Source organism: Dermacentor andersoni, chromosome 2 (assembly GCF_023375885.2).
Source record: "Dermacentor andersoni chromosome 2, qqDerAnde1_hic_scaffold, whole genome shotgun sequence".
Classification (NCBI taxonomy): Eukaryota; Metazoa; Arthropoda; class Arachnida; order Ixodida; family Ixodidae; genus Dermacentor; species Dermacentor andersoni.
The window spans coordinates 73,937,156-74,081,334 of record NC_092815.1 but is presented as its reverse complement, the minus strand read 5'-3'; the positions used below and the strand labels follow the sequence as shown (position 1 = coordinate 74,081,334).

General features: G+C 46.3%; 3 protein-coding genes across 9 annotated transcripts; all 3 read left to right on the top strand.

Moving 5' to 3' along the window:
* The first annotated feature begins 51,506 nt into the window (after window positions 1-51,506).
* On the top strand, window positions 51,507-109,549 carry LOC140216108 (uncharacterized). 3 transcript variants are annotated; one of them, XM_072286432.1, is made up of 5 exons: window positions 51,507-54,573; window positions 98,132-98,308; window positions 103,003-103,128; window positions 107,455-107,676; window positions 107,766-109,549. In XM_072286432.1, the coding sequence occupies exons 3-5, from the start codon at window positions 103,016-103,018 to the stop codon at window positions 108,337-108,339; spliced, it is 909 nt and encodes a 302-aa protein (XP_072142533.1). In that variant the 5' UTR covers window positions 51,507-54,573; window positions 98,132-98,308; window positions 103,003-103,015; the 3' UTR covers window positions 108,340-109,549. The 3 variants fall into 3 exon arrangements, with proteins under 3 accessions (XP_072142533.1, XP_072142534.1, XP_072142532.1); XM_072286433.1 differs by lacking the exon at window positions 98,132-98,308; XM_072286431.1 differs by lacking the exons at window positions 51,507-54,573; window positions 98,132-98,308 and adding an exon at window positions 99,636-100,865.
* Window positions 80,406-91,488, top strand: LOC140216109 (zinc transporter ZIP1-like). 4 transcript variants are annotated; one of them, XM_072286436.1, is made up of 3 exons: window positions 80,406-81,055; window positions 85,505-86,018; window positions 89,041-91,488. In XM_072286436.1, the coding sequence occupies exons 2-3, from the start codon at window positions 85,654-85,656 to the stop codon at window positions 89,606-89,608; spliced, it is 933 nt and encodes a 310-aa protein (XP_072142537.1). In that variant the 5' UTR covers window positions 80,406-81,055; window positions 85,505-85,653; the 3' UTR covers window positions 89,609-91,488. The 4 variants fall into 4 exon arrangements, with proteins under 4 accessions (XP_072142537.1, XP_072142535.1, XP_072142538.1 ...); XM_072286434.1 differs by lacking the exon at window positions 80,406-81,055 and adding an exon at window positions 83,166-83,275; XM_072286437.1 differs by lacking the exon at window positions 80,406-81,055 and adding an exon at window positions 83,176-83,275 and having other exon boundaries at window positions 85,560-86,018.
* Window positions 109,550-110,562: 1,013 nt separating the features above from the next.
* LOC129387650 (uncharacterized) lies at window positions 110,563-133,675 on the top strand. Of its 2 annotated transcripts, none has more exons than XM_055076970.1 (4): window positions 110,563-111,545; window positions 123,436-123,562; window positions 126,761-126,979; window positions 131,691-133,675. In XM_055076970.1, the coding sequence occupies exons 1-4, from the start codon at window positions 111,392-111,394 to the stop codon at window positions 132,268-132,270; spliced, it is 1,080 nt and encodes a 359-aa protein (XP_054932945.1). In that variant the 5' UTR covers window positions 110,563-111,391; the 3' UTR covers window positions 132,271-133,675. The 2 variants fall into 2 exon arrangements, 1 of the variants encoding a protein (XP_054932945.1); XR_011892771.1 differs by lacking the exon at window positions 110,563-111,545 and adding an exon at window positions 121,089-122,055.
* The last annotated feature ends 10,504 nt before the right edge of the window (window positions 133,676-144,179 follow it).

Here is a 144,179-nt window from a genome sequence, read left to right as displayed (position 1 = left end):
GCAATGCCCCTGGTCTTCGCCGTTGCTCAGATTTTCTGAACAGCCATCCGGCTAAAATGTGTTCATCTTTATTTTTCCCAAAACCCTTGAAGCGTAAAAAACATTAACTCCGCTATTCTCAAACACTCCTCGACTTGGAAGCTCTTCCTCCGCTCCACCCTGTTGAGCACAGCGTCGCCCCTCGGCTGATGAAGACGCGACACTTCTCCCAAGAATTCCCGTGATTTATCATGAAGTTCTGTGACCACTTCTCCGGAGAGATGGTGGTGCTGTCTACTCCCTTGAGTCGAGGTGGAGTGTTGAGTAGAGGAACATTCTTGAATACGGGCGCACGACTTGCGTTACCTTCAGGGTGTTGCTGAGCATGGATGTCGTTGCACCGCACTTCCTCCAGCGAACGATCAACGCACACGACTGCAATTCAGTGCACCGTTCCTTGTTTGTCCCCCTCGGTCGTGTATTCTGCACTACCTTCGCCTCTTAGCGACCTATCTGATGCGCTATAATACATTGTTCTAACGTCGAGAATGCTGCGGGCGTTCCTCACGGCTACAAGGTATTGGTTCATGCCGAGGGTCTACGTGCCACGCGGACAGATAGAAGACGGTAGAGACGCAGACTTTGATTTTTTAGTTCCTTACCACCACGGCACCGTGGTCGGTCGAAATGCACTCTCCGATCGATTACAATTACTCGCCGGGAAAAACTCGTTTCAGGACGAGCCGTAGAAATCACCAGAGCGCGAAATACACAAGCGCAAGAGAAGAAGGGTGCGAAGCTCGCCTCAATACATCCATAACCAGGCGCACGCCGGCGTACCGCGCGAAGGGGAATCACTCAGCGCCCCAGCTGCATCAACAGCCGGGGCCCCGGCCAATGGCCGGACTAAATTCGGATCCTCTGAGGCTCCTCGAGAATGAGATGGATGCCCTGCCTTGAATCCAAATTCGTACTTGAGGAAACATTGAAAGAGAAAATTTCGCTGCTGTATAGATTCCGTTCCTATCTCGGTAGAAATAATTATTTGCGCAACGCCGGTGTTCTCGTCACCTCGTGTCTCTGTAGGGCGAGAACGAATTCGGAGTTCGAAATCACGGCTCGACAGAGGCTGGCGGTCACGGAAACCTTGATAGGCTTAACGGTGGCCAGCGCGTGGCGAAACTTTGTGTCCTGTGTCCCGAACACCACTCAACCACCAACCTTGCAACTTTAGGAGCAAACAGAGTGTTCACGCCCTTTCTGTGCGATAGTAGCTGTTTGCACAAAAGTTAACGGACTTTTTTAGATCTCTCGTACGTCCCAAAAGAGAGAGAGAGGGAGGGGGGGATAAAGCGAAGGCAGAGCTGTTAACCAGTCAAGAGTCCGGTTGGCAACTCTGCGCTGGGGGAAGGGAGAAGGGGAATAGAAAGAAGGGGAAAATGAGAGGGATGGGGGTAGAGAGACGTGCACGAACAGTACTACAGAGTCAAAGGCATTCGCACAAGCCAGATGCTCTCGGAAAGTACAAAAGTGCTTTTAATGCCTTCTGAGCCGATGATCGATGGGGAGTGTGTTCTAGTATTGTCTGTTCACTCAGGAGACGATCATCTGGTTTCCTGAGTACGTTGGTCATAGATTGTCTTTGTGCTTCAAACTAAGGACAGTGACATAGTAGGTGGTCGATGTTCTCGAAGGTGCAGAGATCTCATGCAGGACTGTCAGCCATTCCAATTACTGCGGAACAAGCTTACGTGAAGGCAACTGCCAACCACAACCGACACTGAAGAGACGGTTCGCGTCGGTGCAGTCCGACCGGAGGTCTGAGTTGCAGCGAAGGGTTGAGACCTTGCAGTCTAGCGCAATTTGTATGTGCGGTGTTCCACTCAGCTAACGAGAATGTGCGTGCTAGAACGTAAAGCTCTCTCGCAGAGTCTGTCCTTGAGAGAGGAATGGGGACGCAGCGGTCTTCTTGGTATGTCGTCCGAGCTGCCTTATCTGCGTAATCATTTCCTATGATACCGCGATTGCCTGGTATTCACTGAAAAGGTACGTCCCAAAGAAATAAATTGCTCTATAGTGCGCTACCGGAGTAATCGCAAACCAGCTAGAAGTAATGGAGTTCTCGCAAATGGAGTCCATCGAATGTTCAATAAGGCATTATTCCACAGTGCTATGGTTCGAGGAAGTTTCCAGCATCCCAGCGAGCGCTGACGACCTCAAGCCGTACTCTTTTTTGTTACACACGCTTTTACGTGCGCCTTGAGGCTTTGAAGAAGAGTTGCTTATGTGCTACGAAGTAATATACAACGGCGATGTCTGTATGCAACACTGGTATGCATACGATCGTGTGTCAGTACAGTAAGCAGAAGAAATAGCTGAAAATTCTGCGCGTGAGGCTGAGCTGTATCTACATGTGTTTCACGACATGGCACCAGCCCCAGCCACTAAATCTTGCTAGAAGCAGATAACATTTTAATCATCGGGCGTTGAAAGCAGCAATAAGCAGCAGATTAGGTCCCATGAAGACAATCAGCAATAAATAGTAACTTCACACTCAGGAGCCGTAGGGGATTAAACATGTGATAAATATACGTAAGAGTCAGATTAAATAAATGGCATATGAACTCACTGCGCATAAACGCAATTGAAGCTGTATCGTCATTATGATAAAATAAAGTACAGGCCGCGTTGCGTTTGCGTCCCATGAACGTTTTGTGCACATCTGGAATTGAGGTCTAGTAGGCGATCTCTCTTCGCGCTTAATTTTTAGGCATTCATCTCAAGAAAAACGCTGTACAAGACGCCATTTACAGGCGTTGCACTTGTACCGCCCCTGGTAACAGCTGCAAAGGCAAATGCATATCAACAAAATATTCTTCTGACTCCTTCATCGCGCCCATTCCCTCAACGCGGCTTCCGAAACTCGCGTCCGTTGTGCACCGTCTCTGTGGACGGAAGTCCTTGCGCGCATCTTGACCGCAGTCATCGCGGAGTGGGCTCGCTCGCCGACACATTTTTACTGTCATATTTAACCACCCCCCCCTCCCCTCCGCTTTTTTTTTTCTTTAGGACTCGCCAACGATACCAGAGATGAAGAAGAGGCCCTATGTGGAACTGGAAGAGATCAACGCTCCCGTCGCGGGCAGTAAGAATGGGAGGGGGAAGCAGAAGGGAAATCATCAGGGCGAGCGTTGAGCCGAAGTGCAGAGGAAAGCCAACCATTGCGAGACGCGGTCCCCAAGCGGCGGCCGAAAGCGTTCAAGCCAGTAGTGGAACAGACAGGCCTCGTTTGTATCAATAGCGTGTTCGTTTCGTCCGCCGCTGCCGCCGGTGTCGCTTCTGTGCGGCGTCGTAGGATTCTCGCCGGCCTGGCCGTGCGCAGAACCAGTCGCGGCCGCATCCAGACGCCTGGACGGCATTTGTCTTGATAACCGCGGACTCCAGACGATGATCAGTCGCAGCAGTCGGACTTGCTTTCGCGAGGCCTCCTTTTTTAAACAAACCGACGGCGCCCCCAACCGAAAATGGGATGGTTTCGCGGATGAAGATTCTCCACCTCACCCCCCCCCCCCCTCCTTTTTACCACGGGATTCATACGGTGGCTTTAACGCAGATCTATCTATCCGCTGGTCTAGTGCACTTGAAGTTGGTGTTCGTGCATGGTTCTACGCGTCCATAAGCTCTTGCGAAGCTCGCGCGGAGGTAAGGAACGTCTGCACGATCCCAGAAACTTTTCGCGGTGTACAATTGGCGCACAATTTGAGCGGTCGCCGCTGGGTCAAACTGGGTCGCCGCTGACGGCAGCCACTTAACCTTACAGGCTTGAGTTGAAACAACCATAACTACCTCTTGCTAACCTCTCTCTCTCTCTCTCTATCTCTCTCTCTCTCTCGAGAAAGGGCTCGTTTAAAAGAGCACCAATACCAAGGAGCTCCATGCCAACGTATTTTGTACCACTACAAAGAACTCAATACCAACTTATATGAATCCAGGTTCTAAGCGCAGTTTCTCAAATTAATAAAATCCATTACTATTGCCATTTTAAACCACGAATTTATGAATAAGTGCCGCGAACGTTCAGGCAAGGGGGTTTGTCTTGAAAAGTATGCAGGCTAAGTTTTGACGAGGGAACTGGTTTAGAGAGCAAAGATCAGGACACAAGAACAACACAAACGACAGGACCGGCGCCACTCGAGACTGGCAAGCTCGAGACGCACAAAATGGCAGGATCGGTGCGAAAGCTTCGTTGAAAGAAAGGGCCCAATGTAGAAGAAATATGCTCAAGTAAAACTCTTGCTTGGGCTAGTTGGTTCATGCTTGAATGTGTAAAGAGCAGGGCGCCCTGCTCTTTACACTTCAAGACTGAAATATCGCAATGCTAATGGCGAATATTTGCCTAAACGCCGTCGGATGTAGTCACTAGTAGGTTTTCATCCCTTTTCGAAAACTCAGAGATATACAGAACCGAACCGCAAAATAAAAAATACACAGCCGTCGGCCTAAGGAATTTAAAGATATAGCAGACTTTTCTTAGCATCTTCATCCCAGCAAAGCACACACTAGAGAGGATGCTGTACTAACCTGTTATCCTGACAGGCACAGACACTTACTCTATCCAACGAGGCTATCCCAACACCGCATCGAGAACATACCAGACAAATTGATGTGTCAGGTATGTGGCAAACGCCCCAAATGCACTGCATACTTATTGGACGCAATTTTACTTGTTCCCACATGCTACTTTCTCTTCCGCAGATACCTAATAGAGCTGGACTAGTCCTAGAGCTACAGCCGATGATATGACCACAGCTGGTGGCCCATATAAAGCGTGTTAATGGGGCCAATAGCTGGACACGGCATCACGATCGTGTATCCAGTTGGACAGCAGCAACGACGACATTGACTAGAGGTCATTCAAAAATGAAGCTTGTCTCTCTTTCTCTAACCTTCTTTTCTTCATTCCTTCGGTTTTTTTCTTTTCTTTTTTTTTTTTTTATACAGCGATGTTCTCGCTCGGCGTGACATTCGTCACCTTGGAGTCCCGATTTTTACGGGCTAGCTTTCGTCGGTACTCCGTCTTGTAATGTGTACTGTGCGGAAAAGATGCTCCGCTCTAGCCACCTTGCCTCGCTATATATCCCATAACGTAACTGAACACTTCTCGTGTTTTTGTCGTTGTTGTAGGGCGGGACTCTCTTCTGGTCGTGTTAGAAAGCTGAATCCAGGACTATTTCCAAGGGACACTGTAGCGGGACCACGGTCTCATGTGCCGAAGGCTCTGGAAGCAGCGCCGGTATTACTGAAATTTCTGCAATTAAGTAGCTTTAGGGCCCATTTAGAAACGTGATGTGTGTCATGCTATATTATAGTGTTCTCTGGACCTCTCTGCTTTGTTTATATTCGCGCTTTTGCCCTTGTTTCTCTGTTTTCAAGAAGCAAGCCAGGCGCGCGTTCGGTTCGCCTACCCTGCCATTCTGTTGACTCCCTCTTTCAATAACCTGCGTGTTGATCTGTCTCGAATCGCGCGCCTTGACTGCAAGTTTTCTCGCGTCTTCAACGACACTTTCGACGTTTGCGGTTCTTATAACGCCTACTGAGGTTATGCGGCCATTTAAACGTGGCAAAGAACAACGCATTCACTCCATGGCATAGCCGCTGTCACGCCTTGTGTAAACACCGACCACCTGTTCATTACCGCCCGTCCAGCGCTTCGATTGCGCCCGTCCCGCGTGCGCGCGGAGGAACTTGGGTCTCGCACAAAAGCGGTGACAACGCCACGTCACGGCCGGCTTGTTTTCGAGCGCGTGGGGGGGCAAGTCACGTATGGAATGCGTCGCCAGCTTTGTCCGCGACGAAGCAACGGCGTAGGGCGCGCGGAACGTCCGCGCGCCGGCCGTCCGCTAGAAAGATCGATGCAGCAAGGCGACCCTGGGTTAGCGGCGAGGCTATAGCGGGTCCTCTGGCCATTCTTGATTAGCGGAAGCGACGCGCGACCCCAGGGGTCCTCCTGGAATGCTGTCAAGATCTGCACGTTCCTGGCGCACCAGTCTATAGGCAGACTCCGCTGCTTTTCCGATCGCTCCTCCTCCGGTGGTGCGAGGAAGAATGGACGCGAGAAAAATTAAGCAAGCTTGGTGAGGAGACATGCTCACGTAGCGGCCAGTGAGCAAAGCGCTGGGTCTTTCTCAGAGCATTGCTGCCCAATGGCTCGTAGCGAGAAGCCCTGCCCATGTGTTTTTACGCGGTGACGCAAAGCAATACAAAGCGAGTCAGCATTCGAGGCTGTCACGTAATGCCCCGGCGAATGCGTTTGTCGCGCCAAACTAATGTAACTGCGGTGAATGAAACGAATAGTGCGGCGTCAGCTTGAGCGAGCTTCCATGTGGGTCGTGAAAAATGTGAGGGGAGCAAGGAAAAAAAAAAGAGACAAGAACTTGCCGACACAATGCAGCAAATCCGACGCAAAGCAATTTTTGTTTCTTTATATTCTTTTTTTGGGGGGGGAGGGGGGAGGTGGAAGGGACGCGTGTGGTAATCTCCACAACTCACTCTTGCCGCAGAAAGAAAAACAATAAGCAAGACCAATGATGACTCAAGATCCGTTAATTCTCAAACACGTGCACTGCTAATCAAATGGTTAATAGAAGGAATATTTTGCGCTGAAGTGCATGAGAGGCGCGTTCTTGTCTTCGTTTTTCTTTTCACGATTGCTGTACGAATGGTATAAAAATCGCCACCGATAGCTCGCTCACTTTCTTGATTGTTGATGATGACGTAACTAGGAGGTCAGGTCAAGTTTTATCATTTCTGTTCGTTTCTGTGAGCTGTGCTCATAACACAGAGCCGTTCTTGATTTCTTTTCTTTAAATGAACGAGACAAGAACGCGCTAGTTACGAGAATTATGAGAAAAGCTATTAATGAATCTATGGGCTACGCAAGAGTAGCGTTAATAATCGGACAACGCAAGCATTGTATAGTTCAACCATCGTCGGCCTCTGTAAACGTGTGTTCAACTGCGTATTAAAAAGCGGCGAGTGTTCAGCAATAAAACCGAACCCACGCTTAAAACAAAATACAATGTTTCGGGCAGCGTGATCGGTATACGTGTGCAGTTTGTATAGTAAGAACGAGCCTTTACAGAACCACGAGCACTCGTAGAAATTTAAAGCAAGAAAATAAACATTTACCACGTGCCGCTACATCTTCCCGCGTCCTTTTTTCAACCGAGGAAGTGCCTGCGTCCATGACAGAAAGAATGGCGTCCTTGAAGCAACGAGTTTGAGTAAAAATGACCGGTAATATGTACTCGTCGAGCGACTGTCAGGTCTGTGCCGCAAAGGCAAGGATTCTGAACTAGTCTGCAGAGTAAGCCTGGGCAAACAAGAGCCCGCAGAAACTCCTGGGAGCCGACCGTCAGGTTCGGACAAAGGTAAACATAGACATGGCGTCGCAGCTGGGGCCACGGAAGAGGGAAGGCGAAATCACGGGCCCGACGAGAATATGGCCCGGCCAGCGTGAGAGCAAGCGAAGTGGACCTACGAATGTAAAGAACATATAACAGACGTCACGCCTCTGTGCGGTATATGAGCCTGCCTTCGGGCTGCTGCCTTAGCTTCCCTTTTAGCTCTGCTTCCTCAAAGCATTGCTGGCTTCAACAACTGTTTGGTATGCAGTGCAAGTGCAGTCTCTAACAGGCAACGCCATTTCTTTCGCCTTCTTCTTTTCCTCCTCGATCATGTTGTAGGTTTATACGAAATTATGCGTTTCTTTTTCCTGGTGGACACTTGAGTGCTGTTTTACAAATAACGCTGCCACATTGTAAAATATGGCTTGTTGAGCCGGGAGTATGAGAAGTGAACCGCTGTCGCTGCCAGCCGGTGTCAGTGCTTTTTTTTTCTTATTTTTTGCTCGATGGAAAGATAGGACGATTCTGTCTTGTCTCGCCAGCGGTGGCGGTCAGATTAGACAAATCCAATGTACTTAACGTTCTCAAGAAGCAAGAAATTTCGGAGTACAAAGTTTACGCTCCACGGGTTTGCGCGCTACCACGGAATGTTGCAAACAGCTACGAGTGGGCAGCACTCTTGAGATCTGGCTGATTTGTTAGATAACAGGAGGTATATTTGTTATGGTAACTCATATTTACTGCCTCAGTTTTGTGAAGTACGCGCTTCTTTCGAACAAGCCCAATGTATCAAAACAAGCGACGTCTGGAGTCGCACTTATATGAGTTATCACCACTCGCGACATAACCGCAGCGCAACTGATCGTTGTTGTTGTTGTTGTTGTTGTTGTTGTTGTTGTTGTTGTTGTTGTTGTTGTTGTTGTTGTTGTTGTTGTTGTTGTTGTTGTTGTTGTTGTTGTTGTTGTTGTACAATTTGCAGAGCTTTACTGCAGTCTTCCGACCGCTGCGGAGCCCGCACACAATTCCATGAGTATAGGAGGCTGGCTACGAACATGGCTATGTCTCACTCACGCACGCTGAGCAAAAAACACACCGTTTTACTTTAGGAGAACAGGCAGCCACAGTTCAAAGGAACGCAGAGCGAGCGCTCTACATTTTCACTCGGAGTTGCTCCACCGCGCGCGCGCTCAACATTGCGGAACAGCACAACACCGGAGAAAGGTGATCCGTCCAGCGAGCAGCAACGAAGCCCATCCAAGGGAGATCGTGTGTCAGCCATCTCGCGTCGCCGCGAAAACACGAGAGTCGTTCATGAATCGTTGGATATAACAACAAATCCTCCACGGTAAGTGAATTTTAACTTAGATGCACATTCTGCGTATATGACACGCTATCGCCAGGAAGTCTTCGTAGCGCTTAGCCGACGCGATTGACAACGGACTAGGCAAGCGCACTGTGTCTCTCGATGTCAATCGAAAAAGGCAGTGGTCGCGATAACTGCGTGTGATTTTATCACTTGCTGCTATTCGTAAGAGCTTTGAAAATCGCAAACGCTGTCAGAACCATGGTATGTTCAATAAGACGTGAGGCGAGAGGACGCTTAAAATGGTTTGTTCACCAGCCCATTATTCCGAGCCTATGCGGAGCGTGCTTAGCGTGCATTTTGTATGCTTGAATTTATTCAGTTTGGCAGTCTACTGTGTAGGGAACGCTGTTGAAATAAGGAGACTCATAACAGAAGGCGTCATTTTGCTGGTGGCATGCTTTCGTTATAAATAAGCCGTGCACTTGACAGTGTCTCGCCCATCAGTAATCTGCGACCACTGAAGTTACGTGCAGCACCAGTGATAGAAAATTTGCCGCAGGCATTCAGCTGCGTGCTGCAAGAGGTCAGCTGGGCGCGTTATCTTGAACTTACTGAAAGCGCATGAGGAATTCATGTTTTATACGAAATAAAGTATAAATCCCCATATAAGGGATCTTGCGCGCGACAGCTACAAGCGATGCGATGGAGTTGACTGTGGCGTTCGCTCGTCGCCTACAAGTCGTACTCTGAGCGAGCGACGATATTGAGCGACGTCTCCCCGGTGTTGCCTTTATGAGGGCTACAAATAAGCGTCGAAACTAGCGTGACGCGTGGTTTAGAAATTGAAGTTGATGTATTTTACTGTAAAAAGTAGCGTACAATATTTCCGAAGGTCTTGCAGTAGGTTCTTATCCTTGCACGTATAAAAATTCAATCGTTTGCTCGTTCCGCGCGACAATCGGTAGTATTTGAGTAATGTACATCGAGTTCCGGCTATTGGCTAGTCGCTCATAGCACTTCCGGGCGACGAGAAACAAATTCTAGATTTCCAGAACCGAGCGATCTGTTCAAGCGACGGCCCGTTTTGTCGCCCGAAGCCGTCGCTCGCCGCCGTCGCGCACTAAATCGCTCTCATGGGGTTTAGCCCTAAGACTGAACTGTTTTTGCTCGTGTATTGAAATAGTGTGATTATATGTCTAATTTTATGTCTCCTGTGGCGGTTTTCGAGCACGGTGCAAATCTGAAAGGGTGCTTATGTCTACGAACTCGGTGAATTGTCAAGCAGCGAGTTATGCATCGGCATCGAATATAACGTCTGCTGTGTGGAATTACAATTGCAGGGGCGCGTTGCATACGCTTATTGTTTTGTACATGCCTGCGCATTGGCTAATATGAATTGGCGTTTCAGAGTTATGGCATCGGAACAGCTAAATCACGCTTCCTCTTGGGGTTACAAGCGTAATGTTTGCATCTTGCTATTGCATGGCAGATCAAAATGTGTTTACGCGTTAATATTTTAGTGGAGAAATAAAGTATTAAAATAAAACGTTTCTTTAATTCCGCGCCACCAGTCACCTGTCGCACACAAAACAAAAAGTTGGTCTAACAAACTAATAACTGCGGTCCAATTACAACTTTTACATGCTTTCAAAAATGTAAAATGCTAGATTTCAAACTGCAGCAGTAGTCGAGTCTGTCAAAAATGAACTTCATTGCGCACCTCATATATGAAAATAAATTCATGCCTTTTAGTAAGCTTAGACACACCAGACTAATGACAGACTTATGACATCTGTCAATGGCCAATATTCTATTTATTAGCAGGAGTATTTTAACATTGGTACTGAACGAGGATGAACAGTCGGTTATTTCTTTTTTCTTTAAATAAAAAAAATGAAGTTAGTTTAGCAGTTGACTGTTGCAGTCATTTAGATGTTTCGCATGCGTTTGTGTAGGAAGACTAAGAGCTAAGACCTTCTTTTAGTGCCATAACCTTGACTGTCTTGATGTTGTTTTACACCATGTCCTCGTGTTGACTTTCGCGCACAATATTTTTCAGGCACCCACTTTGTATGACGCAAGAAGGCAGCTGCAAGGACACAAGGGTGTCAACGAGCCAGCCCAGCGCGACTCCACGTAGTGCAGAGGAGCGCACGCCAAAGAATCAAAAGACATTGCCATGCAATTTGGACGAGAAAACTAGAATGGGGGTATATCGGGTGTACGATTGGACTAAATGTCAACAAAATCAAAGTACAGTATGTCACACCAAGATGCAAATTCCCACGTGCTCTAGGCAGTCATCTTAACGTGGTATATTTATGTAATGTCTCTGATGGGAAAGTGAAAATTAAGTATGCTCTCTGGAGACAAACACATAGGAGCAAGTGTCATTTGAAAAGTTAGAAATTTGTTTAAAAGAAGCTGATTAGTTTTGTGAGACGTGACTGCTTTTTGTCTTACCTCTCAACAGATATATCCACGTGATAAAAAAATAGTGGTACAATAAAATTGCATATTTACTTAGGTACATGATACATACTTGCAATGAGCACGATGCCTGTGTTCACTGTAAAAAGCATCAGCTCATGATTGGTTAGGTGCTTACATACATTTAACGTTTAACAGCTTCACTAGCTAACATTTAACAGCACGTGAATGCAAGGGTGCGAACACAAACCACTGTGATTCTGTATTTTAAGTGCTGACATGAAGTAGACAGATTTTCATGTCTTCCCTTTTATCTATTTTTACACCTAATTTTAGAAGTATGGCTTCCTTTTACGTTCCAGAAAGGGGAAGCATTGGGGAAGAGAATCCCATGTTTCAGAAGTGATAATCGTTGACGTGCATGCTCACGAAGCCAGTTGATTAGAAACGCTCTTGCCTGCGAAAGCGAAATGAAGGAGCAATTAAGGCCTTTAACTGTGTACACCGTGGTGCACATCCTACGTTCTAAAAGCCGGAGAGTCACTGGGAATTTAAACTTACTTCTAAAATGTAAAATTGGTTTCTACTTCTGTGAAGTAGTCATATGATAGCTTCAGGCAGGTATTTGAGATTTTGATTAGGGTGACTCAATCTAGTTGCCAACCAAGTATGCTAGTGGATGTAGAGATGCGTTCAATGAAAAGAACTGAGAGCATCTACCTGCCATGGTTTCTCATTGGCTGTGGTGTTGGGCTGCTGAACACGAGGTCGCGGGATCAAATCCCGGCCACGGTGGCCGCATTTCGATGGGGGCGAAATGCGAAAACACCCGACTCCAAAAGGGCAATGGTCCACTTTTCGAAAGGCAGCATAGGCGTCTTTACGAATGAAAATACTGTTGAACTCGTATGGGTCCCTGTCAATTCGGGGAATCAAGGGAATGAGGAGGAGCACTGGGTAGCCCGAGGTGTAATCAACCGGGAGGTGTGCCCCTCAGACTCGTATTCCATGGATGAGGCACGGACGACATACCACGAGATAACACGCAAAAAAGGCGAATCTACCCGCCTCAAAACGCAAGCCTCACGCGAGCGCAAGCCTCGATCCTGGATTGAATCCAAACTAAGTCGTTCCCTAGCCCACATTGGCTGGCCATAATTACCAACGGGAAATGGAACCCCAATATGTCAAAACTGCACAAATCAAACATTGGCTACCCAAAATCACATTCCTTGGGTGTGCGAGGTCTTACCCCCTCCCAGGTCGCTCCTGCCAGCTCCCTCACAACATGTGTGGGAGGAGCTGCTCAGAACGCCGGATCAAAAACTACAAAAAGCCCTTGTTGCCTGGGCCGAAAGGGTAGCTCCTCGTGAGGGGCCATCCTAGAACTCGGGCCTGCCAGATCATAACTGAGCAGAATCACAATAACGTTGTTACCACCCACCACCCGTGTACTTAGATTTAAATGCGCGTTACAGAACCCCAGGTGGTTGAAATTTCTGCAGTCCTCCACTACGGCGTGCCTCATAATCAGAAAGCGGTTATGGCACGTAAAACCCCATAATTAAAGAAACAGAGCATCTGAGTAGAACAGTTCTTCGTCAATTGGCAGATGGGAACTTATAGTGTTAAGCAAAAGCCCCTGAGTTTCATGGCTTCCGTAGACATAATGATGATAAGGAAAAATAAAATTAAAGCGTTTTTGCACATGGTAAATTTTTGGACTTAAGATAGAGTGCACAGTGAAGCGATGTGTAATCTTCCCAGACACATATGTACTTGTTTTGGGACGAAGATTCTGTGAAGTGTGATAATTTTTCTTACTTTAGCGCATCTTAACCATTTCAATAGGGAAAAAGCTTTGGTTTCAGGTAGTTGTTTCATTGTGCAAGTATATGCATAGTCGCATGCAGAATCCACGTGCATGGAAGGCATATGTGAAACAGGATGGTGCCACTCTCAATTTATGTTTTGCTTCTTTGTTTGTCTTTTTCGTGCACTTCCCTGCCTGCACGTATGCTTATGTCGCCTTTGATGCATCATATTCATCACATCTAATTTTTGGTTCACATATGAAGCCATGCTATACTTTAGTTAGATTGCATATTCAACAAGTCACAATAATTAATCATGTAATTGTGCAAGCTGTTCCTCAGAAGTGTAGCATTCTTAACGTAATGGGAATGAAAAGCTACCATATATGACATGAAATTTGATGCGCAAGATTTTAATCTCAATGCTCCTTGCAGTTTTATACTCATTTGCTACACACTAGATAATATTGTAAATTTTATTTTATTTATTTGTGAGAAAGTGTAACAGATCAATCCCAACAGCACCAGGAAACTGCTTTTGTGAGGAAGCCAACCGAATATGAAATATGATACGCCTCTGTACCACTTTGAGACCGGGCAGGATATTGCTGGAGAACCACGACAAGCCACACTTAGAAACAATGGGGTGCAGCCCATACATCAATAAATTTATGTGAAATAAAAGCAAAGCTAGCTAGACCTGCGGCCTCACATGAGAATATACAACACATTTCTAAATGCTCTGTACTCTCAGTCAGGAACATCCATACGCTGAACAGCACGTTATGAAATGAGCTGCTGTCTTAGAATATGGCGCACAAAAAAGTTTCTTGCACAATTCATCAACATTACCAGTCCCACGCTTAGCAGCTCATCTGGTAACCTATGCCATATAAGTGCACGCGTTTTGTGCCAGAAATGCGTTTGCTGCCCAGTAATCTGGTGCATATTTCTCTTCGATCATAGTGTCAATACTTTGTAAGTTTCCACACGTTTGTTCTATGTTTAACTTTCCATTGTATACTTTATTTTTGAAAAGGGGCCAATTGAAATTACAGGATATTTCTACTCTGTAATACTGGTGAAACTTTAGAGAATATACATTTGTTTTATTACAAGATGTGTTCTGAAGTTCATGGGCATCATTGTAATCTGATTTCACGTGTTTGTCAGTATGTTTCTCAAATTATTATTCAGTTTGTCTTGTGACTGATCAATAAAGATTTTGATCTTTTAAGAGAGAAAATGTTTCATTTGAGTCTCTCGGCGACTACAGATTACATCCCATTCACCAAGCATACGTGCAGCAGCTGCGTATGAAGGAATCAAATACTCCCCACATGTAACTATCACGAATCCCTTCTAACGTGACCGCGGATCTGCATCGTGCTTTCACACTATTGGGAAGAGTACCAGCAGTCTGTTCTGAAGGAGTACAAGCATTCTCTTTTGGGGAGTATAAACACTCAGAGGAGTAGAAGTACTCGGTTTGGAGGAGTAGAAGCACTCGGTCTCGGAGAGTACTATTACCCCTGTGAGGAGAGTATTAGCACACCGTGGAAGAGTATTAGCACTCTCTTGCGGTGGAGTAAAAAAAAACCCTGTCAGGAGGAGTTGTCCTACTCTCTCTCAAAGAGGGTCGATCTACTCTCGAAAAGAGAGTGAAATATGGGACAAGCAAATAATCCCTCCAAGAGAGTGCCCGGAACTCTATTTGTTTTTAGAGTGTACGCTAAAGTACGAAAATCCCCAGGACTCTGGAGTACGCGAGTCGAGGCGCTAGCCCCGGACAAAGCACTTCCGTTTCTGGTCACCGTGTACTAAAGTGATCGCCCTGCTGTTTTCTGCCTGACGTCGGCTGCAGCTTGCACGTCGGTGCTACATGAGAGAGGCGGAGTAGCCCCGAGGTACTTTCTACTTCACTCACTCTAGAGCATACGATATATAACAAAATAGAACAATGTCACACCCTGGGCGCAAACATCGGCACAACCATCGATGCGCACCTTACGAGATCATCAGGGCGTACCAGTTACTTATAAAAATGTTTGCATGACGTCTTATAACCCTCGGTGAACACGACTCCTCCTGTCTAAACGTTGGTACACATACTGAGACCTCTCGCTTTTCCGGTTTACATGTTCTTATTCAGTGCCTTTATTTCTTCACCCAGTACCTGGAGTAGAATGTCAGGCGAACAACCAGACTATTATCTCCAGCATATCATTAAAGCGTGCATCACTCTCTCTTTAACCGTTGGCCCAAGCGCACCACTTTCGAGTATGATCTAGTCAAGGAATATCGTGCCTAGTTCGTATTGAGCGCTGAGACAGGATGTTTTCAAGTCTGATTGTACTGAAACACGCTTGGTGCTTCGTTCCCCTTTGAAACGTTCGATGCAGTGAAAATCGTTAATATTGGATAGGGTTCCGAAAAACTTGGCATCACGTTCCAGGGCAAGAGAAATTGTTAGTGTTACCAAAAGTAGAAATTACCGGATTCAGCGCAAATATTTAGCGCGCACATTTAATTACGCGGGAGTCGCATGTGCTAAATTACTATACGTTAACGCAAAGAAATGAAAGAAAATGACAGACGAGATAAACGTAAGAAAGCAAAATATGCGCTAAACGCCGGCGCAACTCAAGATAACTCTAATAGCCTGTCCCGCATTCCGGACGGGCAAGTTCGCCCGATGAACAATATCGCTGGTTCCGTCCATGGACGGGAAATTATAGGGTTTAGCTGCACCGTATCACGGAGAGTGCAAAGACGTCTTCCCGAACAAGGTTCCTGGGTGGGTTGTCTTATAGGGAATCCCTTGCACCGGCGTGGGAGCCAGATGCCGAGGAGTCCGTCAGCGCCATGAACACAATTTACCCGAGCCCATAATATCGGCATATGGCATTCGGCTAGCCAATTAACCAAATTCCAACGAGCTCTTTGAGACGTATTTGCTGTCGCGCGTGAGCTCTGTGGCGGAAGTTTAGATGGTTAGGATGCTGTTGTGGAGGAACGATAAAGGACAGCCCTCTTCTTCTGCCATCGCTCTTTTCAATGTAGTGGTTTCGGGAGAGGAGGATGGCAGCCGCACTACACGCCAGCGCTCCTGCCGCTGTAGAGAACACCCATATGACGAATCGGCTTATATGTGAAGCCATCCATGCTACCACCTGCAGATGTGCTGGTTAATGGTTCTCTTCTCTACGGAATCACGCTATGAAACAACAGCCGCTACCTAAATATCTTCACTGCCAACAAATATGTGCTTTCAGGAATATCAATTCTTTATTAAAACAAGCAGGGCTTTCTATAAGCGTTCGCCTATTCGTTTGCATTGACGACCATCTTCCATGGTTTGCACGCATTCTTTTCTTTTATTACGATAGCAATTTTTCGACACCCAAAGAGCGTTTCCGCGCGCTTCGAGCTTGTCTGACTTGGAGCTTGTCTGACTGCTAAAGCGATACAACCAGGTGGACTCCCTGTCATGGCCCATTCAGTCGGATCTGCAAAGGAAACAGGGCACCTTTCTGCCCTGATGCTGGCATCGTCGCTGTGCGCACGCGCACTAGCCTTCCTTCCGAGCAGCTGTGCGCAAACAGTAGTTTGAGTGAAACGGAGAGTGAACGTCAAGTAAAAGCTATCTACGCTTCAGCGTTCTTCAGCGCCCAATTTTATTGGGCGCTGAAGAACGCCCATGGTTTTTTCGTCCGTCTCGTCTCAAGCACCATCGAGGTGCGACGTTTGCAACAATTAATGCAGCACTACTTATCACGTCAACGTTATGAGAAGCCTGGTATCTATCAGGGGGCTGTTTCTCCTTCGCAGATGCAGTTCCCTAGCGTGCTGCGTCGCGGCAATACGTCGCCCCCCGTATTGTTAGAAAACTGTTGGAGGAAACCGAGCGCAACGCTTTCTATCGCTTTCTGTATTTCGCCTTTGGGTGAAACCAACATTGCACTAACGTCGGGCGAAAGTGGAGATTTTCTTAACAATTCAGCAAATATCAATGCCAAGTCTAGTTCAACGGAGATAGGTTGACAAAATAAAACTTGCGTGATATTTCCAGGGTGCGCAGTGATTGCGTCTCTGCAACGCACACTCAACAGCCCCGTTCGTACGTGATACCCTTCGACACGCGTTTCTTTTCTTCTTCGTTTTCATCCTTCAATCCCCATAATTCATCTCGCATAGGGTTCACCTACGGCTCCGTATCACCGTAGAGGTACGCTTACATCCTCCCCTGCTTACTTTGTAACTAAAACGTCATATGTTACTCAGATAACACCACCAAAATCTTCATTGCTAACAAATCAGGAATGTGACACTAAGAGATAGACTAATAGGGAAAGGCAGAGAGGTTAACCAAGGACGTGTTCAGTTGGTTACACCACACTTGGGGAAGGGGAAAGGGAGAAAGCTGATAAGAAAAGTTGAGATGGTGAGTTAGCGGTAAGTGCGAGACAAATGCGTCAGCATTACATCGCACCTGTTTGAGGTTCCGGATTCACGCTTTAAGCAGCGATCACCACATTGCAAAGTGTTCAGGAACTTAATTGACCTAATATATATATATATATATATATATATATATATATATATATATATATATATATATATATATATATATAGAGAGAGAGAGAGAGAGAGAGAGAGAGAGAGAGAGAGAGACCACTGCGACATTGAGGAGCACGGAGCCGCATCCTGTTGGCTACTCGCTGCTGGGTGACCTAAGCAGAACGTCGCCTCAGGGGGCTGCTTGGTTGTATTCAACACATGTACGTTAACACAAGCACAAGAGAAGATGACATATATACCGTTGCATGTGATACAGTTATAATGTTACGTTTCCCTGTGATCAATAAAAAAACATAGTAATGAACGCATCATGTCAACATTAATGTGCTATTCTTCAGAGTCGAGAGAGTACGCGCATATGAGTACTCCAATTGTAGTGATATGTTTTCATTACAGAGTTTCCCACACATGCTCAAAACCGTGTTTAACTCATAAAAAAAGATAAATTAGATTCTGGTGTTTTGCCTTTCAAAACTATGATTAAATTATGAGGCAGCCCAATGTCGGGGACTCTTGATTAATTTTGACCGCCTGGGGTTCCTTAACTTGCACCTAAATCTGATATACGGGTCTAGTTATAAATCGAAATTATAAATGTAATTATAAATCGAAATGATATCGCCGCGGCTGGGATAAAGCCTGCGACTTGAAGCTCAGCAGCGCAACGCCCTATGGCCGCTGTGTTACCACGGTGGGTCAATCATAAAAACGCCCTAAATTCTGGTGGTTAAGGTGCACAAAAAATTTTCACACGTTCCTTCTGATTCATCGAATAGGCTACTCCAGATTGGCAGAGTTCCTAAAAATCATAATCTTTTTTTTTTTTTTCGCAACGTTGGTGTGCTTACAACCTCATTTAGTAATGCTACGACGGAAGCACCTTGCCGGGAAATCATGGCTAGACGCGCTGCTTCGTAGAGTACCAAATGATAGGTTAATGACAAGATGACACAGGCAAGGTGATGGCGGAGATGCCGCGAAACCATATTTACCATTTCACCTACTAAGCACTATACCACTAACGGCACCAATGCTTTGTTGCAGAGGTGGCGTTGTGAAGCTCATTTCTTCGGAACGCTATACCACACAAACACACGAACGAACATGGAATGATACTACGAACAGAAGCACTGTGCTCCTCGTGTCTTTCCGTGTTCGTGTTTTTCCTGTGGCGCCGTTTCAAAGAAACGAACCCTTACCAGTTCGACCAAATTTCAGTTACACTTAACGTTGTGAATCTCAGCGCCTGTCGAGGTTGAAAGAACCAAACAAGCAAGTGGGGCATCTTGCGCGAGTTTTGAGACATTGCTTGCTGCTGGCGTGGTTCGTGGTCGTAGCTTTGCAAAGTGTAGCGGGATTGCGGGACAGGACCCCGCAGTAGAAGGACAGTTCACGGTGCGTCATGGACGCAGCGTACAGAGAGACGCGAACAAATTCGGTCCGACACGGAGAAAACCGATTGAGTCGGGTGAGCCCCGGGAGCGGCGCATCAGATTGGCAACTCGAATACATCTCAGGGAGCGAGACACAATGGCTCCAAGAAGGGGGTCCGAAACGTGTGTAGAAGAGGGGTGGCACTTTTTTTTCGGAGGTGGTGGAGAGCACGGCGAAGGGGCTCGAGCGCGCACGCACAATGGGCCACGGGCCCAAGGAGGCGAGCTCTCGGTCCTCGCGTTGGGAGTAAAGGATGGGGAAAGGACTTGCGGCTCTTCTATACAGGCCGCGGCGGCTGTGCGGGCTGAGTAGGGAGAACAGGGGGAGACGGGGCAGAAAGGGCACCGGCGGTGCAGCTGGGCCGTGTGAGAGAGGAGGGTACGCGCAGCTCCATTTACATTCCAAGAGCGCAATCACCAACCTTCGATCGGGCCGAAAAAGGAAGGGGGGACCAGAAGCAAAGCCAAAACCAGCGACGACGACGACGACCGGCCCGGAATCCAGAGAAGGTCAAAACAAAACGGCGCTCTACCACCAACGCGGGAACAGTGCGAACGAGCGCGAAGAATAAAGAACGGACGGGATGTTACGAGGGCGAGGGGGAAATGAGAGGAGGGGGAGGTTTCAGTGTATAGAGAGAACCAACGAGGGAAGTGGCGACTCACAACTAGCCTGCTAATCCAGTTAAGCCACGCCTGCGACCCTATAAGGGCCTAATTCAATTCCGGATGCGAAGGACCTCTCCTCCCCTTTCGGCGCGTTCTTCCGTCTTCTTCTTCGCTTTATTTTCGCCCATTTTCTCACAGTTCCGGTCCGTCTTCTTTTTATTTCTCTCGTCTATGTATCTTGCTTCTTCTAAGCGGTTCCCCCGTTTCTCCCTCCTCGTGTGAGGTTGAGCCCCTTGTGCCTACGCGCTGTAGTAGTGAAGCGCGCCTCTGTTCTACGATTGTGCGCGCTCGCGCGGGCGGGCGAGGAGGTCGACTCCGATGGCTACGGGCCGTCTATTCGAACACACACGGAAGAGCACCGCCGCCGCACACCACTTCGCTCATCGACGTGTTTGCAGAGCTAACTGCGCGAGAGTTTGCATTTCTCGGCGCTGGAAACCCGCCGCTCGTTGGTCGGGGCTGCCCGGAGCGAACGGGTCCGGGTTCGCAGAAGACCGGCGACGAGCAGGCGCGCTCTAGCTGCCAAAAGAAACCAGAGATTGCTCTTTTCCTCGGTCCGACTCATATGACTGTGTGCGTGCGTAGTCAAGCGCGCCGGTGTGTGCGAGAGCGAGAGAGAGAAATTTTCCCGCCTTCGGAAGTGTTTCGCAGCGTTCGTGCTAGTCCCCTTCCGCGCTAGCCTTAGCTGTGTAGTGCAAGAGAGGCGCGTATTGATGTTTTCGATTTCGCACGTGTCTTAGGCGTCTCTGGGAGGGTTGTAACTGTAGCTTCATGGGCGTTGCAAACGCGTCGTCTCCTTAGCGTTCGAGACCTAAGGGAAGAAAGGCTGTTGGTTGGAATTTGTGAAAAGCCTGGTGTTAGAGCAAGCTTCGCCGCCGTTACCCCGAAGCTATAGAGGACGAGTCAACACCCGCCCACTCCTTTTCTCTTCCTTTGTCTTCCTAACTTTTCTTTTTTTTTTCTCTCTCAACAGCGTGTTCTCTCATGCTCGTGTCAAAATGTGGTGGATGTTGACTTTGAGCCCTTCGTTAGGTCACACGCCGCCCATTTCCCTTCGGACAGCATGTGTCCGAAGCCTGATTAGAAAGGAAGAGAAAGAGCAAAAGAAAAATGGGTGGGCACACAAACAAGTATAAGGGATGACAAGTTCGAGGGAACAACGCATCCGATGTGAGAACCCCTTCGTTTCTTTCATTCGCTGTCCGTCGAAACAGGGAACAGTGCCCATTTGCGCGATGAGTAAACGCGCAAAAAAAAAGGGGGAAACATGACAATCTTCTCTCCTCGTTGACTGGTTAGTTCCATGCCCACTTGCCATGAATATCAATAGCCCAAATGTGAGAAGAGATCACGAAGGAAAGGACATACGAGAGAACATCGGGGCTTTGCAGAGTTTAGGTATACTACGGGAGAGAACCAAAGTGACGTGTATACTACGCGTGGACAAAATAAGGCACAACAAACCACTGGAATCGCAGAGTAACCCGACTGAAAACTACATATACCTATCGGAGCCAGTGAAAGGACGAACATCTATGTGGCATGTATATACTACATTTACTTGCCCACGCGGAAGGTTCGGTGACGGAAGAAAGGAAAGGACAACAGGGGGACGACGATGCTCGCGGATGAAAATCGCTGCCACATTAAGCCCTAAAAGAAAACAGACACGCGAGGAAACCGTTCGGGCGCCAGGGTTAAAGCGGCGAGAAAGCGCAGCGTTGAAAAATCCCCTCGCTGATCCGCCAGCACACAGGAGGACACGGATGTCGAGCAATCCTGTCGCCGAAGAGCACCCTGCAGCGGCACCGCTCCCTGTCTCTGTGTGTCGCCACGTTGAACGCGACGCGAGTTTCCACATACAGGCGAGCGAGCCGCGCGGCGAGGGGAGGCTTTCCCTGCAAGCGCTCTAGCGTGGGAATCGCCAGCCCTCGAGAGCGGAGCAGCACTGCGCCCGGCGCTTTTGAGACGGCATCTGCGAGCGGCGCGTGTCGATCAGGCTGTATACGGACGCCGCTCGTGTTTTGGGCGCGCCCGCCCTCCCGGTCGGTCCCGGCGTCAGTGCGCGTGCAGGAGAAGCAAGGCCAGAGCGGGAAGCTTCAGGAGCTTGCGCCTTTTCCGAGAATTAATCACTCCCCGCTAAGGACGCGAGCACTCGCCGTTTTCCTTTCCCCTCGCTAAGCTGCCCGCCGCCTTACTTATTGCCTCGTTCTCTCCATTCTCTCTCCCCGGCGGCCACTTCATCGTCCCGGCCGTATGGTCCGCAGGTGATTTGGGATTGCGGGACAGGCTTGACTCGCACCGGGTTCCCGCTCGGCGCTTGCGTACTCGGTGCGCACGGGTTGGCGGCAGAGACGGGCTCCTCGTTTCGTTCGACCTCGGTGTTCGCGCTCCGGGCTACTCACTTGCTCTGTACCTTGAAAGGGAAAGAGGAAGGGGGGGGGGGGGGGGGACGGGCTTAAAAACTTGTTAAAGTTCGGGAATATGATGATAGTTTTCTCTCATCCGCAGCAGCCATGCAAGCTGCGAGATATGTGTTAGTGCATGCGTTCCGGGGAAGTTAGACACTGCGTTAACAAGGTCTACAACTGGGTCTTTCTTGAACTGGCGCTTGAAGCCTCGAGCCTTCGCGAAGTTTTCACCTTTCTTCGCGTGGATAAATACGACTAGCTCTTTAATCTTACGGTTTCGGGACCTGCAGCGAATTCCATACGCCGGGCGCTCTTCGAGATCGGGTGAACGTAGGACGCGATACTAAGTGCCTCAAATTCCGTAAGAATTTTTTTAAAGATAATTGACTCAGGCGTATAGCTGAACGTATGCGACACTGAATTAGCTCTGCGTAATCATGTTACATTTGATAAACACTGCCTTGCATTTGCGTCACTGGCGTTACATTTGCATAAACGTTGTATTGCGATTGCGTCGTTTTGCACGTTTTGTGGCATTGCCATTATGGTTGCGTAACTTTCACGTGAACATCAAAAACAGCTTCGCTCAACACCGATTCTCACCTATGCATGTGATACACCAAATTTATCAAACAACTTTAAAGCATCTTGCAGTTACGGCTGCCTTGTTCTTTCTTAAATTTTGCAACATCGCTTCTTTTTTTGTTTTATTTTGTCGGCATCTTTGCCTGCCTGCTTTGCCTGAAGTAAGTGAAAAGCTATATCGTATGTGCTCTTTCTCATCGGATAAGGATGCCGCTGTAGAGACACCGATTAGTGTAGCAGCCTATTGAGAACAAAAATTCCAGATGAACTACAGAAGCAATGATGCCAAGTATACTTATTAGACGATGATGACCAAGAAAATGAAATCTCGTGGTGAAGTTAAGAGTGAAAACATGGCAGCCGTCCGTAACCGCTAAATCTTGTTTTTAATGGGGCTCGACTGAATATGCTTGTCAATATCGGTGTTCTGAGATGATAGCACAAGTTTTGATATATGTGTCAATTATCAGCCTCAACGCGTTATTGGTCGTTCTACGTGCTTTTCCAGGGAAGCTCCTTTTTTCGCCATACTGGACAAAATTATATGGAAAACAATTACCTTCATAGAAAGCTTTTGTGCAGAGCCTGTTATTCTTTAGAGTCCTGTTAAGTGGAGATTCTTTGAACACTGACAAGCTCCAATTACTCTAGTTTAATGTACACACTAACGTCACTGTTTAAGGGAATATGGATAGGGTAAATCACGTAATTGGCTCCTCTGTCAATTCCTCCGCGATACTAAGCTGGAATGTGAATGGTGTACGATGTGTGTTGGGCATAGCAGAGCAACGTGCAATGGCACGTATTCTGTAGTGTACTAGTTAAAATCCATCCTATAGTCATTCGTTTCCATTGCGCTGCCATACACTCTTTTATTTCCAGATGCCGTACCAGATGTACATTGTGACGGGCATCAGACTCTACTGCATTTCATAAGTATGGCACTTGGGCGGAGCAACTGCCGTCATCTTTTGAAGGCTTTAGTTCACTTGCAGCAAGCAACACTTCTGTGATTTTATGCCTCATTTGGAATTATCGAAAAAAAGATATGTCTGCTGCGGCTACGACCTTAGCCACCAGTGTATAACACCTCTGCTGTAACATAATCTTGTCTCAAAGGCCCGGCTCTTAATAAACGGAGATGGCTTTCGCTAAAACGCTGTTCATAAGTCATAGGTAAGGCTGTTAATTATACCTCGTAAGTAAGGATGTACAAAAGAATAAGCATCGACGGGCTAAAAATAGCTGCTTTAAAGCCTACCACTGGTACCCAATTAAGAGCGGGTTAAAGAATGCTGGCGAAATAGAAACCAAGGAAGCAGTGCGGCCCAGAGGTATTGTGCTGAAGCGACACCAGTGCGAAAAAGCGACAATGACGGCGAAATGTGACGTCGAATCCGTTGGCACCGGTCTAGCAGTCGCCGCCACGTACTTTCTACCAGTACTACCACGTGACAAAGTGACTCCCTTCAGTTTTTTTTTTTTTTTTTCTATAGAGAGAGAGATGCACAGGCTTTGATGCAATGTGTCAGAATCCCACAGGACGTAACCGCCGAAGTGTGAAAGAGCAGCCTCCGTGTCAGAGGAATGTGATAGATTCTATTATTTGTGCCGTTTGTTAAGCTGAAAGTAATTCTATTGTGTATTGCGAATTGCTAAATAGCTTAAATATTTCATGCTATCTATCGTCATTCTCCATTAATTTATCAATTTACCATCGCAGAGAAGCCGTCGACATATATAGCGTACATTTGAACCCATAAATCATAACTCGTTTAAATCGAATGAGCAGAGCAGCTAGGTGTATAGCCAGCGAAACTGAATAAAATTGAAATAGAGCGTCAAGGCCCTCGAATGACGGCACACTTTGTCTGTTTGTTATAGTTTTTTTTTTTTAATTATGGGGTTTCACGTGCCAAAATCACTATCTGATTATGAGGCACACCGTAGAGGGGGACTCCGCAATAATTTCGACCAGCTGTGGCTCTTTAACTGCACCTAAATCTAAGTACCACGGGTGTTTTCGAATTTCGCCCCCATCCAATTGCAGCCGTCGCGGCCGGGATCTTATCCCGCGAACTCGCGCTTAGCACCCCAACAGCATAGCCCCTAAGCAACCACGGCGGGTCGACGGCACACTTCCCCAGCTCGAGTGTGGTGATTCGATAAACGCTTATTTGTGATGTGCTCACAATGACGTATAGAGGCGCCCTTACAACGTTTACAGTCGTAGATAAACATGCACGTGTGTAAATACTTCTGATTAACATAGCGTCGCCTGTGCAATGTAAACAATTAACGGCGTGGCTTTGTCCTCACTAGATTTGTTCTTTCGAAGAAACCAGGCTCGATTTGATGAAGGTTTTTGTTGCAGCTGCAGTAAAACGGCCTGCACAAAGTTGGAGGCATTCGACAGTTGCAACGTGTAGATTGAAGCCGTTAATACTAGCTGCATTTCTACACTATTTTTTTCTGGAGAGTGAAAATCTAGTTGTTGGTGGTGCTTTGGTAGCTTCCGGAACAGAATAGATAAAGCACTTGTGTAACATAAACCTGCCCCTCCCCCCTTTCTCTTCGTTTTTCCTTACATTTTTCACCGAATTCTTGCTTTGTTATACAAAAAAAAGTAAATAAAAAAGTTGAGGACGGCTCATAGAATTGAGAGCGCAGCTCATGCACTGAAAGTTCTAACCTAAGAATTACCTAAAAGTTGGTTTCAAAATATCACAAGGGTGTTGCGCGCCGTGAGAGACAGCTTGGGGACGAATGCAACAACTTGTAAATTTTCGACCCGGATCAATGAATTTAGAAGCAGTTAGCTAGGTACATTTCCCTGAAACGACTTTCAGTATACTGAAAAACTGCTATTCTCCTCGTTCACATATTCACGTGCGCTGCGAAGCAAGGTATACTGTACGTCTCCCACTTGGCTTTTTTTTTTCTTTCCCCCATGCACTCGCATAAATTTTTTTGCTATTCCAACTTTTCCATAACTGCTCCCGTCATCGCGTTCATCTGCCGCACTCTACGTCGTTCGTCAGTCAACCAGCGCCAATAACAGCAGAGCGTTGCGGGCTGAAGTCGCGTCCTAAATGGCCAGCGGCGGCTGCGGCGACGGCCAGCGCGGCAGGCGTAAACCTGATCACACGCTGCTCTGGGCGCGCAGCCAACGCCGGTGCTCGAAGCAGAGGCCGCTCATTCGGGCGCCGCGTGGACGAAAATTAACTCAGAAGGCGGCGGCATGGTGGCAACGGCGGCACGTCGCCCGCCCCGGCGCCAAACTCGCTGCACAACTCGGCACCAACACTTCCGCTGGGCGTTCGTTCCTGCAGCGACCTCGACCAACAGACCAAGTTGGCCTTCACTCCTGCCGTGTTTCAGCACAACCCCGTCTCTCTCCTACGGCAATCTTCTGCCCTCCGTTTTTTTTTCTCCCTCTATCCCTCTTCCTTACTCCAACTTCCTCGTCTTTTTCTTCATCCACCACTTTCGGTTCTTTTTTTTTTTTTTTCGCACGCCTTTGAGAGTTGGTCGCAATACTACCTACACTACTGCTCGCGCTAACCTTCTTTTCCCGTCGCGCCTCACTCGTATGGCCCTTTACTCGGTCCCGCCCTTGTTTCTCGCGCCTCTGATCGCTTCGCCTTTGCTCCACGGTCTCGCCATGCGCTTGTGTGCTTGTGTGTTTGTGACCCAGCGCGGTGCTTCTGTTGCTGCTTATCTGTGCTCGTCGCACGCCTTGCTCCGTAGGCCAGAGCCGACCAACCTCTGCGGCTGACTTTACCTACCCTACACACACACACGCTCCATGCGGGCCTCCTCACAGTTCTTCTTCCTCTTCTACTCCTGCTCGTTCTTCTACCGAGCAACGCCGCGGAGCAGGGCTGGCGTCGCTCGTGGGACCAGTGAGCCAATAGAGGACAGAGGTTGGAGCGCGACGCCGCCGGAATACAAAACAATCGCGTCGATGAACCACTGCCAACACTCCTACGCACTGGCAGTCATTCTTGTGTTCTTGTTTCGCCTCTGTCTTCTCGGTCGTGCCGCTCGGATAAACCTAAGGCGGGAAGCAAACGCGAAAAAAAAAGGCAAGACTGGATGCCTCGACGCCTTATAGAGCTGCCTTTGTTACGTTGTCCTGCGCTATTATTTTGCTTGCTTTTTCCTGTTTTTTCTCGTTTTTCCCCTTTGTGCGGTCGAGACAAACCTGGCACGTACCGCTGTGGAGAACAAAACAAGAAAAATTAGGCTCGTGCCGTTTCCCACACCGAAGTATACGTGGGATGGATGACGAAATGACTGAATGCAGCGACAGCGACGTAATCCCGCGCACAGTAATTCTGTTCAAGTCGCTTCTCCAATACAAATCCGCTTCCAGTCTAGTGCAGATGGTACACAAATAATGGGTATATTTTGACAGAGACGAAGCTTCTGAAAGCTGCACATTTGCTATCAAGTCGCTAAACTGTGTGTCGCGATTGGCAAGCAAAATTGTTCATGACAGCTCGCACAGGCGTCCCTCAATGTTGTCGTTTTTGTCACCTTGACGACCATCAGTCGTATCCGTCATCACGCCTAGCGAATGCATAACACGGGTTCTCGGAGGGTGGAAGGCCTTCCTAATGCTTACCAGAAGATATGTTGAAAGTCAGTAGAATAGTGAGCTTTTCGACTAGAGACGAACTACACGTAAATTGGAGACGGGACAAACGCCGAGCCGTAGTCTAAGGGTTTTACGCCTTAGTTAACGTGGTTGTACTGGTGCAAAAGACTAAAGAAATCGCTTTGGGGCAATATCACGAATCAGTTCCTCTGGTAGTGACGGAGAAATAAGCTCGTCGGTAGCCAAATAACGGGGATAAAGTATCACTAAAGTACGAAGGGCTAGTTTGGCTGTGGCCTCCATGGTCGTCCGCCACAGTAATTATCACGGTTTCGTTGTGTTGTTCTATATAGCCTTTATTACTTCACTAAACCACCAAAAAAGAACTATTTTAATCGAAACGGCACTCAATATCTGCCTTTCAAGCGCGCCTTCATATATTTACACATAGGCGCGCATGCACACACGCACACGCACACACACACGCACACCCACGCACACACACGCACACACACACGCACACTCACCCACAGACACGCACGCACGCAGATTAAAAAGAAAAGCATTTGTTTAATTTGGCTCCACGACAACGGAAAACTGTGCGGACAAGCCACTTCTCCTCTTGTTTTGGTTTTACGTTCGATAGCGGGCATATTCGATGGATTTATTTTGGTATGTTTTCGTTTAATAATCACCGTCACTGTGACCGTTTCTACTTCACTGGCTGTGGACTCAATATATGTCCTTGCGGACGCGTGCGCAGCCCTTAAAAAACCTTTTGTCATATCTGGTTTCACCAAAGCAAGAGAGAACGTGCCGAGAATCCACTTTACTCATTGCCTTTGTTTTCAAGGTGACTGCCTATATCGTGGGTGCACTTCATTCTGTGCTTTTTACTGCAACCAAAGACTTCACCATGCGATGGGCTTGAATATATGTTCTTGCGGACACGAATGCAGGCAGGTCTTTGAAAAGCTTTGATCAAATCTGGCTCCCCCACAACAACAAAGAATATGAGGAGAAGCCACTTCACTCATTGCCTTTGTTTTATTGCGACTGATTCGATATATATGCCCATATAGTGGGCGCATTTACTTCTGCACACTTGAATGTAACCAAAGACTCCAGCATCACTTTCTGTAGTGTTTGCGGTAGGATTTAATGTATATACTATAAACACTCGTCTAGTGTGTAAAACAAAAACAAGAAAACATTTTTGTGAGTGTGGCTTTACCACTACAACAGATACTGCGCGGAGAACCCGCTTTACTCATTGTCTTTGTATTATTTCTCCAGTGATAGTCTCTATGCTGAATATATTTATTTATGTGTGCTTTTGTGCGAAAGTAAGTGTCTGATGGCGACCAAAGCACATCATGTAAATAAATAATTAACAATAATGCGCGTCAGCGTCGAACTAGAGAGCCTCTACCACTGCCCGCTATATTAAGGCACGTTGGTCTGCGTTAAACCAGTTGCGCAACTAAGACATTTCATATTTAGTACGCACTAAGAGAGATGGTCCCAAAATACAAGGCTACCGGTGTATACGCCATATATTGAATATATTGAACGCCAAAAAGAACGGAGTTGTCACGAGGTTACGTGTAAACAGCATGAAAGCCTGCATACGCGAAAGCACACATAGCACACTTCGTTGCACACTTCGTAGCACACCTCATTGTACGTACCGTAGGAAGAAGGTAAATGTACCTGTACTAATACGTTATTTTTAAAGGCAATCTCTGGCGAGTGATGATTTACTGTGAATCAAAGGTGTGAGCTATTTCATTTTCGTGCCTTGCTGGCTGAGACGCAGAAGAATAGAGCGATATGAAAGAAACATTGTTAAAAAATAGATTCATATGAACTTTCAAAACAACATTACTTCTTTGACCGTCATTAAATAAATTAAGAATAAAAGTCCAAGTACGGCTTTGGCACTTGTTATACGAGTATTCGGATATGAGACACCGACTTGATCCGAGAACTCACCCATTTTTCAATGAGCGAGCCGTCGTAGTTTCCAACAACCTGCATCATAGCGTTTTTCTCACTTCATCTTCAGTACGCAGTAATTATTCGCTTTCTTCTCATTCTCTTTCCATCTTTCTCTCTTTCTCTGCCTAGATATCTTTCAATCGCTGTATGTCCAAACACGCAAAGGAATTATAACTGCAGGCCACTTAATGAAACGTTCTTGACATTATGCGGTAACCACTGGTGTAAGTGAATGGGTGTGGGAAAACACTAAGACACACAAAGCTCATTGCAGGCATTACTCAGTAAACAGAACCATAACTGAGTTATGCATCGAAGCTGCGTTCCGCGGCGCGCGCTTAGTGTTATTGAACGGCTCTTCAGCCACGCAGCTGCATTACACAGCACACGCGGTTGCCCGCATTTAGGTGACGCTCTGTGGAGTAAAGATTAGCACGTCGGCAATGTTTTCCCCTTCTCTCTTCCTGAGTTGCGAGCGTGTTCTTTCCTGTTACACTTACGTAATACAAAGTCCACAGAATGACAGGGGTGGCGAATATTCAACTTACACATTTCGTTTCAATAATGGACGAAAAATAACGCTGAGTAATCACGTTGCTCTGATTTTGTTTCTTTCTTTTCATTATGCGCAGTTTTGCTTTACATTTTTAGACTTGGCAAAGCAATCTGCACGTTATAAGGTTCACGATTTTTGCAAATCGCACGTGGCTTAGTCTACTTCTACTTGAGCCTCGGGATAAAATCTCCTCAGTAAACATCCTAACTCCCTCTTTGTCAGGCAAACCTGTTGACAAAACTGCTTACACATTGGGTTAGTACGCCCGCATTACTCTTGCTCGACGAAGTGAACCACAGTACTTACCCAAGCTTGGTGACAAAAGGGAGTAAGAGTAATACTGTGGTGTGTACTATGATGAAAACGAACATTTACTTAAGCACTTTCCCCTCGCTACCGTACCCATTTGCTTACGCTGCACTCTGCTAGCGTTAATCTAGCGTAATCTCGGCATGGCGTCTAATTTAACGTGCCCTGTGCCCGGGAACTTTGTAGAATGCACTTTACGGTGGACCCAAAGAGGGCTTAACTTTTTTTTTTTTTTTTATGGTACTCGTACGGCAAGGAAAGTGAATATATTCTTTGAAAGGATGAGAAATAAAAGGTCAAGAACAAAGTTTCCAATTTCAAGGGGAAAAAATGAAAACTTATAGCAATCCCCTAGCGTCTATACTACCTGTTTTGGCGAAAGTATTTTAAGTTCGTACATACTGGACGGCACAAACATTGATGGTTTGTCAATACCAGCAACCAAATCAACACTGCCAATGAACGCATAAGTGGCGACAGAGAGAACAGGGAAGTCATCTCGGGGTACGCTGTGCTCTTTTGATACGTCGCGCCACCTTAGTCGTCCTAAGTTTCTGCTCTGCATGTCATCACAGCTGACTGCGCTATCGGAATCGATAGCTTTGGCTTCATACACAATCACCCAATGCCTCAAGCTTCTGGATTTGCCCCAGAATGCCCTCCTTGTGTTCCGGCAGGGAGGAAAGAAACAAAATAGGAAAGATCCTGACGTCGCGTTTCTGAAGCCAGAAGTCCAGCCAGGTTGGTGTGCCATCTCCATTTGAGCCATCCAATCAGCTCGCCGGAGCAGATAGGCGCGAGCTTTGAATTTGCATTGCTACGAGCCACCAGAAGTGTGTGCTGCCGACACGCGTCAGAACAAAGCCTACGAAACTTCTGCAAGAGTCTTAGTTAAGCAGACGCGCTCCTATGCTTTTCCGTGGCACCTTGAAGAAGACGACGAAGACACACGCCGTGATTACTTGAGCGTTTCTATTGCTGGCTGACACACTCATATATCATAATCCCGACTTTCAAGCCTACACACCATACTCTAAAGTCGGCTTGTCTCGTGAACGGAATTTGCTGGAGGCAAAACATGGGCCGAAAAAGCTTATCGCACTTTTCAGAGACCTTAAGCAGCAACGAGAACTTCGAGAGCGCGGTTGCTACGGCAATGTTGATGTGTGTCACACCAGTCCCAGTGCTCCTTTGCGAAAAACACCACGTGACTTCCACCACACACTATTCAACTGATACGGGCTAGCCGGGGCCTCCCTTCGCTTTCATTCCTCCATGTGTTCGAGTGTTGAGAGAGAAAGAGGCGGAAGCAAACCTGTGTGTGTCATATCATTTCTTGTTGTGCCATGTACAAGCGAAACGCGAACAGGGCGATTCAGTCATTCATTGTTTCCTGTTATTTTTTAACGCGCAAATTTGCCAAATGAAATCAGCTTGGTGAAAAAATGTATTGCTGACTATCCCCCGTGGTTGGTCAGTGGCTATGGTGTTGGGCTGCTGAGCACGAGGTCGCGGGATCAAATCCCGGCTACGGCGGCCGCATTCTGATGGGGCGAAATGCGAAAACACCCGTGCACGTAGAGTTAGGTGCACGTTAAGGAACTCCAGGTGGTCTTTATTGCTGACTATTAGAATATGATATCCTTTCTCTGACTGAGATTGCGAAATGAGAAATACTCGTAGAACGCGATCACCCATGCCAATTCACTAGCTAAATTCCATGGCGTCGTTACTGGCTGATAAGCAGCTGGCAAAAACGGCGTAGGTGTAAAAATGAAGCGTAAAGTGTTTCAGCATAACTTATGCAAATGTTTTGCTTTATTCCGTTTTGCTTCTGTTTTGTGCAACACCCCCCCCCCCCCCCAATCCTCCCCCGCCCCCTACCTACAGTAAAACCACCTTATGTCACTGGTTCCTAAAGATTTTAATGTTGAGAATATTTGGACAGCTAAGTCTCTACCGATGACTCGAAGTCGGAAGAGGTACCGCGCTTATTGGAATCGCGGCATCCCTTTTATTGTGCCCACTATGAACAAAGTACTTAGATTTGAGGAAACTCGAAAAATGTCGTTCATGTATATATTTTTTTAGAACTCTAATGCAGAGTATGGCAAACGGGGAACAAGAGATGAGGCTTGATATTAAAGAAGTGATTAAATTGGAGAAAACATGGTATGTAGGTAAGTGCCTTTTCAGCGACTCACCCACCTGAATGTGAGGCTTTCGGCATCGCAGACAGCAGCTGTCAAAACAAATTTAATGAAGCTTTCAATACAAACGCAACTCTGATTCACTGGATGCGCAAGCTTGAATGGCCAGGTAACACGCATTTGGGCTTTATCTCGATATGTGAGTAAAGTGCGAAAGCATATAGGCAAAATCACGTTTCCTAGCTTTCGGAATTGCCGCGACAAGCTTTTGAACTTGGAGCACACGGAGAGCTACGTATTGTAGCGTCCTCTGGTGGTAGTAGTTTAAACGACGTCGACTACAGTGCGGTCGATCGACACGTAGTGGTGCCACAGTGGGTTGGCGTCATTCCTGGGCGCGCTGCTGAAACTGGGTGCAGCGGTCGGCTTCTGAAGGCCGTCTCGGGCATCTGACGGACGTAGGATGGAGGCTGAGAGGACAGGAAGCAACAATTTGTCCCCTCACTTAACTTCCCGGCCGGAGTGGCCCTAAGAGCAGTCATGACCGCCGACGAGCAGCCGCCGCGACGCCCTCCCCCATCCTCAAAAAGGAAGCACTTTCTGGAGAAGAATTTATCACTGTTACGATAACATAGCGCTGTAATACACCACACTACGCGTTGTTGCGATTCAAAGTGAGAAAACTTGAAAGGCTTCCGTAAATCTCCGCACTGTAGACGGATCAAAGTCAGAACACACACGTTTCAATTTTCAAAGTATTTGGAAAGTCAAGCTACGCATTTTGTCTCTCTCTCTCTCTCTCTCTCTCTCTATCTATCTATCTATCTATCTATCTATCTATCTATCTATCTATCTCTCTCTCTCTCTCTCTCTCATTTTTTTTTTACATCTCTTTGGAGGAGGAGGGAAAGAGATAAGTAGAAGGCAGGGAGGTTAACCAGTACATCTCTTAGGAGTTTCACAAGTCTTCAGTCAGCGCCTTGTTGTAGGGCATAAGTCATCATTACATTGTGCCGATTGAACCAATTTGCATGTGCAAGTGCGTATGCGTGCAATGTGTTTTCTTATTCCTGTTTATTTGTTTGCCAATTATACAGGAATAAAAACCTTTCAGACATTTCATTCCAACTAAACGCATTGTATTTATGTACGTTTGTGGTAACTACATTGAGGGCCAAGAAATCAATTTTATTTAAAACATGTACAAAGTACAGCGTTGAAGGCCACCCTGACAAGAAAGCTATAAGATTACAGCTTGACGAGTACAGCTGTTGTTGCCTGGGCGACCACCAAGCAACAACAGCAGTGAGGGTGAATAAGTGCAGGTAAATGCTAACTTCGTTTAGTAAAAATAAGCAGATCAGATATTCCTGGTATATATGCACTTCCCTTCACATGAATACACCTACATACATGTAGATATTAAGCGCACGTTGAAAGACGTAAGTAGGCACAACAGTTTTTTGTAATTGACCAGATCGCAAATAAAACAAATACTGACACGTCGAATAAACGTTGCATTTAAAAATACAGCGTCTACATCACCAGCTGAAAGTGCTCAAACAGCTGAGCGCTCGAAGCCTTTGAATACTTCGATGCCTTTGAGATAACTAAGCGTTTGAATACTTTTCAAGTATGTCTTTTTCCATGCAAGGCATAACATTTCTTGCTATGACTGTTTGCCTGGCTTCACCGAAACCTTAACAAAGGGTTGGTAGACGACGAAAAAATAAATTTATGAAGGAAGGGAGGAAGCCGAGGTTGGGGGGGGGGGGGGGGGGGGAGACGCAAAATTTTCTCTTATCAAAATACAAGCTTATAATGACTGTGTACAGCATTAGTTTCCTAACAGTGGGCTTAGCCAAGAAATTAAAATGGTTTGGAAAAGTAACTTATCTGATGCACTTAAAAATGCGTATATCTCAATAACCATAGTCATAAGTGTCGATATCAACAATTATGCGGTAGCGCACTACGGTACCATCGTAAGCTGCTTTGCATATTTGGTCATCTTCTTTCCTCCGTTGTATTTTGATATATTACTCCAAATCCGATGAGGGTAACTATATGGGCTTGTTGGTATGGCATCGTCTACTTCATTGTAGCGCAAGCTAAACGATAGGGGCAAACTGATCTCCTCTCAAGTGTGGAAAGTCCTACATTGGTGAGACTCGTAGACGTAGATATGACAGGCTACGAGAACACAATGACAAAGTAATGAATATGGCTGCTGACAGTTTTCTTGACCTCCAGTGCCAAAAATTCAACTGCAAATCCAGATTTATAGAAACTGTAATTATGAGTAGAATCGATTGCCAGATTGCGCGCTGGGTAATGGAAGTCAGAAACATGTCAATATTTGGTGACGCATGCGTCAGTAAGCCATCAATTTCTTTACCTACAAAAGAGCTCGATTGTCTTTGTTCGTATTGAATGTATACATGTCTAACAATCAGTGTGGCTAAAGAATACCTGCGTGTGGTTTCCCGTTTCCTTGCTCATGTTTCCACGCGTCGTATGACATTTTTAGGGTATAAGTAGTAACGAGAACTGGAAATAAATATGTTGTTGAAAGTTAGCGTTATGTGGTTGTTAACTGCGCCTTTGCGTAGCCCGTCTATATCAGCTTAAACTAGAACAAAGTAGAAGATCACTTCAAAGTTCCGTTCTTCTAACGCCTGTCAGCATCCTCATGGTATGCAAGTACCGAAGGAATCAGCTAAAATGTAAAAATGACTCTTTCCCAGCTTTAATTTATCGCCCCCTGTGACTTAACAACGAAGGTTCTAAAATAAAAAGACATGACAAACATTTGCTAGCAGAGTGAAGCAAAGCCTGTGTCTCTGGCGCGTGCTTTTACTTCATTATTAGTACGAAAGTGGAAGGCAGTTGTGAGGATACATTTTCATATAGCATTTTTGTGCATCGTTACAAGCGTAAATCCAGATGGCGTCAAGAGACACTCAAGTGAAGGAAATCCATAGGGGCAATTGAAAACGTTAATGCGAAGCTCTCCTTACCTGAGCCATCAATTTCGCGAAATATAGGTATTCCATTTTGCAATGCGTTCGGGATCAGCAATTTTGTAAGGCAACAGTTTGTAGCGTTGGAGTGTCATAAATAAAATGAGTGGATGAAGCACAATGTTGTACAGTTCATGCAGAATATTGTGGAAAAACATTTTTGGAAGGTATGCGAGAAATAACAGTCCGCGCCTGCAACACAGCTGGCACAGAACCTCGCAACGGCATGCGCAGTTCGTAGACTCACCAGTGGCTTGATGTCATTTTTTTTTCACTTTTCTACGAACGCCTTAATATAAAAAGCGATTCGTTTTGAATGACTCCGTAAGCGTTAACAGCTGCGGGGTGCGGGGTTGTGTAACAGCTCTACATTATTTATGACTCCTTAGGGGCTAACAGCTACACAAACGTGTTTATCTCTGGCCTTGATGAAGCGTTCGCGCGGTTCATTTTGGGTAATACCTGAATCCCAAGCCTGTGAACACCCCGACGCGAATGTGCCTGCTTCAGCTAAGTTGAAGTTCCTTCCTATACTGTTTTACCCGCCCAAGAGAGTTGTTCATTCATAATGGTAACACAGGACGAGCGCTCGTCCTGTGTCCTTTCACTTCGTCTCCGTTTCGTTCCCGCTGTTACCATTATGAATGTATACCAACTCGCCCAAAACTCCACTTTAATACAGAGTTGTTCAGATGGCACGCCGCATTGGCGGCCGCACGCCTTCACGCGACAAGCACATACTGCTTTCAGCGCACCCCTATAGGTCCGCAACGCGTGACATTTACTTTTCCACTTGCGAATGGCAAAGAAAACGAAGGTGCATTGTCTTGTGTCCCTGTTGCCCGAAGTGGGTCGAGAGGGGCCTGCCCTACCCGCGTTATCTATGTGGCGCAGATAGTGCGTTGTTCGCGTCGGCTCGAGGTTGATCATCTTGTAGTCGCCAACAGCACGTGCCGACGTTACATGCCGAGAGTGTCACACCAAGGTCAAGAGTGAAACATTGAGAAGCAAAGAAACAGTTTGTGGCGTAAAGGGGAACGAGGTCCACGAAGAGATCTTAACGATGGCCAGCTAGTCCACACTATGCTAACGTGTAAAAGGGAGGTAGAAAGGAGATAGAAAGGAAATCTAGCTGAAGACGCAGTGTAATGATGAAGTAATATTATAGCCAGACGTAAAATTATTACTATGTCAGACGTAGAAAAAAAGAAGAAAAGAAAGAGAATTGAACACAACCTAACGCACTGTTTGCATGTTTGGATGAACAGTTGACGCACAGTTCTTGTTTCTGCGGGCATAAAGCGGGCAATTTATTAATAGAACATGCGACATATCCTTAAATGATTCATCACATAGGCATGACAAGGATGCAGTCTAGTTGGTCCACCAAGTAGTTGGTGAAGACGACACCTGGACTGAGCCCTTGACACAGTGTTTCTTTGTCTGTAGTGAAGGTAATAGTAGGTTTGAATTTTAAGTCAGTGTCCACTACATAGAGAATTTCTGGTTTCGCTGCATCTTCGAAACACGTCTTTGACAACATTTTAGTGGAAATTTTTACTCGGCATATCACTTAGTAAATATTAAATCTAGGAAATAGTAAATTTGAGCGCTTAAATCTAATCTAAGATGGCGGAATACAGTTTCTAAGGTTCCTTTTTGGAAGTTAGTAAGTATTTGACAATCAATGAGAAAATTATCTATTGTTTCATGTTTCCCACAAAAGAAACAGTTTGGTGAGGGAACCAGACTAGCTCTGTTTGGGTAAAACTTTAGAAATAAAATTCGACAACGCGGCCTAGTGAATGCGACTTCAAGTGTTCGTGTTCGACAGACTTTACTGTTTTAATAATGGGACGCATGGAGAAACTTTAGATTCCGCCTTCATGACCACATGGGTCTCACCAACTTGTGAGGGCGACTAATGCTGAGAAAATTATTGTATGCAGTTTTTATACCTGCTTCAACTATATTTCACACTTTATTTAAAAACAAGAAAAGGGTTTGACGATTGTGGTTTTCTATTGCGTTTTCTTTTTCAGTATATTTGCATCAGCAAAGCAAAATATTGGAGCAGATATAGTGTCATTTTTACTCGGCAGCGTGTTTTCAGAGCAGAAAAGGTACAATAAATATATCGTCAAATCATTTTTTTTTTCTCGTTGAATACGGCACTCGAAGCTAAGAGAGCTAAGAGAGATCATGTTGAAGCTAAGAGAGCTAAGAGAGAACATAAGAGAGCTTAAATACCAAATAGGTCGATTATCTCAACGGCCATGCTCCATCCTGGCCACGGCAACTAACTACACTTTACTTTCGACAGGCTTCTTTTATCAGAAATACCCAGAGGGAGGTGTCCAAACGACCCTTCCTCCAGCGCAAGACGACCGCGTAAAAAACAGCAGCACGTGCAAAAGCCTCCTTCTCGTTGAGATTAGGAAATAGCACTGCACTGATAACCACAAAATGCTGCTGACTGCTGACGTTTTGAGAGAAAGACGCCTCTCTTTTTCGTAACGAAGGCGCTAGCCATACATTATTCAGTAAATGGTCGCCCCTGGCTGTCACAGATGCTGGAAAGCAGCTCCGATAGTCTTTTTTTCTTTCTTCTTGAAAAACACAGTTGTTGATGTCGTCGTCGTCGTTGTCGTCGTCGTCGTCGTCGTTGTTGTTGTTGTTGTTGTTGTTTTCTACCGCTGTCTTCAGATTTCTTCGGCAGACAATTATTTAGTTATTTAGTCAGACTATTACGTTACAGTTTGGTGTTGGGCTAACTGGTTGTCTTCATAATGTAGCATGCTAGCGTGGACGAAATAACACGAAGATGCACATAAACAACACAAGCATGAAAAGGTTATCAGTACTTATGCCTCTCCGTACGAGATTCATGGACTTACCTTGTTAGCGTCTCAATATTTTTTCACCATTTTATTCTTGTGATGCGTATCGGTGCCAGGCAGGCCTTGCGTAAATGTTTGATCGCGTGACAAGATATGCAACAATCTTCATTGACGGACGTTCTGGAACATTTCCACAACATCGAAGTGGGCCCGTGCCATTAACAGTTCTGCGAGATAATGTAACTGGCGTCTCAACTAACCGGTCATCAGCATCATTCATCCCATCTTTCCTTCCCCTTCTTCTCTTCCCCCTGTGCACTCTCTCTCTCTCTCTCTCTCTCTCTCTCTCTCGTTATTTGGTTATAGACTTGTGGCATTTATCATTTCAATATTTTTTTTTCTATTGTTTTCCTTAGCGAAGATTTCGGGACAGCCGGCTCTTTCCATTGCCAAACTTCAAGGCCAATAAGAAGAAGACAGAGAAAACGGAGCGATAAGTTGCTTCTTCCCTTCTTTGTAGTGTTTTGCCTTCGCTGAGAATGTTTTATTATGTGTTGTTACCATTTAATCAGGCTAGTGGCATAAAGAGGTACGGCATGGGTTATCCCCAAACTGAGCTCCGTTTTCATAGGAAAATAGCATCAAAAAGATCCGTAATCATAGGCAATGCGCTCGCACACGCTCGGTAGGTCGTCACCAAGTCACAGGAGGTGATATACGCTGCTAAACTGGCTAGACTTCAAAAGACCCGGTAAGGTTCTTGTCGCTTTCTGAGCAGTCGCTCGTCCCATTCTTAGTACCGTTATCTCAATACAGAACGAAAGGATAATCAAAACAGAATAAGCAAAACGCACCTTTATTGATTTCACCATCTCTTATCATCCACGTACGTCACGCTCACTTATCATTCTTCTATAATGGAACGCAGAGAATCCATAGCAGAAGCATCCACTAATGGGGGTGCATTCTCCCTGTATAAGGAGAATGTTGTCAAGTATATAAAGAATGTTATCACGTGTTGTCAAAGAAACGTGCGTATACCTAAAAGTCAGGAAAAAATAACACGACCGAGAATAAATGCGTATGTGCATTGCGCTGAATACAGATATTCATGTGCCTGCAACTGTTTCACTGCTTCGGGCGCTTTTTTCCCAGTGATGTGTTTTTGTGAAAGCTTGCTCTTCCAAGTTTACACTTATCTTTTAATGAGTAAGACACAGTGCTACGTAGCGCTCAAGACGACGAAAGAAGCCAAGATGGAAGCAGTGAGCTTTTATTTCGCCGTGTTTGTCGAAAATATGTAGCTGTTAAGGGGTACAGGCGACGTTACTTCTTTTGTTTCACTTCAAATAAAGATGCTTCAGCGTTCTTGCTTCTTAAAAATCAAAGTTTCCTGGCGATGTATGTAGCCGCATTCTCGACTGACCAATTTTTAACTTCCGCACGATGTAATGTCCAGCACCATGTCTCTTTGGAACGACGCACATCCCGACAAAGCGCTTCCTCTGGCTTAGCCAGATAACGCGCACTGAACGTTGCTTATCGGAAAGTTGTGGATCGGGACTACGCCTCCTATAGCTGATCCCACGTGTTCGAAGCGGAATGCACTCAAGCGTCACAATTGCATACACTGTTGGCGAAGTATGCGAGGTGGTATAGGTGGGATAATGAGGATGGGGGGGGGGGGGGGGGGGAAATAGATGCATAGGTGGATAGGTGGATAGGTGGTGGTGGTCTTGTGGGCCGATGCGTAAACAGGTACAGTGTTGCGCTGGTACTACGCGTTAAAGTTGTCGAACGAAAGGATAGTTTTGGCCACTTATCACAGACGCAGTCAATTTAGGTTCGAGGAACTAGTACAGCACAGCATTCACACGGAAACACGTAGTTCGTTGGAAAGGTGCACTCTTCAGCAAATGTCGTCACGCTACATACAGTCATCGCGGTGTCTTTTACAAAGGTCCACATTTTCAGCTTTACCGGCAGCAACACTGCATTATCTTAGCTAATAACACCAGTCCTGGTATTGAAGATCTTATTTTTTTTCTCAGTTAGACGGGTGTAACGCCAATCGCAGAACCAATTCAGACTGCATCACCGCATTGTGTTGCAGTGGATGTACGGCCATTGTGGCCATACAATGCAATTTTAACGCAGACCCCTTGCCGGAGCTGCACTTGGCAATTCGACTCAAGAATGGATGCTGCGCGGCCACTTGAATCACTTACTCGCCACATCACACTACGAGGGCATTCGCCGGGTTTCACAAACTCACGCTTGCACTCCCGTCCCTAACTTGCACCTTCGCCTGCCACCTGGACTATCCCGTCGCGAAACAACTTTACTGTGTCGCGTGTGGTTGGGCGTCGCATTTACGAATGCAGATTCCTTCTTAATATGGATGACCAACAGTGCGGCGTGCAATTTATACGGGTGCGATGATACTCTAGAGCAGCTTCCGTGTCACTGCCCATTCTTTGACACTGCACGACGCACTTTACAAGCTAAACTCAACCTGTTAGATTATAAAGCTCTCTCGGAAGAAAAGATCCTCAGATCATGGTTTGTGCATTCTTGCATGCAAAAGGCCACAAAAGCCCTCTTGCCTTTTGTGAAGGATACTGGATTGCACGAACGCTTGTGACAGCGGAGATTCATCTGCGACTGACTCTGTAAATGACTGACTCTATTATTTCTCTTCACTCTTCTTATCTATTCTTCCCCTTTCCCCCTCCTAGAGTGCAGGGTAGCCAACGGGCACGTCCTTGATTAACCTCCCCTTTCTCTCTTCGTTTCTCTCTCTCTCTCGACGCAGACAATCAAAATACCATTTTGGAGGAAACACGCGGAGACTCTGGTGTCTACTGCCGCGTGGCGTTCACAGCATTCTATGTGATGAGGCGAAATTTCTATATGGGCAACTTCAAAAAATTTATCCCTCTTGTGATTTTAACATGCCGCTAGGTCTCACTATTGCATACTACACACTGCACCAATCCACGCCTCCACCGCACCAGGGGCAACGTGGGTTACACCAACTACTTTAAACTGCAACTTCTGCTATTGGACTTGCGAATGTATTCGTTGTTCAATGTTCCCAAGGAGAGTACAGTAGGTTCTATTTAACTTCAGTCGTTCGTTATCAAATAGACGATCTGTGAACGCTGCGCTGCATTTGCACCACAACCGAGTCAAACTTGAAAATGCGAGACATTCTCAGCCCATGGAGAAGCATAGCTTACGCACTGCGTGCAGCGAAAGCACTTCTGATATTTTTCATAGCTACTTACCTTAGTGAAACTTTGTGAACAGTTCCCAGTATGTATGCGTATCTGTGGATTTATGTGCCGATTGTGTGTTTCTGCGATCACTCTATATATTGACACCCGTAGTACATTAACTTTTTCCGATGACCATCTTTCGCTGTCTACAGCCAAGTTATCGCTCCGCGCAAGACGCGCCTGCATGTAACCAAAATTTCCACAACGCAGTAAAAGAGTTGGATTCGTGACTCACGTTTTGGCACTGCCTTCTTCGCCGTCACCACAGTGTGACAATATCGCATTTTTCACCCAACACAGGAAGTAGCACGCCAGGAAGTCATTCACGTGAACATCTCCAGCATTTCACTAACAGAACTCAAGAGAAAAAAGTAATTTGAGGTGCATTAACAAATGAAATCCTTCTACAATGCTAAACAAAGCCCCTCTTACTGTAAAGAGAGGCTTGGTAAGTCATAAAAGAGGGAGAGAGTGATTGGAGAGAGGAAAATGCACTATTTTTTTTTCAACCCTTTAGGGAGCGCGATTTAGCGCCTTGGGAAACGGGAGGGGGATATAAGGAACAAAAAAAGAGAGAGAGAAGGCCGGGGCGGCCACAGAGCACTTGGCTGTCAGCGGTTGCCAGGCGGCGTATTCACAAGTTACACAACAGCTCCGAGTTCTGGGCTTTGTGACCGCCTCGAAGATGCAAGAATGAAAGGTGGGTAGCGACGCCTCCTTGAAGTTCCCGCACCAGACCGCCGTAACAACATTTTGATGGCGCTTGCTCGGCCCGAGTTAATTTAGAGATAGACTACAGGGTATTCTAAAAGGGCTCAAAGGAAAACTTGGAAAGCTTGAACGGCTTAGCTACTGAATAACAGCGGTCCAGATGCAAATTCAAATGCATTATGAAATCTGTGACGTCCCACTTTCCTGCCGGCGCTTCGGTTTCTGAGCGAAATTCAAGAAATAGAACTTTGGATTTCATTTTTTCTTTTCACAATTAACATATTGCAGCATAATTTATGAAAATAACGTTTTTAAATAATCATTTGCTTCTGAACAGGTTTAGCCTTTCTATTTATCTCATTAAAGACAGCATCTAGCTCTCCGCTATTCAGACTTCATTCCGTTACACTTGATTTCTCTGGTAAAAAAGTAATGTGCGACGTGGAATACAGCAGCGCAACCGCCTAATGGTAATATTTTCATATATTTTTAGGTACCGATTAAAAGAACAATCAGAATTCCAATCCTTATCACAAATATTCGACCGCAGGAAAACGAAATCTTAATGGCGACATTTTGTCACGAAACGATGGATCGATAAAGTGGTCTGGTTTGACGTCTCGAAGCAGCAGACAGACAATCAGAAATGCCGTAATGAAAACTACGGATTAATGTTGGGAAGATGGGGTTCACGCGAACCGCGTTACACGAGCTGTTTTGCATATTTATTTTATTCATTTATTTATATACAAATACTGCTGTCTCAAAATTGAGACATAGCAGGAGTGGGTAAGTACATCAAGATAACATACAATCAACATGTCACATGTAAACGAACTTCGTCTACAAAACGCTCAAGTGGCAATTCTCGGAGATTAGTATGTAGCGTGTTCCACAATTCAATGGTAAATGGCAAGAAAGAAAATTTGAAGCTATCTAAGTGAACTCGAAAGGGAACAATATTCAAGGGATTGGCTCTTCGCGTTACACGTGCCGAGGACCCAACAAATGTCACAGGTACGTCGACAATGACAGAAGCATGTACAATTTTGTGCAACATTATAATCCTTTCACATATGCGCCTATGTGCCAACGGCTCAAGCGATAGCAGGCCAGCATGCAGAGAAGGGGAGAAATTGCGATCGTATCGATTATAAATAAATCTAATAGCTTTCTTCTGCACAGCCTCAAGCTTTGATACATCAGATACGCAGTGGGGTGACCAGACAACAGATGCATATTCTAGAGACAACAGAGCATATTCTATATATACGTCCTCATCGGAATGCCGCCGCTGTGGATCTTGTTACGGGTGACTATTTTTGTCAGAACTGCGAACAATAGCCTCCGTCGGTGTTGACGAGCCTGGAAAGGCTAAAAGAGCCAAAAGCAGCTACGAGTTGCGAGATAAAAGAAGCGATAAGATTATGCCCCTCGCCTTCTCGACGTGGCTTCTGCCCTTTGAACTGCTCGCCACTTATCAGCTACTACATACCTCATCACCGTCGTTATAGCTTCCGATTAACTCATCGATGCCTGAACGTGAAAGCCGATCTGTACCCTGTGACAACTGTAAAATGAAAGCTGACACAACTCGGTCGTCATATTCCGCTGAAGGTACTGTAGAGCCGTGGTAAACGAGACGGACACACGTCTTTTCGGTAACAAGGTCTAGTTTATTCTGTCCAAAAAGAGAATTGAGCGGGCGCGCGCAGCGCGCCGGAAGTGGCGAGGGCTTTAGAGAGAGAGAGGAGAAAAGAGGGAAAAGGAGAATAGAGAAGTGCGGTGCGCGGACCTAGTGCGAAAGGAAAGCAGTAAACAAAGTAATAAGAAAAGGGAGCTCGCGCACGACGTTCGGCACAGTGAGTCGGATCATGTGTCCGTGTGCCTGGTGTCCAACACTCGCGAAGGTCCGCTTACGGGAGGCCCGCGGGACGCCCCGCGGAGTTTATGGCTGCGGGGGTGGTGCGCAGCTCCATCGCCGCGCCGCTAGAGTACAATTTCGAAAATGCCCCTGCTGAGTGGTAGGCGTGGCGCATTTCTTTCTTATCGTTTCTCTGGTTTGACCCAGCTGGCTGGAAACAATATTTAGCTTTTCTGTACCTGGCGATATGTTATCGCTGTTCGGTCCCCCTGACTCGACGAACCAAGGCACAGCTAAATTATTTTTTTTTATATTTATATCCGATGCAGCAATATGCAATAACGGCCGCGCGCAAGTAATTACGCCTGCTTTATAAAACATCTATATATATGCTGCTGAAATTATTGACCATGAGTCAGTGTAACGAGCTGTGCAAGCCAAGTGTAAATCCAACGTTGTCAATATACGTGTATTAGTGAGATCGGCGAAGTTGGAATCTGCCTGACACTCTGTTATTTTTTTCTAACTTTCCGTTCGGCATCAAAAAAAAATCTACTCGTAATTGTGAAGCCTGGTCTTTTGCATAAAGTTCGAGTGGTCCACCTCGCGGTCTACGAGTCCAGTTGAGAAAGCCTGGCGACAGGGTGGAGTCAGCCCGGGGCATGCGTGCAACCCGGCACAGAAGACTGTGCAGATGTGACTCCAGAACTAGCGCACGGCAGAATGGACAGCTCAAAGAGGTGTCCATTCTGGTGTCAGTATGTTAGGTGTCAGTACATTTCCACTGTAAGCGACTGGATAGTGTGACAACCGCACTTACTCAATCTCTTCGGAGTGATACCCCCCGGCCTTGAATGGTGAGGCCACCCGAGAGGCCAGAACCACGTCAAAGTATGAGAGCTCGCGTGGCGCACCGAAGTTTCTCTTCTGTGAGGCCCATAGAAGGTTCCTTGGGACGCGGTGCACCGCAGAGAGCACTGGCCTAAAAAAAGGCGCCGCGGTTAAAGGCGCCGTGTTTTCACCAACTCCGCTTTGATTGGAATAACGTTAGTGATATCTGGGTGTCAGTGTGCGGCGTGTATGCGAACTCCCGGTCTCACAGCGCGCATGCTGCGTACTCGACAAGGCAGCATCCGCGTGATATGATATATATACGCCGCTCGGCGCTAACAAACGACGTGCGCTGCCAGCAGCCTAGACTGCGTCACTTATTTACGACCGACGGCTCAATGGCCGCCGGCGTCAATTCGACTCGTGCACGAACCTCGCGCGTGTGTGCAGCTGCACTGACCAGTCCGACGCACACTCGTGTGCGCCTTCGACTGCGTGCAACTGGTCGTTGATTCGTTATTATAGGAGAATATAAAAACGCAGTGACGTGCTCACTGACAAATAAGTATATTTATCTGTTCTACGTAATGAAAAATAAATCCGTGCATAAAGCATGTGCGTATAATGACGGATCGCTGCTATCTCCAACACGCACAGACCTTCTTAATGGAATATAGCGCACTGCAGTCGATGGATTCTCTTATCTATGTAAATTTATTTGATTTGACCATTGGATGTGTGCCACTGGGCTTTGCTCATTCTTGGTCAACTCTGCCAAATTGTGTATGCGCCACTGGGACGCAAGAAAGGTATACTATCCTTGAATGTGGTTAGAGACCTGTCGTATAGGTCGCCATCCGCGCACCTGCAATCGCCGTTCCTCCCTCGACGAGCATTATCCACCGCGGTGGTCCTCCGTGCGTCGACGCGTAGCCATCGCACACTGTCCATCTGCCCAATTTGATGTTCGCATTTTGGCGCAGATTGCGATTGCGAACGTGGAAAGTGCATGATATTAATGCCGTGACCTTTACGCTGCTTAAATTGTATCAGATCGTGTACGCTGCACATGATGAGAATAAACACTATTATGCACATAAGTATTTAGTTTTATAGTATCTGATTAATCGCTTCACTAAAGTTTTGATACATATACCGGTTAGTTCACATAGACTGAACCAAGCCTTGAAAAACAAAATGCCCGTCATGTTTGCGTAGTCGCTTTGGTGTTACGCTGCTAACCCGAGGACACGGGATCGAATCCCGGCCATGGCGACCGCATTTCAATGGGGGCGACAAGCAAAAAGTGTCCGTGTACCATGCAGTGGGTGCACGTTAATCAGCCCCAGGTGGTCAGTATAATCCGGAGTCCCCCACTATACAATGTGTCTCACAAGCTGAGCGTGATTCTGGCACGTAAAACCTCAGCATTTAGTTAATTCTTTAAAAAAATAGTTCATCTTAAGCGACAGAGACGAAAGCATATTGCTAGTAGACGCCTTAGTTACTCAGATAATTTTTGTACATGTAGTTAACTAAGTAGTTTCGTTCAATTATGCAAACATTTAACTATTTGTTTTGAGTCATACATTTAAATGTAAGAGTTGTAGAGCGCGTTCGGAGCACTCAGTGAAGTTGTTTCAATGATGTCACCTGTTACGTGGTTCTATTTTTTTCCTATCTCTGCAGAAAGCCTGCGAAATATGAAAAAGAGGAGGTAAACAGCGCATATTGGAGGGTTTCCCGCAATAACTGAATGAAACTTACGCCTGTGCGCCTGCGCTCCCAGTTCGCAGCGCTCTCAACCGCACTTCCAAAGAACGAAGGCCGCATGTCTCTTACAAAAACGGCCCCGGCATCCAAGCATTCACGTGAGCACAGTCATTGTGAATATGGAAGTATACCATCGAAATAAGTCGGCTTTGTAAGCGGATTGAAAGACACAATCGTAGGCTTGTTTTGCGACGAGCATATAGGTTTCGTTCTTTCAAAACACGCTTGAGAGCGCTGAAAACATACGCGCAAGGCTCATTGAAGTCATTCTCCTAATATTTCATTGGCTGTCTTCAGAGCTCGGAAACGAGAGCCAAAAAAAATATGATGTGATGGAAACAACTTCGTTTGGGTGTTTCTCAGCACGCTCTAAAACATTTAACTTCAAGCTTATGCCTTGTTATCTGTATCTAAAAATTCCCGTAATTGGCCTTAGCGTTGCGGCCGGAACAAAGCCTCCCTTCTCCGCCGGCCAAGAACAGAACACGTGCTCAAGGTTGCGCGGACATAGTATAACTTTAGTGTCTAGAATAGCCAACTAATTACGCTTAAGGTATACTCTGAGTAACACACGATGATTTCTAACGATATGCCTTTGATCCCGATCGCCTAACATGCATTTACTACTCCTTTTTTTAAAGCTTCACTCAAGTGACGTGAAACACCCGATAGATTTACTAGTGTGCTTTTGATCTACATTTCTTCTATTTCCCTTCGAAGTTCTTTCGGTCATTGTCACTCCAGCGCCATAAAGAAATATGCTTACTGCATTCTCGTTTTTGAAACAGCTATCCAGCTGTCCACTGCAGCACAATCGAGCAGGAGTTCGCATGGTACAGTCCTTCCGCAAACTCTGAGTGTGTGTGTTTAGGGTTATAGTGCAGAAGCACAAACGCCCTACCCCTCCGCTCCCCCTATCTTCTTTCGATGCCTCGCCGATATCCACTGACAAAAATTTCATCCAACCGCAATAGCAAACAGTGTCGGTATCGCGCCTAACTCTATGTCGTTAACGCACTGATTGCCAAAACCAACAGCACGAAATTTTTAACCTCACCCACAACGTGGTCTTATCACTCGGATCTAGTTTCACCAAAAATGGTCCATTTTAACGAAGCAATTCTCATTTCTTCTTCTTCCTCTCTCTCTCTCGCTCCCCCGTTCATTTTGTTTTCTCTTTTTTTTTTCAGCGAAACTATTTACCTGTAGCCCCCGTATGCATACCCGCATGCGTTCCCAGACTGGGTGGCTTGCGTTCGTATCGTGGACATTAATGTGCGCTCAGCCGACTATTTGGAGGAGTGGGGGAAAGAGCGCCTGTGCACGTGGCCTACGCCTCCGTGGTTATCACGTCACGCGCGTCGGAGGTGCCGGCGCGGCTGCAGCAGCGGTTGCGGCAGACTCATGGGAGGTGCGGTGACCGCGGCGACGCTTGTGTCGCCGTAGTGTGGTGCCGTATTGAAGATGTGTACGATTTCAAAATGTATGCAGCTCCTGTGTGCAACCTAAACAGCATCGCTGGTAATCCGTCCCCATATGAATGTTACGGCCCCACAATCTTTTTTCTTTTTTTTTCTTTGTAAGTAGGCGGCGTTAGACGCTGAGAAGGCGTGATCATGGACAGCGACGTAGATTTGATTTCATGGCATCGTGTTGGGAACATCAAAAAGAAAGGACGGAAGACTTTAGCGATTCATTCGGCTCTGAACTCCTTTGTAGCGGCATGCTACATTCTATTGTGCACCGCGAAGACAACCTTGCTTGCTTGCTTGCTTGCTTGCTTGCTTGCTTGCTTGCTTGCTTGCTTGCTTGCTTGCTTGCTTGCTTGCTTGCTTGCTTGCTTGCTTGCTTGATGCCGTCGTGTGCTGAGCTAGCGAAAGAAATAGCAACACTACATGCCGAAATGAAATCAATGCAAGAAAGTCTTAGCATGTTTAATGGACTGTATGAATCCGTGAAAGCACAGAATGAGACCATTTTGAAGGAAAATAAGCTGTTAAAGGATGAAAACGCAAAGCTGTCTCAACGTCTCATGTCTCTAGAGCAGTATTCCCGACTGAACAACGTTGAAGTAAAAGGCATTCCCGTCACGGAAGGTGAAAACTGCCTGGCTGTAATACAAACCATTGGTGAAAAGATTGGCTGTCCTATCGTGCCCTCCGACATTGACATTGCTCATCGTGTCCCCGCAAAAAAAGGACAAGAACATTATCGCACGATTCTGTTCCAGGTCGAAGCGCACTGAATTCATTAGTAAAGCTAAAAAGGCTAAGCTCACCACATCAACCATTGGATTTTCGCGAAACAATGATTCCCCGTTTTTCGTGAATGATCACCTCACGCCAGAGAACAAGCGACTTTTCGCGCAAGCTCTCGAATCGAAGAAGACTAAAGGATGGCGATTCCTCTGGACAGAAAACTGCGCAATCAAAGCTAGAAAGACTGAGAATAGCCGCGTTTATCGCATCTCAGGCGTAAGGGATCTGGCTATCTTTACATAATCAGTGCGCCTGCACTCCCGTTTTTCCGAAGTAAATCCTCACCATGAATAGAGGCATGTTTTCATGTGATCAGGTGAAAACGTTGTTACACGACAAATCGCCCAAATTTTCGTTCATTCACTGCAATATTCGAAGTCTGCGCAAACATAATGATGACCTTTTGAACTTCCTTACTTTACTCAACCATAATTTTTTGTTAATATGCCTGTCTGAAACATGGCTAACACCGGTAGATGGCAATCTATTTGGTCTGCCAGGATATACCAGTGAATATAGTTACCGTGGGGTTCAGCGAAGTGGCGGATCTGCCATTTTTGTGAATTCGTCGATTTCGTACACTCGTCGTCATGATCTTTCGTTCCGCAATTTGTTGTGCGAGTCAGTCTGGCTGGAGTTCGACCGGAATGTCCTGTCCCCCAATAACCGGAATACAATCCTGGCGTCCGTTTATCGTTCCCCGTCATCGTCGTATTCGGACTTTTGTTCGCAGCTAGAAGAAATACTCAGTGTCTTAACCAATGAAAATAAGAACATCATCATTTGTGGTGACATTAACATCAACATACTTAATCCCAACTGTCAGTCATGCTCTGATTATACCAACTGCTTATTTAGCTACGGTTTCTCTTCCTTAATTGATGTTCCAACCAGGTGCGACACTTCTGGTTCTGGCACATTGATAGATCATATATTTTCCTCATCCTCTTCTGATTATACCACTGGAGTAATAGATTATTTCATTACTGACCACTATCCTCTGTTCTTCCTTCTGGGTGTCGCAAAACGTACGCAGTGTCACCAATATTCCAAAAATTATTTCAATGAAACGTTGTTTATACAGAAGGTACAAGGCACTTGTTGGGAGAGCGTTTCTCAGGAGAACTGTCCTGACAGGGCGTACTCGATATTTTTATCAACAATAACAAACTATATCAATGAGTGCACAACTCATGTGTCCTTTCAGCAAAGATTCTCGTCTCCCAGAAATCCATGGATTACAAATGCGTTGCTGCGCTCTATAACAAAAAAGAATAATCTTCACAAAAAGGTGAGACTGCAGCCGTTCAACACAGCGTTGCGAACTAAATTTAAGAATTATAGCAATATCCTTTCTGGTATCCTTAAACGCGCAAAACGGGACTATTATGAAAGACGGATAATTCAGAACGGAATGAATACCAGGCGTAATTGGGAGCTTATTAAAGAATTTCTTAATATTACAGAGTCTAACAAGCGCATTAAAAAAATAATTTACGACAACGAGGAATGCACAACCGAGGCTGACATATCAAATGCTTTTAGTGATCATTTTGCCACTTGCCAGAACACGCTATCTCCTAGTGTTTTACGCCATCTCCCACGTTGCCCTCAGTCATTTTTCCTTCGACCGGTTTCTTCCGAAGAAGTTTTAAAGGTAATTTCTTCTCTTAATGTTACTGGACCTGGCCTAGATTCTATTCAGCCTTATAAAATAAAACTGGTTGAGGCAGACATATCATTTGTTTTTGCAGATATCGTTAACAAAATTTTTAGCACAGGCATATTTCCTGATTTGATGAAACATGGTGAAGTAATCCCTGTGTTCAAAAAGGGTTCTCGTGAAAACATTAATAACTACCGCCCAATTTGCATTTTGCCGTTTTTTAGTAAGGTCATTGAAAAACTTATTTACACTCGTCTAATGCACTATCTCAATAAATTTAATTTTCTTTCTCCATTCCAATTTGGTTTCAGGCAGAATTATTCGACGGAATCGGCATTAATTACCTTAACGGATAACATTAAACGCTTTATTGACGAAGGGTTTGTTGCAGGAGCCATATTCATCGATCTAACAAAAGCCTTTGACACTCTAGATCATTCTATTCTGTATAAGCTCGTATCTTTCGGTATTACTGGCCCACCTTTAAATCTTATTCGTAGCTACTTGTCTAACAGGTCTCAAGTAGTGTATCTTAATGGCCAATTCTCTTCTACTAAAGTAATTAACTGTGGCGTTCCCCAAGGCTCTATACTAGGCCCATTGTTGTTCTTATTATTTATAAATGATCTACCTAATGTACTTACCAATGGTAACTGCTTGTTATATGCTGATGACACGACCATCTACTCATCACAAAAATCGCTTACCGCACTTCAAGACACACTTAACACTGACCTTAACAATGTGTATTCCTGGTGCACTGATAATAAACTTCAAATCAATCCTTTAAAAACAACCTTTGTACTATTTCATAATCCACAAACGCCGATTTCTTCTCCAATAACTGTCTCGTTAAATACTTATGTTATACCGACATCTGATACTGTTAAATTTCTGGGTATTACTCTCGACAAACACCTTAAGTTGAATAGCCATGCCAACTCTCTAATAAAAAAGGTTTCATTTGGCCTCCGCATTATCATTAAAACACGCGCATTCTTCCACCCTCATATTATTTATTTATTTATTTATCATACTGTTTATCTTCATGGGGTAATACATATGCCATTCATATCAAACCGCTTCAACGTCTTCAAAATCAGGCAATAAAATTAATGACCTTTAGCTCATTCCGCTGCCATACTTTACCTATCTATCAACGTCTTAACGTTTTACCCATTCAACAGCTGTTCTATCATAAGTTGTCACTCATTACATTTCGTCTTTCATCGTGAAATAACCTTAGACAGTCTTCCTTTTGATAACCTCATGAACAAAAATAATACTAGGTTTTCAGAACGCTATAACCTTCTATTACCTAAAATCAGATCTAACTATGGTAAATTTACACTTCGTTTCTATGGTATTTCACTGTGGAATCGCATCCCTGTTAATACTGTTAGCAGAACCATCTTTTCATTTGTCATAAATATATTTTCATATTTATTAAATTTTGTTTACATTATTTCTGTTATTGTATCGTTAGGCTTCATATTTCTGTAAAACACTTTGTATTTTTCTTTGTTCGTAATATACAGAAGAGCCAAATTTTTGTTACAGATTACTAGATATTCCTGCTTATGATTATTTATTGTAATATAACTGTATTACGCTGTTTTTAATATATATCTAATTGTCTTCTATTTATTTGCACTTGTTCCCTACGAATTGTATTTCTTGACGCATTTTCTTTTGTTTTGTTTGTTTATTCGCCCTCTACTTGCTGCTCTAATACTCTTATGCATCCACTAATGATAGGAGGTCCACCTGGCAGTTTCTAACTCTGGGACCTCCTGATGCTGTATATAATATGTAAGCCCGTTACTTGTACATGCAATAACAATAAACTTGAACTTGAACTTGAACTTGAACTTGAACTTTTGCTTGCTTTGCTTTGCTTTGCTTGCTTGCTTGCTTGCTTGCTTTGCTTTGCTTTGCTTTGCTTTGCTTTGCTTGCTTGCTTGCTTGCTTGCTTGCTTGCTTGCTTGCTTACTTGCTTTGCTTTGCTTTGCTTTGCTTTGCTTTGCTTTGCTTTGCTTTGCTTTGCTCGCTCGCTCGCTCCCTCGCTCCCTATATCAAGGTGCGTACCCACTACGGGGGATTGGTCACGGTAAAGTTCTTGTGCCGGCTTGACAGCTTTTTCCTTAAGTAATTGCGCTCACCCACTACGGAGAATGTGCAATAATGCAAAAGTTATAGGCTTGTGTGGGTGCGGGGGTGCAGTTGGAGGACAATCTAATAAAGTGAGAATCTGAAGTATGAAATATGCAAAATTATATTTAATATATAACTATAACTTATAGCATATTAGAGAAAGAAAAGTGTTGTTTAGATAAATAAGTTGTGACTTTATCTCTATGGTGATGTATGCAACGACCTTTCGCAGCATGCATGTCGTATAAATCGAAATACATGCACACACTTAATTAAGCACTTCCAGGCTCTCAATGTCTAAAAAGACTACGTGTTTAGTTCTATTGTAGTGTTTTATGGAATGTTACATTCGCCACTGTTGAACCAAAAGCTTGTGTTCTTCTGTGTGGGTTTTTTTTTCTTTTAGCTGGTGGTTCGTTTTATTATGTGAAAATTTCTTATTCAGACAAGTTTAGTTTCTTTTATGTGTCATTATTGGTGTCTTTGTTTGTTGGTTTCTTATGATATGACTAATAAAAATTGGGCTCCTCGGTGTCCTTTCTTCTCGTTCATCATGGTGATATTGGCTTTTAGTCACTGTAATACGTTTGCAGAAGTTGTGTAAGGCAGTCCTATTTTCCATTTTCATCATTCAGCAGGAGAACGTCGAAGCCCCTATACCTGCCCAACGTTTTGGTAGCTTGGCACTTCAGATTAGCTTTAAATTTGACGTTTCCTTACAGTGTTTCGAAATTTAGCGTTTGTGTAAATCCCCGTTTAAGCCACCAAGGATGATGCAGTTGCTGAGTTAAAACTTCGTGGTTTTCGCAATCGGTGAGTCGTTCTGAAGGTCCCGTGAAAATTTCTCTGTGGCCAAATTTACTTCTACAACTAAACGGGGGGGAATCAGTCCCTTTTGATCTATGTCGCAAAATACTGGGCTGTATGGTCGTTTTGAAACGCCTCCTTGAGCTCATCAATTTTACGAAGGGGACAAATCGTCTCTATCATACCTTTAAATTAAGCAAATATTTATGCGGACGACAATGATTGGCCCATAAGCTCAGGTATTTTCGACTTAGCCAGTCCCTTGTGATACTAACCTTGAACAATACGCGCGATATCATAGCATCGAATACGCGTGATGATGGCACTCAATAACGTTCATATTATGAGCCCGAGATTGCAGCATTTTCCTATTTGACGTCTCCATTTGAGTAGCGAAGTGCATTGCACCTCTCCAAGATATAACCGTGAATATGCGATGTGTACTAGCTGACGAAAACGACAATCACGATTGTGTAGTATCTCGGTTCGAACGGTATAGCAGTTACATTCTCAATTCAATGTGCAGTGACAAAATCATTAAAACCGATCGCGCCACCTCCACGTCGCGGCTGCCAATACGTGTCATCGACCGCCCTCGTTTCCGCGCTTCCGTTCCGCGGACAGGCGCTCGTAATGCTGTCGTTCGGGGAGCAGCAGCAGTTAGCAGCCGATCACACGCCGAACGCGCGCTTGTTCGCCATTCGACGTGCCGTATGTATGCACACGAGTCGACTCCGCAGTCGTTCACAAACCGCTTCCACCTCCGGTCTAGTCTCTCGCGAGATGCATTCACTTCACAAACAAGGCGACGCCTGGAAAGAACACAATCGTCTGAGGCCAGCGCGCACGGGGCGTTGAAGAGCTGACTGCGAGTATCGGAGCTCTAGCAGAGAGCGGAGGGAGGGGAGGACGCGAGGAGCGCGCTGTGATAACAGAACACCCTTCCTCCTCCTCTCCTCCGCAGGCCTGCCTCTTGCCTCCTCCTCTTGCTCAGTCCATTCCACGCCCGATAAGCCACCACCGAACAAACTGCACCTCGCGCCGACACCGACCGCTAAACACGCCCCGACAAGCTTTGCAGACGGCACGCAACCTCGCTCCGAGAGGGACCACGGCATCGCCGGCGGACGGGGTAAGAGGAACTCTTACGTCTCTTCTCTCGCACGCGCTGCATTAAATAGCCGCGTGATTCCCGCCTGCTAGGCACACGGCGCGACGGCGCCGCTGCAGCTTGCGCAAGGCAGGCTGGCTTCGCCTGCCTGCCTGCCTGCCTACACCTGCACCTGGCACGGCCGCAGCGGCCGCGTCGGGACGAGCGGCAGTTGGCGGCTTATATACGCGGTTTGTGCGGACGGAACGCAAGTTGGGGCTGTGTGCAAAAAAACTCACGCTCTCACCTCACCTGATTCGTTCGCGGCAGCGGCTGGGGAGACGCGCGTTATCTTCAACAGGAGCTCGCGAGGCTTAGCGGTGTAGGACCGGGCAGCGCTGAAACGTGCGATATCGAGATGCACGCCCCTCACGACCCAAGGAGTGTCGAAACCCAGCCGATCGCGATGTAGCGGCGTAGAAAGCGGAGTGCCGTCTCCTCGATTGCCCCTTCGCTGAGCGAAGCTGCTTGCGACTTCCTTAATTTAAGCGCTGGTGAGTCGCTTAGAGAATTCGGAATGAGCTAATTTTGTCACCAAGGTGACGTTCGTGGAGTTCGAAATGCGAACTTGAAGAACTCCGTCACGAATTATAATGATGCAGCAACGCGTGGTAGACCAAAAATATTTATAAAATATTTGCATTCGGAAAGCGCTCCTTAGTCGAGGTGCACTGAACCACGGCCAACGGTGTTGTTTATACAGCCGCGAAGCTCAATACTTCCACAGCGTTAGGCACTTGTATTCTGTTCCGGTGATCTATCGTGCCGTTTATCACCTGTCACCGAATTAAATGTTCAATTGGTATTGTATAACAAGCTTTTTGCTCTAGAACTTGGATGAGGTCATCATCAGCGAAACGCGAATGAGTCGAGCGATGGTGAACGGTAGCAGGAAACTTCGCCTGCGCAAAATGACCCCAAAGTTGCGTCAGCTCTGTGTTCACATTGTAGCGCCAATGGTGTGTATTACGCGCCACAATCTGGCGCACTGGCGAGATGCTGTTGCTTGTAAGCGTGAAGGGGAAGCAGTCCGGCAGCACAGAATGACCGACGCCGTCTTTCGCCAGAAGTGAGCCTGCAGGCGCAACCTTAAAATTTAACGCTCAAGAAAGTGGCAGTTTTCATAACTGGGTTTCTTTTTGGCGCCTGCGTAGTAAACGCAGTTCTTATCAAAGCGAAACGGCAAAGTCTTCCTTGCGTATACCATCCCGTGGGTTCGCTTGGTTCGGTCGGTCTTTATCTCGGTCGCTGGTCGGGTTCTCGCCGACTAGGATCCTCCTCACTCTTTAAAACTAAGAAAGATGCGTGTCCGGCGGCGAGATTAGAACCTCCCCCCGATTGGGTACATGTCGCGCCAACGTCAACTAGCTGTTTGAGATGATCGCCGCGTGTTGATGATGATTATGATTTCCACACTATGGTGCATACCCACAATGGGGGCTCGGCCAAGAAGCATGTTGGCATGTTGGTTGTGCTGATTTGCATACTATGGCACATACCCGAAACTACACCCGAAACTGCGAATTAGCGGAGAGGTGACCCGTGCATTTAGGATAAACAAAAAGACACGAAGAAATACAAGTCAATATAATAGTTGTCACACTGCGCACAGCACGGGTACGTGAGAGTCCATGCGCGCTCGCCAGTTTCCTTTAGGTCAAAGATGCAGGAATGAAATGGGCAGATTCATCGCATTTCGCTAACCGCTTCGCAGAAGCTTCGCTTCACATAAATTCCAAAGTATGAGTTGGATCTGCATAAGTGCTTTTCATTCTAAGGTAATCGGTGGCTATTTCTGTTTTACAAGCTACAAAAGTTAGCATTGGCTGCGAACAAATGAATCAGTCGATTTCCCGAATATCCGTACTGATTTTGCTACAGCCCTATTCTGTTGTGGCGTTGCTACAGAGAACTGATTTCGAAGCATTAAAAGGAATGGTCTCAGCGCTCAGCGGCGTGTGTCGCTACATAGTATGTATTTGGTCTGCTTGCGTCTTTTGCCGTGACACAGTTACTAAGGGATTCTTATCAAGGAATGTGCATCGCATAGCACAGATTATGCCAGTCGAGCCAGAGTGAAATCTTGTATAGCTCTTGTCTTAGAACTTTTTCTATACTGTACTGCTTGTAGTCATTGTTCTGACAATGTATGCCGACCTAGTGGAGGTGTATGCACCAATACAATAAAAGCAAGCTTTGCATCATTGTCAGCGACAAGTGCTTTGGCCCATTACTCTGAAAATATATATACATTATGTCAGAAAGGCTAGACTGCTCAACTTAACGAATGTATGAACGGTTTCCTGTTTGTTGCACGTCGTCAGACTCGTCAGTCTGCTTTTTGTTGTATATGAGCATCTCTTCCTCTTCTCCTGCCATTTATGCGACGTCTTTCAAGCTAACCAATAGCTCGCGCCACCTATGTAACGCGTCCTGCATCTGTACAGGGTGAATAAACAGTTCTGCTTGTGCTCTCGACCCGGCTGCTCCTGTGTCCGATTCGCTCCAGCAGCAACACAACATGGTGTCAGCGTAATCGGAAGCACACCGCAACTGTGCCCCCCCCCCCCCACCCTCTCAACGCATTCCTGCAATCACCGGCACACTTCGAGCTAGGCGACAACCCGCAACAAGCCTAGGAGGACTGGAAAAAAGCGCACACCATCTACGAACAAGCCTGTGAGCACACTAGGAAACCCGCAGCCACGCGAAAAGGCCCCTCTCTCCATGTTCTCGGGGCCTGCGGCCGCCATGGCGCCCAGACGTTTTCCCCTTTACCTCCGACGGCCGACGGCGTGCTGCCGACGGATGAAATTACCAACATCCTCTAACAGTTGGACGCCTCCTACAAGCCATAAAAAAACGTACTGCAGGTGTCTGCTGTCTTTAACGCATTGAAGCAAAAAGAAAACCAAACATTCAACGCGTTTGTAACGGACCTGCGGAGGCAAGCAGAATAATGCGACTTTGGAGAGAAAAAAGGCCGACCCATTGGCGATCGCATCGTTGTAGAAATAAGCGACGAAACACTATGAGAGAGCCTTTCGTGCGAACGAGGCTCAATGCTCGACAGAATATGAACCCGTTCAAGGCAGCGGAAATTTGCAAAAAGCACGTAAAAGAACTTGAAGAGCCGAAGCTTGAAGCAGAAACCATTCAAAAGCAGAAGCAACTCAAACGGAACTCGCATCAGTCATCAACATCGAGGAACCAGCAACTCAAGCCACAGATGAAACCGCAACACAGATGTTCACGCTGTGGAACAACGCACAATCCGCGCGAATGCCCAGCGTATGGCTCCGACTGTTACAACATGACAAAGTCGGGCATTTCGCCAGCATGTGTAGGCAAGGCCAATGAGCCAGCATAACCTCACGCCAGCACATAGGTATGCTGAAGCAGGCACAGCAACATGATCACCAACGAGACCTTTTCTTGGAGAGCCTAGACCTCCTCAACATAAAAAATGAAAACCCTCCCCCTACCGGAAACAGGGGTCATGCGAAGCTTGTCCAACGCTTGAGGAGGAGTTGGTTAGTTTTAGAAGAGAGTTGGTTAGTTAGTGGATCGGCTCGGCGCTGTCGTTGTGGCTTCGGCGATGGCAGCCCGAACTTCTGGATTGGCCGGGCGTTGTCGTTGTGCTTCGACTTGAGCTTACCGAAGCTCTGGGTTCGCCCGGCGAGCACGAACACGTTTACTGGCCCGCTCCCACTGCCGTTCCTTCAACAAATCCTGCTCTTCGGCAGAACGAACGGAACGTGGCCTCCCCATCTGACTGGCGGGCCTGAAGTGGCGCGAAACGGCGAGCGCCCGAGGCGAGCGAACACGCGATCACACCCTTTCCTTCCTCTGGAGAGAAAGACGCGCGCCTTTTCTTGCGTCTACTTCTTCATGCATATAAAACGCCGCTTTAAAGGGCGCGTATGATGAACCGAAACTGGCTGAATCGTGGCCTGGTCATTTAATGTATAGTGATCGGTAAAATGGAGGCGGAGATATCATGGACAGTAAGGTTGCGATCTTGTACGCGTTCCAAAATAGAACGGAGGCGGTCCGTTCCACCGAGCCACACACGATTGGTGAATTTGAACCGTGGCTTATGCCATGACGTCAATTGCGCCGTGATATCTGCTGTCAATCATTCCGTGTCGTCGGCTATCGGACGAATACAATGGAACGGACCGCCTATTTCGCGACGTAAAGAACGGACCGTCTCCGTTCTATTTTGGAACGCGTACAAGATCGCACCCTAAATCTTTGTATAACGTTTTACGCGACACAGAGTAGAAGTATTCAGTAGAACACCGAACTGTCAGGAAACGAACCGCCAAGTAAACTTCTTGCATGAAACCCCACAAGCATAAACATGAAGAAAAATTGGAAGAAACAACTAAATCAGGTAATGCATTAACAAGTGTGGCTTGCATGAATGACCGAATTATAGGATGTGAAGTATTGCGAAAGAAAAATAAGAAATGAGGCACTATTTGCCGCACATAAAGATGTACTAAGCCCAGCCCACCTTCACTAACAGGCCTAAAAATATTGTCTCGCCTCATCGGCTCAAAAGTTGAAGACCATACGAAGGTTGCAAAGATTCGGTGGAAGCGTTGGGTGTTGAGGCTGTCACAATGAATAACTTCCAATACATAGTAAATTTTTGTTGCCGAGAACTTATTGCAGGCTTCGGCTTCCCAAAAATAGCAAGTCGGTGTGGAACGAATGTCTGGGCGTAACATTGCAGGGCCGAAACCCGTTCTTTCCAATAGTGTGCATTTAATTTATATGCATCTAGCGGCACGCCAAGATACTTTGGCGGGACATGGGTCCACTTAACGCCTGCAAACTGTTCTGGTGTATAGCACCATGAGCCAAACAATAAGCCTAAACTTTTCGAGGAGTTCATTCGTGATCCTTATACGCTGCCAAATTCCTCTATTGTCGATACTACCTTTTCAACACTGGACTTATCCGCGCAGAAGAACGCTAGGTCATCTGCATAAGCTAAGACATTTACTTCATTACCCAGTATATTGAAGCCATGGATGTAACTCGACTGAATTACGCTTAAGCACAGCGGCTCCAGGTAAAGGGCGAATAGTAGTGCGGACATCGGGCAACCTTGTTTTACTGAAGAACAAATAGAAACAGGTTCGGAGAGATGGCCATTAATAACTAAACGAGTAGAAGAACATGTGTAGCAAAGCCTAAGGCCCTTTAAGCACAACGGAGCCTACATTGGCATGCTCCAGAAGAGAAAATAAATAGAGTGACGGACCCGATCAAAAGCTTTAGCAAGGTCTACCTGGAGCATTGCAAGTGTACGGGCGATATGTATATTGGTTTGAATGGATCGGCCCCTAATTATGTATACATCCCCTTGCTGCAAAACATTCTTTTATAAACTTCATAGTGAAACCATACCGGTAAAAACATGGCTACATAAAAAGGGCACCTTTGTCTCTTCTGTTAACTGTCGCCTTATTGATGTACCAGAGACAATTGAACGTTGCTTTATTAGCTGCACCGACGCCGTCCTATTTTGGTATGTCCTCCAACAGACCTTAAAAATGACTTTGAAATTAATGCCCATACTGTGCGATACCTGTTGCCGACCTCCGATAATAATGCACCTTTCGATATGTTTTTTCTCATGGGAATGCACAGCTTGTGGAAAACGCGAATGCTGGACCGAAACGCCGAAACGATTGTACCTACAAGGGTTCATTTCATCCAGATGACACTACACCTAAAACATGTTTATGATGGACTTGATATACAACAGGACTGGGACCCCATTTTGGTAATGTGCTTATCCTTACCACCCTCCCAAAGTGCAACCAACGTTTCCACACACAGTATGAACGCTGCCCTTTCCGTGTGTGACTTTCATTGTGCCCTCCATTATATGACTATGCACAACTGGTGAATGTCGGGTTGAAAGCTACTGTAATAAATACCATGAAAGAAAAAAAAAACGAAAGTGGCGGAATCGATTAACATGGTGGTCTCGGAACCCGGAGGTCGCTGACTCAAATCCACAGCCCGACAAGTAATTTTTATTTTCGCGCAGCTTGAGTTTTTTCGTACGGCAACACCAACACCGACGCCGACACGAGTGGGGCAATACAAGCTTCGCGTGAAAAGCAACTCCTAACGAGGCCGCTACACCTCCCACAAGCGCATAGGTCTGCTGGACGATCCACAACAGCAGGATCACCGACAAGATTTCTTCTGGGAAAATCTAGAACTGCACAACATAAACTACTCGGAATGGGTAGAAACGGTCAGCCTAAAAAGATACAGCGTCACCTTCAAGCCAGTCACCGGCTCCGACGCAAACATAATCCCCAAGAATCAATTCAGCTCTTGGCCAATCTCGGCCATGGCGGTCGCATTTCGATGGGGGCGAAATGCGAAAACATTCGCGTACTTAGATTTAGGTGCACGTTAAAGAACCCCAGGTGGTTCAAATTTCCGGAGTCCTCCACTACTGCGTGCCTCATAATCATATCGTGGTTTTAACACGTAAAACCCCATAATGTAATTATTTTTTTATTTTTAGCACTAGGGCATCGCAACCTACGTTCAAGCCAACAACGGCACAAGTGACTACGTACACGGAACAAGACACCTCCCATCGAGGCCAAATACGAGCTGCGCTGCGCAACTGAAGAAAACAAGCGCAGCATAAGGTTCCTCGTCGTTATCCAACCGCTGAAACCGATTTTGGGCGCCAGCGCATGCAAAGTCTTGAATCTCATAACGAGAAGACAACCGCAGCGAACGACGTTAGCTGGTGCACAGCAACGAAACGGCCTCAAAATGTGCTCGACGACGTTCCTGGTGTACTTGAAGGCATCGGAAAACTGTCTGGGGTATATGCCATACAGCTGAGGGAAGGAGTAACTCCCACGGCGTCAGCTCCACGCCGTGTACTCAGCGCATTAGAGCACAAAGTCAAGGCATAACTGCAACGAATGGAACAGAATGTAATCATTCCAAAAGTCTCAGAGCCTTCCGGCTGGGCCCATCCGGTTGTTGTCATGAACAAAGAAAGAGGACAGCGTCCGAATGCCTCCTGAGCTCGACTAACAAGCCACTGAAAGTGTCTTCGAACGGCAACTCACCGTCAAGCCCTACTTCGACAATGTTTCAGTGGCATCACAAAACGTTGAAGGACAGGCGGCAGACCTCAGAAATGTGCTCAGAGTAGCACGCGCAACCTTGACTTCATGGAGGGCAAGCTCCAGCTAAGTTTGCCAATAACGACGTACTTGGGTCATCAACTCACACCTCGAGATCGAGAATGGTCAGTCGCAAAGGACCATAGAAAGCACCAATCCCATGAAGAAAAAGGCAGCAGATGAAGGCAAGGACCTCGCATTAGTGCTACTTGACCATCTCTCAGCGCAAACATAGGACGACATTCCCCAGCTCGGCTCCTAATGGACTGAAATCTGCACACATTCCAATCTTCCCTACCGACAGCACTTAAACGGAGCTTCCAAACAGCACTTCATTACATGCGCCTCCAGCAAATGCAAAAGGCACAGCCCAAACATGGTGACTCCTACACAAGAAACTCTCCAACCACCAATTCTTGGCCAGCCTGTGTGATTTCGCCACAATCAAAACTCGCACAAAGCCACAGTGGTCAACGTTGGAACCTCGTAGATGAGCCGTAAAGACACACACCGGAGGCACCTTTCTCGGAAACCGCATGCATCAACGACCAAGACCTGCGGAACAGACGGCTATCGAAACTTCACCAGAGGACTACGACATTGCCGAGCCAAGTACATCAGCGTACAGCCCAGGGTAGCCACCAGTCCCAGCTCAGCAGGTTCAACCTCATTCAGGTCCACTTCAAACTACTTGTTTCGGAACAAGGATCAAGCCCCAGCTTGAGAAGCGACTTCACATAACTAGATTAAACGTCGCTTTATGTTTTTCGTAACTTGCAATAACTATCGAATCGACTTTTATAAGCGGCATATTTCTTAACTAGAATGCCGATTCTGATTAAAAAGAAGGCCATGCTACATATATATGAGCATCGCTTCCTCTTCTCCTGCCATCTATGCGACGTCTTTCAAGTTAACCGGCAGCTCGACCCACCTATCGAACGCGTCCTGCAGGGTACAGACTCTGTACAGCTTTTTAATAAGCTCAGTTCCACTTCTGCTCTCGACTCAGCAACAACACAAGATAACCCTTTCTTTTACGGCAAACAAGTGTCAATGACCCTTTTCTATTTCGCATTACCATCTTTGACGGCGGGGAAAAAACCTGGACATAAAAGGAAATAACTGTGCTTACAGGAAGCGAATAGAGTCGGGTAAAAGGAAGCGCCTTATTACATCATCTCAATATATAGTTCCTGGGTTTCCAAAAATGTTTTTGTGTTGAGCTTCAGTTAAGGTTATCTTTTGTTTGTTTTTTATCGAGGTGGCGACGGCTGGTAAAGGTTGGTGTTGCCATTATTATTTCTTCGAGATACAGAAAGCTTTAACCTTGTAAATTATCTTTTGTTGGCATGTACTTCATCGGAATCCATTCTCATTTTGTCACTTTGTCCGTATTACCACTGAGTGGTGTTACGTTTCGCCTACAACGCGCGGTAATGCCGGCGCGGATGCAACGGACGCCGGGGCTTTGTTCAAAACGGCGGACATTTTGGCCTGTTCGACGCCGCCGCAACGCCTACCCGCCAAGCGTGTCCAGGCGTGTTTCAGTGCCACGTGTCTTCGTGTGTGCGTGTGTGTGTGTGTGCCCTCGCTTGTCAAAGCGCGGCAGCCGGGGAGCGGAGTTCCCCGAATGAGGAGCCTGGACGTCTCTCGGCTCAACTGTTCGCGCCGTCGTGTGGGTGAGGGTTGGCGATGCGTCACTACACTCGGTTCAGCAGGTCTCTCGGCCCGACAGTTCGCGCCGTCGTGGGCTCATGCTCCGCCGTCCCGTGACCTTCATCCCGTGACCTTCCCTCCTTCCCTTTTGGACCGCGACGCCGAGAGTATAAGAGCAGCTGCCCCCGGACGCCAGGAGAGAGGCTCCGATTTGTACTGTTGAGTTACGTGCTCTCCCGTCTCTCCAATTCGGTCGACCTGACCGGCCGCTCTTTTGCTATGTTAGAATAAACAAGTTGTTTTGTTACCAGTCTTCTCATGCTTTGCCGGGACCTTCGGATGCTTCCAGTGCCCCAGGCCGCCAGGCCAACGCTACCCTTGGGGCTTGCGACCCATTGGCAATATCGGGCGTCAGCACCGAGACCCCAACAACTCGTGCCAGCGGTACGATTCCAACATCTGGTTGCCAGCGGTGAGATCGCGACAACGGAGGCCAGCAGCGAAGAGATGCGGTTGACTGTATGCTGAGCAGCACAACGACCATCCGGGAGCAGTGCAACGAGCCCTGTGGGATGACTGGTTGCCTGCAGCGGAACGACTGCGCTGAAGTCTTGGCTGCGAGGTTTGGTGAGTGCGGGACTTTCTTCTTCTGAGTTTTGCCAGGCTTTTGTTAGTGTTAGAAACAGAGCTGGTAATTGTGGTTGTCGTTGCTACCGGGTTAGTTTGCGGCAAGACAATAGTAGGCAGTAGAGAAAGCAGCATTCAGAGCAGCCATGGATTTGAAGTCGTTGCGCAAACCGAAATTGCTGGAGCTTGCAAGAGAGTTGGGTCTGGATGTCTCAGACAAACTCAGAAAACCAGAACTGCTAAGGGCTATTCTTGAGTTAGAAGCTGAGGATGACGAGCTGTCGGAATGCCTTGAGACCATTGAGGAGAGGGAGACGGCAAAAAGACAGGAGCGCGAACTTAAAGAGCAAAAAGAGAAACAGGAGCGCGAACTTAAAGAACAGAAAGAGAAAGATGAGCGTGAACGAAAAGAACAGAAAGAAAAAGAAGAGCGTGAACACGCTTTGGAAATGAAGCGTCTCGAGTTAGAGATGGAACGCGCTCGTAATGGAAGTCAGGCACACGGTGCAGGAGAACGAGTATTGTTCAAAATGACTGACCTGATGCGGCCGTTTAAGCTTGGAGAGGACATTGGTTTGTTCCTGGTTAACTTTGAGCGAACGTGCGAGAAGCAGGGGTTCTCTCGGGAAACGTGGCCACAGCGCTTGCTCACTTTGCTACCCGGCGAGGCGGCCGACGTAGTCGCTCGCTTGGAGAGAGAGGAGGCAGAGGATTTCGACAAAGTGAAATCGAGTCTGCTAAAAAAGTACCGGCTGTCAGCGGAGGCGTTCCGTCGGAAGTTTCGGGAAAATGAGAAAGGCAGAAGTGAGTCATATACAGAGTTTGCGTACAGGCTTATGTCAAACATGCAGGAGTGGCTCAAAGAAGAGAAAGCGTTTGGTGACCACGAGAAAGTTCTGCAGTGTTTCGGGCTAGAACAGTTTTATAGTCGGTTACCTGAGAACGTGCGGTACTGGGTCTTGGATAGGCCAGACGTTAGTACGGTGGCTAGAGCCGCTGAGTTAGCCGAGGAGTTTGTGACGCGTCGGGCTCGCGGAGCTAAGGACGGTCAAAAGGGTGAATTTGGCTCCAAGTTGGAGAGGCCGAAGTTCACACCCATGAGAGCAAAGGGGGATACACGTAGTGCGGATGCGAGTGAAAGCAGTCCGACCAAACGTAAGGAGACGGCGGCAACCGAAGCCGAACGCAGAAAGCGGTTCGAGGCGAGGCAAGCGCGCCTGTGTTATACGTGCCAGAAGCCGGGTCACTTTTCGGCGCAGTGCCCAGAAACAAAACCAAAAGTCGTGTTTTTTTCATTAGGCAGCACTGACGAGAACATCAAGCTTCTCGAGCCTTACATGCGAGACCTCCTCGTGAACGGGAAAGAGTGCCGAGTGCTTCGCGATTCCGCAGCTACAATGGATGTAGTTCACCCCTCTTACGTAGAACCCGATATGTTCACGGGCGAGTGCGCATGGATCAAGCAAGCAGTGGAAGCTCATAGCGTGTGTCTGCCGGTAGCAAAAGTGCTTATTGAAGGACCTTTCGGAGCACTTGAGACGGAGGCCGCAGTGTCATCTATGCTGCCCCCCCAGTACCCGTACCTATTTTCGAACAGGTCCGATCACCTCCTGCGCGAGAAGGGGCTTTTGTTTGGTGAGGCTAGCGTTCAGGCCTTAACCAGATCGAAGGTTCGGGAGCTCGCTGCAAAGGCGGTAGTTGCGGGGCCGACGTTGTTGAACGATGAGAAAGGGTCAGAGGCGCAGCAAGCTGGTATTCGGAGCACGCCCGAACGGGATAAAATTGAGCCTGTAGCATTAAGGGCACCAGATACTGGAGAGGAAATTCCCGATGCGGGAAAGTTAGAAGAGCTTCCGGTCGAGCTTCCGGGACTAGGCTCAGTGACGAACAGGAAAGACACCGATCAAGTCATTAGTGACTTAATAAGTAAAGCATCGCTGTCGCCTGAGCAGAAAACCGAACTACACCAGCTCTTACAAGAGTTTCAAGGTCTGTTCTCTGAGAGGCCTGGTAGGACTTCTGTCCTTACTCATGACATAGAACTTACCTCCCCAGAGCCAGTACGATCCAAGGCGTACCGGGTGTCACCCCGCCAGAGCGATATTATGGAGGCTGAGGTAAAGAAAATGCTACAGCTCGGTGTTATTGAAGCGGGTGAGAGTGATTATACCTCCCCTTTGATTTTAGTTGAGGTACCGGGCAAGGAACCTCGTCCTTGCGTCGACTACCGCAGGCTTAATTCCATCACTAAGGATCAAATTTATCCGATCCCTAACATCGAGGAGCGCCTTGAGAGAGTGAGTAGCGCTCAGTTTATTTCCACCCTAGATCTTGTCAGGGGTTATTGGCAGGTTCCACTTACAGAAGAGGCTAGTAGGTATGCGGCGTTCATTTCACCCATGGGGACATTCCGTCCTAAAGTTTTGAGTTTTGGTTTGAAGAACGCGCCATACTGCTTTTCAAGCCTCATGGATAAAGTGTTGCGGGGACAGCAAGAATTCGCTTTACCGTATCTAGACGACGTAGCGATATTCTCCGCATCCTGGCCTGAGCATATGGCGCACTTGCGGGCAGTGCTAACCCGCCTGCGCGATGCGGGCTTGACAGTCAAGGCTCCCAAGTGCCAGTTAGCACAGGCCGAGGTTGTCTACCTCGGACACGTGATTGGTCGGGGTCGACGCCGCCCCTCTGAAATAAAGGTGGCCGCTGTGCGAGACTTCCCGCAACCGCGCACGAAGACCGATATTCGGTCGTTCTTAGGTGTCGCCGGCTACTATCAGAGGTACATCCCCAGGTACTCTGATATCGCGGCTCCCTTGACGGATGCTCTAAGAAAGACAGAGCCGCAAACAGTCGTCTGGGATGAGACGAAGGAAAGAGCTTTTAGCGCCCTAAAGAGCGCCCTAACAAGCCAACCTGTGCTACGATCGCCCGACTACACAAAAGGGTTCGTTGTTCAGTGTGATGCTAGTGAGCGAGGCATGGGCGTTGTACTGTGCCAACGGGAAAATGGAGAAGTAGAACACCCCGTCCTGTATGCTAGTCGTAAGCTGACCAGTCGTGAGCAGGCGTATAGCGCCACCGAGAAAGAGTGTGCGTGTATCGTGTGGGCCGTTCAGAAATTGTCATGTTACCTAGCTGGCTCGAGGTTTATCATTGAAACGGATCACTGCCCTCTCCAATGGCTGCAGACCATCTCTCCCAAAAATGGCCGCCTCCTGCGCTGGAGCCTCGCTTTGCAACAATATTCCTTTGAGGTGCGTCACAAAAAGGGGAGTCTCAACGGTAACGCCGATGGCTTAAGTCGAAGCCCCTAACGTGGGAATCAGCCTCAAAATTGTTTGTTACTGATGTTTTTCTTCCTGAGGCAGGATTTTTAACTTATTGCTTTTGTGTAGTGTTTCAAAGTGATGATGTGCTTTTTAGTGCAATTTTTCCGATTTGTGGACGCGTTCTGAGTGCTGCTAAACTACTGTAAGGAACTAGGCAGCAGTATAAAAGGGGGAAGAGCCTGGCAGGGCTTAGTGAGGGTTGTGCCGTGCTTGCTGACTGAGCGGTTGACTTTTGGCGTGGTTCTAACGCTTGCCGGAAACGAGAACAAAAATGTCAACTCTCCCGAAGTCACTTTGCAGTGTCCTGTGTGCACCTGAACGTGAGAACGAGGCCTTCTCTGTGCGCTGCGCTCAAGAAACGCCCAAGGACGCCCAACTTCGGTTATGAGCATCATCGAGCGACATCCCTCCGGACAGCGGATGCAGTCCCCTGACCATCGGGATCTCCTTCCCCCGGCGGGGCGGTCTGTTACGTTTCGCCTACAACGCGCGGTAATGCCGGCGCGGATGCAACGGACGCCGGGGCTTTGTTCAAAACGGCGGACATTTTGGCCTGTTCGACGCCGCCGCAACGCCTACCCGCCAAGCGTGTCCAGGCGTGTTTCAGTGCCACGTGTCTTCGTGTGTGCGTGTGTGTGTGTGTGCCCTCGCTTGTCAAAGCGCGGCAGCCGGGGAGCGGAGTTCCCCGAATGAGGAGCCTGGACGTCTCTCGGCTCAACTGTTCGCGCCGTCGTGTGGGTGAGGGTTGGCGATGCGTCACTACACTCGGTTCAGCAGGTCTCTCGGCCCGACAGTTCGCGCCGTCGTGGGCTCATGCTCCGCCGTCCCGTGACCTTCATCCCGTGACCTTCCCTCCTTCCCTTTTGGACCGCGACGCCGAGAGTATAAGAGCAGCTGCCCCCGGACGCCAGGAGAGAGGCTCCGATTTGTACTGTTGAGTTACGTGCTCTCCCGTCTCTCCAATTCGGTCGACCTGACCGGCCGCTCTTTTGCTATGTTAGAATAAACAAGTTGTTTTGTTACCAGTCTTCTCATGCTTTGCCGGGACCTTCGGATGCTTCCAGTGCCCCAGGCCGCCAGGCCAACGCTACCCTTGGGGCTTGCGACCCATTGGCAATATCGGGCGTCAGCACCGAGACCCCAACAACTCGTGCCAGCGGTACGATTCCAACAGTGGCCGAGAACGTCAGTTGCAAGAGAAGCATCGAGATGAGGAGTAATTCCTCATCTGTTTATATGCTCATCGAAGTCCACATCACGGCCGTTTGTGTGTGTTTGTGACTTTGTTTACGAACTCATTGTGGTGCAACTTGCATTTGACTTTTATACTGTTATGTTCATGGGCGTATAGGACTCTGCTGTGGCTTTCTGACCGTATGAAGTGGTTTCTTTTCATTTTCCTACATATTTTCTTTATAGTGTTGTTTCCGCTATGAGAAAAGAAGTAGCCGTCACCATTATAAGGTGACTACGTCTCTTTCTTTTATTTTCATTTCAATAAAAAAAATTAAAAATTAATAAAGTGAGTGGTACTTAACGCTCCCGTGCCACAAGGCAGCTCATCTATTCTGAAACCGCGAAGGAGCGTTAGGCTGCCCTTCTGTGCCCAGTACATTCATAGACTCCGGAGTATAGTTTGCCATCTATCGTTCAGTGACAGCCCTGAATAAAAGCTCGTAGTATATGTGACGAAATGGTACCAGAGTTGGTAACTTAGTGAGACAGTCACCAAGTGTTACTAATTCCTTCGGTGACTATTCAAGTGGCATCAGTAGCCAGCAAATTTCCCTGGTAATGTTTCTCAAAGGATGTTCGCCAAGTTAACTGCCTCGCCCCTATTTTTTTCCAACGGGGCATTTGCCGCTCCTTCTAAAAACATAAGTTCACAAGTGTGCACGCTTCAGAGGTGATAGCTGACTTCACCATTACCAGACCACATACCTTGCTATAGTCCTTGAATGGCATTGGAAAGCAACAGTCGTCAGTTGTCATATTGCTGTTCTGCCGATTCTTCGTCACGAGCTGCTTCGTCTGGTCTTTCTGCATCCCTTACACATTAATCCACTCCATGCGGCTTAATTTGAGTTTACCTTTTGCTTTATAGTCCCGATAAAAGAGCTGCTTAAAGCTGAGCTGCCTTACTAACTTTGCTGTGTCATGTTTCTCTGAGCGTGAAATAGGTGGCATCACTCATGACGCCAACCTCTCCTACACACACATATATAGCATAAAAAATGCAAAGACGATTACGATACTCCCTAATACGAAATTTGAGCGCCGCTGTATACGTGTCTTCATTTCGCGATATATTGGCTGGTGCGGACACTCGTCTCGTGCGGTGCGTTGCAAATGGAGCGAAGTGAGGCATGACTGCTTCGCTAATCGGAAGATGGCGAGAAACGGCGCATGGGTGACGCGTGGGCTTGGTTCACAGCAGCCGCCGCAGAGACTTCCGCTCATGCAGAGCTTTGTTTCTATACAGACGGCACGCGCTGCTCTTCCGCCATCTCGTATACCCATCGTCGCGGCAAAGCCCCCCCCCCCCCCCCCCCCCATCTTGCTCGGCACTACGCTTTTCTCATGCTTTCACCATAACCTCCTCCTCCGCTGTCCTCCTCACGCTCTCTTCGCTATCGCCGTCTTTCATCTCCCGCTGTGCTCCGCGTTCCGTTTCATCTTTCGCTGTGTTTGTTCGCTCGGTTACGAGCGACAAGGCCGACGCTGACTCTCGCCGCAGGAACGGGCGCCTGCGGCCTTCTAAAAAAAGCTAAATTATTTTTCTGCAGTCTCAAAATAAAGCGACTCTTATTGTCACATGAGGCTTAACAAGTCACAAAAAACGCGAGCGACGATGTCCCGCAGAAGTTCCCGCAGAACCGTACCGTGTCGTCCTGAATTCTGACAGCGTTTACGTGGGTCTAGATAAATGTTCATAGATAAAGAATTACTATATATTGCATCCTAAAGGGACTAAAGACAATGTCACAAGTTTCCAGCACTTTCCTTCTGCCTGAACGGCTGAAATATGAGAAAGTACTTTGAAATTCGTGACGTCAGTGTGACGTTGTAGTGCTGAGTGTCCGCCGTGAAATTGTATATAGGCTATTGCGGCCTTCACTCTGTATAATAATTAACCTTCCACCGAAATAATGAGTACTGGATTTCAAATAAATTATTTGTCAGTCTAAAGTATTCCAAGTCGCTCTTTTTGTCCCTTTAACTGAATCACATCACCTACCCTCATTGTGTATTCATATACCCTTGCGTACGTTTGTACAGTTGTTTGACTGTCCTTGCGTGGTATCACACACTAATACAGCAACAATAAGTTTATTACTATTATATTATTTTATTCATACCTCAAGGGCCCGAAGGGCGTTACATGACGGGTGGGTATTACGATGTCAGTAAACGTGATACATCGATCGCTATCGTCATTAATGATGGAGTCATTGAAGAGAAGGTTCTCACGTCGTTCAGTTTTCTCAGTGGTATCACAAACTCTTTCCACCAGCCGTTTGTCTGAATGGCGTCAGAAGCTGTGTTCGTCGGTGTTTAATTGCGATAACAGTAAAGGGACTGGCCTCTTGATTATATTTGTGTAGTCGACGTCATGTGGACAAATACCGCGTACATATGGTACCACCTACGTTAGACCATACATTGTTGTTGCTGTTGTTGTTTATCACCATCCCCTTTGAACGGGGCCGTGACAAATAGTCACCTAGCCTGCTTGAATTAATGAGGTATGCCATACATGCATTTAATTCTAGCATTTTCGTATACATCTCCTTAATGTTCTTTTTTTTTGTGTTCCTCAAGACATTTCAGGGCGTTCCACTTGAGCCAAACATTAAAGATGCACAAATACTACGTAGCTGCGCAGAACCAATGTGATGTTGTTTGCCGTTCCTTGGAGATACAATTGCCTTTTTGCGTTCCGCCAAACTAGACAATTATAGTTAATTAATCAACGGCTAAATTATTATAATTAGATGAAAAGCTTCAACGAAAAAAAATTCCAGCAACATAAAAACTCCCGATACAGCTTTCCGTTGCTCAGTACGTGCTACATAAAAAAAAATTTTTTCGGAAGTGAAAGAAGGCCGCGAATGCATGCCAAATTCCCTAGAGTGGCCAGTCACGTGGCAATTTCGCGTGTATTCGCGGGCTTCATTCAGGCTCGGAAAAACACTTTTATGTAGCATGTATTGAGCAACAGAAAGCTGTATCGTGAGTTTTCCATATTGATCTACAATTTTCTCATTGACACTTTTCATCTAATTATAATGCTTGAGAACTTGATTAATTATTTGATACTGATTCTTAATTAGGCGGACTTCAAGAAGTAATCTGAGCATCTCCAAGCGACGGCAAACAGTGTTACCAAGGTTCGGTCTAGCTACCCGGCATCTGCATATTGTTAAAGTTTGGCTCAAGTTACGTGAAACACCCTGTACTTCGTGCTGTTACCTATGCCTGTACGGATCCGCTCATATCTCTTCCCTACTTTTTTTTCGCCACTACTCTAAACGTCTCTTGATTATTTGGGCTGCTGACCGCTTGTTGCTGCCATCCATTTTAAATCCAAGTACTTCCGGGAGGTTTACGTAATCTGCGGGTTTCGCTGAGTGAATACCTTCGCATTCCATTAGAACGTGCTCAGTGGTCTCCGGATTTTTGATGCAGCAGACGTATGCCTGATGTTGTTGCGAATATTTGCTCCAGCACGTTTTTATCCTTAGGAAACTAGCTCGAGCCTCAAATAGCAAAGCACTGCCCATTGTGTAATGGTACCAATGTTCCCTTCTAATTTCTTTCTCCCCATTCTTGTAAATCTCCATGGTCTTTTTTGTTTCCATTCTTTGCATCCAATTCACTGTCTCCGTTTCTCTCACTTTCTTTCTGATAACTCCTGGTTATCTTTTCATACTCTGAATTACCCTGTACTTGGCTGCCAACTTTCTTGACCTGTTCCGCAATTCTGTGTCCACGCTTTTCAGGAGGTACTTGTGCCCTTTAGCCGCCCATTTACTTTCATCCACGTTCCTGAATCTTTCTTCAAAAGTAATTTCGGCCTGCGCTTCTATGACTTCAAAAGTGGTCCAATTCGTGTCACCCTGCATTGCGTCATATGTGGTTTTGCCGCGGAACCGAGTACATTGCAGCGCCGTCTGCCAGGAAAGAACGACGTCACATTTCGTTGCGCCACGCGCATGACTTTGCTTTTTGAGCTCGACCGTAGGCTAATAAGTTCGTTCCAACCTTCCATAAGTAAGATTAGAAAACATCATTCTTTGTGCCAGCGCAGAGGTGCAACTCGCCAAAACGTCACAAGGTGCGGGATATTGGAGTGAACGCCAGCCGAAGTCAAGTAACGTAAACGTTCATTACACTGGAGCAAAAAAAAAAGTATTAGTAAAGTATAAGTACTTGGTTTATTAATATTTGCGCCACAGTAATGAGAGAGAGGGGGGAAGGAGAAAGGCAGGGAGGTTAACCAGAGGGGAAGATCCGATTTGCTACCCTGCGCTGGGGAGAGAAGGGAGGGGGAGGTAAAGTGATAACAAAGTAGAGATAAAGAAAAAAAGGAGCATAGACATACAATCACAGTCGGTAACTGTCGCCGCTTACTGTCACCGCACAGCACAGTAGCACTTGCAGCACTATAAACATCTGTTCAGGCTACAGCCGCTTGTCCAATTCTGTTGCCTTTAAAAACTGCAACAGTGCCCTCGTCGCCCACTGCGGCAATGGCTTGTGATGGCGGCATTTTAAAATAAGTTCCTCTGTTAGAGGTCTTCGGTCAAAGCGCGCCAGAGTAATGAATCCACTCTACAAATTATAGGAAGGGCAGTCTGAGGCAATCATAAGTACAAGCATGCGTATAAAATAGAAGCTACAGGAAGGAATGAATTCTGTAGCATCAAGTATGCGTATATAACTTTATCTGCAGAATTTGTGAACTCCTGCTCTCATCGTAAGGGTATATAATTTACGATTCTGAGGAGCTGCATAATTTTCTTATCGCCGCCTGCAACGCACGTGAAACAGAAATGTCAAAGTAGTTTCAGACAACGGACAGAGAGAGACAGACAAGGGAGGAAGTAAAGGCAGGGAGGTTAACCAGACTGAGTCCAGTTTGCTTTCCTACACAGGGGGGGGAGATGGGGGAGTGAAAGAGAGAGAGAGAGAGCATGAGTCTATATCACACTTTTACATGCACTAAGTTAGGTGCAGGATGTCTACAGTCGGGTACTCAAGTCTGTTGCCTTCAGGTAATGAAGAAGCGCTCGAATGGCTTTCTGGGCTAATGAACCATGAGGCCAGGGTCCCAAGATAATTGCTTCTGTAATGGCCGATCGTCCAGTCTATTCAAGGCACGCTGTAGAGTCTGACGCTGGTTATCAAAGCGAGAACAGTGGCACAGACGATGACTGATGCTCTCTTCACACTTGCACTTAGCGCACATCAGTGAGTTCACCATTCCACTACGATAATTGTAGGAGTTAGTGAATGCTACTCCTACCCATAGCCGACAAAGAAGTGTTGCGTCACGTCGTAAAATGTTTGCTGGTAATTTCAAATTCAGTGATGGGTCGAGGCTGTACAAACGACAGTTAGAGTTATGTGGTGTATGCCAGCAACTGAACGTGATGGCACGAGCGAGACTGCGAAGCTCTCTTGCAGCGTCTACTTTCGATGAAGGTTTAAGGAGTGTCCATGCTCCAGCCTGAGCACGTCGGGCAGCGTCATCGGCGAGGTGATTACCAACGATGCCGCCATGTCCCGGCAGCTACTGAAAAATTATATCGTGTCCTCGTTCAGAAGCGAAATAGCAAATTTCGTTGATTTGGGACACCAGCTGTTCGTGATTACCAGGTCGTAAACCTCGCAAGCTTTGGAGGGCTACTTTTGAATCACAAAATATTGCCCATTTGCTAGGCGGTTCTTTTTCAATGTATTGGACAGCAGCGCGAAGAGTGGCTAGTTCAGAACCGATAGATGTCGTTACGTGTGACGTCTTAAACTTGGTGACAACCGATTGAAATGGTATAATGGCGCCCTTCGAACTTTCCGAAACCGAACCGTCCGTGTAAACATGGATTTGGTTAGCGCACAAACAATGCAAAAGATCCAATGTGATCTGTTTGAAAGCCGCGTTAGTAAGGTTAATTCCTGGAACAGCAAGGTACACAGGGGGCTTTTTCAAGCACCACAAAGGGAATGGCGTTCTTGTTGCGGGCGAGTATCTCGATGACAAAGAGTACTGGTTAGCCGCAACTGATATGGAAAACGCTGCCTTGGGTCTTTTCTCGGACAAGCGAACGAGATGGTGGTCAGGGATTCTATTTATAACATGCGCCCGGAGTGCGTTGACAGCTGTATAAGTCGTTATTGGGTGGTCTCTAGCTGCGGCAATTGTTGCTATGGCTGAAGCACATCGAGGTAGCTCCCCACATGTTCAAAGGGCTTGGCCTTGCATGCTCTGTAGGACATGGATGTTAGATTCGTTGGCATTGGACAGCACTGGTGTGCTATGTCACAAGTGCCCTAGGAAGAGCGTCCTATATAGTTGAAGCATAGACGCCACGGATGTGCCCCACGTTTTACCGGCAAGAAACCTTAGTATATGGGCGATAGAGGTAAGCCTCTTCTTCAAGTATGAGATGTGAAGGCTCCATGAAAGGTCTCTGTCAATTACAACGCCTAGGAATCGGTGAGATTTCGCGTATGAAATTGTTTGGTAGTCAGTAGAAATGGGGTATCAGGTCATGGGTTTGTGGGTAAAAGCGACTAAGGCGCACTTCTCGGTCGAAATGCTGAGGCCTTGAGCACGCAGGCACGACGATGTAAGGGTCACTGCTCTTTGAAGCCGTGCACGTACCTAGAGACGTGTAACTGCCGAGGCCCATATGCATATGTCATCAGCATATATGGAAAGGTTGACTGTATGTAGTAGAACGTCGGCAAGTCCAAGGATTGCAAGGATGAACAAAGTTTGGCTAAAAACCCCGCCCTGCGGGACTCTATGGCAAGTGTAATGCTCAGCGGTTCGGCCATCCGCACTTTGCACAAAGAAGGATTTTTTGAATAGATAACTGAACCCACCGAAACATTCGTCAACCAATTCTATTATTCTATAGGGCATCAAGGATGGCTTCATGCCTTACATTATCATAGGCGCTTCACATCGAGGAAAAGTGAAACCGATATACGCTTGCGGTGTTTTTCTTGTTGCACAGACGTCACGAAGTCAATGACGTTGTCAACAGAGGAGCGGCGCGGCGTCTTCTAAACCCAACCATGGCCTTGGGGTATACGTTGTGGCGCTCAAGATACCACTCTAGGCGCGTGAGAACCATTCTTTCCATGACCTTGCCAACACAGCTAGACAGCGCAATGGGTCGGTAGGACGCTAGGTCAAGTGGCGACTTTACTGGTTTCAGGAGTGGTATCAAGCGGCTGCACTTCCACCGCTCAGTAACGACGCCATCCTTCCATGACTGGTTGTAACATTCCTGAAGTAGACCTCGGCCATCTTCACCTAGGTGGCGTAAAGCAGCGTAGGTGATGCCGTCCGGTCCTGGCGACGATGAGCGCCTGCATGTGGCCAGAGCAGCGTCCAATTCCTCAAGTGAGAAGGACACATTCAATCCTGCGAAGCGTGACGGAGGAACCTCACCCAGAATTTCGTTATTGATAGTGACCACACTACCCGCAATCTTCATACAGAAAACTTCGGCTATATCAACCTGCGAGTGGCCTTGATGCAGGGCTAGAGCGCAGAATGGGTGTCGTTGCTGTAGAGACTAGACAAGGCCGCGCACCGTCCTCCATATATGATAGACAGTGGCTTGCGGGGGTCAAATGGTTTGCATAAAGTCTTACACCGTTGTTCTTCCAGCCTGTCAATACGACATTGGATTTTCTTTCGTATACGTCGAGTGACTCAATTGACTTGGTGCGCCGGTATCGCCTCTCGGCCCTTCTACGAATCGTTCGAAGTCGTTCAAGTTCCATGTCGAAATCCGTACGTTTTGGTGTGTATGTAAAGGTGTACTTTGACGCTTCCATCAAAAATGATGTTCTCAATGGTGCAGGCAAAGGTGCCTGCATCAGACAACGGACAGCTTTAGTTTGGCGTCTGCAGCTGCAGCGTGTGCAACAAGCAAGGCAACTATGTGTATGTGCGACCTTCGCCAGATTCCTTTTAGTTGCACGTTCTGTTTACGTCGTAATGCGCACAGCTCTCAAGAGCGTGACGCTGTAGAAGGTTGACAAAGTTTGCAAAACCTCGTCACCCCTCGCACCGCCAACCCTAACTCCCGCCAGTTTCCGAACCCACTGGTACGCTCTCACCGACAACGCAAGCTCTCGAGAGCTTGCGTTGAGGTAGCAAGAAGCCACAAAGCACGCATACAGGCTAAGAAACCTCAATGCAAGTAAGGTATGCGCGCATGTATGCAGAACGCATAACGTTAATTTATACGCATGCACAGTGTTCATATACAACTGAACAGGCAAATATGTGATCCGTCTGTAGTCGCCACTCTAACGCACGAACCCATCCAGCGTATACAGGCAATCGTGAAAAGCCCCCAATAGGACAAAGCGCAATAAGCGAGAGCCGTAGAACGCACAAACGTTTGTTTTGTGCCTCTCCTATAGCCGAGGATAATGCCTGACTTCAATTCTATCTATTATTTGGCAACAAGGTTTGCTAGCTTATCTGTATGAGACACAGGCGCAATCTGTCACGTACAGTGCGGATGATAGTGGCGAAGTCATTTCCTGCGGCTTTATTTGAAACACTGTACGACAGTAGTTTCAAAGTAGTAGTAGTATACAATAGTACTTTCATATATGCGCAGCTGTAACGGCATTTCATTGTCAACTGACGCCAAGACATCGTTATTTCGGCTGCTAGCGAAAGCGCCGAAAAACAATATTTACACAACTAATGAGCAGCACGCCAGTGAAGATATCGATAACCGGGCGCTTCATAAAATATGACTTTTAGGATAAAATCGCTTTTTAAAGTGTCCTACGAAATGTTATTTACTAAACGCATTCGAACGCACAAGGCTGCAAACGTAGCGTACAAATACCTTCGTCGCTTTGGCCCAGGAAATTCGTTCAGCAAGATATATCATTGCCTGCCGTAGTTGGCCCATGTAAAATGCGTGTCCGGCTGTACCAGGATACAGCTGCAGGTTCAGCTCCAGAGGGAGTGATACCGACAATAATACTGTTGTAACGGTGTGCTAGTTCATTCGCTTGGAAAGTTTAGACAGCAGGTGACTTATACGTGCTGGAATAGATTGAAGACGGCAACAACTATTGCAGTGCTTATCGAAATGCAGCAGCGCCACCTTTATTATTAAATGAAAGCGGCGCATCTATATGAAGAGAGTGGATTTAATAAAAGAAAGATAATAAGGCGAAACGCGTATCGTGAAGGTTCGACTATACGCTTGCGCATAGCTAAACCGTAAAATCGTTACCATGGGGCCCAACTTTTTCTTTCCAAATGCTGAAGTACTACTTTGGTTAAGAACAAATATGTTGTAATTTGTTGCACACAAATATTAGCGGAATCTTCGTGTCCTACTAGAGAGATCATTGTTTCAAGTTCTGCAGTAAACCAAAGGGGCCGCTTATGTTCTTGGTCGCCCTTCGAACTCGTTTTCTGGAGCTGATTGTACGTAAGTGACCCACGGTCTCCCAGCAGTTGGTCGTATTTGTTGCTATCAGCGCATAGGTTCAATTTATTTATGTACTGCTCGCAATTATATCATAGTCATAAGTAAAAATAATCGCGAGCACTGCACGATACCTACGGTTCACATTTTGGAAGGCCAGCGATGATAAAACCTGACATTGGAGCCCAGCAGTATCAGGCACAGTCGGCGCCAAACGTTTACGGACAGCAGGAGCTGAGAAAAACGTTGGATTCTCTAGCAGCTTGTTGCCGCAGCCAGTTAAATCAAACCATGTTGAGCGCATACACTACAGTAAATGCTAAAAATCCAAATTCCAGGCTGCGTGCCCGAGATGCAGGTATATTCTGCTTTTTCTCACACCTCGCGGTGCGTATATAAGAGATTTGGCGACAGCTGTTGTTAGTCGTAAGCATGATGTCGCCTTTAGTATGTGGAAATCTATTCGGCTCGGATATTGCATAGTGATGGCGACGCGGAATGCAATATTTAGGACCACGCTTCTGAATCTACGTGAGTCTTTGAACCGATTCACATGCACCAGGACCAGCTGTCTTACGCAATGAACTGCCCTCTTCTAGATTTTGTTCTCTTTCTTCCGGGTCGACAATTTATCGTATCCTCCCTTCACTCCATAATTGTCTTGCTCCGTCCTGGGGAGCCGACCAAACAGTCAGCCACCTAATTAGCCTCTCTACATTTTTTTCTCTTTACATATCCCTCATCACACGAGATAGTTGTCACCGAAGATATCACTTGAGATTAGCCGTTGCAAACATACAAGGTCTCTGTTTTTCTCTTTGGTCTTCGGCACCATTGCTTGCTGAGGAGAAGCTTGCGATGTCGTTGTCGGGCTGCTATGGTCGGGGTTGTGGGAGATACGGGGTTCCCCTCCGTACTCTTGGGACAAAGGAACGACAACACAGTAGTGCAAACAGTCACAAGGGCATTTATTGCACCTTTCATAGATCAATGCCTGCTAGCCGAGTTGCTATCCCCAAAACATGCCGATGGGCGCGCGACAAATCTAGAAGTCCGACTTACCGCGACCGCATTGCGAGCGAATATGTTCGCCCCATGCTGGATCCCAACGCCTGGTCGTTCGCGTGTACAGTCACGCGAATGGTGGCACGTTCGAAAGCGGCCACGCGAGACGGTCTCGCAGAAGCATGGTCGGCGCACGCGCGGGCGGCACGTCCGCTCCCGCTCGCTTCCCGAACCCAAAAAGCGCAAGCGCCTTCCTTTCGGCGCCCAGGTAACCTCGCCTGTCGGCGGCGTTAGCAGCGCAACACTAGCGCCATCTCTCGCACTGCGCTTCAACCACTCCGAGCGCCGCGGGTGCCAGGCCACGCGGCGGGCGAAGCCGCCCTGCAGGAGACGCGCCATGCGGGAAAAACATCAGGGGACGCGCGAGAGTCACGCATCCCCACAGGGTTTAAGTTGACAATAGGACATTCAATTTCGAATGTATATCGTAGGGCAGTAAAACGCAAAGAGTTCAACCTGAGCCGCTTTAGGCAGGCTAAAGTACATCAGGGCAATGGGGAGATTGTTATAGGGAGGGCCAGGGAATGTTTCTGCTATAGCAGACAAACAAACAGGAATAGGAAAGATCACATGCGGAAGATCTTTATTCTGTAGGCTTGTGTTCAAGACCTAGTGTTTTCTGAACGGCCCTGAATTACTATAATAAGAAGTCCTGGGCATGTTGATTGCCTTCCTCCGAGACACTGAGTTGATTAACCTTTTGGTGACACGCTAGCGTTTTTCATGTGGAACAAGTGCCTGCCAAGCATGGCAGGTTAACCACCACCACCACGAATAGAATAGCTAATGCTTACACCGTAAACATGCGGCAGCCAAAGATGTACCTCAACGCCAAAGGGTTCCCAGGCTGCGTCAAAGACGTCCCTCTTGAGCATACTACAAGTGCTCGTGAAATGCCACTTTAAAGGGACACTAAAGAGAAAAATGATTTCTTCTGCATCAGTAAATTACCTTTCTTCGACGCCAAAAACACCACTCTTGCTATCATAAGACTCTTGGTAAGTCAGAAAAAGCGCAAGAAGGAAATACGGGTGGCGATGCCTCCTTGAAGTTCCCGCACCTGGTCGCTGTGACGTCACGGATTTTGATGGCATCTTCTAGGGCCTACTTAATTATATAGCGGTACAGATGCATTACATTGTGTTCTAAAGGAACCAAATATTAAACACGGCAAATTTCGGGAACCTTTACTCAGCCAACGCGGACCAAATGCGAAAACATACTTTGGAATCCCTGACGTCACAGTGACGTACCGGCGTCGGGGTTTCGGCGCGAAATTCAAGTACTCATACTTCGACCTTCATTTTCTCATCTAATAATCAAACTATTATTTTGAAATGACTGCCTGTAGGGTTCTCAAACAATGCTTTATTAGTCTAAACTGATTTATTGTTTCACTTTAGTGACCCTTTAATGAGTTGAGCAAGCGCTTTCGAAATATTCTTCGTATCTTAATTACGCTAGTACCCAATCGTTCTTCGCACCCTGAATATTATTTTGTTCCCTCACCTCAGCTGTTTTCTTTCTTTTCTTTTTTGTTTTTTTCGTGCGTCCCGAGTATACGGCGTTCTTTACGTTGAGCGATTGTTCTCTCACACAGTGCAATTGTCTTCTTAACGCAACGCTCTTTTCTAGTTGATGCTGAATTATTTGTGAACTTCGTTTATTTACCTATAGAATCCCCATTGTTCACTTCTCGTTCGTTTTCGTGATTTACGGTGTGCCACATTGTTCTGTCAATGCACTGTAAGTGCCCAATGCCAACGTGTCACCGCACGCGAGTGTTTTCGGGCGTGTTCCAGAGATAGTTTTTACCACGAGAGTTCGGCATGCTTTCGAGTATGCCACGAATGCAAATGCTCCTCGTCCGGCGGCTTGCTGCGAACACGTTCGTAATTTTCTTTTACTGTACACTGACTGACTCGTTACGCGCTTCCTCGAATGTGTATACTGTATAGACTTATATACTTTATGTAATGTATATACTGTGTATTGAGCATCGAAAAAAGAAAGTTCAGTTCAGTTCGTGTAAACCATGCCGGAAAAAGTATTTTTGAAAATTTTGAAAGTGGTTGCCTTGGTAACCCAACGGCTAAGGTTTTTTTTTTTTTTTTTTCGCTGCGGAGCATAAGGTCACGTATTCGGTTCCCCGGCCGTGCCTGCAGTATAGACTTAAGGGCTGGTCAAATCACCCCAGCTGTTAAACAACTAATCGGGTTCTTCTATACGGCGTTACCAATATCCAAGTTGCGGCGCTGGGGCGCGATAACCTGTAAATTATGAAGCTCAAAAGGGGCCGCGTACAACTTTAGCTCATCTTGTAGGTATGCTGAGGACCTTTGCTAGGCCCAATACACAAAAATCACGGTAACAAAAACATACAGAGCTCCATATTTTCGTTCCCGCGATGTCTTTGTAAGTTTGCGATGATAACCTGCGTGGATTCGTAATTCCCACTCTCACAAAGCTATGAAGGCACTTTTGTCTTTCTTGAGGGTGACTGCGCTTGCGTGAACGCCTTCGGCTCGCTCAGGCGCTCCGCGTGCGTGCGCGAGCTGACCGTAGCTTTCCTCCCCCTTGCCTCCCCGTCTCTAACTTACCTTCATATTCCCTCTTTCCCGTCCCCCAGAGTAGGGTAGCCCTCAAGACGCATTTCTGGTTAACATCTCTGCCTTCTCTCTTTATTTCTTCCTCCTCCTCCAAATCAGTACCTTGTTAGGCTTAGGGCATCCCTTAAGAACTTTCATCGGAGCTGCAGCCTCTTTGATCGCTGCTGACGCCTTATTTCGTCCGTGGTCGTTGTTGACGTGCTGGTTGGCGCGTGCCGGTTTGGGTCGCATCACTTGCAAGGCCCGCGACGTTTCTGAATCAAGACTTGACCACGTTTCACACATTAGCTTCTTTCACGCTTACTCGTCTGTGAATGCGCTCCGATCTCCTATGAGAAAACCCGCCATTTGGTCAATCTTATATTCAGTGACGCGACAAACTGTGCATGCGCAATGAAATCGGCGGAACTGTGTACGAATTATTGAAACGCGTAGGAATGCATGCAGCAGTGCGACACGCACGCGCACGCACAAACAACCACACGCACATGTACACACACACAAAGGAAAAGGAATTTGACTTCATATATTTTTTTAAACGTTCAAATCAGTGAGCTCAGAAGATACATAAGCAGAGCATAGCTAAGTTTCTCATGTATCTGAATCTGGAAAGTAACAGCTGAAGCTTCGTGTTAACAAAATCAGTTTAGACGGTGAAGGCATTGCTTCAAAATTCCATTTTGCCTTCACTTTCGCGGTAAGAGGTTGATTTCTAGATAGCAGAACGTAGGCTAAACGTACATTTATTGTATTTCGCTCAGAAACCCGAGTGCCGGTACGTCAGTGCGACGCCACAAATTTCAAAGTACTTCGGGGGATTTTGGCCTTTTGTGGCACAGTAAAAGTTGTCGATACTCGCCAAGTTCAGTCTTTTCTTCCTTTAGAATACAATGTAGCCCATGTCTAACTTAAGAAATTAACTAGGCCCAAAGAGATGCCATCAACAGCAATGATGTCACGGTGAGCTAGTGTCCAAACTTCAAGACGTCGTCGCCCTCCACCTCCTTTCCCCTTTGCGTCTTTTCTGGCTTATGAAGCCTCCTCTCATGCATGTACGAGTGGTTTTCTTGGCATTGTAGGACGGTAATTTACTAATGCAGCTCAGCTTATTTTGCTCTTCAGTGTTGCTTCGAAGATATTTCATACGTTGCATCAGGCTGTCCATTCGCACTGTATATCCCACGCTGTCGTGTTAAACGACAAACTTGCAGGCTACACGCTGCTCCCTCAGCCGGACGTTTCCATTAAGGCAGTTCGCAGGCGCGACGTGTTTACTCTGAACTTACCAGCTCCTTTTAGAGGCGCGAGCAGTCGCAGTGAGAACGAACAGAAGAACGCAACACAATGCTTTAATCAGCAGCGTCGAGATAACCTAGCCGCGGAGGGAGCGATGCATGCGCATTCCGGGTTTTACCCGGTCCTCTCTGAGCTCACCCTCCCCTGTGCGTTCAAAGTTGGAGGCTCCAGCTGTCCCGTTCGTCGCTTCATGCAGTGTCAAGGTATTTCGCTGTTTCAAAGTTTCGCTTTGATTATTTAAATGTTTTATTTCACTTCAGGAGGAAAAAAGAAACTGAGCTCCAGTAAGAGCAGTATAACGTGAATTTTGGCGTATATTTGCATCATGCAGTGCAATATTTTACTGACCAGAGTTACCCGCCGCCGTAACCCAGTGGATATGGCGCGGCGCGGCTGAGGTCGCGGGTTCGATACCTGCCGCGACGGCTACATTTTAATGGGGGCGAAATGCCAAAAACGCTCGTGCGCTTGGATTTAGGTGCCTCATGATCAAAACCCCAGGATCTATTTATTTATTTTTTATTTACCGCATTCTTTCCTCCCTCTAAAGAGCTCGCAGTCTGCTGATCTTAAGTGACGTCACGTTTATGAATCGCCACCTCAAAGCTTTCGAGCCGCGACAGTGATGCGGCCTGTGTGTCATGATTTGCTTTTTGTTGGAAAGGAAGATATATGACCTATTGCGCTGCCGCCATCAGATTCAGCCGGTCCTCTTTCGTTTCCAAGCCAAAAACACACACAAAGAAAAAATGTATGGCACCGTCATGTAATGCGGGGCGTGGTCAGAGTATAGCATGTCTTATTTATCAGAAGGTTCGTAGACTCCCAAAAGGAGACATTAAAGATAGAAATAATTTGAAATGTGTTAGTACCTTACCCTTCTACAATATCGTAAAAGTCACTCTTACCGTGAAAAGACGCTTGGTAAGCCAGAAAAAAAAGGGGGGGCAAGAGCGAAAGCTGGGTGGCAACGCCGCCTTGAAATTCCCGCACCAGCTTGGCGTGACGTAATGGATTTGGCGGCGTCTGCACAGGCCTAGATAAACGTTTACGGCTAAAGACTAACAGTATTGTGTTTTAAGAGAGCCCAAGACTGCACACAGCAAATTTCAAGAACTTTTGGTGAAACACAACGGCCGAAATGCGAAAAAACTACTTTGCAATCCGTGACGTCAAACTGACGTCGGTATTCCGGTATTCGCCCCCATCACAGTATTCTCCCCCATCAAAATACGGTATTCGCCCCCATCAAAATGTCGCCGCGGCCGGGACCGAACCCGTGACCTCGAGCAGGTACTGTACATGGAACGCGTTGCTAATGCTTATTAGGCGCCTGTCAGTTCGTGGGTGATGCCTGTTGGCACCGGACCCCCCTCCCCGTCACTTGCATCAGCGGCCGACTAGGCAAGTAATGAGGCTAAGAACAAGATCCTCTCGATTTCTGGCCGTTCTGAAGACAGTCGTGTGTTGGGCTTTCAGCTTGCATTAAATGTGTCCTGTATAATGGCGCAACCCGTCTGACACCAGGCCAACGAACAGGTAAAGCAAATGGACCTTCGCAATTTTATGGCGCCCAATCGTGTTTAGGTTCTTCACTTTCATGCGGGGCATGCTCCGCCGGTTCCTTCTTTACTAAGCGTGATATTATGAGGCATGTCATTTGTAAATAGACACACTTGAGGCTGTTGACTGCAGCGACGTTCATATTTTCCTTTATATTGACACTCATTCTTCGGACAGCCTCGGTGACTCCTTTAAAAGCGAGTCGCACTTGTCATACGTATAGCAGTTGAAAAAATCGCGTCAAACAGCATCAGGGCCAGATCGGTATACCAATCTGGCTTCATGCTTTTTGACAGTATTTTTTCAGCTCATCTGATTCATTCACAATCGTCAGTATCGCACTGATATTTCACCTAAAGGTTCCCTGCGTTTCCAACCCCGTTTATCTTTCTCTCTTTCAGCTGAGGGCTGAGCTGTGTCTATTTCTTTCTTTTTTTAACATGAATCGGTGTTTGACGGGCTGCGTTGTAGAGTGTATTCGAATGCAACGCAGCGAGCCCTTTTATTTCTGCTTATCGGTTCGTATAGTGCAAGCTGCCACCTCCGTTTAAATCTTTAAGAACTTGCGCGACCGGCGCAAACTCGTACAATCCCCTCGTGCGCAGCTGACGCTGATGCACTGTGAGTGCTCTGGTGTAAGTGGAGGCTGATCCATACGATTATGCCCTTCGGCGGTTTTTCACGTTGTCCCGGAAACGCCTCCCCAGTCTACGCCTTCCCTGTTCCTGTCCGACTGCAATGTTTCGCTGACCCGTAATGGAACAGAAAACCCAAGGTCAGTCCTGGCAGATCATAGAGCTCAATGCAACTCCCAACAGTGTTATGAACCACTCACTTGACGTCCGCGTACGCTTGTCCTGTTTTTGCAGATCCTCGAAAACACAAGAGTGCCTGACGGGGGTCGTGTGTCTCATTCTGGCTCAGAATTCCGGATCCGTCCTCAGGACACCACTCGAAGACACTAGGCCACACCTTCTACAAGCCCGAACCCGCCACGGACTCGAGAAGTCGGTGAAAGATGGCATTTCAGTGGTCTCAAGTCGCGGCCCCGCTGTTGCTCTTGTTCGGAACGCTGCTGTCAGGGCTGCTTCCCATCTGGCTCGTCAAGAGGCTTAGCATGGCGAGGTGGGGCGACAAGGCGTTCGCGTTTCTCGTCTGCATCGGAGGCGGCGTACTGTTCGCCACAAGCTTCTTGCACCTTCTGCCCGAAGTGCGCGAAGGATTCGAGAAGCTGACGACCGACTTTCCCGTCACTGAAGGAGTCGTCTGTGTGGGCTTCCTCGCCGTCTACGCGCTGGAAGAGATCGTCCACGCCTGCCTAGGTCACAGCCATCACCCGTCCGACCACGGTCATTCACACAGAGCCGCTGTAATGAACTGCAGGTGGGCATGAACATTGTGCTATATTTCTGCTTAGCAGACGGTCGCGCATTCAGCCAGAGAAAAATCTGTGACGAATTTGTAAGGACCATCAATCAAACTCATCGCGAGGCCTTCTCGAAGTCAGTACATTAACAGCATCAAACATAGATTCAGTTGATTGACAATTGATATTACTTACTTTCACATCATGACCACAAGCGTGGTCCTATACAACATTCGACCATCTGAAAAATTAGGTGCGACGTGCACTCGCCCATAAAATTTTGCGCGGCGCGCGAGCGCGGGGCGAAACGGCCCTCCGCGACTTCTGGCGGCGCACCCCTGTTGTCGAGACCGGCGCATGCGCGTCCCTCCGGGACTGCATGCGCGCATGTTCCCGCGATTCCTCCTTGCGCGCCGGCAATATCTGAATGTAGCCGCGACGTGCCCGTCTTGCGATTCGCGCTGTGGCAGCTATAACGAGCGTGAAGCTATATTATGTGACGAGCTATGCTGTGTGAAGCGTGAGCTTGCGAGCGCCGCTGGGGCCGCTTTTTGTCGAGTCACGAGTGCGGACGCATAGGGCCCGGTGGCGTTTCTCGTGGCCAATCTTCGTTGTTTCTTTCTTTTTTCGTTGTTTCTTTCTTTCTTTTACCCTACCCCATTGGCGTAGCCTGAATGGGGTAGGGTTCCAGCCCCCCGAAATTTTGTACGTACATATATACACACATATACAAACACACCCGCGAACGTACATACAGGAGGTGGGACCCCCTCGATCCCCCGAAATAAAATTCTGACTAGGCCCTTGGCTCGAACAGCTCGAAAGTTCGCGTGCACACGCGCTGTACCTTGTAACAAAAAGCGGTGCAATATTTTCCAGCATGCATATGAAGTTTTCTCGCCGAGGCTGGAAGGCAAGAAATATTTTAAAGGGCGTTTAAAGAAGACTTCATACACGTAAAGTGAACAATTATGGGAGCGCATTTTGGCTGCCGCAACCAGCCGATTAATGATCGTTGCCAAGAGAACTATCGTGCCTGCAGTTATGCCAGGGACCGTTAACGGAGTCGCTTATCGCTAACCTCCTTTCACAGCAGCTGCACGTTTTCGGTATATGCGCTGCCGACAAGCAGATTTAAACGCATTTCAAATGTTCACATGCACATATTTTATACAAAGCTTACAATTAAGGTTCCATTCATACCACATACTAACCAGCTGCTTCGTAGCAGCAAATCGAAGTGGAAAACGATTCAAGATGGACGAGCGTCTAGATCAAATTTATTTAGTACAAGAGAATGGAGGACCAATGGCAGCGCGCAGAAGGGCAAGAGTGCTGGTTCTTGAAGCCTTGGGGGACAGAATTCAAAGTAACTGGAAAGGAAACAAGCTAATAAGAATAACAACCGGCTATTTGTATTGCACTAATCACGTAAACATGGCAAACTTGCAAAGTAATTATTCAGACATTGCCGGCTATAGTATAACACATTTTTCTTGATCTTTTCATACTATTCGGGTCAATTTAATATAACACAGGGATTATTAAGCATACAGGCATAATTTTACAATGCTTACGTCAACTAAGGCCGATCAAACAAGGAAGATATTGCTGGCGGTAGATGCTGAAGCTATCACAGCTGCCTCATAAGCGGGAGCGCGCGAGGTTTTCGCTTACTACAAAACAATGAGCACTAGCACATCAATCAACGTTACTTAAAGAATCAGAACGCCGACAAAAAATTTAAAAGCAACAGAGGACAGAAAAACCAGGGTGCAGCGTGCAAATTGAATCCGCTGGTATTTACTCTGTTCTGAAAACTGTTTTAGAGCCGCATAGTCAAAACAATCGTATATAGGCAACACAGCGAATTGGGCTAGTCCGTAAGTTAGCGTTCTTGGCGTACAATTGCAGCGCGACACAGACGTGTCGTTAATTTTTGTCCCGCGTCTGCTCCGAGCTTCACGTATACGCCAAAAACCGTACAACAACCTTTCATGCCAACCGTACGCATGTCAGCGTTCGCGGGGGCGTTACTCGAGATAAATGTTGCTTTACTGTAAACAAGGCAAACTCACCTCTTTAAACAAGGCGTACGCATCTCGCTTATCCTGGTCCCTTTCGGAGCCGGCCGGTCTCGGCTGATACGCAGTAGCCATACCAGTCGCCGGCGCACGCCTGTCCGTCCGCGCGGCACCGCGTAAAAAGCTTTGCCAGCTTCCGTGCGGTTTGTGCAGTTTGGTGCGCTGCGCGCCTCCGCACTGGAATACAGGTGTCAATATGATGTGTTTTGTATTACTTCACCAAGATCCTTGACGTAATACCGTCGAATACCGTACCTACAGCCCGGAGCCAACGAATGCAACGCACGCTCGACGGTCCACTGATTCCAATATCGATGGCCAGTGGCGTAGCTAGGTCGTCTGGCACCCGGTGCCGATAGCTCTTCTGTCACCCCCCCCCCCCCCCCACCTAATGGCCCCGTGCACCCTGGGCCCAGGGCCCCCGCCCCTCCTCCCCCCTTTGCTACGCCACTGTCGATGGCACTGACGGAAGCGACGAGTGGGCATCGTACCCGTATAGCTGGCTTCGCAGAGGCGCGTTGAGCATTTGACGTCATTTTGCACCACGTGATAGCACTCGGCGAATAGCGGTGCGAGTGGCGCCGGATAAGTTACGCGCAACTCTGCTTCCTGCGGGAGCATATACAGGAACACTATTTCGCCACGCGCTCGCGCGCCCCGCAATATTTTGTGGGCGAGTGTACCTTTGACATTGGCAGGCAGCCTTGTTTCTAGCTGCCTTCGCTTATTCATCCTATTGGTAAATCATGTAGACCGTACCTTGCGCTGCATTCATTGAGAATTTTGTGTCGAATATTCGTCGACACGTTTTCTGATGGACGATGCAACATCTCATTACATTTAAAGGGAAATTATTGCGGTGTCCGGTAAATCAGTGTCAGTGTAAAGCTCGTGCTCCACTCTCTGGGGGCAAACTGTGGTCCTCGTTTTTCCTTTTTGTCTCGTTACAACTTAGTCACGATGCGGAGCAACCACCACCGCCGCCGCCTCCTCCGACGCAAGAGAACGGCGTGGAGGACAAGCAGGCCTTTCCTGCGGATGCGGTGGCCGGCGACGAACTCGGCCCGCAGCGCATCTCTCTCGGCAGCGTTCTGATCGTGGTGGCCCTCTCGTTTCACTCGATCTTCGAGGGCCTCTCGCTGGGCCTGCAGTCGACGGACCAGGCCACTTGGATCATGTTCCTCGCCATCTCCATCCACAAGTTCGTCATCGCGTTCGTCGTGGGCTTCGACATGACCGCGAGTCGCATGAAGGCGCGAACCATCCTCATCTACATTGCGATCTTCTCGGTCATGTCGCCGCTCGGCGCGCTCATTGGAGCAGTGACCAAGAACAAACTCGAGGACTCGCCCGTGGTTGCCGGTCTCAATGGCGTAGCAACGGGCACCCTCTTGTACGTGACGTTCTTCGAGGTCCTGCAGAGGGACAAGAACAGCCAGTTGAGTGGCATGCTGCAGCTGCTGGCAGTGCTGCTCGGTTTTTGCATCATGTTGACGCTAGTCCTGGTTTTACCTCACGATTGAGTGAAAGACAATTTGCTTCTTTTTTATGCGTGTGTGTGTGTGTGTGTGTGTGAACGTCGTTTTAGGGACATGCATGAAATGATTCTGCAGGCAAGGACCAGTTGTCGAAATAGATCTGTGTGAAATGATTCAACTGCTATCGAACAACTGGTATAATGTGATACAACGTGCCCATCGTGGTGCAGCTGAACTTAAAGGGACACTAAAGGTTACAAGAAACTCAAGTTAAAGTGGTAGAGCAATGTTCTAGAACGTCTAAGGCGTCAATATAATCGCGAACAGAGCTTTAGTAACCGAGAAATTGAGGTAAATGCATGACACGATTTGAGACCCCCCAGCGACATTCCGGTACTAGCCCGATGACGAAAGCACTCCTCATAATTTGTGTTACTGATACTCAACTACTCGTATTAAAAATATCATTTCATTTGATTATAAGACGGAAAAAATGCTACTTGTTTACGTCTATTCGATTCTAAGAAAAAATAATATTTTGAGGTTACCCTTCAGTAATATGGGTGTTCGAAAGGTTTCGTTTTCGCTCGACTGTGCGCGCTCGACTCTGCGCCGCGCCCGCTTTGGAGTTTCAGTAGTTTCGTTATCGCGTCGTGCTGTGAGGGTTCTGCTGGCTCGCGAAAGTTTCATTTGGAACAAGCAGCGAGAATGCCACGTCCATGTCATGTCGTGGGAAGCCCTCGTTGCTTTCCCGCTCCGGAGAGCCGGTGTCGAGGCCGCCGTCGTAGTACGCAACGACGCCGGCAGTGCGAGCCCTCAGCAGCAGGTCGCGCTCGTCGGTGTTCAAATCGCTGAAGTTGAGCCCACCATCGCGAGCCAATCTGTCGGTGTCAGTGTCCATTGCGACGAGCGTCGAAGTTTGCGTCACAGAATGAAGTACCAGCTTATGGGCGTCTTGCGCTGGAGTTTGAGGTATAGTAGCGGCGCCTGGTGGCGGTGCGGGAAACGACATCTGGGTCGTGCCAGCTTGGGTCGTATTGAGCCCTGGCTGTGGCGAAGCACGTTTCTAGGCCGAGTTTTGCGTCGATTCGCACTTTTTTATGCCCTGTTGCAAGTGCGAAAACGCTCGTCACTTCTCACAGACCACGCCGACCACGCTGCGAGCTCGCCGCAGCCTATAATTTAACGAAAACAGACTCTCCGTGTGCCGTGGGACGTAATGTGGGACGTAATTCGTTTCTCCTTCCGCTAGCCACCATACTCCCGCTTTCGCTCTGCTGTCGGCTCTGTCTTGGCTCTGTTTCTGGCCGCGCGTTTGCGTTTTGCGCAGAAAAGCCGTAGCGCCGTCTGCGGACGCCGTTCTACTCACCGATGGCGCAACGTCACTATGAGACCATGATGTCAGTACTCCTCGATCGGAGGGCGGGCGATTTGAACTGCGCTAGAAGTACGCGGACGCTTCAGAACGCATTTTCTCTTAAAATAAGCCTCTCCTTGGCACGAAACAAGCGTTTCGAGGTTTCTGTGATGGTATTTCAACAGTCCACGTTGACTTAATAGTAACCTTTAGTGTCCCTTTAAAATGGACCAATGCACTCGCGCTTAATGAATGTTACGTGGACTATTTTGTACGGGTGATGTCGTGTCGCGTTTGTACGCTTTACATTCCGCGTGTCTTTAACAGTGGTGCATCCTTGGATGCTTTAATCATGTCCGAAAAAAATCTCAATTTGAAGCACTGTGGGTTATAAAGCGGAGTGTAAAGACTCCACAAAGTGCTGTTGCTGTACGTTGTGTGCGCTAAATTTTCCATCAAAATTGACTTCAAATTCGCATTTTAAAGCCGCTCCATTGTGTGTTTCTCCTGTGATCGCCATTATTGTCCGTTTCTGTATTTTGTATAATAAAAGCTACGTCTGTCATCACGCAACGCGGTAATGTCGTCAAAGGCACCTCTCTTTACATGGACAGATTGCAAGTCTATCTCCACTCATAACTCGCTTAACGGGAGCAGTTCGTTCTGCTGAAGCAAATACGGATATTGTTAACGCGTGCCACCAGTATAAACACGCAAAATGAAAAAAAAAAAAACAAGCAAAGGGTCGATAGAAATTTCTGCTTCTCTCAGTCCTAATTGTACAAGCGGGGACAAAATAATGCAGGTTCTGCGAGCGCGTGCCAAGCTGCATTCTCGCGTCCTTTAACATAGCAAGCGCCCTGTGTGGAGACACGGCATTGTGCATGCATGCGCGACCTTTCATGCTCATGTATTGCCCCGAGGCTCATTTCTCACCAGTGCACTATCGCAATCGCGACAATTGCGGAATATTCCGCTAGGAGAGCGCTGTCCTTTTCGGCCGGCGGAGCGTACAGTGCATTGTCGCACGGTCACAGCGGCCGAAATCTCGTGGTTACCGTTCTCCTGCCGTAATCTTCTGCAATCATCATGATTCTGCAGCACGCTATTGCTACATTAAAAGGCGCGAGAATGCAGTTTGGCACGCGCTCGCAGAACCAGTATTATATTGTCCCCGCCTGCGCACGTCGTATAACCAACTGCGACGTTTCCACGAGCACAGCTTTAGTAACTGTTCGTGCTGTTTGTTCTCTACGGTTTACACTCACCGCTTCACCGTTGCCCTCCTTTTTTTACTTATTTTTGCACATTCCGAAATCAAGGAGCGGTGCTTGGACGGGAATGTATTAGAAAGTGTGATGCCTTGAAAACTAGTGCACGAAGTATTGTTTTCCATCTTCGTAAAACGTCTGAAATTATCCAGCAGCCCGGGCGTCTTTATGATCTCGTCACGAATCATCGCAGAAACGTTCTGTCAATTAAAACATCCAGCACACTGTGAACATACGGTTCCGTAATCGGCACATAAAAGCCAGTTGCTGGGGTATTAAGTGCATTCACTCCTAAACTCAGTCTGTTTTAGCGTGACGTAGACATACGCAATGATAAATACCACGAAGTGCTGGCTTCATGTTAAGCGTACAGAAAACCACAAAGCCGGGTGGGTGCGCTGCGGAATCAAGTCGCGGACGCCACCTACAGCAATAATTTACAACAGCCAAGGGTACATAGAGCTGCCCTCTCTTTCGCTGCACTGCGGATGCATGATCTTGTGCGCGCGTCAAACTGCGTGTAACCTTTACAGCGATGGTTTGCCACAAGTGCTTGGTGTCTGGATCAAACTCGAGCAATTATCTTCACAGTTCAAACATTGCGAAAACACAGCTAGCCTCGCATCATTACGTCGACGGCGCGGAGCAAGTCATGAGAAGAAGGAAAAAGTGCTTGTGCGAAGAAAATGCGCGTGTGTCGCGCTTTTCGTTTTCCTTTGTTTTTCTTTTGCCTGCAATATTTCTGCTCATTTCTCAGCACATGTCTCTAAGGTCAAATGTCTTCTAATACAGTAATTTTCTGCCTAAGCAACCCTTAGCATCAAGTCACTTTTTTGTAATGAAATAATTGCAACTGTCTTAAATGAAGGCGAACATAAACATCTATGGTAATTCAACGCTTCAAAATAAAATTCGTCGATCAGTAGGAGGTTATGTCCCCGTGTGCGTTTTGTTGAATTTACATTCCGGACTTTCAATATTGGAATGCTGTGATTTAATTATCGTCACTCTGTACAGTGCGTTTGCTTTCGCGATATGTATGTGTCAACACAAAATCAACACAGATCATTAACGCTGTTTTTCCCTGCTATCCTGCATGTGAGAAATATACATAAAGCAGTGTTATACTTCCAGTGCCAAAAGTGTTCAGTTATAATACAATTCGGGGTTTAACGTCCAGAGAGAGAGAGAGGTATTTATTGTGATAGAAAAGCTGAGAGGTCGGCCTGAATCAATGCTCTGGCCTGCTACTCGACGATGGGGGAAAGGGAAAGGGTGTAGAAAGAATAGAGAAGACGTTTATTATAAGGATGAAGAGGGTGGTGAGAATCTTGCGCGCTCCATGGCTCTTCAAAGTCTCTTGTCCAGTTCGTTCTCATACAAAAATTTGTTGAGTGCCTCCAGACTATCAGTTAAAACTCGTTGGCGGGCTAGTTGGTTAGAATCCATGGTAGAGTGTATAAGCGCGACTGCACGAGGACGTAGAAAGAAACAGATACACAGACTGTGTATCTGTATCTGTGTCTGTCTGTTTCTTTCTACGTCCTCGTCCAGTCGCGCTTATACACTCTATCGCAGACTATCAGGCTGGTGACAAGTATCAGGCGAAGGTCCCAATATAATCTTTTCAGTTAATGGTGCAACGGCAAATTTTGACAAGATGTCTGTCAGCTATTTTCTCTGTACATCAAATCGCGGGCAGATGCACAAGATGTGTTCTATCGTCTCAGGAATACCGCATTCCTCCCAATTCGGACAGTCCCTCGCTTTTTTTTTCTTCTCTCTATCTTTTCCTTCATTCTTACATTTTTTTTCTTCTCTTAATATCCCGTTATACTTAGTGGCACGGGAGAGGCCTCTTGTTTATTATTTTTTTATTATTTATCTCATTTTTCTACAGTTTTATTTATTAATTTTTTTGCCCCACTTTAACATATGTCCGCCCGGCCGATGAGATGTAGGCAGCGCCGCGTGAAGGTCACACCTAATCGTAATCTGTGCAGCAAGGTTGCATTGCACCTTTTCATGTTCGGTGGTATGCGTATTTTCATCTCTGGGTCGAGTTCAGGAAGGCGGCGATGACGATGACCCAGCGAGGTCCAATATACTGCGGTATTAACGCGCAGGAGTCTGTACACTGGGGCATTAGTATCTGGCCGGGAAAATGGGATGGACACTGGGCGTGGCATTAATGTAGGCCATCTTTGCCTCCGCGTAGGCGAGCTCATTTCCATGTAAGCCACAGTGTCCCGGAATCCACTGAAATCTTATGCAAGGACCAGCTCTTAGGGCGAAATCGTATGATTCGATCATCTCTTGAGCAAGGACATAGTAAGGTCCTCGTCTAAGGGCAGAATCGATCACTTGAAGTGCTGGTTGGAATCGCAAAATATAGTCCTAGTCAGAAGCGGCTTCATCGATATATACCGCATTGCCTCCCGAATGGCAACAATCTCTGCGGCCGTTGAGGTAGTTTGGTGGTCGAGATGGAAGCGCTTACTGATCTTCATATTCGGTATTACGAATGCCGAGATTGAAGTGGTTGTTGACACCGGCCCGTCAGTAAATATATGTATGGAAGCGGCATATTCTTCCGATATATGGGTTAAAGTAAGTTGTTTAAGTCCACATGAAGGTATACGTAATTTTTTCCTGACTCCGGGAATGGATAGATTTACCTCAGGTCTTGACAAAGTCCACGCTGGTATGTCAGCAGCTTTTGCCGTAGTAAAGCCTGAGGGAAGGACGCTCTCTTGACGCGAAATATATCCCGAGAAAGTGCTGTCTATACGTAGAATGCGAATGGCCGACAGAGGGTGACGTTCATGGCGGGTCAATAGTAGAAGATATACCCTTAAAGGTTTCGCATGAGAAATAAGCGTCTATAAGAGGTGCACGTGCGTCCGCAATCACGCCCTTTGTCGAAGTGCAGCGTGGCAGACCACGACAGGTTCTCAGTGCCTGAGCTTCTAAGCTTTCTAGTGTACGTAGGCAGTAGGGGCGAATGTTTGTAATAACCGCTTTGACGCTTCGGCATCACTAAGCTGTCAGGCGCCTCTCAGTTTTCAGTGAACGAATAGTTAATGGAAGCCTGTTGAACCTCTCGACCTTTAGCCAGCTGCTGAGCTCACCAGTGTAAGGGAAAAAAAGCAAATGCCTTACACCAATTCGGAAGCCGTACGACCGATAGCGGAAGGTAAATCAATGAACACATTAAAACGACAATTCTGTGAAGACGTGTCACGCAAAACACATCTATATCACTTGCGTTGAAAATGGTTGTATCGACGGATAAGAAACCTCGTCACCTGTAAGTCAAATTACATGTACAACCGCCAAATTGCACAGCGTTTTCATTGATAGGTATAACGATGACTTTAGGAATAAAAGGACATTTGGACTATTCTAAGACGATAACCATGAAATAAAATAGTTATTGCTAGATAGAGTGCACCCTTCTCCCTAATGCACCTAAGATATTTGCATTTCGCCAGTCTGTCTTTATATGCTAATTGAAGACTATTAATGAAATTTGAAATTTATGGTGCAATCGACGCGCTTTTCTTCAGTCAGCCCTCAATAGGTTAGTTTGCTTCGCGTGCGTCTAAACCATAGGATGAGTTCATACGTGCATTGAGGTATTTGAAAAAAAAAAAATATGGGGTTTTACGTTCCAAAACCACTTTCTGTTTATGAGGCACGCCGAAGTGGGGGACTCCGGAAATTTTGACCACCTGGGGTTCTTTAACATGCACCTAAATCTAAGTACACGGGTGTTTTCGCATTTCGCACCCGTCGAAATGCGGCCGCCGTGGCCGGGATGAGGTCCTTGAAGCCTACCAACAAACCACAGCTTACGTGCAAGCGTTTGGCACCCCATTCAAAACAAAATAAATATTAATGCACAGCAAAATGCAGGATTTTCGCAACACTTAGGCTGTTCCTTACTTATTCTCGTCGGTCTTCACTACAATAACGATTCACAGCACCTCCCTGTGTCGGGTAGCAGATTGTCCTTAGCCGTAAGGGAAAGTACCTCTGTAATGATCACCGTGTTAATGCTGATGGTAACCGCCAAGCTAAGCACCCTATTCCATTCCCGAACTTTATTTTGACGCAAGAGCTCTGGTTGGGTGCATGTCTCTGAAGAATGCCATGTAAGAATATTATGAATAGTTACTTTTTTTTTACCTTACAATATTGATATGCATAAAATGGCTGTCAATGCCCAGTTGCTTCTACTGCTCATTTTTTTATTAACTGTAGTTTTCGTTTCTTTAAGTATTGTAAAGATAACTGAGATCCCACGATTTGCGGGAATCTAGCGTTATTTCGAAGCTTCGGTCACACAACGTATGCGATGAAATGTTTTAACGTTTCGGCTTGTGCGTACTTCTCTTCAGCTGTTGACACTCGCTAGGAGGCCATCAAAAGCAGACTGACACGTATATCTCTAAGCACCCTGTTTTATACGGCACGGTTGCGAGGTGAACCTTCCCAGTGCCATTTGTTGTGTTTTAGAACACGTAACACTATCTCGAGAACAACACACGACACATCAGCGCAATGAGAACGAGGAAGCACCCCCACGTAAACGCGTGAGTGAGAGAACGAGTGAGAGAACGCTCAATCGACGTAACTCTCAAACGTCCGCCTACGACTGGTATTGCGGCAGGGCGCATGGTTGCGATTGAAAGAACGCATACGCCACCTGGAGCACAAAGCACGTAACGACGCACTTTGTACAGCGTAAGGACATGGTGAGATCTCGGAGGTCATGGTTGAGGCTACGGTAGAATAAATGCGCATGCACTCCAGTGTTTAGTAGCTTCAGGTTTTTGAAAAATGCAACAACCTAAAAATAATACTAAATTGTAGACGTGCACCGTATGAAAGAGCCAAAGATAAGAGTCAGCGCGGCGTCACTTGCAATATGAAAACAAGGGATGTTATTTCTGAATAAGCACGTGTTAAATAAATAAATAAATAAGTAAATAAATAAAAAAAATAAAAAAAAATATATGTACATATAGTGTCGCCTGTGCTCATGCCTGTCAAAACCGTATGGTTTTATTTGTTGTTTTCGACATTGCTATAAAAATTGCTAGTGGGCCTTACTAGGGCCAAAGAGATTCTTTTTGACCCTAGGCTCTCTCCCTTAGGTTTTTTCACTTCTTTTTTACTCCTCGCTCTTTTTTCTGTCTTTTCGTTCTTTCTTGCGTGTTTGTCTCTCTCTACCTAAATATAGAAAGAGTCTGTTGCGAAGGTTACTGTATCCCTTGAAACTGTATCATTCACGTGTGGGTATCCTGTATGTATCCTGTGTATGTGCGTGCGTGCGTGCGTGCGTGCGTGCGTGCGTGCGTGCGTGCGTGCGTGCGTGCGGCAATCCCACAACAACCAAGACGGAAAATGAAGCAAGAGCCAAAGAAGAAAAGACAGGAGAGGCCAAAGATCGAAGAACTGTGGGAGGTCATACTGTCTTGTCCAGGCGTGGATGACCAGCGAAGGCTTGTAGATCGGGCCAGAGTGGCAGCGAGAGCTCACGATTTCCTGGAATGAGGAAGCCGGCAACCTGGGGGCCAAGATAGAAGATTGCTATGTCTCTTTAGTTCGCAAATAAAAGTTCATTTAGCTCTTTCCCTCTCTCGCTTTGCGACTTCCAGGTGTAAATGTCTCGGAACTGTCTTTTTGTTCACCGTTACCCCAATGTGACAATAAACACGCTCTCTCTCTCTCTCTCTCCCTCCCTCTCTCTCTCTCTCTCTCTCTCTCTATATATATATATATATATATATATATATATATATATATATATATCTCGCTCACTAGTAGCAGAAATTTGTAACGAACTACAACTAAACTGCACTCTATTGAAGCCACACTATCTACTGCACCGACCAGCTCATCTTCTCACTCTCCTATCCACCCCGCATGCAGGTAAACACAAGAAGGGAGCAAGGAGCTTCTGCATTATCCGGCAAGGCGGAATACGAAGTTACGGTCAGCTTGCGCCGCCACGTCGACTCAAGAGCCAACGACGGAGAACTTTATTGTTCCCGTTCCACATTCCCGCATTGTTCCGGCCGAAAGGAGATCTTCACAGCCTCGCCCGTTGTGCGTCTTCAGGTTTTCTTACAACAGCCTTATCTCGGAGCACCACTTCTGACTTCTATTGTTCGTCTTGCGTATGACTTACGCGTTGCTCGCGCAGAAGCACTTTATTTTCGTTCAGTGTTTCGTTTTTAACCATACATAGGCTTTACCTAGGCTATAAATTCGCATATATAAACCTTTGACGAGTGCAAATGTAAGTGTCGAAAGCTTTCCGACTCCCACGGTTTGCCGCGCAGCATGCCGGAATAGCCAAATTTTGCACGAACTATTTATGAAGAGGAAGTGGAGAGCAGCCTTGTGACCTTTGTCTTCCTGAGCTGACACATGCAGTTATCGGGCTGGTCTGTGGGCTGTCGATAGTCCGATTGTTTTAGCTCCTGTTATAGCGTAGCCCTTGTCTTCCGGATCGCATGGTGTCCGTTCCCACACAGGCTGCGGAAACGCTTCGAGCGCCTTTTTTTTTGTGTTCAGCACCCGTACTCGCAAAGTCTGCCTTACATAAGAGCCTCTCCTCATTGGCCAGTGTTCGCAAACCTGTAAGTGATCGGCGTGATACGACAGCAATCACGTAAAAGAGATCTGGTCAATGCGGGTCCTGGTGACGGTATACCCTCGACCCGAGCGACGGAAGATGTAAAGGCCGTTTTGTAGCCCTACTTCTCTCGTTTTAAGTACTCGGGAGTATGCGAGGACTGAGGCGTGCTTGCGGGTTTTAATTTAATTCCTATGTTAATTTTTTTTACAGCACATAAACTAAGATGGGTGTAATGAGCACCTGTATTCCTCTAATTCACTGTAGCCATTAAAAAAAGAATCTAGGCAATGCTCTTATCTGCGAGAAAGGCAGTCCCTCGGAGAGAACGCCGAGTTAACATACGAGTTTGTGGCATTAGCTGCGCACGCTGAATGATGCGTGGCGGCATTTCGTCCTTAATTTCCTCGGCTCACACTCCGCGTCCCCGATGTGTAGCTTATGTTCAAGGCTTGCAAGCTCTGTTCCTCACTGCGTGGGCGTAAGCCGTAAAAAAAGTAATAATAATTCAGTTATTAGGCTTAACATCCCGAAATTCCACGGGAGACTAGGGTGGGCTACGGGAGATGTCGCAACCTCATCTCAATAATTTTGACCAACTAGAATTCTTTAACGTGCGCCTGAATCTACGTATACAAGAACCTCATTTGCATTCCGCTCCCGCCTGACATGCATTAGACGCAGCGCGGCCCCGAACGCGTGAATCCGCGCTCAGAGCCGCTGAGCCACTGCTGTGGGTATAGGCGTAACTCCAGCTTGTTGCTATATAACACTGATGTATCTGCATTACCATTTGTGTAGATCGCAGAAATTTTTACATTGCAATATCGTGTGGCAATAATCATGGTAAAATCTGTGTATACAAAACACAACACAACATTACCCACCGGTAGAAGCAGAACTTCCTCTTTATTATAATCTTTCTTTAAGGGAATGCATCGAAAATCGCAAAATGTTTGAAATTCTTCGAAATTGAAACAGTGTTTGTGACGCTGCAAAGAAGAGTTTTGTAAAGTGCACAAGTAAGAGAGTTGAAAGCAAACAAAATGAGCCAGTCAATGCACATTTTACGAGAAGCTCATACGTCGTCTAGGCAAGTTTCCTTGATCTCTTTACGAGAGAGTAACCTCCTTCTTCGAGGCCACAGGTACGACAAGCTGATTCTGTCCTTTTCAGGAGCCACGTCAAATGCACACCACACAGTTTTTTAACGAAACAAATCTAATCCGATTTGGTCGAGTGTTCGCCAAATGAGAGTATTTCTTTGTTTCACACGGTTTCGAATATATTAATCGGAGTTGATGTCAATTGAATGACGCTTAACCTTCATGCCGTTAGTGCCCTATATATACCCTTCTTTCAGTAGTCAATTAACTTCGATGCATGAAGTCAATGTTTAGAGAAATCGCACACGTTTTTAGATAAGCTTCAGATTTGTTAAATATTTACTCCATCCGAAATAGTTTACTATAACTGTCTTCCGCTGTACGTATTATGCAAACTTTTCTTGCAATGAAAATGTCAATCACCATAGCTGAAAAAAAACATTACATATTCAGATCCAAGGATATCACGGCGCGTTTCTTCACTCAGCCCAAATCGTAAATATCTGACAGCAGCTTCTTCCGGGAAGCTTCGTGGTACGCGTGCACGTCGTAACCATCACAACTTGAAGCTGTCGCTTATATATCAGTGACCAGAGTTGTTCATCTCGGTGCCAAGAATACATAAATTTGCAGTCCGTAAAACTCGATCGTCAATGTCCCAAGGTTGCATGTTCCCCGATAAGTCGGCTTTGATATCGAGATACAAAGTGCCACAGCATCTCGAAATCAGTTGCTTGCTGACCTCAGCAGAACAACGTCTTGGGTCGAGTGCTGATAAGCGCGGAAAAAGTGTCTGGGCGAAGGAAGAGATAGCTAGCCTGACCGTGTGTCCTACTTTTCATGGCAGCCGAGGCAGCACCGTATCGTTCACGCGTTACCCGTTCTTGAGCATCGAGCTTTATTTTCTTCGTGCAGTGGGGTGAGTTACGTTCCTAATGTTTTCTGACCAACATATTGACCTCGGTTTATTTCGCAACGTTCCGCGGCACGTTGCGAAATAAATATAAGCTCGAAAATTTAAAGCGACAGTATATTTACAGACCAACGAAAACTCGCCCAATGGCTATCGTGTGACTATCGTGAATGGCCATCGAGTATCTATCGTGACTGCAGCGGCTGCATTTCGATTAAAAAGTCCTCCTCGTCTACTTAGATTAAGCTGTGCTTTAGAGGACCCTAGATGACCAATTTAATCCGGAGTGCCCCACTACGGCGTGCCTCATAATCATACCGTGATTTCCGCACGCAAAACTGCAGAATAACGTTTTGTTTTGTTTTTTTCTCTACACCCTCATAGTAGATATACGTCAGGAAAAGCGTTAGCAGGATGCGCCTCTAATTACTCGCAGGAATTTCCGAAGGCAATCAAATTGCTCCTTGAAAGTTTCTTAGTTAATTACCCACTTCGTGATTTTACTAGACGCACGTCAAAAGATTCGCGAGCATCTACGCGATGTCTATACTCACTTTCCTGCGATTTCGTTATCTTCTCTCGTCTTTCTGTTGCGATCGTTATTGCTGAGCCGGCTTGTCACTGATTGACATAACGTTTTCTGGGGCGAGTTGATTTATAACACGCAGAAGTGTGTATATATATATATATATATATATATATATATATATATATATATATATATATATATATATATATATATATATATATATATATATATATATATATATATATATATGTATATATATATATATATATATATATATATGTATATATATATATATATATATATATATATATATATATATATATATATATATATATATATATATATATATATATATATATATATATATATATATATATACAGCACGATGAGTTGTGACACCATTCCTTGTTTCTTTGTTCTTACACCACCTAAAAGAAAAGGGAAGGTTTTATTCGAAGTAAACGTCCTGTCCACACCCTTGCAATGGGAATTCATTGCCGCGGCTAAGCGATTAAACATATTTTGAATATATATGAATTGTTGTAAAGGGTAGTAGTATAAAAATTATCGTAAGTTAAGTATTAGTGCAGCAGCGATAACTGAATATATTCATTGTGGTTATGAAGGCCCCTGCTTGTGGAACTGTACGGAAGTAGTTTACTCATATTCTTGTCATCAACTTTCAATAAAATTGGCACTACGTTGATCTAGACCTCTGTGTTGTCAGAGACTACGGAAAGCAACCTTGAAGTGTGTTTTGAATTCCTCGAGAGGGCGTGGAACTACAGGAGGCTGCAGCAGTATGACAATGTACAACGAATAGTTCCTTGTTCATGTTTTTGTTTATAGGCAATAAAATGCAGTTCTTCACCATAGCAAACATGAGGAGGAGGTGGTTACTTCTTCCACGTAGGTGGAGATGCAGCGTTTGGCACTGAACCGTGGTATTAAAACGAAAAAAAAAATGGCTTTCACCACGTTCGTAACATACTACTAGACAATAAAAAAAAACAGCTTGAAAAGCGATTATCTCCGATAGCTGTGTTCAAGTTTTCGTACAAGCCCCGTATGTCTGCGCCTTCACTTTTAAAGGATTGCTTTTTGGTCACTTTAGCCACTTTTCGTGGTCGTTGGTTAGCAATTGCGTTTTTTAAACTAATACCAGCTGATTGGCCGAGACATGTGGTGAGGGCGAGAGGTTTGGTGTGAGCTATAGCCTACGCACACTTCTACACTATAGATCGTAGATCAGTAAATTGACAGAGCAGCCGCGGCCTGACGAATCGCCTTACATATCTCTAGGTGTCCTCCAGATGTGCCGGCAACGGGCGCATCTGCATAAGTTTGCACATAAATATCTTCATCACAACAAATATCCCAACTTCAGTCGCACAATTCATCCATTAAAGCGAAGGTTTCTTTTCCTTCGTCCACGAGGTTTCTCATGTCTGCCGGGTCGCTTTCTCGCTGTGTAAACCGGGCCAATATCAGATACAGTGTAAAGGTATAAACTGGGACGATCCCGCATAGAGCGTAATCAAAACACGACGGAATCTGGAGACAATGCAATCGATCCGTTGTCAATCTTTAACCTCGTGATGGTTTCGGTTCCAGCGCTCGTGCTGTCATGGATGCCACGTCCACGCTGCGGGCGTTGCTCCTGCTAGGAGGTAACCTGGTAGCCGGACCCTTCGTCTACTGGCTGCACGTTCGGGCAGACGCTCGGCAAAGCTGGCCTGCGTAAGTGATCGCGCACATAAATCTGCAAGTTTCTTTTTGTCTTTTAGCTGCATCAAATTTATAAAAAAAATGCCTGTGGCAGATTGCATAATTAGCTAACTAAATAATTACTGTAATTACACCAATTGTCCTTTTAATTAATTACTTTACGACACATATTTCAATCTACGAATTGGAGGCGTTCGCAGGGCGAATACAGTTGCAACGAATTCTGAGGATGGCTCCACTTTCGACATATGCGCTGTCAAACTTCCGGTAAAAAGTCACTCTTGTTCCGACGACCACCAGACCCAGCTCAGGGCCGTCCAGAGGGCTCACGAAAGGGCGGAGGCTCACGGGCTTCCCGTCCCAACGTGGGTGCGGACCGCGACCCCTGCCGACCACTAAACCAAGAGTGGGTGGGAAGGGGTTCCTCAGGACCCAATAAAGTTCTTTCCTCCTCCTTCCACTTCCTTTTCAAAGAAAGCACTGTTTTATGCATTAAAGCGCGAAAGTAACTGGAATTCCAATGCATCTTGTCGGGCACTTCGACAATTAATATTTCACGAGGCGCGCTTTCAGAAAAAGAAGAAAAGAAAGACATTTACTTCGCCTCTCCCAAACCACCTGTTGCTACGGGACGTTAACCTATACGACGCGCGGATACGACGTTAACCTATAATCCAGATCCGCCTTCCAGATAGCGCGCTCCCGAAGTTCGCAAACCTTCACCGTTGTCATGAACCCTACGCCATTTTGCAGCCGACGGTTTATTTCAAGCGTGTTTATTTTCATGCGTGTTAAAATTAGTGGTGGGCGAGTATTCCAAGTTTCGAATGCGAATCGAATGTTGCGCACTAGCTATCCGTATTCGTATTCGAAGAGGAACTTTTCCGTACTTTATAATACCTGAAAGTAACCAAAACCAAAACCAAAAGCCGAGTGTCAAAGTTTGGTTACTGTTCTGCCTCTATTAAACAAAGAATCGAAAATCGTCAGAACTGCGACAACGATAAATGTTTTCGAAGCAATGCAGAAACAAAACGGTAGTGCGAACGTTGTTTTCCATTTCGCGCTGGAATCCTGCATGACAACCTGTGATTTTCGCTTGTAGTTTGTCATTTAGTGTTCTTGGCAGTCCAGTCATATAGCAGTTTTTTTTCTTTTACGCTACAACCTGTGATGTTTGTCTTGCAATTGGCCTTTTTGCACGTTTATATGGTATACAAGTCCTTCAGCCGCATTTCTTTCTTTCTATTTCTACGTCTCACCTTTTTTTCGGCAACTACTTATTTAACGTTCCTGGGGAAGCTAGTCACACGACAACCATGCTTTCTTGGAAATATTGCTTGCAACCAGGCCCTAAACTTTCCTCCTTTCTCCTTGAAACCTTCCTCCTTGAAACGCAGTTTTACCCTCTCGACGACACAGGCTACCGTGCAGGGTCGTAAAACGCGGGGCTGGAGGCGGAGGGAGATGCCTGCGCTCAGCGAAGGAGGTCGGACTGGTGGTCGCAGCGAGGCTGTAGGCATGCAGACCGCCCCTTGCGGGCTGTCTCCGCACTGTCCTTTAGTTGCCTCTTTTTTCTGAGAAAACGGGGCCTGGTAGTGACGGCGTTCGTTGCCTACACTCGACCCTCCTGCGCAATCTCGTTCCTAAAGAATCTGATCAGTAATATATTTCTTTGGTAGTAAGAGCTATGGCATTGTGACTATGAAACTGGTTTACTTGGAGGGAGCTCGACGATTTTCTTCTCAGCGATGCCGGTGCACACCACTTCTTCAATGTGCAATGCGCAGCAATTGCTCCTTGAGCAGCGCGCAGGGTTGTGTTTTCTTCTCATTATGGACAATCGAGCCAACATTATTATCATCTAGGCTTATGAATTGCAGGGCATGGCCCTCCTCGTTGGCGGTCAGTAAAACTTGCTCTGGTATGTTGCAAGGAATGGGGGGGGCCGCATGAATACTTGTCCTTACTTCAGGTGCAGCTTGACGTCGTTGTAGCCCGCAACGAGGATGCCGAAAACAAGAGGTGTATCAAGAGAAGGCATTCCCCACACAAAGGTTCGCGGGGCGGCCTCAACACTTTCTTGACACCTGATGAGATATCTCAGTCTTTCAAATTCTGCGAGAATGTCCGTCGGCTCCTGTGCTTCCCTGTGGTTCAGCAAAAGGGCACAACCACCACTACGCACCAGTTGCAGATCGGGGAAGTCGATCACGTCATTGCCAATTGATGACGTCCGGTCCAACAAAGGCGTCGTCAGTGACTGAAGAAGTGGCAGGAAGTTCAACATCATCGACGCGCCACTTTAAATCTAGTTCGCCGAGGGATGACTTCTGTCCACCGACTCCGCGTATGGCCGCCCCGGGAGGTGCCAAAAGCCCCTTGCTCAGTCGGACGCAATGCGTCAGCTTTATCAAGCTCACATCGTAGCCCGTATCGATAAGAGCGATCATGCATTCGCCGTCAATACAAACGCTTTTTTACACCCTTTTTCAAGATGTGGTGCGTACAATGTTAGTCGCATTACTTGAGCGGCCCTGAATCGGACACGATTTTGCTCTGTGGCCATCGTTGTTACACTCCGGGCAATGAAGTGGGCGCCGTAGCTCAGGAGACTGACTCCATATGTGGCCCGCTTGTTGGCAATTGTAGCAACGTACTCCATCCGTGCGGTGCCCTCCTTCTCGCACGGTATTGCTGCGTACAGCATCGTCTGCGTAAGTTGGCGCAGGACACGGCTGACGTCCACTATTCAATCGGGTTCGGCTGTCGAACAGTTGTGCCGATCGAAATTGTCTCTCGCGGCTTTCTGTGAAGTTTCATAGGCTCTGATAGCTTGAAGTAACTCATCCACGCTCTTATAGCGTCTGTCCCGTAACGCGAAACTCATTTCACTAGGCATCTGATGATCTCGGCAATTGTATCCTGCATAGTTAGCTTGACGTTGGCGCACATTCTTCTTTTCCTTTTCTCGGATGTACTTCATCGCATCGTCGTCACGTCTCTGAACTCGTTCTGCCATTCTCCTCCATAAGTCCCGAAGGCTTTCCTCAGTCATGAAACCTGATTTAAAAAACTCTTGCCATGAATAACACCTTGTTGCCGACGAGATCAGCCGGTCCTTAGCTGGTCCCTGCAGCTTGAGGTGAACAGCAGTTAGTCGTTGATGTTCAGACCAGTTGACTAAATCGGCCACGCGGGAGAATGTTTCCAGCCCATCTATGGCACTGATTTGGGCCCTGTCTCCAGTAAAGTTTGGAATTGCGTTAGAGAGGTCCGGACTCACATGAGCAGTAATTGACGCAGTCGATGGCGGATTCATCCTCTCCATCATGCGGGCCATTGCAGAGAAGGCCTCGGCGAGCTGTCCTAAGATGGCGTTGCTCGTGCCTGGATCCGGCTGAAATGATGGCGTTGAGGGAGCAGAAGTCGAGCAGCCGAGCTTTCGTATCTCCTCCTGCAGTCATGAGAGCTGGGCGACGTTTTCTTGGAAACTGGTCCGGTGTTCCGAGATCACTGCGTTGCCTCGGTCTGGTCGTCAGCGGCCCTCGAGTATGCCACTGTGGACCAGAAATACGCGACGCGATGACGCACGCGCGCACACGCCCCAAGCGGCTGCCACGCAAAAAAGGCGCCTCACGAACTTGTGCGAGCAAACAGGAACACAACCTTTTTCCTTGAAATGCAGTTTTACTCTCTCAAGGACACAGGCTACGGTACACAGCAAAGGAAGTAAAACGCGGGGCTGGAGGCGGAGGGAGATGCCTGCGGTCAGCGAAGGGGGTCGGAGCGGGGGTGGCGTCGAGGCTGTAGGATTTGCAGACCGCCCCTTGTGGGACTGTCTCAGCAGTGTCTTTTAGTCGCCTCCTTTTTTTATTTATTTATTTTTGAGAAAACGAGGCCTGGTGACGACGGCGTTCGTCGCCTACACATAGATACTTACTATTTGCGGCGAAGGTCGCTATACAGTTGCTGAGTGGTCCAGCTGAGCTGATTTCCGACGCGAAATGTGTGAGCTTGAATCTAGCGAGGATCGTAGTTGTTTGGTTTGCTTTATTTTTTCAGCTCAAACATTTTCTTATCTTTTATTTCTGTTTCCACTACTCATGCCCATATTTCAACCCTCCTCCTCTTAACGAAAAAGTTTGTCGAAGTATTTACATTCACTGCATCATTGGCAGGTAGGACAATACAAAGACATAAAGACACATTTAGCTGTTTTAGAGTTCCATTATGATCAGCTGCTTGGTTTACAAAGAACACGAAACGAGCACTTCATAATAAAATGAAAAAGTACGGTGGAGCCTCTATAGGACTGAGTTTTATTGCGCATTACAGGTACCATCGTACGGCCCTGCTGTTTTCCGGGGGTGCGTTGTTCGGAATATCTTTGGTCGACATGCTGTACTCCGGTTCCAGGATGCTGGCCCAGATCACGCCTTCCGACACGCCAGTGGCGGAAATAGTTGTGTGCATCGGTTTCGGAGTGGGTCTCTGCCTCCAGCAGTTGGCCACTGTTCTCGTTGACTGGGCTGAACGCAGGAGAATCTCTCGGAGCGTGTGAGTATAGCCCAGCGCCAGAAGTTTCTCTCAGTGCCTTAGCGTCTTCTCTGTTCTGATATTTTATATCATGCATATACGCTTCGCAGGTCAGCCACAGAAAGCACCATGCTGTCTTCTTACTCAGAAAACGTCGACTACGGTGCCACTGAATCCACCTGTGCCATTCATGGTGTGCGTCCAGGAGACAGGCCGCTGTCCCACGTGGGCCTCTGGGCTTCCCTGACAATCCTCGGATGTCTCTGCGTCTACTACCCGCTCCACTGCCTCATTCTAGGTCGAGTACCCGATCAAGCCTCGGTCGAAGCCAGCGGCGGCTTCAAGGCCGCCGAAGCGAACACCATCGTGGGCTCCATTGCCCTCGCCGTCGTGATGTACTCCTCCGACCCACGGCCGACGGCGCTCCTGGCAGCCTCACTGCTGCCGGCTGTACTGCCAGCTTTAGCCTACGCTTTCGGTTGCTTCACGGTCAAGTGGAGCGTCTCGCGGCTCTACGTGGGCATTACCGACACGTTCTGCTGCGGTGCGCTTCAGTGTGCGAGCGTTCTCGGTGTTGTGTGTCCCTACAGTCGATCGGCTACCGGTTGCAATTCGTTCCCACCCGTGGCGGCGGGTGTGGTGTGCTCGATTCTCGTACGCTTTGCCCTTCCTGATGTTTGGTGACGAGGGTATACGAACACTGCTGCGCCCTGCACACTTTACTTGACACATGGTGACCTGCATTGTGCTCATTCCGTTGCCTCGTGGTCGACACGTTCTGCACATTCTCAGAAGGAGCTCGGAAGACGGCGTGTTGTTGCGTGCTAGACTGTAGGGGAAGCGAGCGCGGGTAAAGCCGAAATCAACTGCAACATCTGCGCGCGACTGCCATTTTCTAAACATAAGTTTTTATGGTGCTGCGTGTGAAGAGCTAAAAGATAAAAAAGAATAAGAAAGGTACGTTTCTACAACTGCAGCAACGGACTCAAAAACTACCCGCTTTCAAGGACGTTTGCGAATACATCCAATGCCTTTTTACTCGCACTAGTTTCAGCTAATGTGAATAGAAAGTGTGAGTACAACAAAGGCGGCATCCTCCTACACGCAGCCTTCTTTCGAAACGTGTAGTGGACGGCTCACAGGTACTGGACATCGTTCTCATATGTATGCATTTACGTTCTTTTTCTTTTTTAAATACCGCACCATTGTTTACAGATATTGCTTCTCAAACTCATACCAGATTATCCAGATGTTTACCGACAGCCTACTTTTCCTTTTACATATCGCGGTTTGCGTTCATGCGGATAGTGCTACATTTAAAATATGAAGTTGCTTTTTGCCTAGTTGGAAAAAACTGAATAATCTATTCTCTTGTCGCTTCTTACTGTGTGTTTCTTAGTACAGCGATGAAGGCTTTAATGTTCAAGGACACTCGAGAAAAAACTGCTCACAGTCGATCACAGTAGAACGAATCATGCAGAAGCGCCGCCATGGAACATGCCGTGGAACGTTGCATGGAGCAAGATAAAGGTTTTAGTAATATTGAGCTCTAGTCACAAGCGAGCCCTTTGATTTCATGACCTAAATGCGCTGGGAGATTTATTTTTACGTGAACGCATACTGTATATACATTAGCAAATACTCACGAAACGCTGTGATGTGTATGTGCATGTCGCGTCTTCGGTTTTTCAGGAAACTCGGCGCATCCATCATGCACGTATAGCTTTATTTTGACGGTTTCACCTTTCGTCGATTCACGAGCGCATCTTGATTACTAGCTCGAGGCATTCAATGTACTGAAGGAAACCCGGTATAGTTACCGGGGGCGTGGTATTTGTTTTCTTATTTGAAAAAATAAATTGTGATCTCCAGAACAGATTCACTGAAACGTTCACTGCGCCTGAATTGTCCGACCTTTACCGTATGATGTTCGATGAGTGCCGTAGATCGCGTATGAGGTATTAGTCTTTTTGCTAACTGAAAGCCAAACAAACGCCACGTGCTCGTGAGTTTAGTGCGGTATATCACACGTCACAAAATATTAAACACCGCGTTCCCATATAGTCTTTTCTCATAGAAAGTGGCCAGGTCACTCTATACAGCTGAACAGTGGTTAAACAGAAGGTAACTGCCATGGGCACATTAGGTTGATGCCACGTTTTCCTACAAGAAACACGCAATCGTGTCGTACAATTAATGTTTGCTGATAGAGCTACACAGGAAACACAAGCCCTGAGTAACTGCTCCCGACGCTGAAGTGCATATCTAACACGTATACCATTCCCACTCGTTGCGTCGAGGAAACACACGTTTTCAATTTTGCATACTGCTATGGCAGACTGAAATGTTTATTATAGTAGTAATGCGTCAATAAGAAGCGTCTCCGTCGGATCACACTTTTGCGCTTGTAACAAACTGCCGCTGTTATCAGCGCCACAAAAAGATAAGGATAATTTTAGAGTCGCATGATTGTTCTTTGCAGCGGCGACATCAGTACATAAAGTGAACGAAAAAAGCAACAGAAGCGGTCAGTGAACTATTCAGATAAACATATAATAGTACACCAGTAGCCTGCCTGATATTATAAATTAAGAAAGTTGCACGACAGCTTCTATCAAAGGGCCGTCGATTGGCAGTAGCCACGCCCTCACATTTTGCACTTGCTTATACTGTCACGTCGTGATGGTGAAAAATAGGACACTGTTTGAGCTGTGTGTTAACTTTTTATTGGGCTCGCTTGTGGCATGAAAAACAATGAACACTCAGAGCGCGACGATAGCTGCTAGCACGATCGTCGAAGCTCAAGCCCGTCGGCTATTTCTACGCGACTCGTCGTACGTTCCAGCGTATAACCACTGGTGCTCGCACGTGTTCCAGAATATACAGAACTGTTCGTATCGCGCAGGTGACCTGATCCGACAATTAAGTCAATATTATTTCGCTATAGAATCGGCGATAGCATGCGGAAAGTTCCGCTACATGTAAGCGCGGGTCGCGCCGAGGTATAACTGGTAACAGTGGATAGCTTGTGAAAAACGGTCACTCGAAGACAGTGCACGCGTTTAAACACTTAGATTTATTTATTTATTTATTTATTTATTTATTTATTTATTTATTTATTTATTTATTTATTTATTTATACGATACTGCAGGCTCAGAAAAGGGCCCGAGCAGGAGAGAGAAAATTGCATTAATATAGAGAAACGAAGAAGCAACCCCACTTTTACAAGCATCAGCAAATGACAAGATCAAATACCTAGCGATTAAAGGATATAGATATAACCAGAAGAACGAGTTAACCGGTGACAAAAGCCTGCATTATGCGGCTTCGAAGTGAAGCAGCATAATTTGAACAGCGCCGTCGGTGAAATGACAGCGGCGGGCGAGGAAGAAAGACACCGAGGCACACTACTTCGTGCATGAGTGCGCGCTGGCCGTCGTGCACGTCGCCTCCCACCTTGCCTGTCTTGGAACCGGTAATGCAGCCGTGTTGCCCACAGAAGAGCTCTCCCTCCTCCCTTCCTCGAAGGGTGGTGTGCGTGACCTTTACCCTCTAACACCCCTATCTGCCTTTCTTGTCACTCCCCTTTTGACCCCGACTTACACAAAGAAGCCGTCTGCTATGCTAGTCACTTCAGCGATGCCACTGCCCTCAGTAAACGAACGCCTGTCTCTTTGGCCGTGTCACGACAGATATGCCGACTCTTGAGTAGAGGCCAGCAACGGCGGCTGCTGCATGTGTGTCCAGCGACGCTATCATCGACGAGCCTCGGCCTGCTGCATCACTGCGGCAGACAAGCGATATACGGATTTTGCTTCCGCCTTCACGTTTCGACACTTGGACAGTTCCAACACTTGGATCGGAAGCCTCGTGCCAGCACCCACCGCAGGTATGTTAGGGTTCCAAACATAGAGTAATGGAGAAATGTCCGATACTAGTAAGGTGTGCTTCGCAAGTATGGCTGAATGCTGTGTAAGAGTGATCCATGGAGATAAAAAAACTGAAATAGGGGAGAGCATGACGTTAGACCATCGGCTTTGAAAAATCCAGCCTCCTCTGACAACATTTTCTCTCCGCTTTTATTTGCTAAACGCGCATATCGCGCGTTGAATCCTGCTAAGAGAACGCCCTACGCGTCTTGATCCGTGGTTACCCGCCGTGGTTGCTCAGTGGCTATGGTGTTAGGCTGCTGAGCACGAGGTCGCGGGATCGAATCCCGGTCACGGCGGCCGCATTTCGATGGAGGCGAAATGCGAAAACGCCCGTGTATTTAGATTTAGGTGCACGTTAAATAACCCCAGGTGGTCGAAATTTCCGGAGTCCTCCACTACGGCGTGCCTTATAATCAGAAAGTGGTTTTGGCACGTAAAGCTCCATAATTTATTTTAATTTTTTTTATCCGTGGTTAGGCCTAAGTCAGATGCCATCTCTTTTCGGCTCGCCGCCTCTGAGGCCTTTAGTTCTCGACTTGGGTACTTGAAAACATTGAACAGTTTTAGATTAGGGAACCCGAAGGCTTGCGTTCCGCTCCCGTACGCAAGCTGCTTGGTTCCCAGCAAAAGCCAAGCAGGCTCTGTGTTCTTGAGTACACAAGCCATTTGCGTTATCTTAACTTAAACTGGTCGTCACCATCGCAAAGGTAGCATCCGAGCGACGCAGCAGAGGACGAACACAGGGCAACTGTGTGGTATGACTAGAAAAGAGCGCTTGCCAGCGCGTGCTTAGGGAGGTGCTATTATCATGAGTTTTCTTTTTTTATCAGTAAAGGAATCATGATCGTCACCTGACGCTCCCCCCTAAGTCTCGTATGGCATCCAAAATTCTGTGCATAAAAATTCATAGCCTCGTCCACCCTGTAGGGGATCATCCAGCAGCGCCCTGAACATCATAAACGATTTTTTAAAAATATTTGTTTATAATAAGCAAAGTAATTACCATCGGTGAATGGTACTGCCTTATCGTCACCTAAATTTAGCGAAGGTCATGCTCCAAGGAGACGAGATATTTTTATAAGCGAAAGATTACATAATCATGTACAACTTCTTGTTCTAAAAGCATACTAGCTTTGAGAGCCACGAGAAAGCATTAAAAAAGTATACGGTGTCTTACGAAGGAAGCGATACATAGTGATGAATCTGTGTAGTATCCATAATTACACAGCACTGCGAAGACTGACTTTCATTCAGCAGTTGTATAGTTCAGGGTTTTGTCATCGTCTTATTGGGACGTTTCCTCAATGCGGTATTCTCAATGCGGCTTCTTCTTAGTTATTTAAAAATATTAATTTTCGTAATCATTTCTGTTAATCTTGAAAAATGTTGTTCTTTGGAAGAGTCATTCGATTTCACAAGGCGGTGCCTATAGGTCTATTTTGAATGCGTGATAAACCCGTAATCATCAAGCGTGCAAGCGCGAGTTTATAAGACACGCTAGTCCTCCTTCAGTGTAAAGACACAAATTACGCGGTGCTTGGTTGCCTCTCTGCAATGCTCAACGCAGTGCTTCTTCGAAATCGTTATATAGCGCCCTCTTCCTACAGGTAAAGTAGTCGTGCAAATTACAAGAGGAAGAAGAGAATATAAATGCGTGGTTCGTGGCGTGAGCACGAGCACGACACGTCTATTGCAGATATTTGTTGTTGTTGTTGTTGTTGTTGTTGTTCTTGTTGTTGTTGTTGTTGTTGTTGTTCATAGGGCAACGATAGCGTTCGGACAGCAAACGAGTTAGCGGCTTGTTTCCTGGTGTGCCGTTTCCTACATCATAAATTAGTAAAATGATAGTTCGCTTGAAAGACACGTGCGGCATACGCTTAACCAGATTGGCGCCCCATCTCTTGTTGAGCATTTTGTCGTTGCCTCACTTTTGGGTGCAGGTAGGTTGGGCGCCTGTGGGCTCTTTCGCCTTTGCTAGTTTTACGCCTATTGCTCTCAAGGCACCTGGCGAAGCATTGTAGCATGAAAGCATGCAGTAAATTTCCGTTGTACGCTGGAAGTTATATGTGCTCTAGGGAGCGCTCTGTCGCAAAAATATTTCATATCGGCTCATTAATTGCCCCGTCTACCCTCCACAAGCGAAATTCCTTCCCTGCGCTTTCCCATACCGGGCCTCGAGGATCGCGTGACGCATACGTCACGCACGGGCTTCGCCTTCATTTCTTTTTTCTCCTCGCTTTTTTGCGGCGCGGCGCACTTCCACTGATGGCGTCGCCCGCGAGCTGTTGTGATTGTCTCGTTTCGCGCAGCGCACGATTTTGCGCGCTGTGCACGAGGACACCTGACTAGCATTATAGTTCGGTGCTACATGAATACTGAGGCAGACACAAGGGGATCACAGAGCATGATCCCGCGCTGGAACATGGTATAAAAAATGACATAGTTTCGATGTCTGCGCGCGCAACTGTACGACATGGAAACAAGCAGACGAAACGGAAGTACATCTCTCTTGCTGCGGTGCAAAGTAAAACAGAAACTTACAGACATTCGCTTTGCGTGTTTTATTATTTCTCTAGCTTTAATTCATCTATTCAAGCAACATATTACACAAATAACAAATGTTGCATTGAATAATTCTCGAAGTCACGTGTCACCACGAGCCACGCCATAGTGCTAAATTGTGTACGTAGGCGCACTAGCACATGTACGTCTTCTTTCGGCCCCCGCAGGGGCGTCTGCGTAAGCAGGCGTTTGGTGTGTTGCGACACCACGTACCCGAGCCCACGAGGGTTGGGCCCTCCCACGTGTAGCCGTGCGCGGCTTAGGCGTGTATGGGGAAAGGAGGATGCTGGGGATTGAGCCGATGCCGGGTGGTCGGCCTTTAAGGCCCCCCGGCGGAGGCAACACACCTCTTTGGCCTCTACTTCACATAGACGGCCCCTCCAGACTGACCCACCTAGAGGAAAACGGCATTCGCCTTTTCCTGTCTCTTTCTCCTCAAATCTTCGTCTCTCTCTCTCTCTTTGGCCTTTCCTGTCCTCTTCTCTCTTCCATTCACTTCCTTTCTTCTTGGCGGCAAGGGTTAACGCTGTGTGCCTATCCTACCTTGGGTACACCATATTTGGTTAGAGTGACGGCGTACGACTGGTGTCGTGCAGACTTCTACGCAAGCTCTGCCCCTTCCCCCCGTTGGGCTCCATGGTGGGCGGTTGGCGCTGTTGCCGAACATACACATTTTTTTTATGGCAGTGCAAACCTCTGTTGTCTATGATCGGTGCCTGAAAAGATCCCGCACCGAAGCACCTTTCCAGTTCTCCTTTCGGAGCAACGCTCCATCATTTCCCAAGTACTATGTAGTCCACAGCGAAAACAACATACCAGTAAGAAAGGTCTCTCTATCCCTGGTGGCCAAGTGCCTGAAAGACAAAATCGGACTGACATACAAAGCCTTAAAAATGTCTAGCGGGGACTTCCTCCTAGAACTAAATGACAAAGATCAAGCACAAGATCACTCGGAACTTACCAGTATTGACGACGCGACAGTGACAATTTCAGCCCACACAACACTAAATACAAGCAGGGGTGTGATAACCGAGGAGAAATTTCTTGGCTTCAGCCATGAGGAACTGCTGGAAGGGTTTCAGGAACAAACGTTACCAAAGCACAAAGAATTGTGATCCGCAGAAATGAGCAAGAAATCCCGACAAAACATGTTATACTCACCTTTGGAACAAGCGTAATTCCTACCTCGCTGGACGCAGGTTACGAAACGTAAATGTCAGACCATATATACCGAACCCCAGAAAATGTTTCAAATGCCAAATGTTCGGACATGCTTCACATGCATGCCGAAGACAAGCAACCTGTGCTAAATGCAGCTCCTACGATCACCAACATGACAACTGCACTTCTTCCCACATTGCGTTAATTGCAAAGGAGACCATCCAGCTTACTCGTGGTCTTGCCCTTGCTGGAAAAAAAGAAAAAGAAGTAATTGCACTAACTGTTAAAGAAAAAAATCTCGTTCTTTGAAGTAAGAAGGCGGTTGTCATACCGTTCGTGAAGTTACGCCGATATGACGCAGGTGGGGGCAGTATCACAGAGGCCTCAGGAGTCCTCCGAGCCCACGCATAGTGGTCCCGCAGTAACCCTTCCAGTGCCCATGGTGGAAGCAGCCAGTGCTGATCCATCCTCTTCAAAGGCCCTGCAGACACCAGTCCCGCAGGGGCCTAAAATCAAACGAACCCCAAGGCACGAGACACGTGCATCGGCGCCCAACTTTCAGTCCTCTAGCGCCTCAGAGAGAGCGATGAAGGTTGACCCAAAAGCCCCGATGTCATCGACGCCGAGGAACAAGCGCTCTCTCGAGCGCGCAAAGATGGACGAAGTCACAATAACCACGTTAAATAAGAAATCGATAACGTAAGGTTTATCGCTCCTTTGTATTAGCTTTCTTTAGGTCTGTGTCACCTAGCATCTTTCTTATCTTTTATTCATTCGTAATGCCATTTTTATTGCGAAGCAATACTACTTTAGGTCGTACTTCAGCCCGTTCCGTGGCGAGGCGGGGGTAGGCACCATTGACCTTTAGCGTGATCCCGCTGCGTGACGTCACACCACGTGACCTAGAGTGACGTCACACCAGCTGTGTAAAAACGGGGCCCCATCTCACGCCGTCGCGAGGCGAGGCGGTAGCCACCAACGGCGGCCTAACTCCCGCTCCTCTCACCAGGGGCGCTACGGTCAGAGTGACGTAGTCAGAGCATTAGCGGAAGATATTGTAATGGGCACGCTGATGAGGGAAATGTTTGTCGGCATACACGGATTCGACGGATGACTTCCTCTTAGATGATTCACTGTAAGCCGTAACACTAGCATAACCCAAGACTACCACCAGCCATACTACCAGCTGATCCGAGAATAACACACTATTGCTTCGCAATCACCAGGCTTAACCAAGCTAAGCCACGGCCGTTTCTTACCTTTCACTTTGATAATGGCTTTTATTATCTAATGGAATTGTAGAGCACCCTTACACAACTTAGGCAACATCAAAGGCATGCTAAGTAACTTCTTTCCTGTGGCCTTGTGCTCACAGGAAACAAACCTGGGCGAAAAACACAACTTTTTTTTAAAAGGCTTCATTGCGGTACGGCACCACCGTACTCAGGTGAGCCGGATTTCGGGTGGTGTAGCCATTGTTCTACAGAACGGTATCGCAGTTAGAGAAGTTGCCATTAACAGTCACGTAGAATCCGTTGCTGTCACCATTTTAGCACACAAAAACATCACCATTTGTTCAATATGCATTCCTCTGCATTCGCTTTTTACTGTGAGAGATCTAGAGTCGATTTTAACCCAGCTACCTGAACCTTTTCTAATAGCGGGTGATTTTGACTCACATAACACGTTATGGGGTAGCAAAACAACCGATACCAGGGGACAAACACTTGAAGATTTTATTCCAACAAACGACATATGTATTTTAAACACTGGTGCTACAACCTATTGCTCCCCGAGGACAGGAGCTATGAGCTGTCTTGAGCTGGCGCTGTGCTCTCCATCTCTCTTTGGCGATTTTCATTTGAGTATTATCGACAATCACTGTGGTAGTGGCCATATGCCTGCTATCATTAAAAGAACATCTTTCCCTACAATACCATTAAGACCACTCCGTTGTAAATTCCATCTAGCAGACTGGCCTCTCTTCACTGAAAACGCCAGTCTGGATAACATATCAGATGAGTTAACGATAGACGAAGGAAGGAAGGAAAAAGTCGAGAAGGAAAGGGTGGGACGTGAACCAGTTTAGCTCAACCGGGTTGCTACCCTACACATGGGAGCGGGATCGGGGGATAAAAGATGGGGAAGGGAGAGAGAGAGCACACAGTACAGCACACACATCGTCAGTTAGAGTCCATCACTCTTGTGTGGTACGTGATATCACGGTCACAGCCGCTTGTCCAATCCCGTGAACGATAGACGAAATGAATGATAAGATCACCGCCTGTATACTTGCTGCAGCAGAACAGGCAATCCCATAATCTTCCGGCTTCTTAAGAAAAAGATTAAAACCCTGATGGACGAATGAATGTACACAAACTAAAAACTACAAGACAAAGCGATACCCAACACAAGATAACATCCTCTATTTCAAAAAAAGCAAAAGCGAAAGCCAGATACAGACGCAGGCAAGCCGAAAGAGAGTCTTGGAAAACCTATGTATCGTCCATAAATAGCTCGATAACACGCAAAAGAACGTGAGATCAGCTTCGTAAGTTTAGAGGTGACTACGCTCCTTACACGATCCCCGTACTCTTACCCCCAGGTACGCAAACGAACTTAAATGAACAAACAGACATAAGCTCAATAAACTATTCTGCTACATTTGAAAAATATAAACAATCAGCAAAGAAACAAAAGCTTCCGACAACAGGAAGTTCTGAGAGATCATATAATGTCCCTTTAACATTCCCGAAAATCAACAGAGAACTCACTACTGGCAAAAGAACAGCACCCGGTCCGGACAGAGTAAATTACACAATGCTAGCTCATCTATCCTCTAAAGGAGTTGAGACCTTGCTTCGTTTCTTCAACATAATCTGGGAAATGGGAAAAATGCCGAATCAGTGGAAGAAATCCATTATGATCCCTTTCTTGAAAGCGGGAAAACTTCCTACAACAGCAACCAGCTACAGACCTATAGCACTCACAAGTTGTCTTGCAAAGTCTTATGAAGCCATTATAAACATAAGATTGACGTACGTCCTTGAAAGCGAGAATCTGCTGAATAACCATCAGTCTGGGTACAAGAAAGGTTACTCTACAACAAATCCTCTAGCCCGGCTAGAACACGAGATACGTGCGGCCTTTCTAAACAAGCAATACTGTCTCACAGTTTTCTTCGACGTAGAAAAGGCATACGACACAACATGGAGGTTTGGTATTTTAAAGGACTTAGCGGATTAAGGAATACGCGGTAGAATGCTCAAATCTCTATCCGGTTTCATGTCCGATCGGACATTCCAAGTGTGTTTAGAAACGGCGCTGTCACGTGTATTCATTCAGGAAAATGGCGTGCCACAGGGATGCGTGTTAAGCACAATACGGTTTGTGGTGAAAATGAACTTAGTCAAAATGTAATTCTATCCTCTGTATATGCACTCATTATATGTGGATGATCTAAAAATTGCGTGTCGTGCATTGAACTTGGCAACCTGCGAACGGCGAATTCAAGTTACATTAAACGAACTCACGCAGTGGGCATCTGAAAACGGTTTTCGCTTCTCAACTGAAAAAAACTCTTAGTGTTGTCTTTTCACAGAAAAAGAGGCCTACAACCAGATCCCATCCTTAAGCTACAGGAAGCCACACTACCTATAAAACAAGGACAGAAGTTTCTTGGTTTTCTGTTCGATAAAAAGTTGAACTTCCTCGCGCACATATACAGTCTTAATATGAAAGGAACAATGCCCTTAACATCCTCAAGTCCTGTCCCGGAAGCGCTGGGGCTTTGACCGTAAATGCTTGCTGCACATCTACCGCACTTTTGTACGTAGCATATTAGACTATGGTAGCAGCATATATGGTTCAACCAGACAGTCTTACATCCGACGACTTGATCTAGTTCATAACCTTCGACTACGTTAAAACACGTTGGCGGGCAAGTTTGTCAGAATCCACAATAGAGTGTATAAGCGCGAGTGAACGAGGGCGTAGAAAGAAACAGATACACAGAGACAGCGCTTCACTTACAACTATAGATTTTGTTTTTGCACGCATCGATAAGTATATACCGTACGAGCGGAAACAAACGTGACAGCAAAAAAGAACATTTATCTTTCTAACCATTGCAGTATATGTTTTCACCATGCCTTGCACACGTGTACGGTTCATGGATATGCACCACTGAATGTTCTTTTTTTCTGTCACGTTTGTTTCCGCTCGTACGGCATATATTTATCGATGCATGCGAAAATAAAGTCTATAGTTGAAAGCGCTCTCTCTATGTATCTGTTTCTTTCTACGTCCTCGTTCAGTCACGCTTATGCACTCTATCTTCGACTACGACTGGCAAGTGGTGCTTACAGAACATCGCCTGCCCAGAGTTTATACGCTGACTATGCTGAACCTCCTTAACATCAACGCACAGTGCTACTAACTTTTCCCTACGTACTCGGAATCCAGTCTTCACCACAACACATATGCTACAACATCGTCACAGAATGTAACTCACGCTTACACTGCACAAATAAACCGAACATGGTTAAGTCGCCTATCCAGCGATATGAGGAAAACTGTCTGGATTATGACATTCCTCGCGAAGCCTCCAGGTTGCCAGAAAGCCTCAGCGCTTGCCCCCGTGGCACGATTTCGCACCGTTATGTGACTGGAAATCGACACAGTTAAAGAAAAGATACACCCCACATGAACACATAATACAAAAATTCCGCGCTCTCCGGGACAAATATCAAAATTACATGAAATCTTACACTGATGGCTCTAAAACAAAAGAACACGGGGTTGTGAGGGGCCGTAACGGAAGATTGGGAAACAAGTATTCGATTACCACAGCATGCCTCTGTCTACACAGCCGAAGTCTACGCAATATGGACTGTAGTTAAAAAGATCTTCGTTGACAAACACTAAAACACAGTAATATACACTGATTCATTAAGCACACTAAAGGCTCTACACGTGGAATCCGAACGTGAACCCCTATTAGGGGATATTTTAAGCATAGTATAACTACAAGCAAATATTGCAGATCAATTAGGTTTTACAGGGTACCAAGCCATGTTGGGATACTGGGTAATGAAGCACCGGATAGATGCGCATCAATGACAGCGTACAAAGACATAACAAACACAACAGTTGCATATAAAGATAGTGTTAATGCGATTCAGAAGGCCTTGAGGTCAAGATGGCAACACGACTGGGACCATCATATAAGCAGCAAGTTACATCTTATTAAACCTGTAATTGGCGAGTGGAAGTCGTGCACTCACCAGCAACGGTTCTATGACGTGATCATGTGTCGACTTCGCATTGGGCACACACATCTGACACACAATTTGCTCCTTAGAAAATAAAACCTGCCAACTTGCGAAAAATTCCATGTACCTCTCACAGTCATACACTCCCTATGACATGCCCACACATCGAAACACAGAGACGGAAGCTTTTGCACAACCTGTATAATTTACGTATACCTGTACACTCTGCCCTATGGCTGGCAGATGACCCGCTAGTACCATTTACTAACTTGTTACATCTGGCTAACACTCGTCGCCGTAAATCCTGCCAAATAAATACCCTCCACAGTTATCGCTGCCGAAAAAGAAAGAACATGTATAGTCAACACCCGTGAAAATTGAAACATGTCTAATCGACTGACTCTGAATGGGACAATAAAGTATTCTCTGACTGGCCAAAACGTTGGGGGGGGGGGGGGGGGGGGGGGGCTATTTCCGCGGTTCGCTCGTTGCAAGTTGGTGAAACCGACCAGCATCACTGTGAGAGTCGACGATTACCAGAGCCAATGCTGAAAAATAACTAGTGGTGTTCGAATAGTGAAATTTGCGAATCTATTCGAATACAAATATTTGAGAAAAATTACATTCGTATAGCGAGTAAAATCTCGAATAGTTTCTCATTTCTAAAGGAAGAGTCATATCAAATTTGTTTATAGTCCGTCTGGCAAAAAAAAAAAATATAGAATACTGAGACTGTTTTAGAGTACTTACATTTTTACCACGAAAGGTTTATGCCGGGTCCACCATCAACTTCCTGTAACGGATGTAACCTAGGCGCGAATGCGTAAAATATGCTCTCTCTTGACAGGGATAGCGCCACCATCTACGAACGGTGAAGCGAAGCCCAGCATCATGACACTAACGAGCGCCGACAGTGAGTGCTTCGGTAGTCTCAGCGCAGCGGAGGCTTCAACGCGGTGCCGCCTGGTGCTGGCGGTGTATAGGCCCTCTGGTGAGGCATATGGCTGAGGTGAAGACGCAGTTTCCGCATGTGGTTCGTTTTTCGCGTCGGTTTAGCCTGTGACGCTTCATCGCCTACGGAGTGCAGCTTCAACCTGCATCAGCAGTGCTTATACACGCCGCCTACTGCTTCGCTTGCGATGGCACCAACTAAGAAAGCTGCTCCGCTAAGCGGCGCAGAAAGGCAACGACGTCGACGGCCGAACCTCGCTTTGTTCTGCCGAGAGACACACGGCAGCGTGAAGTAGAACGCCTTCAAGCGTTCGCGGTGCAATCAGCAGCATTCCTGAAGCTGAGCGCGTCGCAGCTCAACTGGCTGCCCGAGACACTACGGAGCCGGATCAAAATTCTCGTACCTTCGCCGAAGCGACTCGGCAACAGAACGCCGCTCGCAAACGGGACGTCGCGCGCCAAGCAAACCTGCAACGTGGTCGCCGACCCGCAAATCGTGCGCCTTTCGTTGCAGCGGACCGTGAGTTCACGAAGCGATTTACTAACGCGTTCGGTTTCGCTTGTACGGTTTGCGAACGCCTGCGGTTGATAGCGGATTTGCGCAGTGCTACAGCGCGTACAACGAACAGCTTCTGTGAAGACACGTTTCACTTTTGTCTTCTGCCGATTCCTATATATGAAAGAGGAATCAACCATGTTTTTTTACATTATTACCATTCTCAATCTGGTAAAGTGAAGAGCCGGTAAATGAAATATTACCACTTTCAATTATTTGCCGCTCGATGACAATCACTCTGTTAGCATAACATGGCAACAGCATGCCACGTCACCAAATGCGAACGCTGTTTTGTTCGCCGAAGGGGACAAGTGTGATGCTATAGCCCCGAACAATGTTTTAAAGGCATGTAAACATGGTGATTCCGGGTAAATCATGAATTGCTTTGCATAAATGACGACGCGCAAATTCCAATGCATAGGCTGCTTAAAAGCGTGACATTGTTGTCGAGTGACTAGAAATTATGTATCTTCCCGCGCGTTTCCTCATGCACAAGTGCCTGTGAGGCAACAACCGCTGCTCTCCTGCAGTGTTCTCCTGCAGTTCTAACTTGTGTCGACCTTAATTCTCTCGAGACTCCAATAGATTCTGTTATCCCTTATATTCGAAGAGAAGCTAGTATTCTGCTACTGAAATAATCAATTCTCGAATCGAAAAAAAAATTATATTATGGGGTTTTACGTGCCAAAACCACTTTCTGGTTATGAGGCACGCCGTAGTGGAGGACTCCGGAAATTTCGACCACCTGGGGTTCTTTAACGTGCGCCTAAATCTAAGTACACGGGTGTTTTCGCATTTCGCCCCCATCGAAATGCGGCCGCCGTGGCCGAGATTCTCGAATCGAATACGAATAAAATAGCAAGAGCTATTCGACTCGAGTTTGAAATTTAGAATATTCGCCCACTCCTAGAAACAACATAATGCGAATTTCTAGTAACTTAAAACTAGCACGCAAGAAAATTTTGCTGTTTAATCAAACCTATGTAATGGTTATTCTGCCCTGTGTATGCTAATGTCAAATGAAGATAGGTAAATCATTTTACAGATACTGGCATTCACCCGGTCTCTATTTGTTTAGATTTTTTTGTGTTTGTGGGTGCGTGGGTGCAGAACTGTCTTTGGCTGATTAAGCCAGTCATTAATTAACTGACAGTTCAATTTCTTTTCCTTCATCTATCTCTTTCCCTATTCCCGTTCTGTCCCCTTCCTCCTCCCTCAGTGTAGAGTAGCAAACCAGGTACAACCTGGCTACCCTGCCTGCCTTTCCTTTCGTTTTCTTTCTCTTTCTCAGAAAAAGCCCAATGCTAGCCACCAAGCTTACCTCAGTTTCTTTTTCATTTTCAGAACTTGTCCTCAACAAACTGATCGAAATGATTTCGGTGGCCCTGATGCCCATGAACACTTGCAACTTCATCTGTTCTCCATTCATAATGTACTTATTGGACCTTTGGAACTTGAGAAGATACCCGGTGTAATTATTGTTCTTATCACATTGCTTTTTCAACCTGTCTTTTTTTTTTCTAGTTCAAAATTTTACTCTGTTTCGTGCACACCTATTTCCCCACGAGGTCGCGTTTTCTTGTTTTCTTTTCTTTTTTCCTCGCTACGAGCACTGACTGTAGCCGCATTTACATGAATGCAACAGTAGAGTATCGAATATTTTAGCGCATAACGGTAATTACTATGGGACAGCATTTCCGTGTGTCACATTTCCCTTTGTTCGAAACAAGCCGGAACCTGTTTCAGGCGATTTGCGTTCCGTTAGTGAGTGGGGCAGAGCACACGGTGCCCCCCCCCCCCTCGGTGTCAGACTTCGGTTATCTACAGCTACGGAAGTTATGATTTTAAAGCAGAAAGTAAACATGGCATTGCAACTCAATAAGCTAGTCAGTGTTATCTTTCTTGATTTAAAGAAAGAATTGATCACTGCGAATAACTTCATTTTTTGAGATAAACTTAATTATTATAGGATTCCCGGAAAAGTGTTCGCTTTCATTTCATGTTACATGAAAGATGCTTCTCAGGTCGTGAAAGTCAATAATATTAAATTCTCTGAACAAATTATTTGTACTGGCGTTCCACAGGGTTTCGTTTTAGGGCCCCCTCTTTTTTATTTGTGCACAAATTACCTACAGCAAATAATAAACTCTGCAGAAGTACTCATGATCGCATAGGACACCTGTGTCATTGTAATAGCGGATGACATCACTGAACTTCATCAAGAAGCAGTCATGGAGCCGAGCAGAATTTCGGACTGGTTCTTATCAAACAAGTTAACAATTAACACAAATAAAACTAAATGTGGTATTCCAGTCTTAGATACTACGACATTAAACCTAAAGATAGACACGTCTTACTGGAACCAACTAGTGCCTACAAGTACTTTGGGGTGATTTTCAATAAACACTCACAATGGGAAGATCAGGGGCGGCTTCCACGAACATTTAGTAACGAAAATACGAGCAAATGAATTTAAGAATGCCTTGTTGTGCGCACTAAGCGTTGTATATGGAACATACAAGAAAGCGTTTTTATATTCCTTATTATTTTCGTTATTAAATGTTCGTGCCAGCCGCCCAGGACCATAATAAATATTCTAGTCCAGTGCAGTGGGAAGATCACATAAACAGCGTTTGCTCCAGGTTAGCATATGGCTGCTATGGCTTAACTTAAGCTCGCGAGTACTTTGACGCCCGAGTTTTGCGCCTCATGTAATTTGATTTTATAGAAAGCAATTTAAGGTACTGTATCGATTCTTGGGGGTAGTCATATAAAACCATAGTAAATCCCATTAGGAAACTTCAAAAACAAGCGCTTAGAATTATGGTTCACTCTAAACATTCTGACTGCACGGCCCCGCAGTTCAATCGGTATCACATGTTACCATTTGATCTGCTACGTGAACAGAGCATATCAACGTGTGTTTATACGGTCGTGAGATACAACCACCCGCTTAACGCTTCCATAGTTTATCCTTCTTCACGCGAAACTAAAAGTGTTACTGCAGAACATTTTAAGGTGAAAGCCTGAAGTGCCTCGTGGGTCAAAAAATTCGTTGTCCGGCGTTATCGAAAAATTGACCGTCCGGCGTTATAGCACCAAAATTCAATGGCACGGAAACTGATGGTGCCACAACCTTTTGTGGGAATAGAACCAACGACCATTGGTGGGAGTCGAACCCACAACCTTTGGTGTTAATTGAGGCGAAGCTAATTAAGACACCGTTAATTAAGATATATTTAGATAAGGCACTCGAACCCAAGACCTTTGGAGGGAGAAAACAAGTAATAGGAAGTAACAACGCATCCGAGTGAGAATGTCAAGTAATTTAATTAATGTCTCGTAAGCACGCGGGCTTTCACCTTCATCCTCTTTAGCGTACGCTAAAGTGACTGTCAACTTATAATCTTTCACCATGTAGTAAAGTATGTGCATGGAGTACATCTTCAAGAGTTTACAGGTATCAAAATTTGGAATAAACTGCCAGAAAGAATCATTAGTTCCTCAAACTTCCAAAGTGCTCTCAAACAATATATTCACACGCTCTTGTATGAATATACAATAGTCACACACGTGTCATGAACTGACTTCACGGGGGTGCCTCTAGATGGCGCAGCGTGTCCAGTAAGAAGTGCGGGATAGGAGCCCGGCCGCATAGACGCCTCATACGCGACGCGTTTCGGCGTTGGTAATACTAGACAGCATTAATTAGTATAGCGTATAACGGCATACGCAAGGAGTTAGCGTTGCGTGCTCCACACTGCGCATGCGTTGTACGTAAACGATGCTGGATCTCTTAAGTACGTACGCTAACGTTAGCGTAAGCGTGCGACGCGATGCTAACTCTAAGAAAGGCTGCATTGCGCGGCCCAAGCTAGTATTTTAGAACAGCGGAATGGAGCAAAACGTTAACGCAAACATATACGGTGCCATCTAGATGTAGAAACAGTATACTGGCTAGCCAAATCCATACGGAATGTCGAGCTAATCCGATGCCGAATCCGCAAGTGCCTCACTAAGTCAAGCGAATAAGCGAAAGACAGGCTTTGGCGCCATCTCGACGCGCGCTACAGCAAACACGAGTAAACATGAGCAAACTCTCTCGTTATAAGCAGGGTTTGGGTCCGGGTTAGTCGATATTCAATTACAAACTTGACTACAGCGCGTACACAGACAAAAGGACCGAAAGACGGTCGACGATGACAAGCACTGACTTCCAACTGAATTTCTATTTCGTATAACGAGAATATATAAGCAAGACACGAAGAGAACAACGCCCCCTCCAATATAGGAAGCCAGCACGAGTTAAGCCTACTGGGCCGTTAATTGAGAACGTCAATTCGTCACCATGCAGTATGTCGCTGTCGAAGTATCATCCCACAAATCTAAAGCAAATACGAGCATCAGTGGGGAACGAATGAGCCGAACGGTGCAGGCCGACGTCTCGATAGATCCGAAGCGGGCGGCTCTCGCTTCGACTGACGACGTCATGTTGCCGTACGTAAGGTTCCCCTTGCGTGCGTTAGCGTTCAACGCTAAATGCGCTACACTGCTTCAGTGCATATCGCATTAACGTCGACGTTCATACCGTCAGATGATGCGGGAATTTTTATAATCAGCAAGGCACAATAAACACCACAGCGTGACTAATTTTCTCATTTCACTTCAGGGCCCACCTTGCCTGTGTCATAATCAGCGGTGGCTTCCTAACCAACATCTGCCTCCACTGCATACACTGCATCCCGGTCCTCAAGTTTGGTACTTCGCACAGTGACGCCTGTCTTATTGAATTGGGAGGCTTCAAAATATGGGCAATGTGCGTGCTCGCCGCCTGTTGGATGAATCTAGCTCAAGCGAGCAGTCTTCTGCGTGAAACAATGAGCAAAAGGTAAGAGAAAATCGAATCTTCATTGGCCAATTCGGAGATATGTCAAATTACCTTTTGATTTCTTTTTCCCACGCTTGAACTTACGGTAACTCATTCAGTTAAAACAGTATCTGTGTTATTGCTTACACATGTCAGTAATCAGCTTGTATATGCGGCCTGGATTTGTACAAGGAAAAAGCTTGCAATCAGCTCCCAGCTATCGGGGCATGGCGAAGGATGGACGTACTTACATCTGCATTTTTGTGGACACGGCTAATACAACCTTGTTGTTCCTTGATTCTTGCACCCTCCCTAAAATAACTTAGAACAGGATACTATACGGCCTTCGTGGTAGATCTGTCGTTGTACCGCCGTCGCTACCACCTCCGATCGACTGCACGTGCGCGGTCAACCTCGCCCTTTGATTCTTTCAAGTAGCTGGAGCTGATTCTGATCAGCAACGGCTGATTGCGAGGGCCCAGGACGCGTTTCGAGCTCAAGGCATTCTGGAATGAGGACGCCTCTCCAAAGCTTCATTCACCCAATAAAAATGTTTATTATCTCTCTCTGGAGCTGATTCTTATAAGTGGCAGGAATAATACGAAACAGATAAGAATCTTCACGTGTAAACCAGCCCTGTCAATCCCAGGGACTTAATTTTTCGTGAAAACGGGAAAAAATATACTGTTTTGACAGTTAAAAACTAGCAATAAAAAATAAAGAGAATGCTAATAGAAACTGAAGTTGTGTCAATAGACTCGTATTCGAGGCCACTGCTCTTATTTCACGTTTGCGCTGCTAACACAAACCGCGCGGTGGCTATAGTGTTCCGCTGCTTAACACGATGACATGGGTTCGATTGCCGCCCACGGCGGCCGCATTCCGAGAGATGTAATGCAAAAAAAAAAAAAATGGTCGTGTACCCTGCTTGGTAAATTGGAATCAAGAACATCAGATATCGAACATAAATAGTGCTTAGGCATCCACTAAGTAGTCCTCACAGTCCAGTTTTCCACTTCTGGACGTTAAACCCCGAAATAGTGTGAATGATCGGTTCATCTTGCATGCGCTGACACATACATATAAAAACAAACGCAGTACAGAAAGTGAGAATAATTAAATCACAGCCTTCCTGATCTCTAAGTGCGCACATATGATCAATAAATGCCCACAGTCGCTGCAGGCTCCTTAATGTTAACCTCTTGCTGATAAGAAGTTTATTTTGAAGCATTAAAGTGCCATAAATGTTCATTCATTCATTCATTCACAAAACTTTATTAGTGTCCTGAAGCCCGGTCTTTTCAGACCGAGGCGGGCCGCGTCCACGTCGGCCATAAATGTTCATCTTCGCCTTCATTTAGGCCACAATTGCAATCATTTCATTACCAGAAAAATAAAAAGAAGAACTGACATGACGCTATCGATTTTGGGGAAACTTTATGTCGAAAATTCATCACAACATGGTTTGCCTAAGAGACATTTAAGATGTGCTGAGAAAAGCAGGCGAAAAAAGAAAAAGAAAAGCTCGACACACGCGCAAATTTCCTTCCCACAAGTTTTTCTTTCTCTCTCTCTTTCTTTCTTTTCTTGTTGTTTCGTGACGTTTGAACGCTGAAAAATAATTGTTTGAGCTTGACCCAGATCAGGTGGTGTACGTGTCCTTCGACACAAAGCAGTTGTGGCGAACCGTCGCCGTTAAGTTAACGGACGCAGTGCGGTGCGCGCAGAAAATGCGTGCTTCTGCAGTACAGGGAAACGGAAAGAGAGCGCACGCTCTACTTCCGGTCGTTATAAATTTTTAACTGTAGATGGCGTCTGCAACTTGCACCGCAGCGCCCCTGCGCAGCGCTGCAGTTGTCTATGCCGGTAATGCTATATGCTTGTGTAATCGAATATATACGTGACAGTGCGCTTGCCTGAAACGTATGCTGTAAAATCACCGATAACTGTTTTATTTAGATGATTACCATTGATATTGTGTATTCGTTGTGTTTGCACGTACCTGCTGCAAAGTAGCCAAAGTGCTTGGTGTCGCGCACCCCCCTCTAAAGCGGTCTACATAAGCAGCGATAGCAAGTATAGGACTAACTGCGGCGAAGCCGCTGCACTCCACCTCAAAATGCTAATGCAAAACAGGCGACTTGCAGCGCCTGAGTGGAAGGCTCGGAAATGTAATTCGTACTGTCCATAATCGTCGCTACAGCCAGCTGCTTTGGTTAATTAATAGTTAAGTCTGCTGGTTCCGCGATAAGTGTGCAGCTTGTTCACACGCATACAGCACGCTTCAAGCTCACTGCCTCACTAACTGAATATCCATATTTCACTGAAATCTATCGCTGCTGCCGCTACTACAGTGAACTAGAAGTACTATACCGTTGCTGCTGCTGCTGCTGCTATGATGATGATGATGATGATTTCTAATGGCATACCGTTTTCAAAGGTCTAAAAGGGGTGGTGAGAAATAGTCACCTAGCGTGTTTCAACTAATCAGCTTGTACTGCATCTATTGCAGTCTAGCATTTTGCTTATCTCGACCAAGCTATAATGTTTGTCTGCATTAAAACTCCGATCTCTAGCTGTATGGAAAGGTTACCTATGTCTCTAATGACACCGGATTCAGTACTTCCCTGTTTCTTTCTTTTTCCTTCTTTTTTTCCACCAGCACTCTAGACGTATTTCGTTTGTCTCGACCACTGGCTAGTTAACATTCCTATCAGCTTTGAATCCAGTGATTCTTAGCGGTGGACATTCCCTACGTTCCTGGCTGGGTGCCTGTCTTGGCTGTCAGCGGCTATAGCGCCGCCATGGGGCGGAAAGCAACACTGCTGGCTAATCAGTTACTGAAAGTGACGTGGCCACAAAACAAAGCAAAACGGCGTAATAAAAGGATCAGCAAGAAACATTTCAGAAGACGCATATGACCGAAGCAAAATTTTTTCTAAAGTGCATACCTATATCAAACATCTTATACAAATAAATGTTCTCAGTTTCTATCAAGGGCAGCTGCCTGTGTAACTCATGCGCAGTATTTAATTTTTCGAGCAACTGATTTTTTAACGGTTTGAAACATTTCTTGTTCACTCGAGGGCGAGGGAGGGGTACGTTGTTTTCCGTTTCATAGCTACAGCGTGCTTAGCACATCCTTAGAAACGAATTACAGAAACTTCAAATAGCTTTCTTTTATTTTCCCATTTAGTGTTCCTTTCTTTCTTTTTTTTAATTTTTTTCCTGTTCACACAGTTTCTTCATTATCATCCGCAGCAGATGTAGCCTGAGTCACACCATCGCGTGTGGCTATGTCATGTGCTCTTTGTACCGTTCTGTTTTTTCTTCCCTCTTCTCTCTATCTTTCTTTTCTCTCCTATGCAAGCGGGTGGGCACGGTGTCCCTTTTAGGAGACAATTGCTAGCACGCTTTTCTTTCTCTTTGTGATGTTTGTATATCAGTTCAAATAATAATAATAATAATAATTCCGACTTCTCTTATATAAGTTCACACCTATGGCCTACTACAGTCTATTAGCAATACAGTAAGCATTGTTTACACAGTGTATACAATATGTTCCAGCTGTCACGCACCATGTTTTAAAAGTGTGGCCTTCTGTTCGAATGAAACCAACTTTTATGTTATTAGCATCAACATAAATGCGTTTCGATAATTTCTGTCTTCTTAATTGCTTAGTTTCTACATAACTTCATAAATGTTATTATTACTTCTGATATGTTAATATCACGTTTCAGAAGACGTTCGAAAACATGAATTTCAATAATGAAGTTTCTGGCAATCATTCTTTTTTTCGCGTTTAAGAGAAATAATGCCGGGGAAATTCTTAATTTAAAGAAAACTTACCCTTTGCGCCGCCACAGCCAGACGTGCTCGCAATATACACAACACGCTGCAATGGAACAGCACGTGCTCCACGCCAGACCCGTTGGTTGCATCGCTCTGACAGGGATATTGGCGCGCCTAGCCTCTGAACGCGATACCGTTTCAGTCAGTGGTAAGTATAAACTGCCAAAGCCAAGTCATCGAAACATTTGGCTTCTAGTTGAGTCAACGAAAGCCATAGGTCTTCCTGGGTGAATCGGAGCAAAACGACCTAGGCTATGTGGTTCTCGTTGGGGGCGAGAATATAGTCTATAAATCGTACAACTTATAATGAAAGTGGCACTGTAGCGACATCAACTAAAGGCTTAATCGCCTTCCAACTTTTTGTCATCCTTTATCAGCATCACCATCATCGTATTCGCCGTCGTCATCATCGTCTTCCATATCATCAACATCAACAACAACAAAGTCATGGTCACGACCACGGCTTTGAGAACAAACTATATGATTCATCACCATCAGTCATCATCAGTTTTGCCACATTTTTAGACTGCGCCGTACCAGGGAGTGGCTCACGAAAGAGGCTAGAAACAGAGATATCCGATACGGAAAAGTGGCGATCAGTCGCCAAGAAACAATGTCTTCAAAATCGCAGCGCCGCTCACTGTCGATTTGCCTCGTGAGGGCTGACCATACAGCCAGCCCATACAAGCCACCTCGAAGAAAGGCGACATGTTGTATTTATGTCCGAGACGGTCCATTACACGGCCGCCATTAGATCGTTCACCGCGGCGTTTATCTTTTTGTCCCATTATGCCCATACCATCTTTCACCCACGTCAGTTCATTCTTTTTTTACAAAAATATTAACAAAGAGTACACTCCGATTTCATATCTTATCGCAGGAGGAACGACGATGGCGCAGACTCGGGCGACGCCGAAGGTTCGTCGCGACCACAGGAACCTGCGCTGCTACCAGCAGGCGCTTGCGTGTCAGTCTTAATGTGCCTCTTGTTATTGGTCACCGTTCGCTGTTTTGACTACGGCACTCAGGACACGGATTCCTTCCAGCCTGGGGCCGCCCGCCTAACCCTGCTCTCGACCCTGTGTTCTTTGGTCAACACTGTGATTATTTACACTGTCGGACCAGTGAGCTTTCTGGATTTTCTTGTTTCTTCGTCAATTGTCGGGCTGCCATTAGTTGCTTACAGCATGGGACGTATGGCAGGGAAACGCATTGGCTGGGCGGCATTCTGCCTTGGGGACGGCTTCCTCTTTGCAACGTGTCTGGGTTTGAGCTGCCTCGCGATTTTATGCGCGCGCGTTGAACTCCCGGAAAGGTTCCGCATGAACAACTTGGGGCTGGCTGCGTGCGCATTCATCGCCACACTAATTCTGGCAGAATACGGGCAAGCCTCTGTTGTTGGAGCCACCTTGCTATTCGATAACAAGCCAAGATTCCAGCAATTCTTATCATCTTGTTGACACGAAGTTTCCTGCAACACCAACGTAGAAGCCCTAGCACTAACACTAATACAGCATTATAATTTACACTAGTAGTTGACACTGATATGGTTTTGGGCTGCTGAGCACGAGGTCCATAATTCACTTCAATGCAACACTAATATAGAACTCTTGCCAAGTACTTCTCTCATTGCAATGCCAGAAATCCAGGTTATCGAGGATTATTGCACATTACTTTTTAGACTCTGGAAATGCTCCTGAAGATTGGAAAAAAAAGAAAAATTTTCCTACATTTTTTTTTCCTCTGTATCTGATTCTCAGACAAAGTCTAAGAGGAGGCTGTGGGTAAAGACAATATTTTGGCTGGCTTGGCCCCGGCTGCGTGTACAAAATGCATGTGACATCAAAACATTTTCATATCAGTTCATGCAACTGTAAAAGTCATGCCATGCGTCAAGAAGAAGTGCTCAATAAACGCACCGATCAGTTGTTGGAATTGACATAAAAGATGTACAAATCCCATCCACATCATTATAAAAATACAAAAAAAAATCAACTGTGTACAAGAACGTATTGTCATCCCTCTACGAAATACAACATTAATAAAGAATATATGCCTCAAATACACTGCACAGCAAAAACGTGATCGGAAACTTCTCTCGCAAAGCAACGAGGCGCAATGCAAAGAATTGGTAAGGTGCGATGAATATGGTAGATAAACTGGGCAAATTATAGAGCCTCGAATGTGTGTACGTGTGTGTGTGTGTGTTCTTAAAGTACATACATACAAACTTTAAATAACAGCAGGACAACATTTCATGTCGCAAAAGGAGTCCTCATGCACATCATTCGTCTTTAGTTAAGAGTATGTTATCACAGGGCAAATCCCTACACACCTCTATTTAGCAGCTTCCTCTTCAAGCGTCTTCTACAGTGTATAAAAAAATGCGACCGCGCTCGCCCGTTCACAGCACCGTCGAAGCAAAGGCGATTCTAATTATACAAAGTATTTAAACATGTTTATTTCCATACTAATTAAGTAAAACAAAAAAATTTAGGAGGACGCTTAAGCTTCGCCTTTAAGAGTTGAACGCTATACCATCAAAGATCCCTGACTGCTTCTCACGCTTCCCGGAAACTGCAGCGTATGCAACCGTAATGTACTTTGTAACGACTACGCCTCCCTATATCACACCACATGGGCGTGCCCCAACGTGAAGGGAGCCCCGTAAATAGCCAACCCCACACCCGAGCAGTGGGAGGCCGTGCTGACTAGTTCGGACCCTTGTAACCAGCAGCAACTGGTGCGGCGGGCCCGGGAGACAGCAAGAGCCGCAGGAGCCCTGGACTAAGGGCGCCTCCCGCACAAGCAGAAAGACACCTGCTTGTCCTTTCTTTTCTTTAATAAATGTTTTTCCTCCTCCTCCTCCTTCTTTACCGGGACACGCTCGCGGCGAACGCTATGCACGAAAGCAGGCTTTCTGGTCGAAACGCGGCCTCTTGCATGGGCCGCAATGCGCGGAGGCGAACGCCATCTGGAAGTCTTTCAAGGAAGCGGGCGCGCCGCTCCGTGGACTCTGAGATATTTACGCGCCAGCGTGCGCAAATGGCGGACGCCGTCTCCGGTCTATGCATTGTATAAACGCTGGAAAAGGTGCTTGTTTGAGTTTTTGCGTAACAGAATTATGTTTTGTCGAATATTCAAGTTACAATCCGAGAGCTATCATGTCTGTAGGTTGTGTATAAGTTGTAATTTACGATTTTTTCACGTATTTTAGCTTGAGAAATTCAATTAGTTCAGTGAATGAACGGCCTGGGTATATGTGTGGTTCGAAAATCTTTTTGATGATGCGATGTCCAACGCTGAACGCCGCCGTGGAATCTTTTGCGACACGAGCTCCTTAATGCTATCGCTTTAAAAAGAGGACTGCGTTATAAATAGTTTGCATGACCTCAGAGCCTAGGGTTAAACAGATTCATATACTAGAGATCGCAGAACGGCTCGTCAGTTGGAAAAAAGTGTAGTTTCCATGGCTTTTAAAAGTATGTTTCATTACCGCAAAACAGTGCTACACCAAGAAAGGTACGCCCGGAAAATAAAATGAAATAAGAAAACACAATAAGAGGTAATCCGTCCCACCGTTGCCTTTTTACCGTAACGTAGTTGTATGGCTGGCTTCTAAGCTGAACAAGTGGGCTCGTGCCGAGAAGTTAGCATTTTGACCATGTCTTAGGAATGGCAATCCTTATCCTAACGCCAATTTGTAGTACTAATAAACCATACAATCGGGAACACATCAACCGAATTTTTAAAGCAACCGCATAACTAATCGTCATATGGCCTAGCAAATAAGCCTTTCGAGGCCTGGCCCGCGGACAGAGTTTTACTGCGTCTACATCAAGGTTTTACTGCATCTGTCACTAGCATTTTACCTACCTGATTTCGATCTGAAAATGTGTATTTAAAACCTCTATTACTATATTGTACTGTTACCTATGGTTGCAATGACTCAATTCTAGCAATCTCGTCCATGCTTTTTCAAAGCGAAGCTTTCTTTGCCTCTTTCTTCGACTATCCCACCACCACCACCGTCACTACTACTACTAGTACCACCACCACTGCTGCTGCTGCTGCTGCTGATGATGATGATGATGATGAACTCCCCTCTGGTCTGTTGCACACGAGTAAAAGGTAGTTAGCGTGGACGCTTGGGCTTGTTGGTGATTCATTGGGAAAAGGACACAGCGCAAGAAAGACAAGGACACGAGATGAAGGTAAGCTCTTCAGCTTCTACAGTGCTTTTGCTGGGGGCTCACGCGTAATTACAGCCTTCCAGAGGGCATTGTGTCGAGGGTCAAGGAATTCCAGAGAGCATTGTGGCAACAACCAAGCTTTCAGCAGCAGCATCAGCAGCGGCAGTAGCAGTTACTCCTTGTAAGTTACTCATTTATAGTTAGCATTTACTTAGCAGTTACTCGCCGTAAGAGCAGCAGCTGCTGCTGCTCTGCTGCTGATGCTGAATGAATGAATGAATGAATGAATGAATGAATGAATGAATGAATGAATGAATGAATACCGGAACCTTGGTCGTTGCCACAATGCTCTCTGGAAGGCTGTAATTACGCGTGAGCCCCCCGCAAAAGCACTGTAGAGAAGGTGCAGCTCTTATCGTCGTACTCAAGCGCAACAGCCCAGAGGGGAGATAGAATGGTAGACAAAGTAGACAAAAAATGTGTAAATCCGACGCCCTGTCGAAACGGGTGAATAACGACATTTCGCTCGTGGCAGCTTGCATGCATGGGATGATCACGGGAAAAGGGTAAGGCGCCGTCAGAAAGCATGCTTCGTTTGGGGTCTCTTCAATAAAAGAAACGCCACTGCTAGACATGGCGACATTTGCGGACAAACTGTAAAGGTATAGATGATGATGATGATATAAAGGTATGGTACGGCACGTTTCTGCTATGTCTGAAAAATAAACACCGTGTAAGTTTGCCCATGCCGGCAGCTGAAGCAGGGCGTGCAGATCCAAAGCACTGCGCCGTCAGAACGACAATACAAAAGTGGTGGTGCAGCATCATCCGCACTTCAGCTACGATGACCCCACCCTGTAACACTGGGAGGCCGTGCTGCGTGACGGAAGCCCGGGTGGCCAGCGAGCCCTGGTCCGTCGGGCATGGGACATGGCAGCAGCTATTTCTTCGAAGACTTCAATAAAAGCATTTCTTTATGTCATCAACCATGCGACGCGCTGTGTGAGGGAATGACAGTGCTAACGATATCACAGGCAACGGAAGTTGGCGCACAACAACGCCTCAAACGAACACGTATCGCTATGCTCTTTGTGTACTACTTAGCCAAGGTGGTGGTGGTGGTGGTGGTGGTGGTGGTGGTGTTTCACGCAAGCTAACATTAACGCCACATCAGCACTATCATATGCCGTCGTAATCACCGATAAATGCCGTCATTGAACACAAGCAGCACAGAAAGCTTCGCTTACGCTGATTTCCACAGTGCGTGGGATGTGCATTTTTTTTCGCTCCGGAGTGATACCGAAAAGACAAAATAACGGTTTTAGGTTCAGGCTGACCACCTTTCCTTGAGCTTTTCACCTATGCATTGCCTGCAGTTGTGGCTCAACTATGCTGCCTTTGTAAATGTGCACCACCTTCCCCCAATTTTAGGACTAGCAGCACCATTATTACTGTTTTCGACTAAGTCCAGGGCGCGGGAACAAATCTCGGCCGCCTTGGTTGAATGTCGATGGGGGCGAAATGCAAAAACTCCCTTGTACCGTGCATTGGGTGTGCGTTAAGAACCGCATGTGGTCAAAATCAATCCACATCCCCCACTCCCACCCTCTACGGCATGCATCATAATGATGTGGTGGTTTTGGCACGTAAAACCCGAGAAACAACTTAATTAAATAAAGAAGTACCTCTTAGCCCGGTGGTAGCTTTAAACAGCAATAGTTTAAGTAAGTGCACAATAGAAATGACTTATTGCTTCTGACGTACACTTCCACAACGCGATTTTTCGTAGTTCCTTTTGCCTGTACTATCTCAGGTAGTTGCAAATGATTTATTTATAATAAACGGGAATGACCTGCCCTCTTACTGGTGATGCTCTGTGGGAAGAAATAGCAGAGACACAAGTAGAACTAGGATAGGGCGAGTTGAAATTGTGTGGACAAAATACGTCTCGCAGAAAGATTCTACGACAGTCCAAGATCCCCTGCCTGTACTGTGGCTCCCATCTTGACCTCCTCTATGACTGCATATCACTCGTTGAGCTGCAACATTGGAAAGCGAGTCGACGTCGTCCACCTCTTGTAGGAGTGAACAGCCTGTACCCAGGACCGATGCAAGAGCATAAGCAGTCTACCCGCAGATCTCCGTCCCTCAAGTTTAACCTCGTACAGGAGTGAACGGCCTGTCCGGAACCGATGCAAGAGCGTAAGCAGTCTACCTGCAGATCTCCGTCCCATTAGTTTAACCTCGTATACGAGTGAACAGCCTGTACCCAAAACCGATGCAAGAGCATAAGCGGTCTGAGCATGACAGGACGGAGATCTGCGGGTAGACTGCTTGTGCTCTTGCATCGGTTCTGGATAGGCTGTTCACTCCTATACGAGGTTAAACTTGTGGGACGGAGATCTGCGGGTAGACTGCTCACGCTCTTGCATCGGTTCTGGGTACAGGCTCTTCACTCCTATACGAGGTTAAACTTGTGGGACGGAGATCTGTGGGTAGGCTGCTTATGCTCTTGCATCGGTTCTGGGTACAGGTTGTTCACTCCTATACGAGGTGGACGACGTCGACTCGCTTTCCGACGTTGCAGCTCTAAGAGTGATATGTAGATGTACCTGGCCCGCTATAACAAGTATTCCCTTTAGGAAGGAGTGCTAGCTTCGCAGGTGTCAGAGCAGTGCCAGCTCCTTATTGTCCTTAAGCAAACTTTGACCGAATAAGATCCGGCATCCGAGGGCTGAATTCGCAAAGCGTTTTGTTCGTAAGTGATCTTTGTCACATGACTGGCCGCCTTCGCTAATAATATCAGGATATCAGGGCATCAGGATTGGCTGAAGTTTTCTCTTACGAAGAATTCTAGAGTAAGAGAATTTTGTAAATGAGGGGGATCAACGCCACTATTTACAAATCTTTTATTTGCGTCAATTAATAACAGACAGTTCCGCAAGAATATGTTACTGAAACCTTGACCGGCCATAATATAAACGAAACGAGCCGTGAAGGCTGTCTCAGAATTTTTAGTTAACGCCGGCTTAGATTCAAGGCTCTGAATAGGTCATTCGGAGGAGAACGCGTATATTATGGCATCCTGCCACCCATCCTCGTCCTCAGTAATACCTTATACCTAAGCCTAATATATAAGCTTATAAATTCTCCTTCCAACATTAAACTACTCAGCTACATTACTTACATAAGACCTAAACTAGAATATTGTTAGAATATTCTTGTGTTTTATTTAACCACTTCACTAAAGCTTACATAAAAAAAGCTTGAAGCTGTGCAAAGAAAGGCTGTTTGGTATTTGTATTCTAAATTAATATTACAGACTCATGTCTGAGCCCATGGCTGCTAACAACATTGAAAAACTTGAACTACAACAAAAAAAGAACCGCCTCAACTTTCTTTGGACTTCTTAATCATAAGTTAGCCCTTGACCCGCATGCATATTTATTTCCTCTGTCCACTAGAGATACACGACATCATCAAGACCATTCTTTCACCCCGTATTTTGCTAAAACTAATGCATTTTAGTTCTCCTTTTTCCCGCATACTGCATTACAATAGAACCGTCTAACTTAGCCAATTTTCTGTGACTTAGAGCCTTCACGTACTGTTAATTCGCGTTATGTTTCCATCTTGCGTAATATTTTACCATGTTACGTATTGTTAATTGGTGGTACGTAGTGTTAATTCGCGTTGTTTCCATTTTGCTTAATGTTTTCCTATGTTTTCGTTTGCGTTCGTGCTCTTTCCTTGCCTCTTGTACCTGTGCTTCTTGTACCGATTCTTGATGTGCAGTACGAAATAAATAAATTAATTATTTGAAACAAAAAATTAACCATCTTTTTCCCCTCCCTCTGCAGAAAAGAGCACCAGGCTAGAGGTGTTCGTGTTTCCTCAATCGATCCTCCTCTCTCTTTCCCTCTCTCACTATCCTTTTTCTTCACATGTATACACCAGCATTGGTGTTGCATCTGCCTAATTCTTTTTGTGCGGCCAGAAGAATAACATGCACAACATTCTCGCGCAACTTAGCAGCAGCAATCGAGCTTCATTACAAAATAAGTTTTACTGTAAATACTCTACCGTTATGCAAAGGAACTTGAACCAGTTTGAACCATTATTATATTTTCCGGAGCTGAAACATTTTCGCCGTACCGGAACAAAGAGAGTTTTGGTTCGACACTCTCGGCGCTGAATAACGCCGGTTGTCTGCAGTCGGTCTCATGTCGTGCGCCATCGAAATGCGGCGCCTGCAACGACACTGCTTGGCAGCGCAGATCACGCGAGCATTCTGAGACCCCTGGCAGATGCCGGGGCGCTGTTCTTTCTGCACGCGAACACACGAGTTACCATGCGTCGTGTCAACATGCGGCAGCCACGCCCACTGTCCCAGTAGTTCAAGCGCGACGCTGAACCTTGCTGTCGATGTCAATGCTTCGCCCTTCGGGCGATGCAGCGCAGAGCTGCTGCGCACCTCTGCACTGAAATACCTAAGCCTAAATCTTTCACGAGTCGCGCGGTGTTGAAAAAAAAAATCTAATTGAACTTCAGGCCGAGGTCGTCCTGACCCGTGACTTCAATCGCGAGAGGGCGTCACTCCTATTTACTGTGGCTAATAAAATTAAGCAAAGCGTCGTTTGTTTGCACAGAAACTGTTCTTTGTTTTTTTCCGTGTTAGATTGATCTAACCCACAAAAGCTTTTGAAAAGTGTGTCAGGAAACAGGAAATTCGAAGTTATCTTCGCTGTCGATAACACAATTTATATATCCCTGTTTGACTATTAAGGGTATATTCTTTCCTGTGATGTTTATCACTTACGATTATTCTAAATCTTCAAATTGTATCCTATTCTTGCATTGCGTGTCATTTATATTATGTACGTGCTCTTTTATTACATACACTTTATTGATTGCTATGCACGCTAAAGTGCACTTTTGCGTATTCAGTTCTTCGTGTATCGCGATATGAGTTGTACTGTGGAAATTTTATTCATTGTTTCATTACTGCTTCTCTGTCAACTATGTTGCAAGAGAGGCGAGACCTCGTCAAGCTTATTCGCCTTTAGTCGCGGCTAACCTCTTTTTGAAAGGAAAGGAGATGAACATTCAATTAACAACACAGTTTGAAGAAGTTTAACCCAAAATGTTAATTATTTATTTAAAGTTATCTCTCTTCTTTCTCTTGTGCCCGTATCTTTTTTCACGACTTCATTTTCTTTAATTTTACATTAACTTACTTATGCTCTGTTGTTGTCTATGTTTCAGCAGGGGCGCCGAAGTTTCGTCGCGACCCCAAGATTCTCCGCTGGTACCAGCAGACGCTTGCGTGCTGGTCATAATTGTGTTTCTTGTTCTTGGTCACCATTCTCAGTTTGAGCTAATTATTTCAGAGTAGTGATTACTTCAGGTCTGGTGCCGCCCGTCTGACGGTGCTGCCGGCCCAGTGCTCCTTTGTCGGCACCATGATTATTTACACTACTGGACCACCGAACTGTCTGATCTTCTAGAAGAGCTTATTGTTGGGCTAGTTGGTCGTCCATAACTGAAGTAGTAACTTAGCGCGATAAAAACACGCAAACAAGACAGGTGGACAAGAACAAGCACTTCTCCTTGTCCACCTGTCTTGTTTCCGTGTTTCTATCGCGCTAAGTTACTACTTCAATTATGTCTGATCTTCTTTGGTTGTTTGATGTTTGGCGCCTTGCCAGTACTCATGTACATCACGGGATACAATATCGGGAAGTGCGTCATCTTCAGCACGATCTGCTTTCGCATGGCTTCCTCTTTGAAATGTGTCTCGATAGTTTTGAGCTGCTTCGCGATTTGCCTCGCACGCTTTCCTTTCTCGCATGTTCATAAAACACAGTCACTCACAACAGATAAATATCTGTACCAGAAGCCATTCGGCTTGTTAGAGGTGCGACGCAAAAGTTATTGACTCTTTACAGGTAATCAATAAAGGTACACAGGAAATTCTCTCGGGTAACCTTTTATATTCTATCTGCAAAAAAAAAAAAAAAATGTGTTTTTATGTATAGGCAAATAATGCAGTGATTGTGAGCAACAGATGAATAGAAACTTGAAAACTTGTGATTATTATAAATATTACCATAAAGTAGGAAATATAAAGAACATCGCTAGTTGCAGTACCCTTCCGCCTTGTGTTAATGCGACAAAACAGAGAAGTGTTAAATAATTTTATACTAGTGAAGTATTCTTTCAGTGCTCTAGTATATTCATTAATTTGGTGGTAAAGTGTTCATTAGTAACAGAGAAAAAGACGGCCAAACTTTCATTTGATTTTAACATCCATCTGAAACGTCATCGCCGGTATAGTTCAGTAATGCTCTTTTTGTATTTTTGTATTTTTGTTACTAGCACATTGAAAGTGTTCCCGTGTTCCCACACTGAATCATTAATTTCCATAGCTTGTGGCATGGTGAACTCGGAGAGGACGTGTATGATCTTTCTGTACTTTTTTCTCCACGGAGAGTGTAATTCTGACTGCAGAATGAAGAGCTATAGATTCGTCTAATTGGTGGCCTGTTTCGATACACTGATCGACAGCTTCAGAAAGTACGTGGTGTCCGTCCTTTGGCATTTATATCGTCATTGAATTCCATTATGGCATTTCTATTTTTTCTCCCACTCAGATAAAACCGTTTGCATAGTCTTAATTTGATCTATCCTCTTGTGGTTACTTGTAAGAGGTAACGCAAAACTTTTCATTTTATCTGTCGAACCTACCACTGAGCTTCTTGCTTATTTCTCTCTAATTTGCTAGTATTCCGCTTCATTATATGTACTGAGGCTCCTCCTAATTCTATTTTTGCCCGATTATTATAATATAATAGTTCTTGTATGCGCGTGCGTGTGTGTGTGTGTGTGTGTGTGTGTGTGTGTGTGTGTGTGTGTGTGTGTGTGTGTGTGTGTGTGTGTGTGTGTGTGTGTGTGTGTGTGCGTGTGTGCGTGTGTGTGTGTGTGTGTGTGTGTGTGTGTGTGTGTGTGTGTGTGTGTGTGTGTGTGTGTGTGTGTGTGTGTGTGTGTGTGTGTGTGTGTGTGTGTGTGTGTGTGTGTGTGTGTGTGTGTGTGTGTGTGTGTGTGTGTGTGTGTGTTTCTTGTTTACTGTGATCTATACAATGCACTCTTTGAACATATTGTTTTTGATGAGGGGCACTTAGGCTTTACTGCTTGTCTCTCTTGTTTTTCTTTTTTAGTTTCGAATCCTGTAATATGAGTTTATATTTATTTTGGTATTTAAGTACATATAAATATTACGTACTACCATATTCTACTAATTTCTTCATTTCGCTGTTATCTATATTTTCTTTTGCGATATTCTGCTTCCCATGAATGTCGCATGCCATACCCCAGACTGTAGCTTTTTGTCGGAAGTCACTCTCGAATCATGGGTGAATGAAAATTCGGATTATAATTTTCAAGCGGTGATATTTTCTCTCTCTCACTATATATATATATATATATATATATATATATATATATAACTGTTTTAACTGTACGCGGCACCGCTGCGTACAGATGGAACAATTTGCTTCACGCAGGAAAGAAAAGAATGTTTCTTTCCAACGGTATTTTTCATGCGGACCCATATGCCGAGCGACTGAAGAGCCGCCCCTTTTTCATTCTACAAGACCCGCGATCAGTTGTCTTGCCTAACTCACAGATGGCGCCACCATTCCTCTCACCGTTCTGTCGCGCTTGATTTGAACAAGTGAAGATCACTGAACAATGACCCCGATTCAATGGGGCTTAGTTTGGAGGTTTTGTGGGGCTTTCTGTTTGGGGACTTAATTGCGCTTAAATCAAACTTGAATTTGAACTTTATGAATGAGGCTTGGAGCAAATTAATGTGAAAGTTCAAGGAGCACTGAGCCGTGCACCCGCTGTACTTGTTTTCGGCCTCTGACGACTAGCATAGAGGCCCCTAACCTATGACAATCTGACCTACTGCCTTATGCCTTCACTCTCCGGTCACTGTCCACATTTAGTAAATGGACTGCAGTAAGCGCTAATTAAGAGAAGTAGAAAGAATGCTCACAAAACGATTTAGGCCGAAAGGAATTTGGAAGAAAGAATTTGAAATTCACACTGATTCTAAAGAACTGATTTTTTTCTCTACAAATATATATTTATTTCACCTATGCATCAATGACGAGAAATAAAATAAGGCACAATTTGTTACCATTGTACGTGACGCGTCATTCGTATTGTTCCATTTTTGCCGGCTTGCAGTAACAAGGTTTGAGACCGGGCGAGTCGCTGTTCCGTGTTACTACGAGTTGCAGCAACAACTGCCGCTCAGCATAGCTGCGTGCAGATGGAATAGTTTGTTTCACGAGGGAAGGGGGAAAAAAGAGAACAGTGGAGGAATTATCGACGATGACTGTCAATGTAAGCGAATAGCTCGAACGAGCGAACAAAAGAACGAAAGTTTTGCTTGCGGAATTCTGTCCACCGACCATAGGCCGCCTACTACCGACCAACTACGAAAAGGGCCGAAAGAGTCAAAGACAGCTATTTAAATAGCTTTAAAATATTTAAAGCAATTTTCCTTCCAACGTTATTTTTCCTGCTGACAAATATGCCGAGCGACCGAAGACAGCCGCCCCGCTTCTATTCTACAAGACGGCAAGTTGGGCCAGTTGGTTAGGATTCATCGTAAGGTTCGTTACAGCGCAACGCAAGACGCGGACAAAAGGAAGGTATAAAACGTCGACACTGCGCTACAAGACCAGCGATTAGTTGCCTCGCCCAGCTCACAGATGGCGCCATCAATCCCCCTCGTCATTCTGTCGCTCTCGATTTGAACAAGTGAATATCGCTGACAAAAACGAAGTGAAGTCCCTCAATAGGACTTATACACAAGTCAGACGGGCAAATTTAGTGACACTTCGAGCGAGTGCACTTTGTCTCGCTGTGTGTCACTTTGGCGGCATGGTGCTAGACGGTAAAATGATGTGTCATTCAGGGTTGATGACAATGACGATATAGAATTGTAGAACTTGGCATGATTCTTGGGATTTCGAGTTTTATAAATGGTTAGTCTTTTATTACAAAAGGAAATGCTTATTTAGAAGTAGTTTTCAACAAAAATAAAAATATCGCAATCTCGTTTACACGTCTATTTGCAATATAACCAAAATCCAAACAGTCAA

What these genes read in the sequence shown, in the direction of transcription:
- LOC140216109 (XM_072286436.1), top strand. Translation starts at nt 85,654, where the DNA reads ATGGCATTTCAGTGGTCTCAAGTCGCGGCCCCGCTGTTGCTCTTGTTC. An exon ending in GCCGCTGTAATGAACTGCAG is followed by an intron (nt 86,019 to 89,040) that starts GTGGGCATGAAC and finishes GTTACAACTTAG; the next exon opens with TCACGATGCGGAGCAACCAC.
- LOC140216108 (XM_072286431.1), top strand. Translation starts at nt 100,600, where the DNA reads ATGTCCCAAGGTTGCATGTTCCCCGATAAGTCGGCTTTGATATCGAGA. An exon ending in TATTTTCTTCGTGCAGTGGG is followed by an intron (nt 100,866 to 103,002) that starts GTGAGTTACGTT and finishes TTTCGGTTCCAG; the next exon opens with CGCTCGTGCTGTCATGGATG. An exon ending in AGGAGAATCTCTCGGAGCGT is followed by an intron (nt 107,677 to 107,765) that starts GTGAGTATAGCC and finishes TACGCTTCGCAG; the next exon opens with GTCAGCCACAGAAAGCACCA.
- LOC129387650 (XM_055076970.1), top strand. Translation starts at nt 111,392, where the DNA reads ATGTGTGTCCAGCGACGCTATCATCGACGAGCCTCGGCCTGCTGCATC. An exon ending in CGTGCCAGCACCCACCGCAG is followed by an intron (nt 111,546 to 123,435) that starts GTATGTTAGGGT and finishes TTTCATTTTCAG; the next exon opens with AACTTGTCCTCAACAAACTG. An exon ending in AACTTGAGAAGATACCCGGT is followed by an intron (nt 123,563 to 126,760) that starts GTAATTATTGTT and finishes ATTTCACTTCAG; the next exon opens with GGCCCACCTTGCCTGTGTCA.